Consider the following 124405-nt stretch of genomic DNA (forward strand, 5'->3'; position numbering starts at 1 on the left):
AAGTCTGTTTGTGCAAAGTCCTCTCAGAGTTGACTCCTCATCTCTAGCGACAAGAATCCTCTCCTCACCTCTCCTCTTACTGGTATGGGGAGAGTACCTTTCTCAGGGCAAATTTATGCCCTGCTTTGCAGATGGTGAGAGAGCAGAGAGTTCTCACTTGCCTTTAGCTCAAAATAATCAGTATCCTGAAAGTGCCATATTTTGGGATACTATATTCAGGCTCCCCTTCAACTGATGCCCTTATAAGAAAAGGAAAGTTTGGTACAGACGGTAAAGAGGGAAGACCATGTGGACACAACAAGAAGGCAGCATCTAGGACACAACGCGAGAGGACTTAGAAGAAAGCAACCCTGCTGACACCTTGATCTCAGACTTCCAGTCTCCAGAACTGCAAGAAAATAAAATTCTGTCATCTAAGCCACCTAGTCTGTGGCACTTTGTTGCAGCAATCCTAGCAGTCCTACAAGACGGGGAAAATCTTAGTAACATCTTTACTTACCTTTCAAGGTTGCACTGAGTCAAATAGATGTAAATCCCTTTGTAAACTACAAAGCACTACACAAATGTTACTAGTTGTTACATCGTCCCTAAAAAACCTGGGGGAACGCAGTCATGTTAAGACTGGGCTTTTTAACCACTTTGTTAGGCAGAGGCTCAGTTCCCATAGAGGATGGAAAGAAGCAGATTTCAGCAGAACTGTAGCGAAGAACACAAATGACTTGGCAGTGAAAGGAGAAAGGCAAAATAAAGAGAATTGTTTCTCACCCGCCCCCCACCCCTGTTGCAAGTGGTTAAAAAAAGAAAAAGACTATACATAAGGAGAATAGCTAATATGTACAGAGAATTTACTAACTACCAAGCATCCCAAGGTCCCAAGGGCTTTCTATTGTTATTTTTTAGAGAAAGGGAGAGAGCACGAGCAGGGGAGAGGTGCAGAGGGAGAAGGAGATAGAATCCCAAGCAGGCTCCACACTCAGCACGGAGCACAATGCAGGGCTTGATCCCAACTCTGGGATCGTGACTTGAGCCAAAATCAAGAGTTGCACACTCAACCAACTGAGCCACCCAGGCGTCCCCCAAGTGCTTTTTATATGTGTTCCACAATTAAACCCCTATCACCCCTTGGGTACAAGTACTGTAGATGTATGTATATATGTGTATGTTTATTGTGGGGGAGGTTGTATACATATGTCTGTGTGTGTGTGAGGAGTGTACATATATATTTATGTGTGTATGTGTTATCTATTTTGGTCTCTTTTCCTACAACACATGTCTTCAGTATGAAAATCTGTTCATATGTAGTAGATAAAAAGTAATAAAACTGCCAAAATAAAAAGTTGTGATTTTTCAAGAGATGACTATGCTTTGCACTACTATGAAGCATGAAAAACACTACCTGACTGAACACAGTGACCTATGGTAAAATGCACAACACACAACAAATACCCACATTGTTTTCTTCTTTTTTAAAAGTGTTTATTTATTTGTTTGTTTACTTAGAGAGTGAGTGAGCAGGGGAGGGGCAGAGCAATAGGGAGAGAGAGAATCCCAAGCAGGCTCTGCACTGTCAATGCAGAGCCCAATGCGGGGCTAAAACTCACAAATCGTGAAATCATGGCCTGAGCCGAAATCAAGAGTTGGAGGCTTAACTGAGCCACCCAGGCTCCCCCCCCTCCCTCCGCCCCCCCCCGCCACATCATCTTCTAATTCATGCTCCAGTGCATCCACATGGGTTGCCCTGAGTATGTGCTCTGTTCTTTGAGTTTGTGTTATTTCACGATGAACATATTGAACATATTTTGTTAAACTGTGTAAGCATACTGGCTTTAAGAATCCCAACTAGTGAATGAAATGAAAAGCCTTACGTTATGAAGTGAAAGTTGAAATAATAAAATGTTTTGAAATAAATGAGAGAAATTGAAGGCCTGAAGAAATCCAGCCCACCCACCTTCAGGAATAATGCTAAGAAAATAAACGAAAGGAGAGCTTGTGCATCCCAGTTATTGTCTGCTTCTAGTGAAATGGGAGAGCACTGGGAAGAGACTGAAGATGAAGACTCTAATGCTAAGTAATGCCAAGTGCAGTTGAATAGCACTCTGTGGCCTCTAGGCTCATTAGAAACCATACAAGCAGCTTCTTTATGAAAAGAGAGAATTGGCAGAACAAAAGTGGGATTTCTATTTTAAGCTGGTTTAGAAAACAGAAAAAGAGAATAATAAACACCACAGAAATCCTTGTCTGGTGTCACAATGGTTTAGCCTAAGAATGATGATATCCTCCTTTCCTTTTTCCTCTACTCAGTAGTTAAAAAAACAACACTCTATCACACCCATTTCCAGCAAGTGGTGTTTGGAACATGGCTATCCACTTAGGAAAATAATTAACTTATAACCTCCCATTTAAAGTCTACAAGGAAAATACAAAACTTCTATACAGCAAAACACACAATGAACTAAATGAAAAGACAAATGACAAACATGTCATTGCAACATGTGTCAAAGGGTATAAAAAGCTCTTATAGATCAATAATAGATAAAAAAGAAATCCCAATAAGAAATGGTCAAAGGATATGGAAAGATAACCCAGGAACAAATGCAAAGGCTAATCAATGTCAAACAATGCTCAATTTCAAATTTAAAAATGGAAATTAAAATTATGTTTTGTTTTTAACCTAGTAGATTGGCAAAGACATTTTTCAAAAAGATTAAAAAACATTTTTTAAAATGTTTATTTATTTTTGAGAGAGAGAGCAAGAGTGCATGAGCAGGGGAGGGACAGAGAGAGAGGGAGACACAGAATCCGAAGCAGGCTCCAGGCTCTGAGCTGCTGGCACAGAGCCCGATGTGAGGCTTGAACTCACAAACAGTGAGATTGTGACCTGGGCCGAAGTCAGACGCTTAACCGACTGAGCCACCCAGTCGCCCCTTTCAAAAAGATTTTAAAAAGAAGTTCAGTAATTTTCCATTTGGGAATTTACTCAAAGGAAATAATGAGACTTGGGTTCAAAAACTGATGTTCATTACAGACTGTTTATGAATTTAAAAAATTGAAGTAATTTAATCTAGCAATTGAAGATTAGTCAAATAAATCAAGACATATATACTTTCATTTAGCAATTCTTCTGGAATTTATTCCTTAGAATAGTCAATAAAATCAACCGTTCTTAGTGACACAAATATATTTATTTCAGCAGTTTGTAAGGAAAAAATGGTAGAGTACACCCAATCAGGGAGGGAAAAAAAGAAAAAGACTGCAGAGTAATCATCATATCTCTGCATTCACTAAGATATTGTGTGTGTATATATACACAAGCTAAAAATAATGAAATGGTAGTTTATAGAATACTTTGCAGCTGCAAAGAAAGGAGTTCTGTATTTTTATATGAAAAGTGACCTCATAGTGAAAAAAAGTTCCATGACTGTACATATAATATAATCCCTTTTATGTAAATATGTTGTTAAAAAGAAAGCCACAGGCCCCAAATGGTGTCACTTAGGTTAAGTCCCGAGTCAGTAAACCAAGACTTAAACTGTAGTTTCAGCTCCCTAGAAATGTAACCTCTAACTAGTTAACATGGGAATTTCTTGGTCAGCATTAGGAAATTTACTGATACATCTTTTCCGTTCCACTTAGGAGGGTGACCTTGCCTCAAACAATGGATTCTTTGCTAACAATTTCCATTTTTCCACTCTCTACCTTAAAAATCTTTAATTTCCTGTAGACCTTTGGAGCTCTCTTCTACTTGACATATAGGATGCTGCCTGATTCATGAACTGATATAGCTAATTAGATCTTGAAATTTTACTGCAACAATATATAAGGCTGTCTGAAGATATTTTGGGACGCCAAGCACTTTGGCAATGATCTTTGAAGACCCATTCCATAATGGACCCTAATTTAAAATTTGAGTTGGTGTTATCTGACATAAAATTTTGTTATGCAGGACACCTGGGTGGCTCAGTCATTAAGCGTGGGATTTCAGCTCAGATCATGATCTCAGGGTTCCTGAATTCCGCCCCATCTCGCTCTCTGCTGGGAGCACAGAGCCACTTGAAATCCTCTGTCCCTCTCCCTCTGCCCCTCCCCTGCTCACACTCTCTCTCAATGATGAGAAAACATTTTTTAAAAAATGGTTATGTAAACATTTATTTAAATGAATATTAACTTCCATTTTGCCCTTGAAAATCTCCTAATTCTAGTGTTTTCTATGTACGCATGAAAGGTTAAAGACCCACTTGGAGCCCTGAGCTCCAGATAGAGCCAGAGCTACATTGCTTATCTTTGTATTTTCAAATCCTTTAATTACAAACGCTTCTGGCCCAGTGGGTTTGAATATCGTTGGCACTGAGGTGCTAAGTATACAACGGCGAACCGAAGCCTTTGAAGGCCTTACCGAGAGAAGACTAGCCACTGCGCGTACGCCACTGCACCATTTCTAAGCGTGAGCCCCCACGCACTTCTAGGAAAAGAGAATGTAGAGATTCCTGCTATGGCCTCCAGCCAATGGCTACACTTTTGCTCTCAGCCCTAGCAACTCCGGGCCAATAGGCGGAAGGCTATCTTTTGATCCAGTACTGTCCTTTCCCAGCCAATCGAAAACGTTGTTCAAATGGCCCTTTCCGAGAGGAGCAGGCTCCAGGGAAGCTGGCTTCACTTCCGGGAGGCAGTCTGGGGCGGCTGCGCGTGTTGCCATAGCGACCATTTTACGTTAACTGGTTTGTGGGTTTCGTCCAGGTAGCGGAGCGATTGCGGGAACAACTCTTTCTTCTCCCATTCTGTCTCGGCCCGCTGCGGCCCTAGGGCCTTAGCAGGCTCCGGCGGTCTGGCCTAGGGTTCCACGGCGTCCCACGAAGCGGGATGGCTGCGGAAGAAGAGGATGAGGTGGAATGGGTGGTGGAGAGCATCGCTGGGTTCCTGCGAGGCCCGGACTGGTCCATCCCCATCTTGGACTTTGTGGAGCAGAAATGTGAAGGTAAAACCCAGATCCCGAACCGACAGCCCTTTCTTGTGTCTCTCTCCCCAGCATCGGCCGGAAGGTGGTCACCACGAACCACCTCTCATCTCTTAGGTTTTTACCTTTGTCGGCGAGGTTTAGAGCTGGTTTGTAGGAGGTATTGCTGGCACTGCGCCAGTCTTCCTTCACGGAACTGAAGACGGGGACTCCCTCTTCCCTGAGCCCGAGCACATCCGAAAATCATCAGACTTTAATCCTGTGTTGTTGGGTCTTACACCCGATACTGCACGTTTCTTCTTTGGGCAGGTGGACTGCTTGGGTGGGCTTCAACAACGTCCCCAGTGACTTGGGAGGAGAGATGTCAGTTTGCCTATGTTCCTTATTATTTAAGCAGTTGATCGCAAAGGGAGGGCATGCTATTACTCCAGCAGGCCCAGAGCTGGCGACCCAGCGGCCTGTATTGCCTTTACTGAACACTCAGACTCTCTGCTGTACAAAAATTTGGGGTGGGGGCGGGGAGAGTATTTTCTAACAAATGAACTATATACATGTGGCATAATATTCCCTGTAAGGGACAAGGACCTCCAGGTCCTTATCATTCACACTTTGAGTTCTGCATTCAGTTTTCGGAGACAAATTGGAGCTCATTTACAGAGAAGGAACTAGAAACCATGTCATATGAATGAATGCCTAACTGTTATGGTGGTTGTTTAGCTAGGCAGGACTTTTAAGGTAGTAATATCCATCAATCATTTGAACGTCTGCCTTATGTTGGATGAATTAGACTTGTTTTGTAAGGTTCAGTGGGATAGAGCTAAGGTCAGTGGGTACTAGCTACAGACAAATTTCTATGAAGTGCTCCCTAACAGAATGTATCCCAGTTAAGTTAGCCTACCTTAGGAGGTAATGAGTTTCCCAGGAGCTAGCAGTGTTTAAGTGGATTTGACAGCAACTTAATGGAGATGTTATAGAGGGGAATTCAACTATGATTAGTTATCCTGAGTGACCTTTTAAAAGTCCTTTCAACCCTGAGATTCCATGATTCTGGTAAAGATAAAATTTAGTTTGACTATTGGATCTTTTCATTAATATAATAGAAATTACACCATAATCAAAATTCAGATAATATTTAAGTCTTGTTTTTATGGGTCATTTCTAAAGAAGTTCAAAATTATTTTTATTTGTGATCTTTTTAAGAATTTAAAATTCTGAGACTGATGAAGCATGTGGAATTCTGACCTCTCCTTTAGGAGAATAAAGAATTATTTCACCTTTTGATTCTATTCATGCTCTGAGACTAAATGCTGAAATGAAAAAAAAAAATTAAAGCATCGTTCTTTTTATCCCCAAACATCAAACGTGGTGCATCTCAGTAATAATACATCTGATTGTATAATTTTACAGGGAAGCAGTAATCCTCAGCCTTATACACATGTAAGGTAGTAATTTGGTTTACAATTAACTGGAAACAGTTTAAGTACCTATTATATTGTGTGTATGCCCTGTGTTACATAGAGCAGATGGCAGAAGTGGAAGTAACATCCCAGCGTCAGTTGAAATAACAGTGTTAATACTTGAGTGACTTTCAGTGTGCTGTTCTTCACCTTGATAATTTAATGTTTATTTATTTATTTTTTGAGAGAGAGAAGGACACAACGTGAGTGGGGGAGGGGCAGAGAAAGAGGGAGACACTGAATCCAAAGCAGGCTCCAGGCTCTGAGCTGTCAGTACAGAGCCCGACATGGGCTCAAACTCACGGAGGGTGAGACCATGACCTGAGCCAATGTCCGACGCTTAACCCACTGAGCCACCCAGGCGCCCCACTACTTCAGATAATTTAAAGATTAGTTTTGTACTGCCTGTGATATCAGCATTTATTTCAATTTATTGAGGTTGTTTATTTAGTGTCTGTGGGCCAGAAGCTGGGGATAGAAAGATGAATGAAACAAAAGCCTTGTGCTTGAGAAGTTTATGATTTAGCGGGGAAGACAGGAAGGTCAATGGAAATTTAAATCTAAAGTGGCCAGTTTCATAATAAAGGAAGGCATGTAGTGCAGTTTTTAAGGGCTCAGAGGGAGGGATCTAACCAGCCTAGGATTTGGGATTGGGTGGCAGGTCTGGGAGAATGTGCCATTTGCAATGTCTTTAAGAACAGTTGGGAGAAGAGGACTGGGTAAAGGCCAAGAGATCTAGGAACACTTGGGCAAATATACAGGAGTTTGAAGCACCACTTGTTGTTGTTATGTTTGGTGGTATTACAAGTAATTGTATATGTTGAGAGTGGAAAGTTTGGGTTTTGGAGTGGTGGGAGGTGAGACTTGGGATCTAATCTTGGACGTTTTGTCTGGCCTTCTAAGGATTTTGCATTTATTATCTAGGCAAAGAACAGTCATTGAAGACCTTCAGATAGAAAATTAAAGGAGTTAGTTTTGCATGTTAGATCACTTAGGGGGAATTAAAAAAGTTTTTGTTGACAATTCATGAATTTGTCCTTTTCTCTAATTAGATTGTAGCTTCTTGGAATATATAACTTTCTAATACACATTGTTTCACATATATGATCATTCAGCAAACATTTGTTTTGGTTTTATTTATTTTAATTTCATTACTGATTTATATGTAGCAAAAGTGGCCTAGCTAGTCACTTTCAGTAAAATTTGCATTTGCAAAGTTTGAGTATGACAATATAATCTGGAGCCTGTTGTAAAAGGAATTAATATTTTAAAACTATTAACAATAATATTCCATTAAAAGTTTATAAAGAAACTGCTGCCTTTTATTATTGAAAGTAGAAAATTAGCATTTGTCTTATCCATGAAGTAGGTCTTAAGTTGGAAAAAACTTGTTTCCAATTATCACTGTTATATGTTATATATATACAACATATATTACTACTAATATACGTATATGTGTGTGTAAACACACACACACACACAGTTTCTTTTTAAATTCAAGAATTCAAAGCCTAAAAGCTAAGTTATAAGAACGAGAGTTCAATGTAAGATGTAAGGAGTGGAATTTTATATTTGCATTAATCAAATGATTTGTTCTTTTTTACACTATACAATATTTTTCTTTTAAATTTAGTTTTTGATGATGAAGAAGAAAGCAAATTGACCTATACAGAGATTCATCAGGAATACAAAGAACTAGTGAGTATTTTTTTCCACTGATTTTAAAAGGTAATTAGAATAATGTTAATTTTAGCTTTTCTAAATTAAACACATGGATTTTTCCATCTTAAAATTCTTTAATTAAAAAAAAATCCCACCTTGAGGCACCTGGCTGGGTCAGTCATACGGCATGAGTTAATCTTGGGGTCATGAGATCGAGCCCAACGTTAGGCATAGAGCCTACCTAAAAATTTTTGTTTTTTAAAACATACAATCTATCCTAATAGTACTACCAGTTCCATCAGGCTGCAAGGCTTCTCTGAGTATTTCATCCTTTTGACTTCTTATCTCTTCTACTGTAGAATCTAAAGAATGGATTTAGGGTAGCTATTTTAAGAGATCTTGCCTCTAATCTTTAAATTTTATTCTTATTCTTCCGATTAATCCAGAGAAGTGTTAATTATTAATTTGACATGATTGTCTTGTGATTTTAAAAACTGGCTCTGAGTAGCAGAAGAGTTGTACCACATTGAACATCATAACCTTGACTTCCATTATTTCAAGCAGAGGAAATAAAATTTCATTTGATTCTCTGCAAAAATTTTAACTTTTTGTTGTTTGTTTTTTTGGTGAAAGACATTGTCATTGCCATATAATAAAATTTGCTATAAATTAATAATTGCAAGCAAGAATTTGATTATCCTTTTCTAAACTCAATACTTAACATGAAAACTGTCTTTTGGAATTTTTCTGTGTAAATTATAAAAGTTAAACTTTCCCTTTTTTAGGTTGAAAAGCTGTTGGAAAGTTACCTCAAAGAGATGGGAATTAATGAAGATCAATTTCAAGAAGCATGCACTTCTCCTCTTGCAAAGACACGTACATCACAGGTTTTGCTTTTGTGTTATTCTACTGACATAGAATTTTAACAAAAATGTCCAGGGTTTCGCTTGCATTTGGCTATGTTTGATTGTCAAAGTATACTATTTTAGACACTGTAAGAGTGAAAAGCTAATTCATCATATATGGGTTCTTTTTTATAATTACCTCAAGAAATGATCAGTTGAGGTATTAATGAGTTAATGCAGTTAAAAAGGAACTTTCTGAATGCAGAACTATAATCACAGGGTTTGTCCAAACTACTGTTTTATTTATATAGATCTGGGATAGGTTTTCAGTTGCTCCTTTTTTTATCTCAGCAGTTTCATAGTAAACACTTCCTTGGAATTCCTTCCCTTGGAACTACTTTTATTGTCTCATTAGTTCTGCAGTAGTGGTTTGAACTCAGTATTATGTGTTTTTATAATTAATATATACTGAGGGCTTATGCTAGCTGCTGTTTTAGGCACTTGACATATATTCTAGCATTTAATCTTCCTGATGCCTCTTAAGAATTTGGCACTATTGAGTGCCTGGGTTAGTTGGTAAAGTGTCCGACTCTTGATTTCAACTCAGGTCATGATCTCCTGGTTTGTGGGTTCAAGCCCCACATCAGGTTCTGCACTGACATTTCAGTTCCTGCTTGGGATTCTTTCTCTCCCTGTCTCTCTGGCCCTCCCCTGCTCTCTCTCAAAAATAAATACATAAACTTAAAAAAATTTTTTTAATTAAAAAAAAATTGGCACTATTTTATTTCCATGTAGAAATGAAAGAACTAATGCACATATATATTAAGCAGTGCAAAGTCCACTGCTAAGTAAGTAGTGCTAGGATGCCTGTCCAGGCACTCCAACTGTGAGCTGTTGCTCAGAGGTTCAAGATGGGGATATGTTGCTACTGACCAAATAGCCTTCTTCACAAGTTGTTTTAGCTTCCCATTTTCCACCAAATAAACTATAATTCCTTAGCCAGATGATAGTGAGGATTGTCTATGATGTGACCCTAAATTATATGTTCATTCTTCTGCTATAGTTCTCTAATATATTATGTACTATAGTCATTACAGGCCACTTGTTCTTGTAAACATCCATGCATCTGGCTTTGTTCATGCCATTCTGTAACCCTGGAAAGTTTGGCCCTCACCTTCCCACCGCATTATCTTTCCCTTACCCAGAGAATCCCTCTTACATAAGGGCCTTGCTGAAATGTTACTTTTTGTAGTAGTGTTCCTGATCCCTCTTATGCTAGGGTAGACTAGCACTCATTCTACCTCACTGGACACTTGTACATTTTTGGTAAAATTACAGTTTCTTAAAAGTCTGTTTGCCTTTCTAGATTGTAAGTCCTTTTAGCTGTCTTGAGTATCTTTGCATTCCCAGTGTCTAGCACAGAGATGAGAACTTAGTTCCTAGCAGGAGGTTCTTAATAAATGTTTGTTAACTTAAATTATCTTCTTATCAGGGCCTAGAAGAGGTTGCTTTGACTACTGTTTAACCCAGCACTTCCTACTATAGTTCTCTTTTTGCACAAGTTTTGCTTATTTAATGATCATCTCTAATTCTAGAGATAGAACATCTTTAATATAACATGACATTTTGAAAAATATATTTAACTATTATTGGTATGCTGCACTAATGTAAATAAACATTTGGTTTTAGTTAATAATGGTGTAAAGCAAAAGTTGTTCACCAATAGATTTTATTATATATGTACCATAAGTTTAGTTTAAAGTGTAATAATAGGCAATATTTTCTTTTCCTTTTTAGTTGAACAGGAATAATTTGAAAATTATTAACTAGTATTTAGGTTTCTTTTAAGACATTGATATTTGTTTTAATTTTCCTTGTTTTTCAGGAATATTTTCTATTTTAGTTAATATTTGTCAACCTCTTAATTAAGCCATTGTGAATTAGCCTGAATTACTTTGTGAATAAAGATATTCATGCTAATGGTAGACTCATCCATCTTTTGTTTTCACTGTTAGGATAACTTTAAATTATTTGTGAATGAAGATGTTCATAATTTTAAGATACTGTTTTTAGTTCAAGAGTAATGCATCTTTCTCTTTTGTTCTGTCATATAAGACCTTTTGATTTATTTGGAGTTGATTAGTAATACAGTCTTGTTATGTAGTAGGAGACAAGCCTTTTGATACAGACAGACCTAGATTTGAGTCCTAGATGTTTCATTTGCTAGCTACAAGACCATGGAGACTGTTGTACTGTTTTCCTTTCTTATTCATTGTGATTCTCAGTTTCCATATCTGTAAAATATGGGTAGTATCTACTTTGGAAGGTTTTTGCAAAATTTAAGAGCATTTATTCATAAATAAATTTATTCATAAAGCATTTAGCACAATACCTGACATTTATAAAGTGATCTATAAATGGAAGCACCTCCCAATTAATACTAGCTATTTTGGTGGTTGATTAGCAGTGTGCTAATTAGGCCAGGGTCACTGGTTCAATCCCCATGTGGACTAGTTAGCTGTATTCTCTTATGGAGCAAACACTTAGCATCAGATACTGAATAGCAGTAACCTGATTCAGTCAGCACAAGGCCATCACCATTACCAGAAGAACAGCTCAAAACTATGTTATTTACTGCTTTGCAGCAATAATCTAATCTTTACACAGAAAGATCAGAGTGCTGATTACATATGCCTGTATAGGGTGCCTAAGAGTTAACTCAAGAAACCAGTTGCTTGCCCTGGGTTACTTAGGAGGTAATTTTTATTTTGGTTTGGTTTGCTTGGTTTGGTTTCAGTTGTTTTAACCAACTCCCACTGAATTTGACTGCTAAAGCCCACTTAACAAAATTCTTTTCATCGGGTTTGGTCATCGTTATGCCTAGACCACTGCTTCTGCCATACTCTATTTATTGATGTCAGCAGGAATAGCAAGGAATGCATCAGATGAAGAACTCTAGTTTAAAACAACAACAACAAAAAATCTGTGAGGACATGTTTTTCTGTTATATATGTGACTCTTAAAAAATTCTCATGAATTAACCTCAGAAAATATGATAATATAATAATTACTGAGATACTTATTATCTCACTCATCTTCAGTTGAATTTTGTAATTTTGTGGTATTTTACAACTGAAGGAGGCAAAAAAGACTTCCTTCATTGTGACTTCCTTGTGATTTTTTGTTGAGGATAAAGTACATCATTGATTTCTATGTACCATATTGCAGAAGACTTCTATATGGCAAGAGACAACAGTATTTTTTACTTTTGTTTTTTACTTGATTTGCTTTGACTTTTATAATATAAACATTAATACTTTCATATTATGATAGTAATTTGGCAAAATTATGCTGTTTTTCCAATAACTTGTATCATTGAAGAGATTACATATGTAGTGTAACTTTCATTTTCTAAAATACACACAGGATAATAAACAATATTTTGTATGAGTGCTAGTAAGATTTTTAAATATTAATACTTTATTTTTTAGAGCAGTTTTAGGTTTACAGAAAATTGAGCAGATAATACCATGTCCCTTGTTTAAAAAAATTTTTTTAATGTTTATTTATTTTTTGAGAGAGGGAGAGAGAGAGAGTGACAGAGTGCCAGTGGGAGAGGGGTAGAGAGAGAGGGAGACAGAATCTGAAGCAGGTTCCATGCTCTGAGTTGTCAGCACAGAGCCCAACATGGGGCTTGAACTCACGGACTGTGAGATCATGACCTGAGCCAAAGTCAGATGCTTAACTCACTGAGCCACCCAGCTGCCTTATACAGTGTCCCTTATTAACATCTTTCATTAGTGTGGTATATTTGTTAAAATTGGTAAGTCAGCATTGATATATTATTATTGACTAATGTCCACAGTTTATATTAAGGTTTACTTTCTGTGTTGTCCAGTTCTATGGGTTTTGCCAAATACTTTATGTCATATATCCACCATTACAGTATGTTACAAAATAGTTTTATTGCCTTAAAAATCCCGCTGTGTCCTACATATTTATCTTTTCCATCCTTGCCCCTGGCAACCACTGCATTTTACTGTCTCTCTAGTTTTGCCTTTCCCAGAATGTCATATAATTGGGATTATATAGTATATACCTTTTCATACTGGCTTCTTTCATTATGCAATATGCATTTAAGGTTCTTTCATGTTTTTTTTTGTTGTTGTTGTTTGATAGTTCATTTCTTTTTATTGTCATGTAATATTCCATTATGTAGATGTACCACAGTTTATCACTTTACCTTTTGAAGGACATTTTGGTAGCTTAAATACTAATATTCAGGGTTTTGTGTGGACATAAAAGTTTTCAACTTATTTGGGCAAATACCTAGAGCAAGACTTTTGGGTCATATGGTAAGATTAAGTTTAGCTTTGTAAGAAATTGCCAAACTCTCTTCTAAAGTAGTTGTACCATTTTTAATTTTCACCAGCAATTAATGGGAGTTCCTGTTGCTCCACATCTCTGGCAGCACTTGGTATTGTCAGTTTTTTGCATTTTAGCCATTCTAATATGTGTGTAGTGGTTTATTTTTGCCCATTTTAAAATTGAGTTGTGTGTTTTCTAGTACTTGAATTATAAGGCTTTTTTATATACAATTTTGATACAAGTCTTTTTTTTTTTTTAATTTTTTTTTTCAACGTTTATTTATTTTTGGGACAGAGAGAGACAGAGCATGAACGGGGGAGGGGCAGAGAGAGAGGGAGACACAGAATCAGAAACAGGCTCCAGGCTCTGAGCCATCAGCCCAGAGCCCGACGCGGGGCTCGAACTCACGGACCGCAAGATCGTGACCTGGCTGAAGTCGGACGCTTAACTGACTGCGCCACCCAGGCGCCCCTACAAGTCTTTTTTTTTTTTTATCAGATATGGGTTTTGCAAATATTTAACAAAATTTTCTTCTGTGGCTTGTCTTTTCCTTCTCTAACAAAGTCTTTCACAGAGCAGAAGTTTTTTTTGTTTTGTTTTGTTTTGTTTTATTTCAGTGAAGTCCACGATTTAATCGATTTTCTTTCATGGATTATGCTTTTGGTGTTGTATCTTTGGAAGTCATTGCCAAACCCATGGTTATCCAGATTTTCTCTACACTATCTTCTAGAAGTGTTATGGTTTTGTTTTTTACATTTAAATCTGTGTTCCATTTTGGGTTAATTTTTGTAAAAGGTGTAAGTTTAATGTTTAGATTCATTTTTTTGCATGACCCGTCATTGTAGCACCGTTTGCTGGAAAGATGATTTTTTCTCCATTGGATTTCCTTTGTTTCTTTGTCAAAGGTCAGTTGACTATGTTTGTGTCGGTCTGTTTTCAGTTTCTTTCTGTTCTATTAATCTATTTGTATGTTCTTTCACCAATACCATACGTCTTGATTATTGTAGTTTATTTTTTTAAGTTTATATATTTATTTTGAAAGAAAGAGAGTGAACGAACAGGAAAGGGGCAGAGAGAGAGAGAGAGAGAGAGCGAGAGAGCTGTGCTGTTAGCTCAGAGCCTGACATGGGGCTCGATCTCATGAATCATGAGATCATAACCTGAGCCAATATCAAGAGTTGGACACTTAAGTGACTGAGCCACCCAGGTGCCCCTTGATTATTGTTGTTTGTAATAAGTCTTGAAGTTAGTGTCTGTGCTCTGACTTCCTTTTTTAATATTGTGTGGCTATTCGGAGTCTTTTGACTTTTCATGTATATTTAAAAACTGGCTTGTTGATATCTACAAAATAACTTGCTGGATTCTGTTTGGGGTTGCATAAATCTACAGATCAAATTAGGAAGAATTGACATGTTAGCAATATTGAGTCTTTTTATCTATGAATGTGGAATATCTCTCCATTTATTTAGATTATCTTTGATTTCTTTCATCAGAGTTTTTTTAGTTTTCCTACTATAGATCTTCTGGGGATTTTGTTAGATTTATTCCTAAGTACTTATTTTATTGTAGTAATAATGTAAATGTGTCTTTTTGTTTCATATTCCCATTATTCATTGCTGGTATAAAGGAAAGCAATTGATTTTTGTACAGTAACCTATCCTGCAGCTTTGCTATAATTAATTGTTAGTTCCAGGAGGTTTTTTTTTTTTTTAATATTTATTTATTTTGAGAGAGAGAGAGAGCATGAGCAGGGGAGGGGTAGGGAGAGAGGGAGAGACAGAATCCCAAGCAAACTCCGCACCATTTGCACAGAGCCCGATGCAGTGCTTGAACTCAGGAACTGCAAGATCGTGACCTGAGCTGAAACCAAGAGTCGGATGCTTAACCAACTGAGCCACCCAGGTGCCCTCCAGAAGTTTCTCTAAATTGATTCTTTGGAATAATCTACAGTCAATCCTGTCATTTGTGAACAAAAACAGTTTTATTTCTTCCTTCCTAATCTTTGTACCTTTAATTTCCTTTTCTTAATGCATTAGCTAGGACTTCCACTATTATGTGGAATGGGATGGGAGTGGGAAGAGGACACTTGTTTCTGATCTTAACGGGAAAGCATCTAGTTTCTCACCATTAAGTATGGTGTTCGCTGTCAGGTTTTTTTTTTTTAAATGTTTTTTGCTTTTTTTAAAAAAAATGTTTATGTTTGATTGAGAGAGAGAGATAGAGAAAGTGAGTGAGGGAGGGGCAGAGAGAGCGGGGGATAGAGGATCTGAATTGGGCTCTGTGCTGACAGCCCTGATGTGGGGCTCAAACTCATGAGATGTGAGATCATAACCTGAGCCAAAGTCAGTTGCCTAACCTAGTGAGTCACCCAGGCACCCCAGCTGTCAATATTTTGTTGATGTTCTTTATCAGGTTAAGGAAAGTCCTCTCTATTCCTCATCTGCTGAGAGTTTTTATCATGAATGGATGTTAGATTTTGTCAAATGCTTTTTCTGCATCTGTTGATATTATCATATGATTTTTTTCTTTTTTAGTCTCTTGATGTGATGGATTACATTAATTAATTCCAGGCTGTTGAATCAGCCTTGCATAACCAGAATAAATCCCACTTGGTCATGGTGTATAATTCTTTTTATGCACTGTTGGATTCAACTTGCTGATATTTTGTTGGATATTTTGGTATCTCTGTTCATGAGAGATACTGTTCTGTGCTTTTCTTTCTTGTAGTGTCGTTGTCTAGTTTTGGTATTAGTATAATGCTAGCTACATAAAATAGCTTAGGAAGTATTCCTTCTGCTTCTATTTTCTGGAAGAGATTGTAAAGAATTGGTATAATTTCTTTTTTTTCCCTGTTTTTGAAGATTCTTATCTGAGGGCAGCATATGCATGTTCAATTACATGTAAAATCCTAATCTGAATCATGCAAGGAGGGGTGGTAGGAAAATAGCATACACACTGAGTAAGTTATATATGGAAGAGATAGGGAATTTCAAAGTCATACTTTTTTTTCTCAATAATTTGAATCAATAGAACATCTTTTACATCATTCTATAGGCTATGCTGTTTAACTTCTGCAAATATTTAATCATTATTTTTTTGAGAAATAATATGAATCTGTAACTTTTCTTCTATGTTATCTTTTTTTTGTAGAGAAATTTTATAATTTCTTCATTAAATTTTTGGTAGAAATTACCAGTGGACCCAGCTAGGCCTGGTGCTTTCTGTTTTGGAAGGTTATTAATTATTGATTCCTTCTCTTTAATAGATATAGACAAATTCCAATTGTCTGTTTATTCTTGTGTGAGTTTGACAGATTGTGTTTTTCAAGGAATTGGTCCACTTCATCTAGGTTATCAAATTTGTGGACATAGAATTGTCAGTAATATTTATTATCCTTTTAATGTCCCTGGGATCTGTAGTGATGTATCCTCTTTCATTCCTGATTTTAGTAATTTATGTCTTTTCTCTTTTTTTTTTCATAGTTAACCTGGCTAGAGGTTTATCACTTTTATTGATAGTTTTGAAGAATCAACTTTTAGTTTTGTTGATTTTCTCTATTGATTTTCTATTTTAAATTTAGTTGATTTCTTCTCTAATTTCTACTATTTTTTTCTTATGCTTATTTTGGATTTAATTTGCTCTTTGTAGTTCCTAAGGTGAAAGCTTAGATTATTGATGTTAGGTAATTTTCTTTTTCAATATATGCATTTAATGCTATAAATTTCCCCTGAGCACTACTTTTACTGTACTCCCCAAATTTTGATAAGTTGTATATTCTTTTAGCTAGAAATATTTTAGGGGCACCTGGCTGGCTCAGTTGGTTGAGTGTCCAACTCTTGATTTTGGCTCAGGTTATAATCCCAGGGTCATGGGATCAAACCCCATGTTGGGCTCTGCACTAAGTGTGGAGTCTGCTTAAGGTTCTCTCTCTTTCTTTCTCTGCCCCTCCCCCCACTTTCTCCACCACTCGTGTGCTCTCTTTCTCTAAAAAAAAATTTTTTTTTAATTTCTTTTAACAAGAAATTTCCCTTAAGACTACAGTTAACCTTCGAACAACACAGGTTTGAACTGTGTGGGTCCTCTTCTACACAGATTTAAAAAAAAAAAAATTTTTATGTTTATTCATTTTTGAGAGCGCGAGAGAGAGACAGATCACAAGTGGAGCAGGGGCAGAGAGAGAGGGAGATACAGAATCTGAAGGCTCTGAGCTGTCAGCACAGAACTTGACTCAGGGCTTGAACCCACGAACTGCAAGATCATGACCTAAGCCGAAGTTGGATGCTTAACCAACTGAGCCACCCAGGCGCCCATTCTTTTTGTTTTTTTTAATTTTAATTTTAATTTTAATTCTAGTATAGTTAACATACAGTGTTATATTAGTTTCAGGTGTACAATATAGTGATTCAACAAGTTTATACATTACTCAATGCTCATCATGATAAGTTTACTCTTAATCCCCTTCATCTATTTCACCTAAACCCCCACCCACCTCCCTTCTGGTAGCAATCACTTTATTGTCTATAGTTAGAGTGTGGTTTTGGTTTGTCTCTTTTTCTCTTTGTTCATCTGTTTTGCTTCTTAAATTCCACATATGAATGAGATTAAATGGTATTCGTCTTTCTCTCTAGATCCATCCATGTTGCTGCAGATGGCAAGATTTCATTATTTTTTGTGGCTGAATAATTAATATTCCAGCATGTGTGTGTGTGTGTGTGTGTGTGTGTGTGTGTGCGCGCGCGCGCGCGCATGTTTATACACACATACCAGCTCTTTTTTTTTTTTTTAAGTTTATTTATTTGAGAGTGACAGAGAGCTAGGGAGAGGCAGAGAGAGAAGGAGAGAGAGAATCTCAAGCAGGCTCTGCACTGTCAGCATGGAGCCTGATGTGGGGCTCAAACCCACAAACTGCAAGATCATCTGAGCTGAAATCAAGAATTGGACACTTAACCAATGAACTACCGAGGCAACCCACACCTCTTCTTTATTCATCTATCACTGGATACTTGGGCTGCTTCTATAATTTGGTTATTGTAAATATTGTAAATAATGCTGCAGTAAACATAGGGGTACATATATCTTTTTCAATTAGTGTTTTCATTTCTTTGAATAAATAGTCAGTAGTGGAATTACTGGATCCTATCCTATTTTTAATTTTTTGAGGAAGCTCCATACTATTTTTCCACAGTGGCTACACCAGTTTACATTCCCACCAGTAGTGCATGAGGGTTCCTTTTTTTCTACATCCTTGTTGTTTCTTTTGTTTTTTGTGTTTTACTTTTTTTGTGTTAGCACTTCTTGTTTCTTGTGTTTGATTTTAGCCATTCTGACAAGTGTTAGGTGATATATCATTGTGGTTTCGCTTTGCATTTTCCTGATGATGAGTGAGGTTGAGCATCTATTCATGTCTTCTTTGGAGAAATGTCTGTTCATGTCTTCTGTCCATTTTTGATTGGATTATGTGGTTTTTTTGGTGTTGAGTTGTGTAAATTTTTAATATATTTTGGATACTAACCTTTTATTGGATGTGTCCTTTGCAAATATCTTCCCCCATTCAGTAGGTTGCCTTTTAATTTCCTTATGATTTTCATAATAACATTTTCTCTTCTGTAGCTTATTGTGAGAATGCAGGATATAATACATATAGCATATACAATGTGTGTTAATTGGTGCAATATATAATTGCTAAGGCTTCTGGTCATCAGTAGGCTATTAGTGGTTAAGCTCGGGGGAGTCAGGAGTCATATGCAGATTTCTGACTGCACAGGGGTCAGTGCCCCAAGCCTAATGTTGTTCAACTGTACTTCTTCTTATTCTTTTTTTTAAATGTTTGTTTATTTTTGAGAGAGAGAGAGAGACAGAGTGTAAGCAGGGGAGGGGCAGAGAGAGAGGGAGACAGAATCTGAAGCAGGCTGCCGACTCTGAACTGTCAGCACAGAGACCGACGTGGTCACTGAACCCATATGGTGAGATCATGACCCGAGTTGAAGTCGGACTCTTAACCGACTGAGCCACCCAGAAGCCCCTGTACTTCTTGTATCCATGTGTTATTTAGAAGTGTATTGCTTAATCTGCAAGAATTTTAGTTTTTTCCATCTATCATTCAGTTACTGATTTCTAGTTTAATTCTGTTGTGGTCTAAGAGGATATTTTGTATGATTCCTATTCTTTTAGATTTATTAAGATGTGTTTTATGCCCCAGAATGTTGTCTATTTGGGTGAATTTTTCATGTGTGCTTGAGAAAAATGTGTATTTTTCTGTTGGAGAAATATCAATTTGATCCAGTTGACTGAGGTACTGTTCAGTTCAACTATGTCCTTACTGATTTTCTGCCTGCTGGATCTATTGTTGATAGAGAGTATTGAAGTCTCCAAATGTAATCATGAATTCATCTGTTTCTCCTTGTAGTTCTATTAATGGAGCAGTGTGAGAACATGAAATCACCTGTACCTTTCAAAATATGGCATGGTGAACTCTAAGCAGAGATAACCATAGGGTAATCTTAGGCTAAGTATGAATATATTTGAACGTCTTGTAAACTCATTTAAGTTAGATTCTCAAATACTCAGTGTTCATTTTTTTGTTAATGTGCTTTTCTCAAACAAATAACATCACATATACTTGATCTCACAGTCTTCTGTCAAAATACTTTGACATTTCAGATAATTTAGTGGCTACTTGGGGGATTGTTGTTTTTAAACTGGTTTTTTTGGAGTTAACTCTTGTATTTAGTTCCTCCAACTGCCTTTGTTGGAAGTTCACATCCATTTCCTTGAACCAGAAGAACCCCATTGCTGTAAAGTTGTTAGGTTTAGTGCACCATTTTGATATTTAACCAGCATCAACAGGACGAGGACAATTACTTTTATGGGTACTTTTCAGTTTAAAAAGTGCTTTCTCGTTTTACTTAATTCCAACACCCAACCAGAAAGTTATTGTTTTTTTAATGTTTATTTATTTTTGAGAGAGAGACAACAGACAGAGCATGAGCAGGGGAGGGGCAGAGAGAGAGGGAGACACCGAATGAGAAGCAGGCTCCAGGCTCTGAGCTGTCAGCACAGAGCCTGATGCGGGGCTTGAACTCATGAACCGTGAGATCATGACCTGAGCCGAAGTTGGATGCTTAACTGACTGAGCCACCCAGTCACCCCAGAAAGTTATTATTAAATTTATTTCATGCTAAAGTGAAAATTTTTCCTGTTGTAATATCTCTGAAATGAGAATGCATTTTATAATGAATGACATAATGTAATTGGAAGGTTCTTTTTTCTTTTCTTGTTGGTACATGAAGTAATGATTTATTTTACTCATCTATGGAATCTTAGATTCAACAAAATACTGTATTACTATTATTATTAGAGTACTAATTTGCAGAGGAAGAAACTGAAGCTCAAAAGACTAAATGATATGTCCAGAGTCACACAGCTAGTACATGGTTAAGCAGGAAGTGGGCTTGTGATATTAAGGGCTCATTTTTTCCAATGTTTCAGTAGTTCTCAAGCTTTAATGTTGTAAGAATTATCTGTGGAGATACATGGACACCCATCCTCTAGATTCATTTAGATTCATTATGTCTATGGTAGGGTGTAGGAATATGCATTTCTTAGATGCATCAAGGAACATAAGTATCATCTCAAACTCTGACTTGCTGATAGAAGCCCCAGTTGATACATTGCTGTTCAGTAGCATTGCCCTTTAAGAGTTTATTAGTGATGAGGATAAGGTCCTTGATATCACTAATAAGAAGTCTAGGAAGCCCCAGAACAATGTTTTGTGGGGGCATAATCATAGAAAGATGTCTTGGCAAACATCACTAATCTATTACAGAGACTGTCCACAAGTGTTTTCAATACTGAGCTTTCAGGTGAAACTTTCAGTCAAGCCTATCTGCTATGCCCTGCTGTGGGCCTTTTGAACAGTGTATATGAATTTAATGGGAAAGAATTTCCATCATTTTTTTCTTCAGTTGACTCTTTATAAATGTCACAGAGAGCTGCTTTTGCATTTTGTTTTGTTTTCCTATATACTGTGGTTGTTTAGGGTGGGAGCTGGTTGCTGGGAGAAGGGCTCCTTCTCTGCTTAGAGCTCTTGGATGGAGGTTTTGTTGAGATGTCTGACATTATTGCTGCTGCCCACCTGGTAAACAATAGCACACCCTTGGTTGCCTCTGCATGATTTTGTGTGTTCAATTTTTCCATCAATAGCATGTAAAGCTTGAAATAAGATTTTAGTAAGTGCATAAAATTTGAGTGTTTTGGATTTTCACACATTTCAAATCTTATTTTACTTATTGTTGATTAGCTTGGGAATTGGTTTGCTCTTTAATATAGCAATAGTTCCCTGTAGTTAAAAAAGTGTTAATTTGGGTACTCCAGGTAGACACCTTAGTTTTTCCCCTAATTTATCATATTTTTTTAATCCAGAAAATTATTTCACACTACAATTTCTAATTACCTCTTATATGAAGCCTTCTACATACAGCAGAACTATAATTGTGTTTTCATATTACTAATACCTCATTACACTTAATATCCAGACTCCATTTTTTTGCATTTACTTTTATTTAACTTGGTACTTTTATTAATTAAGGGATAATTTTGTAACTACTGACTTATTAACTATAAATTTCAAGTGACAGAGTAAAAACCAAATAGGTATCTTTATTTCGGCTGAAAAATCCAGATACTGAAGTTGTAACTTTAAAAAATTAAGTCCAATTTCTGTGCTGTTTTTCAGAGTTACTCAGCACTGGCTCATTTGGAAAATGTATCATCGCCATCAGCCTTAGCTTCTTGGAGGCATGGGGGTTGGGAGAGTTAGCCTCTTGAGAGACTACATTAAAGGTTTTTAGAATCTTAAAATTTTCCTTTTGAGTCATCTGACCATAAATACTAATACAGCATTCCTGAGTTGATAGAAATGATTTGCCATAGAAATGATCTGTGTGGAAAATAGTTTTAAAACTTGAATCTTCATTTAACTTCCAGACTTCTTTCCATAGGCCATTTTGCAACCTGTGTTGGCAGCAGAAGATTTTACTATCTTTAAGGCAATGATGGTCCAGAAAAACATTGAAATGCAGCTGCAAGCCATTCGAATAATTCAAGAGAGAAATGGTAAAGTGTTGAATTTAGAAATTGAATTGCTAAATGCATTTTGTTTTTTCAGTTTTGATTATTCTGATTCTATTATGGTCTTAAGTGTAGCTGCTTTGTATAAATTTATTTCAAGTTTGAAAATCTGTGGCTGACTTAAGAGACTCAAGATAATCTTCCTGATCAGTGTGTGTTTGCCATCTCAAAGAAAGCAGACTAGAATCTAATTTAATGATGATTTAGGTCTCAGAGAGCTTGATTTTTTTTTCCTAGCCATTTTGTTTATGAAATTCAGTATTTTTGAGTGGTCACAGTTATAGTTACTGTTGAGAGAAGGGCACTTCTCTTTTCCTTCTGGCTTATGGACCTTTGTGAGAGATGGTGGCTCTCCAGAGTTAGTGAGCTTTGGAAGTATTTGGAGGGTTGTTGAAACCATATGGCTGTCTCCCATTTCTGATTCAGTAGGTCTGGGGTGGGATTGAATACTTTGCATTTTTAACAAGTTTCCAGGTGATGCTAAAACTTTTGGTCTTGGGACCAAACTGAGAACTGTTCCAGGGAAATGGGCAGGTATGATTGCACTACCATCAGGTGGAAAGGATTACAGAATTCAAAGCCCCAGCAACCCTCTTTTAGTTTTATCTGTTCTCTGACTCTCTTGCCTAATCTCAGTTTCTCTCTAGCTTTTCCTGCTTTTATTCCCTTTTTTGTGTATTTGAATTACATTTGACATTTTGACCTAAAACATCTGAATTTCTAACCATACTTACTATTGTACTATGTCCTTTTCAATCCAGACTCTTATCTCCTTTCAGATTTCTGGCTCTAATAACCTGACCTTGATACCTATATGTTCCTTTGTTCAATGGACCACACTGATATTCTTGACCATGCCTATATATTCTTCTTTGGCAGCAGGACCTTTTTGTAAAAATTGTTTCTTGAACATGTGAGAGCTATAGTTCTGTTGTACTATTTGCTTTTAAAGATCTGGAACACGCAACAAGAGGTTTCTGTTGTTGCAGGGCAAACATTGGAGTGTTGCAGGGCCCCTTGTGGATTGCCCTCTTGTTAGTCTGATGTGAGTAGAGACTATCTCTTAGAGTCAACCACCACCATAACTATTCTGTAAGATCCTAGGATGCTTTTCACAGCGGTGAAAGAGGTGATGTCTGTGGGTAGGAGATAACACCACCCTAACCCTGAACTACACATGACATTGTGCTGTGACTTTGATGTAAAGAAACTTGGAAAACAGTCTCTTTCTTTGTCTTTGTACCATGGTTTTCTTTATAAAATCCTTTTCTCTGAATGTTCCTGAAATTATGCTTTATTCTGACCTATTGGATAGAGAATGTGAATAATTATTTTATGTTAGTTAAAATTGTTTTGGGGGGGCTCAATTTTGATAAAAGAGATAGTGAACTTGATATTGGCACTCTGTAGTTTCCAGTTTGAATTTAACTGGAAACTCATTTAGATTTAATACAAAGAAAGGGAACAAGTACATTGGCTGGATGCCTCAGGCTGCCATTAGCAGGAAGCCTCAGTGAAAATGTCTTAATCAATAAGAAATTATCATCTCACAGAACAAGAAGTCCAGAAAAAGGAGGAAAGGAAGATGGTCCATGTTGGCTAAGTTAAGGACTCAGTGATATTATCAAGAATGCTGACGCTTTCCATCTTTATACTCTGCTATTCTCAGGATCTTCTCTCATAATTGTACTCTGACTGCATTGAATAAGACTCAGCAACATCTCATGAAGAAAAGGGGTGTTTCTTCCTGTGCATCTCTTTTTGTTAGCAAGACAACACTTGCATAGAAGCCTCCTAGGAATTTTCCCCTCAGGTCCTATTGGTCAGGATTTGGGTCACATGCCTTTCTTAAACCGTCTAGCAGGGGAAATGAGACTGTTATGATTGGTTTAAGTCACTCATGAATCACTCTGCTGTGGTGGGGTAGGGCTCAGCCTCTAAGTACTTGGCTACCTGCTAATTAAGCAAATCTGGCTTATGTTAGCAAGAGAGGATGAGACAATGATGCAGACTAATGCTGGTGTCAAACTACAGAGTGGGACTGTTTGCTTACTTTTAGGTAAAAACTAAGACTTAGTTTCTGCCATAGTCTTTTTAATACTTGGATTTAAGAATGTTGCTTAGCTTAGATCTGGTAGATAGTACCTTAGAGCAATGTTGATTGTACTAAAAACTGCAGATCATTTGAAAATTGTGGTAAGAAACATTCAAAGGCTCTTTGGATTCTTAGTTGTATTTTATCAAAGAATTTTTGGAGAAATGCAAATCAGCATTATTTTGATGGCTTTGAAGTGTTGCATACTATTGCATTATTCTTTCCTTAGTTCTTTTAATTTTCCTTAGAAATATTATTAGAGAATACTAATTGTATATCTTTTGACTGAGCAAAAATGCATCGATGTGTTTTATCAACGTTAGCTTTCTGGTTGTGACACTATACCATATTTTGCAAGATGTTACCATTGGGGGAAAACTGAAAAAAGGTGCATGCATAGCATTTCTCTGTATTATTTCTTTTTTTTTTTTTTTTTTTATATATTGAGATTTATTGACAAATTGGTTTCCATACAACACCCAGTGCTCATCCCAAAAGGTGTCCTCCTCAATACCCATCACCCACCCTCCCCTCCCTCCCACCCCCATCAACCCTCAGTTTGTTCTCAGTTTTTAACAGTCTCTTATGCTTTGGCTCTCTCCCACTCTAACCTCTTTTTTTTTTTTTTTCTTCCCCTCCCCCATGGGTTCCTGTTAAGTTTCTCAGGATCCACATAAGAGTGAAACCATATGGTATCTGTCTTTCTCTGTATGGCTTATTTCACTTAGCATAACACTCTCCAGTTCCATCCACGTTGCTACAAAAGGCCATATTTCATTTTTTCTCATTGCCACGTAGTATTCCATTGTGTGTATAAACCACAATTTCTTTATCCATTCATCAGTTGATGGACATTTAGGCTCTTTCCATAATTTGGCTATTGTTGACAGTGCTGCTATGAACATTGGGGTACAAGTGCCCCTATGCATCAGTACTCCTGTATCCCTTGGATAAATTCCTAGCAGTGCTATTGCTGGGTCATAGGGTAGGTCTATTTTTAATTTTCTGAGGAACCTGTATTATTTCTTAAAACTGCATGTGAATCTGCAATTATCTCAAAATAAAAAGTTTAATTAAAAATGTATTTAAACACCAAGGGGATTAGAATCATATAGCTACTTTAATTTAGAGCGGATCCAAAATCCCATAGTCATTTGTGAATAGAGAAAATGGAAGGTAAAAATTAAGAGACATGCTGCTGATGTTGCGGGAATATACTAATTATAGATATGAACACAACACTGATTACCAGTCTACCTGCTTATCAGGAAGATAAAGGTAATAAAGCAAATTCAACCAATTCTTAAAATTACTTGCCATGAGTTATTATTTGCTTGGGCCAAAGTTGGTATTGCCCTAGTTTATAGTTATTGGCCCAATATCTAGATAGAAGCTCTGAGGGCAGAGATTGTTTTATTCATCTTTATATTGTCCCTGAGTGCTTAGCACTGTGCTTTTTCCCATGTAGAAAGCAGGGCTCTTTTCAGTAGCATTTGCTATAGTATGAATGAAGAGTATTAACATACTGTTTCAATTAAAGTATTTTATATTTTGTTTTGTAAACTCTTTTCACACTTAAGGGATACTTTTAAGAGCATAGTTTTATTATTAGGAGCTTAATGATTTCAGTGGTATATACTCAGTATGTGATTAGGGGTGGTGATAGTTTATATTAACTAATTTTAATTGCTATATTATGGTTATTTTTAATAGGTAATACAAATAATTACTAAGAGAATTCTAGGTAAAATTGTGGGTTTTTTGGTGGGGCTGATTTTCTAAAACAAGAAAAAGTTAAAAAGACCATAATTAGATAATAGCTGAGAACATTTTTAAAACGAAAGATATGAATAAACTGATTTGTACTTCTTGGTGAGTTAGAGTAGTGAGAAATAAATGTTTTCAGTTGAGTTTATATTCTTTTGTGTGGTCTTTGGTTTTGAACAGGTGTATTACCTGACTGCTTAACAGATGGTTCTGATGTGGTCAGTGATCTTGAACAGGAAGAGATGAAAATCCTGAGGGAAGTTCTTAGGTATCCTTCTTTAATTATTTTTTGAATGAATCATTAGTAATATTGTGATGTGATCTGTATATATGTTTTCTATCTCCAAAATATTATGAACTAGTAAAAAATATCTATATTCTCTACTGAAAACCATAAAAATGATTTATCATTGTACTTGTTTATAACTATGTATAACTTTTTTTTAATTGACAGAAAAAATGATTTTCACATGCCTCATACTGTATCAGGCCAAATGGGAGGGTCTTTTTCTCCTCTCATCATGGGAACAGGAAACTAGCCACCAGTGGGAAAAGTTGCAGTAGACCCATCCTGATGCCTGGAAAGGGGCGTAGTGGCCTGAGTAAGCAAGACATTCCATGGCTTCTGGACCTTGGTATTTGAGATGGCTCGTTCTAGGTGTCTAACAGTAGGAAGCTGGACATTCAGACTCCACAGGCCGAATAGCTGACTGGGCAGGTACCCTGCAAGGGAAAAGTAGATAGTGGGAAGTGCTCATCCCAGATGACTGTCTTGTGGGTCTCTTCCTTGCCCCAGTTACATGATTCTCTGCCAAATGCCTGGCATGGAGTGTGCAGCACACTAAAAGAGTAGTTCTTTTTCTCTTGGGTCTATTGTCTCTTGACCCCTCTGGGAGATTTGGAAGGGAGTGGCAATTGAAGTACCTAATTTTTAAATCTCCTTTGAGAATGTATAGGCTTAGGGCAAAAGGATACTTGTGGCCAATGTGCCCCCTACAGAATGGGGCCTTGTCCTTTGGGGGCCCTTCCTTTCTCTTCAGCCCTAACCACACACATGACTGTCTTCTAACATCCTGTAGTTCCAGCCCTACCCACCTCGTTTCAACTTCAAAGCAGAAGGGAGGACAGGCAGGATGGTCAGTAGGAGGATGGGTCTAGTGAGGAACTATGGAAGGACCTCCATGACTTAGTGCTTATTTCCAGGGGATTTGAGTGGTTGTAGGGAGGGAGGCAGGCGTGCAGGTGAACCCAACCTCTTCTGGCCAGGTCGTACTTCCCACAGCAGGGGCAGATGGGAGCCTGAGAAAATACAGGATGCTTTGAGTTTATAGGTTTGAAGAGTTAAGGATATTGGTAATAGGTTTAGAGGACTGGTAGTTTGACTTGTACTGGTTGCTTCTGTTGGTTGATTCGTGGTCTGAAAATTGATCAGCCAGCATTGTACTTTTAGATTTTATTTTCTAAAAAGCCCTTAGGTTTTTGAGGGAGACGTACTACTATAGAGTAGTAGAGCTTAGTTATGAACACGTACGAGAGTTGACTTGGTTATTTCTCTAAATCAGAGGGCCTCAGTGAGCATTTTACAAAAGCTGATAGGGCTTTGGCATAATGATATCAGGAGAGCTTTGTGGTAACTCCCATGCCACTGGAAAAACTAGAATGGGGGAGAGATGGATCTCATAATTTTAAAGTGAGAGATCAGATTTGCCATTCAAATTTGGGTTTGGGATTTCAAATCTAGATCTTTGTTCAGTTTGGGGCATTCACATTTCCAGAAGAAATGAGTAAACCCATATTTTATGTTACCATTTTATGCCGTGTATATCTATATGTCTTTCTCAGTTGACTAAGCTGCTTTAAGAAAAGCCTGATTATTTCCACCTTGGTTTCCAAGATTCCTTAAACACATTGTGAGCTTAGTTTAGAATGTTGTTTGTTGAATATTTGGTCTTTGACCAAAAAAGAATATTTACTTTTCTACCTTATTTTTGTATATTTCAGAAAATCAAAAGAGGAATATGACCAGGAAGAAGAAAGGAAGAGAAAAAAGCAGGTGCCCACAGAGCATATTAGTATAGTAGAAGTATTTCATTGCTGTTATCTCTCTCTCTTTTTTTTTTTTTTTTAAAGTAAACTCACCCAACATGGGGCTTGAACACTTTACCTCATGCTCAAGAGTCTCATGTTCTACCTACTGAGCCAGCCAGGTTTCTCTCATTGCTGTTATCTCTTGGGTTTATATGGCAAGGTTTTGCTGCTTATGTGGAACCACACAGTTCCTCAGAGTATCGTATTCTCTTGGCAATTCTAAGCATTTATATGTAACTTTATAACCATATTCACTTTATAACCCATCCAGCAACCTACCTTTTAAATACCCAATAAACATTGAGATTAACTCCCCAAAACTGTAATATCATTCATATTTTGAGAGACTCCTTTAAAAATTTCCCTTAATTTTATGAATGGAGACAATTAAGAAAAATATTTTACTTTCCCACTCTCTTTGATTCCTTTACTGTTTTGAAACAGCAGCTATAGTTACTCCTGAGGGTCTCCTGAAGATTTTAACATTATCAGCCTGCCGCAGAATGGTTTAGTTATTATATTTCCTGGCATACTGTTCTTCCATTAAGAACTATTTCCATAAAGTACCTAGTCTTTCCTAAGGATAAATTAAACATGTATCTGGCTAAGGTGAAGGAAGCTAATATTTATTCTTTTCTCTTCCTTCTTCTAGCTGCTTCTCTTTCTACACTTGCCCAAATCTCTTTGAAGGGAAGGGGAAACCGAATATAAACTCTCTCTCAATCATTCAAAAGTCATTTTCCTTTTTTTCCTTCAGTCACTATGACACATGCTTGTGTATCATGCATTGTCTTTGAAAAACCTTATTTCACTCCCAAGGTACCCAGTGAAGAGCAGGAGAAATAGAGATGTTTTAGGATTAAGAGGGATTTATTTATCTTTAAGTAAATCTCCGTTTAGTGAATGAACGTGCAATTCTTAGATATTAATATTTTTAATGTAAGAGTATAGAACAGAAATCAGTTCAAAACTGCTATTAGAAGACATTAGTATGAACACTTTGGTTTATAAGGAAACTATATTTGGCTTCTTGAATAATACTATGTTTTAGGTGTACATGTTTGGGTTTTTTAAAAACTTTTCTTACGTTTTTATATGGAAATTTTGAAACACACAAAAGTGCAGCTGATAGTATGATAATGAATCTTCCTGTGTTCATTACCAGCATGTAGGGGCTTCTGTCATGAGCTTCCTAACAAGCTACATGTGATTAGATTTTACTGTTTTTAAGAAAAACAAATTATCAGTTTACTAAGTTCTTTCTAAGATTTAAATGATTTATTTGGTTTAAATATACTCTCCCATTTTAGAAATGGAAATAAACCAGTCTGTGGTTTCTTCAGGCATAACATGGTAGTGCTATATAGATTATTTTAAGTGGAAAAGCACCTTATAATTTAGTGAATTTATTTCTCTTAGAGTACTATTGGTGTCCTCATCAATGACATCAATGACTACTCAGGTCACATGAGTAGTAAGGGGTGAAGCCTGGATTTGAACCTAACTTCTTGCTAAGTCTGAAGTACAAAGCATACTGGTTGGTTACTCTTAGCACTTCATGATTTGAAATGAGAATGTTTACCTCAAAAAGTATAAGATGTGCTGAAAACTTTGGAAAATCTCCTGTTCATTATTGATTTAGTAGACAATATTTAATGACATCTTTGGATAACTTAAGTAGTGAATTAGTCAAAATTAATCTAAACATTTTTTAATTGTGTTATGAATTCCTGAAGTTATCAGAGACTAAAACAGAAGAGCCTCCAGTGCATGCAAGTGAAACTGCAAAAATGAACTCCCAAGGGGATGGTGAACATTTTGCACACCCACCCGCAGGTAAGGTTGAAGTGTACTGAACTTTCTTTAATAATATGAATACATAAACATTATAAAGAGTGTGTTACTTTCTCGTGCATACTTAACCTTCAAAATGACTGAATGGCCATTGGTATTTACAATTCTCTTTTAATTTAGCTATAGAAGTTGCAGGTGGGAAACACTCAGCTGACAGAGTGTAGTCCCCAGATTTCTAAGTGAAGCCTGGCACCCAGGGGAGTGAGTCAAATTCCTTGAGGGAGACACCGGCCTTTGTGCCATGGCTACAGCATCCAACATGTGTTCACATCACATATGTTGTTTTCCTTGACCACGGTTATATAGTGTCTGTGAATTAGAAGTTGAACTTGGAAAGGTAATACTATTTTACTAATGAATTCAAGCATAACTAGAAAACAAGAAGTAGCCAGTTGATGCAGATGTTTAGTCAGGAAATATCATTGAAACTAAAATTGATGAGAATCCTTGTGGGAAATGTTAGTGGATGAACTTGTTCACTGTACAGCAAATCTATTTTCACTATATTCTGATTTCTTTTATAAGAAAACAAGTAATTCTGAAACAGAATTGGAGCCAAGAGCATGAATTCAGTTCATTTTATCTTACATTTCTATGGTTTTAAATAAATGTCCTTTTCTTATTTAAAAAAACCCACACAACTGTTGGGTAGATATTGCAATCCTTATTTTTCTGCTGTCTTATTATTACTGTGTTATAAGAAATTCAGGGAAGTTGAGTGACTTGTCCAAAATCACTGAGCACTTAAATGGTAAAACCGTAACTTACTTTGGTCTTCTGCCTCCAAATCTTGTGTTTATAATTGGGGTGCCTGGGTGGCTCAGTTGGTTAAGCATCGACTCTGGATTTCGGTTCAGGTCATGATCTCACTGTTTGTGGGTTCGAGCCCCAGTCAGGCCACATGCTGTCAGCGCAGAGCCTGCTTGGGATTCTTTCTCTTTCTCTTCCCCTTCCCCTGCTTGCACCTGCATGCACTCTCTCGTGCTCTCTCTCTCTCTCTCAAAATAAATAAACTTAAAAAAAAAGAAGAACTTTTATAATTGAGATAGAATACGTTTGATGTTTACTCATTGATTGATTTTACGGTACTCTTAGTTGATAAAACAATGAGGTATAGGAAACAGAAGCAAGTTTATGAAATTGCCTTGCTTCTTTATTCCTAGCAAACGGAATCATTTTTCTTTTTTCATATTCAGATTCTAGGTAGAAAAACTTCATTTGATTATATTTATGAAAGTACCTGCTTTAGATTTGTCTGAGTTCTTTTTTAATTTGTTGGCCTAAATTTAACTTTCTGTTTTATACAGACCTAAGTGCACACTGCTTCAGTCTTGTGTTTGACATAATTTGAATAAATTTGCTTTGTCTATTTTTTTTGTTTTTAAAATTTTTTAATGTTTATTTTTGAGAGAGAGAGAGAGAGAGCACGTGCACAAGCGGGGGAGGGGCAGAGAGAGAGAGAGGGAGACAGAATCTGAAGCAGGTTCCAGGCTCTGAGCTGTCAGTACAGAGCCCAATGAGGGGCTCGAACTCACAAACTGTGAAATCACAACCTGAGCCAAGTTCCTATGCTTAACTGACTGAGCCACCCAGATGCCCCTCTAGTTCTTTATCTGTTAAAGTGAAGTTATAGAAAACTTAATCTCAAACTACATATAACTCAAGTATGCACATAAGTGCACAGAAAAAATGGCAGATAATTTCTAAAGTAGTGATTTTAGTTTTGAAAAACTATTCTATTTTTAAAAAATGAGTATATCTGATATTCTGGGAAATCATTTTATGCAAAGTGATGGAAATCCATTTTGAAGACCTAATTTGGGAAGAATCAAAAAGCAGTTTGACTTCCTTTTTAATCCTTTTGTTCATGTGTTTCCTTGGTTCTTGCTAGAAATGGATAAGCATCTGTTCTCAGATAGATGCAAAGAGTTGCCAGAGATAAGATGATCTTTTAGCTTCTTGGTTTTCTGATAGTCTATTCCTAGAAATAGAGAAGCTAAGTATTTTGGTTTCAAGTACTTTCCTCTCTAGGTCTGAGTTAGAATATACAAGATGTTCATAACAAAGTCAAGGAAAGAACTATCCAGAGCAAGTACATGAGTTGAATATAAATGCTTATGTGCATGGGCGCTTGGATGGCTCAATCCATTAAGTGTCTGACTTTGGCTCGGGTCATTATCTTGTGGTTCCATGAGTTTGAGCCCCGTATTGGGCTCTGTCAGCATGGAGCCCGCTTTGGATCTTTTGTCTCCCTCTCTCTGCCCTTCCCCTGCTCACGTGTGTGCGCTCTCTCAAAAATAAGTAAACATTAAAAAAAATAAAAAATAGATACTTATGTGCCTGGGATTCCCCCCTCCTCAGAATGAATGGAATTGTCCTTCTTCAGCTCTCTGCTTCCATATCTGGGGGCCAAGCGTACCTTCGTGTAAAGTCACTATTAGTAAGAATGGCATGTTTAACTCCTGGGAGCAAATCACGACTAATTTGTTGAAGTGGGTCTTTATTTCTAAGTTAGTTTTGTAGCTCCCTGTCTAGGTTGGTTGGAATGTTAGCTCCAGCCTCATCTCTTCTTTGGAGGCTTCCCTTATGTCCAAGAGCCTGAAGAGCTTTTCTTCTTCCAGCCTCCCTGGCCCTGCCAGCATTCCACTCGCTCCATGCTAAAGCAGTGGTCCTTTGGCAAGTTTTTTGTTCATACAGAGACTTATTTCTGGTTTTACTGTGCTGCCATGATTTTCAAGCATTTTGAGACACATAGATCATGTTGTCCCATCTTGTTTTCAGTTCTTGGTATCATCTTTATCTGAGTCTTTTCTTCTCTCACTCTGCTGTCTTTCATGGTTCACATACTTACCCTGAAAATGTTTTATCTTAAAAATCACCTTATCTTATAGTAACAAATTGCTCAGAAAAGCAATTAGCATTTTAATCGTCTTACTCTTAGCAGTCACCAAATAACTGGAAAATATTGAGTGCTCTCTTACCTCTCTTCTGAGTTCTACCTTAACTCTAAAATCTTTACATTTTTTTTTTTTTAAATTTTTTTTTTTTTTCAAATTTTATTTATTTTTGGGACAGAGAGAGACAGAGCATGAACAGGGGAGGGGCAGAGAGAGAGGGAGACACAGAATCGGAAACAGGCTCCAGGCTCTGAGCCATCAGCCCAGAGCCTGACGCGGGGCTCGAACTCACGGACCGCGAGATCGTGACCTGGCTGAAGTCGGATGCTTAACCAACTGCGCCACCCAGGCGCCCCAAATCTTTACATTTTATTAAAGAATTGGTAGGTTTGTAGTTCTCTTCAGTATGTATTACAAACAAAAAATGATGTTACTGGCATGCACTCTGCCAATACAAAAAGTTATAGCTTTAAGTTCGTTGTTCTGAAAATAAAGGTTCACTTAACAGTTTTTACCTGCAAGCAAAAGTTTGACAACCAATTACATTACCAGGAAGGGATTTTAGTGTACTATTTATTTAGCTTATGTGTCAGCCTTGTATTACATTATAGTGGTAATTCTAATCTTTAGACAAGAATTATACTTCTTGTAGCTGTAGTACCAAACAGCAGGAGCTTGGTATTTGTTGAAATGTCATCATTCATGAGAAAGAGTAGTTCTAGCTCCCTGAGGACAGAAACCATGTTTATTACTGTCACCAGGTATATGACACAATATAGGCACTGAATCAGTGTGTGTTGATTGGAAAATAAGAAAAAAGTCAGTGAGAAAAAAACACTAGCTCATTTTGGTGAACCTAGTCTCATACTGAATATTTCTTACAGTATTCTAATTGGTCTCTATCTAATTACTGCCAGAAGTTAAAATGCATTTTGCTAATCAGTCAGTACAACCTTTAGCAAGAAAGCCGGAAATGCTGCCTGAAACTTCCTCCTTCCCACAAAAAGGCCTGAAGATTCCTGGCTTAGAACATGCAAGCATTGAAGGACCAATAGCAGTAAGTAAAAAGCACCACTTTTTTAAGAACTATGAGCAAAATGGCAAAGTACTAAGAACAATGTAAACAGCCATACACTTGGCTTTTGTTATGATCTTGAACTCATTTTGAGTTCAATAAGCCAGTAGCTATCTGTGCCACTTATTGTGTGGATTTGAATTTAAATGGCTCCTTCTCTTTTTTGACCCAGAATTTATCAACACTTGGAACGGAAGAGCTCAGGCAACGAGAGCGCTATCTCAAGCAGAAGCGAGATCAGTTGATGTCCATGAGAAAGGATATGAAGACTAAGCAGATACAAAATTCTGAGAAGGGAAAACCTGCTGGGGAAGCAGAGGTATGGATGGCTTTACTGTGTCAAAATTTGCAAATCTAGAGGTGGAATTCTCAAAATCAGAGTGTGTGCAAGACAGTCCTGATAATGAATGTTGCTTGTAGTCCATCCATTCCTATTAACCTCCCTGCAAGTGTAGCACCTGCCAAGTTTTTTTCTACAGTGAAATGGCCATGATACGAACATTTTGTGAGGTTGAGGTGACAGCAATTTCATTATAAACATTTTTTTGTGTTTCTTTACTTGCCCTGCTGAGTGCCTAAAGATCAGCAGTCTGTTTCACCTAAGCCTTTGGAAATACTTTAATCACAAAGCAACAATACAGTGGCCACAAACTCCAAGAGATTTTCTTCTCTAAGAAGAGATTTTTGCCAAGAAGAGATTTAGGGAACCCAGTCCACATGTGGCTTTTAAAATTTCTACTTACTGAAAGTGCTCTTTGAGGCAGTATGTTGGGGATTCTAGACTAATGAACCCATCTTATACTATAGCCAATTTTTTCCTTTTATTTTCGTTTTTTTTTTTTTGTTTTTTGCTTTTTGTTTTTTAAGGAAATGACAGAGAAACCAGAAATGACAGCAGAGGAGAAGCAAACATTACTAAAGAGGAGATTGCTTGCAGAGAAACTTAAAGAAGAAGTTATTAATAAGTAATTTTAAAAGCAATTTAGCAAAAGTTCAAATTTTCTTAAAAATAAATTATTTAATCCTTAAACTGAGCCTGTTAGTTTCAAATATTTGTTTGTAAATGCAAATATAAGCTCATTATTACTACTTTATTAAACTTTTGAGGTAAAGGGTGGTGGGGAGGGCAGCTACTTGAGCTGAGAGGGTATAGAAACTCAATTGCTAGCGCATTTATTTACTCAAACTTGGCTACCTATTTGTGCTAAGCACTGTGCTGAGTGCCAGGGATACAGCAGTCAACTAGATTGTCAAGGCCCCTGCCTTCATGGGGCTAGCGAAGAAGGCCCAAAGAGCAAAGTGTTTAAAGGGAAAGGTGGTGTTCTAAGCAGGGCTGGCCAAGCCTCCTTGAGAAGGCAATGAATATTCAAGCTGATAGTAAGGCTGATTATGGGGAGAAATGCGAAGAAACAACTCAGGTCCTGCCACCGGGAAAAGAATAAAGCACCTTGTGAGGAGCGGGCAGTATGGTGAGTCTACAAAGAATGAAGGGAGAGGGTTAGTGTGTGAAATTTGAGGTAGGTGGGGTACTGACTTGCATGGCCTTGTAGGGAATGTGAGAATTTTCGATTTTGTAATGGCAGTGGGAAATCACTGAAAAGTTTTAAAGCAGGGAAGTTACATCATCAAACTGTTCAGTTTTTAAAAAAAAGTGTGGCTGCTGTATGGAGACTACTCGGTGAGTTAAGAGTACTTGTGGGTATACCAGGTATAAGGAAATCCAATCAAAAGACTAATTATCATGGGCAGTGTTAAGATAGATTTTGGCATTTACATGTGAGGCAGGAGCAAATGGGACTTGGAAAATGGATGTGGGGGATGTTAAAAATACTCAATTACTCTTTCTAGGAAGCCTACCATTAAAAAAGATAAAGGGAATAATTGATTGAGTCTCCAGGGGGGAATGTGGCCCTGGGTATAGGTCTTTTGTGTGACGTGGCCCTGGGTGGTCTTCTGTAGTTGCTCACAGATAACCAGAATAGTAGAAGACCTTTCTTTCAGAAACTTCCTGTATTGTGTCATCCAACAGGCACCCCCTTTTCTAGTTACTCCTGAGATTGAATTTATAATTCCAATTTATCTCTTTAAATCTACAGTTATAAACTTTTAAAAAGGGATACCAAAATTCGCTTAGCTCCAGTCTTCAACCTGCAGAGAAAAACCAGCATTACTTTACATTTGTTACATTTTCATCACTTAGATGGACAAGAGGAAAAACTAGTGATTAAAACACAGAAATGTTTCATGTAACTTTTTATTAAAAATAGTTTTTATACTGGATACATGTTTACAGATATAATTTTAAGAGAACCTCAGGCATACAAATGTGGGCTCTGGCTTGCTTCAAGGAGTGAAGATAAAGATATAAAAATCCTGATCTGCCTGAGTGAGGGTAGTCATTAAGACAGTAGCTAACATGTGGAAACTTAATATTCTTTCAAAGGATACTTTAAGCCCTCTTTTCATATCATTGTGGGTGAGCCTAGGTACCATGAAGACTATTATCCTGTAAGTCAACAAAACATTCACATTTCTGCTATAAGAATGGTTCCTATCTATGATGATGAGGATTTAAATGTTTGGCTCGTGGCAATTCTTCAGAAAGGAAAATTAAAGAAACTCTCCATAAGGTATGGAGATAATATTTCCTACTGGAACTTTAAAATTACTTAATCAGTAAGAGTCAAGAGTAAATAGGGAAATGCTTTAGACCTGGGCTTCTTAGATGACAAGAGGAAATTTATTAAGAGCTAAGAGGAGTGAAAGGGGCTTCACAGAACTTTCTTGAAAGAAAATGTATTCAGATGGTGATTTTACTGATATTAGTTTAAATTATCCTGAGTCACTTGCCTCTTAAAGTGGAAGGTCTTTTTCATTATATGAACCTTTAATCAAAGAGATAAGACTAGCCCCATGCTGTGATGTTTTGGTGCTGGGACTTTATTTGCCCAAGGCACACCTTCTGTAAGTAGAATCAGTAATACTTAAAGTGCAGTCAACCTTTGTTAGAATTATTTCATTCAGATTGGTGTATGACTTAGTGGTTTATAATAAATATCTATGGATAATTTATTGACTTTTAAAAGATACTATAAAATGGACATATCTCAAAATGGAGTTAACTTATATTTACAACAAACCAAACAAAAGCAACAATCATAGAATTACAGGGTCACATTTTAATTCCTGAATTTTACAGGTCAGCATTAATATCACCACATGTATACAAATGGTGTAAAACAAGTACAGTGGTATTTTTTAATACAAAATAAACATCTGTTTTATGGAAAAACTATACTTCATATCTACACAGACAGCCCATCTTTTCCAAACAATAGCCAAAATTAAAATTAACTACAAAATCTCCAAAACAGGGGAAACTGCTTCAGTTTAAGCTATTCCAGGAAAAATGGACCCATAACACATTACAAGGGTGATCTGAAGATTGTAGCTGGAATTACTATTTTTCACTTTTCTTCCCAATGCATTAAATTGTAGTTTGGGGGACGTTTTTCTCACTTCAGCATGATCTCAGATCATAGATGAGCAAAACTAACATTAAAATATTTACAGTTAACTTGCTGTTCTAAAAATAAAACTTCTTAACTGTTTGCCTCAACTTACTATTTTAAGTTCATTTACGTACATGGAATGTGCTTTTATTCTTTAAAAAAAAAAGCAGCTTTCATATTACACCCCTGTTTATGGAAAAACTTCATGTGCTGCATACTGACTTTGATACTGAAGTAACTTCTTGGATCAAAATGGCCTCTAGATATGCCACTTAATTCAGCACTATTCTTTGTATGGAAGTCTTTATAAATTACACTTTAAAACTAGCTTGCAGCTCTGGACAGAGCCAACTTAACCAACAAAACACAAAGTGACTTCAAAGTATCCTCCACCAAAGAGTGACTGGGAGGGAGACAGTTGGAAACATTCTGTTCAACCCACTCCCAAGTTTCTAGAAAAAATCATTTCGAAATACTACTGTACTGATACTTGGCATCAGTTATCTCTAAAAGTGCTGATTTTAAAGTTCTACTGACAAAACTCTCCATTTTGAATCCAGCTTGTTTTCATCAAAATACATACTGAAAATTCATGGTGTAGAAAACTCAACATGTACTGTAACAGAGTGTACTTCCCTCCAACTACCTATAAGGCTGAATTTGTTAAAACTTCAAAAAATGGTCCCAACAGCATAACTTCACTTTTATGATAGTTGAATTTGTTTTCCATAAAAAATTTTTTAAAAAGAGGCAACTGATTAAAAGAACAACATGGCCAGCACCATTATACAAGTAATGTTATTGGGTTTGTAACTAAAGTTCTGCAATTGTTTCTAGATCGGATACCCCCCCCCCCCCCGGAGCAACCCTGCATTTAATATTTTATCAACCTTGTCCCTCCCCAAGCCATTCCCAAACCTGAGAGTTTCCTAACTGAGAGGCTATCTCCCAGGTTCAGGTCACTAACCTTTTTTTGACAGCCTGAAAGGCAAACCCCTTAATTACTAGCAAGCAATCAAGTTCCTGGGAAGCCTTTTTTTTGTTTGTTTTTCTTTTTACAGAACTAAACTCTCCTAGCTGATATACTGAGTATCTTTTGCTACTCCTTGTATATTTATAAGTTCAAGTGAGAAAGCTTTCTGATTCAGATTTTCAGCTCATTGAACAGATGCAGCATTTTAGTAAGACCACACGTTTGAGGGTCCCCAGTAAGTATTTTATGAGCCAAGACGAGGTCTTTTCCTGGGAGATGTTTCTTCTTCTTCATCTTCCTCTTCATCATCTGGATAATCCACTAAACCAACCAAACTGCCCTATTGAAGAATAAAAAGACTTTTTTTAAAATACATAACTTAAGGGAAAAAAAGCTTATTAGTGCAGTTGCTTTTAAAGACATCACAACTTTTCTAATCATATATATCTCAAACATAAATTTGATACAGTAACTGCTTGAAAATTATGAACACTTGGTACTAGTTGGTGGCACTCTTAAGTTATTACCCTCAACTTTTTTATTCAGCCCTTGGATTTTTAATGACACCTCACAATTCAATTCGGCAAAATTTCACTGTGGAAAAGTATTATCTCCAAAAAGTAGGACTCACAAATCATCAGGATACTGGAAGGAGTGAGCTGGAAGGACCTTGGAGATGAACTAGTTCATCTCTATGTTTAAACTATAAAATAGTGACAAGTAGCTTCCTTTTCGCCTCTGTTCTTCATGTATTTCATCACTATGTGCACACCACTGTTTTCATTCTGCTTTTGATGATAAAGAACACATGAAGTGGGTCATACAACTAATAACTAAAAAATTTAGGGTTACCTTTCTCTAACCAAAAGAAAAGATGAGGTAATTCAGGTGTTTGGTCTTTTATGTGTAATGGATCCCTTTGAAAATCGTATTAAAGCTCTACACATTCTACCCAGAAAATTACATGTTCTCAGGTCTGTGTTCATTTTGAACCGACACCATGAAGTTAGTATATATATCCCACAGGTTAAAAGGCTGCTGTAAACAATGAATTTAGTTTAAACCCTTCAGACCTCAAATACAATAGAAATAACTCCTACTTCACAGCTACGTAGCTTCATGTCTAAAGAACCCAGACATCTGGCAGTAACACTTTGCCAAAATGTAACTGAACCACTGTAATGTTAATCAACAAAGGTCTCTGAGCAGCTAGAAAGAGTTATCAGAAAGTCTGGGAATTAAATCAAACTTCTTTGTAACATATATTTACGTGAGCATCTTTCTGCTGTCTTCTCAGCTTAATAACACACAAGTCTTAAGTTTGATAAGCAAGAGGTAATATGGCTAAATTGTTAAGAATGTATTTGATTGTAGTCTGCCTGACTTCAAATTCCAAGGCCACCATTTTTTAGGTACATGACTGTGGGCAAGTGATTTAGTATCTCTATGCCTCATTTTCATTATCTGTAAAATTGGTATTAATAGTACTTACACCTCACTGAACTATTTTGAAAATTAAATTGAAAATAAAACATAAAAAGCACTGGGCACAGTGGTTAGTATGTAGTTAGTGTTCAGTAACTGCTATTAGTTGCTATTACTAATATCATTCTTATTTATTTGGTTTCAAGCCAAACAAGTTAGATGAGAGGAGATAGAAGACATTATTACCTTATAAAAAGACACCAGTCTGATATTCACAAAGATAACAAGTTATCGAGGAAAGTTTTAATTATGCTTAGGGATTACAGATTATATATCATAATGTACAAACATTTCAGTTCCCAATGGGTAATATTTAAAATGACTTTTTAAGAAATAGTCTATCTGAAACACTCACCTACATAATTTCAATTTTATCTCTATATCTATACCATAAACAAACTCCTATATAGTAAAAAAAAATCATGTTTACTGAAAAGAATAAAAATATAAAATGTGAAATATTGGAAGTAAAAAGACCTGTAATCCAGAGGTGCACCCTGTAAACAATTTGACAGATTCTGGACTTAAACTATTAATTCATCATGTTAAAAAATTCTAAGGAGAGAGAATTCAAGAATTATCCTCTATGCAAAAAACAAAGGACAGATCTTCCATAAACATGATTAATAAAATTTTTAAAAATCATCAACAGGAGTGATAGCTTTTACATCTTCTAATTTTTATAGCTTTAATTTCTTTATCTCACCTAACTGGATTGGCTAATACCCAGGAACAATGGTTAAATTACAGCAATCATAGTGGTATCCTACCTTGTCCCCAACTCTGGTAGGAACACTGCTAATATTTTCTTAAGTATAAAGCTAGCTTTTGGTATCAGCCATACATACCATGTTAAGAACCTACCTACTTATTTGCATTTTACTGAGTAAATTTGATAAACTGTAAATGTACATTCTATACAGAGATACGTATAAGGGGGTGCCTGGGTGGCTTAGTCAGTTAAGTGTCTGACTTTGGCTCAAGTCATGATCTCCTGGTTCATGGTTTCGAGCCCTGCTTCAGGCTCTGTGCTGACAGCTCAGAGCCTGGAGCCTGCCTCAGATTCTATGTCTCCCTCTCTCTCTTTGCCCTTCTCCTACTTGCGCTTTCTCTCAAAACTAAATAAACTAAAAAAAAAAAAAAAAAAAAAATTACATGTATATGTACATGAAATACATGTTTCATACATGAAACATATGAATATGAAATATGAAATACATGTTTCATACAATTGTTTTAACTGCAAAAGGCTGGAAACAAGTTTAAAATGCATCAATGGGGGGCGGGGGGCGCCTGGGTGGCTCAGTCCGTTAAGCCTCCGACTTCGGCTCAGGTCATGATCTTGTGGTTTGTGAGTTCAAGCCTCGTGTGGGGCTCTGTGCTGACAGCTGAGAGCCTGGAGCCTGCTTCGGATTCCCTCTTTCTCCCTCCCTCCCAAATTAATAAACATTAAAATTTTTTTAAATGCGTCAATAGGGTTAGTTATAAATTGAAGTGTATCATACGCTGGAATTCTATGGAGGAAGTTCTTTTATATCCTGATATGGAAAGCTCACCCAGATAAGTCTGTTATGTGTTATGTGAAAAAAGCAAGAGCAGTGTTCTCTTTTGTTAATCTGGGGCAAAAGAAGTGTTTGTTTTGGCCGCCTACTAATAGTTTCCCATTCTGATTTCATTTTTTTTTTTTTGTAACTATTTTTCTTCAAGGAAAATGTGCATGTTTTATAGCTCTACAGCTAAAAAAAAACTTTGTAATTTCATTAGTAGCTAATGTCTTACCAGCCTTGAAAACTATCAAGTTTTCAAAGAATGCAATTTTTTAAAAAATGTTTTTTATTTCTGAGAGAGGGAGAGAGAGAGAACATGAGAGGGGAGGGGCAGAGATAGGGAGACAAAGGATCCAAAACAGGCTCTGTCCTGACTGCAGAAAGTCCAATGTGGGGCCCGAACTCATGGAACTGTGAGATCATGACTTGAGGTGAAGGTGGACGTTTAACCCACTGAGACTGAGCCACCCAGGCACCCCTCAAAGAATGCAATTTTAAAAAATATATTAGAACTTTAGGATGCCTTGCAAAGGAGAATTAGAAAAGTTCACATCTGATCTATTTAAGAACCAATCAATTTGATTACAGCAATAAACAGACAGTGAAAATGGTTAAACAGGGCACTGCTGATAAAGAACCTGCCACCACTTAGAAATGTGGCTACACTTTGTTGAAAAAGGCTGAGAGCCAATTTAACTAGTTTCACTTCCGTAAACTCCTATCTTGCTTAATTTCAAACTTTTGTCATAGTCTAGAGTGACTGAACAATTTATTTTCCAAGAACAATCACTGTTTTCTCCTTGTCCCCCAAAAAGATGTAGACAGATACGGCAATCTGCTGTTAGTGTCGAAAGGGTAAAAAATGTGTTAGTGCTTGCATTTCATTTTGCTCGGTCATAAGTAAAAAATTATCTGGAAGGATAACAAATTAAGAACTCTAAGAAATAACCCAGAAAATAGAACAAGAAGATTTAAAAAATGAGTAATAAGCGAGGAAAATTATGAAAATTGTAAGCTAAACCTAGAAGGCCCAACATCCAAACAATAAGTTAATAGTGAAATAGCACAAATGTCCTCAAATTGAAGGACATGACTGTTTGGCTGCTTCCAAGAAGAAAATAAAATAGCACACACAAAGGACCATAAATAAGAATGTCTTCAGATTACTTGATAACAGTAACTTCAAATTTTTAAAAGAAAATTATTTCCAACCTGGTTCTATATTCAGTTAAACTGTCAGTCAAGTATGAAGACAGAATCAACATATCTTCATACATGAAGGTCTCAAATTTTACCTCTCATGGCATTTTTTTTTTTTTTTTTTTAGAAAACAATTAGAGGATATGTTCCACCAAAATGGGAGGGAAAATCAAGAAAGAGTCCAGAGACATGAGATGCAGGAAACAATCCAAGAAAAAGAGAGGCAAAAGAAGTACTAGGATGATGGCTGAGGCAGCCATAAGACAAAAGCTGTGCAGCAAATCTAGACAGCAACCGATCTAAGCTGGAACTGGAAGGGAGGCTTCAAGACAGAGGTCTCCACAGGGGATACTATGTGGAAACTAACCTGAGAGGTAGTGAAAGAATTAGTGACAGGCACCTAACAACTGCAACAAATGAAAAAATGGTGGCCATTATTTACTCTAGAAAGAGAAAAGTTACCAAGAAAAATACAGTATAGGAAAAAAGACCAGGAAAAAATTCACAAAGAACATTTATATTGTCATCACAGCAATAAAATTATCAATTATTTAACCAAAAATTGTGAGAGAAGAAATAAGGGTGAGGGTGTGGTAAGGACTGTTCACATGCTAAATTCTTACCTACCATAGCAAGAATAAATTAGGTCTAAACTTGGCAAAACAACACAGAAGTATTAACATATTACTTAGAAATAGAAGGTACAAGAGTTTTAAGCTATCTCTGTGGAAAGGAAAAAGGACTGATTTTTTCCCTCAACATTTTAATACTACTTTGACTTTTGACAGTAAGTGCATGTATTGCTTTGATTAAAAAAAAAAAAGTCTATATTGAGAGGGTGCAAATAGTGTTCTAAGCTCTTTACACTTATTAAAAAATTTAATATTTACAACATGCCTTTAGAGTAGGTGCTCTTTTATCCTTGTTTATAATGAAAAAAACTAAGGTTGTGAGAGATTTAATAATTTACTCAAGGTCAAACAGCCTAGAAAGAGGCAAAGCCAAGATTTGAACCCAAACAACTGAACTCCACAGCAAATATTCTTACTATAGTATCACAAATATTACATTAAATTGTCCTATCAAGAAGGGAAAATTAATTTTAAAACTTCTAGTTAAAAAACATAAAATGTTTCAAAAGCAGAATCTCACTGACAATGCTACTTCTGTGATCTTTAGTCAAGAGCCTACCTCAATGCAATACTGACTAGACTCCACATTTTTGTAAAACAATAAATTCAAATTGTATTTTGTGTTCAAAACTAGATGCATCACTTAAGATTAGGTTTTCTACTACTATAACATTTCCCTCCTCTTGTCCTTCTACTCTTCTCCTAACAGTTGTCTTATATTTATGCCTTTTTATTTTATGCCACTCCTTTTTGGGGAAAAGGATGGTTGCGTATAATAACAATATAAATGAAAGAAGAGAGTTTTATATAAAATTTAAACTTGTTTATATAAAACAGTAACCAATGGGAAATACATATGCCATGCAAGTAACAAAAAGGCTAATATCCTTATAACTGAAGATTCATTCATATTAAGAAAAACATAAGCCAATTTTAAAAAGACAAGACTATGAAAAGACAACTTGCAGAAGAGCAAATTCAAAAGGCTAATAATAAACGTTGCTACTAACACAAGACACACAATTGGGAAAGAGATCTATTCTGTCTATGCAACCTAATGGGCAAAGATTAAAAATAAATTTAACAACACTGGCAAAGCTGCAGTGAGCCAAGCACACTCATACAATGCTTATAGTAACATAAGCTGGTATAGACATTCTGGATGTATCTGATAATATGTATGAAAACATTCCTTTATGCATCTATCCAAGAAAATAGCTTAAAAATGCAACAATACCAGCAGTCCCATCAATGAAATAGCAGAATCAACTTATGTGCTCCAAAATATTACTGGGTGTGTTGCTTACACATATTATGATACAGATAAATAAAATGAAATTCTGTGGTCATCAACAGTATTTAAGTAACAAAGAAAAATTCTTTTAACAAATAAATAAAAGCAAGATACAAAACTGTTTAATTACATGTCTGATAAACCCATATACCTAAAGAAGAATCAAATATTAGCAGTCATGTTCTCTGATGACAGCGAGCAAAACTTTCTTCTTTGAAATTATTTTTATTATCCAAATTTCCTTCAGTAAACATGAAATAATTTTAAAGACGGAAAAAGCAAAGTTTGTGTATAGAATAGTTTCACATACCTTGGTGGCTGTTACTGATGTGGCCAAGTTTGTAGTTTTGGAAGAGGATCCATTAGAACTTGCTGGTGGTGTCTGAGCCACTACAGATTTACTGTTTGTACTGTTTGTTCCATTAGCAGCACTGGCAGAGTGGGAGAAAGTAAATTTGAAGCCACTAGATGATGTCCTTTTGGGAAGGTTTTCTTTGTCTTCACTTTCTTTTGCTAAAGCAAAATTTTAAATCTTTTTTAGTAAAGATTCCTAAGCAAAGCATCTGAAAAGCACAGTAACTTTAAAACTTATAAATCATTAATGTGGATGGAACTGGAGAGTGTATGCTAAGTGAAATAAGCCATACAGAGAAAGACAGATACCATATGTTTTCACTCTTATGTGGATCCTGAGAAACTTAACAGAAACCCATGGGGGAGGGGAAGGAAAAAAAAAAAAAAGAGGTTAGAGTGGGAGAGAGCCAAAGCATAAGAGACTCTTAAAAACTGAGAACCAACTGAGGGTTGATGGGGGGTGGGAGGGAGGGGAGGGTGGGTGATGGGTATTGAGGAGGGCACCTTTTGGGATGAGCACTGGGTGTTGTATGGAAACCAATTTGACAATAAATTTCATATATTGGGAAAAAAATATAAATTCAAAAAAAAAATAAAACTTATAAATCATTGCCTCTGCTTTATAAGAGTACAGCATGATGTGTACAGTGGTAAGTCTTTAATTAGCTGGAATCTTAGAAATCTCAGGATTAGAAAGGATCTTAAGAATTATATACCAGAATCTGCCATCCTACACTAGAATTCTACACTGCTGTATCTAGGACACATCAAGGATTCATTACCTGCCTGACTTCCTTTTACTGTCTCTTTGCAGCTTCTACTCACTGCACTGATCCTATATTCCTATAGTCCTTGTGAAAACCTGATAATCCCTCCCACAAGTCAGTATTTTAAATGCTTAAAGATGATATGATCATATCTATCAGTCTCTTATTTCCTGAATATTCCAGGTTCCTTTATCTGTTTCTCTTATGACATAGGTATCTACTATCCTTTCATATCTGGTTGCTGTTTATGTGTATGATTCTTGAGTGGATGTGGTGCTTCAAGCACGGCCTCACTGCCCCTTTCCACGGCAGTCAGGGTAGTGCCTGTAATGAGTAAAGGTAGAAGAATTAGGTCACCAAAAATTACCACCTATTCCTTAGGACATTTTAATGGGCTATTTGCTCCCCCAGGCTGAAGTAAACAGAACTAAGAGCATTAACGAGTACATGATGAATGATGCTGGGAACAACGGTTTCAGGAAAAATGTAATAAATCAATAAAACACTATCTAAGGAGAATTGCCTTTAGAATACCTCACATTCAAAATCACGAACTTTATATGAAGTCCAGGAAATGCTTTGCTTTTCAAAATGTAAATTTGTATTAAACATTTATATGATATATGGAGGGCAGTACTCCAATAATGGTAATTTTTTAGGCCATAGAATTAAAGTGATTCGTTCTTTTGAAAGCTAAGTAAGATCTCAGTTTTAAAAACAAGTTAAACTATTTGAAGGATGGGAAATTTTACTTTCATTTCTCTTCCCTTGATGACGTATCTTTATTAAATTTTTATAATGATTTTAAAATTTCAAAGAGCAAAGTTACTTCTCTGAGCTTAGTTTCCTCAGCTGGAAAAGGCAGAGTGCTCTGGAAAGTTTCTATGGATCTATATGGTCTCTATTATTATTGAGGATTTCAGTACAGAAATAAATCCAAGATTATTCACAGAAGACAATGTATTAAGTAGAAAATATAATAATTTCAGAAAATATAATTTCTAAATAGTAAATGAAGGGCATCACAAAATGACAAGTTTCAAGAAAAACATTTTAAACATGAAAATAAGTCCCAGCTTTGGAAAAAGATGTGGAAATTTTAAAAGGTCACATGTCACTATAAAATTCATATCTTTCATACTTTATATACTATGGCCAAATCTTCACAGACAACTCAATAATTTCTGTATTTAAAAATGATGCACTATTCAAAAACTTAAAATTTTAATACCTTTTTTGGTCTCCATAAATTTTTCATAAGTATCTGGAAAATCATCTTCTGGCTTAGATTTTTCTACTGGTGCCACAACTGCTTTTCCTTCCTCCTCTTCATCTTCATTAAACCACATTTCTTCATCCTCTTCCAAGGCTTTTGCATCTCTGCGAAATCTGTTACTACGCAATATAGATGGTACACTGTAAGAAACATACCACAAATACTAATGACTTAAAGTTTGTAACCAGATTAAATTTGAGAATAAATATGTATAACCAAGAGGAGCTAAAGTAATTTTAACTGAGTATAATTTATATCATAACCACCTCCTCAACTGTGATACAAGATGTAACCAGAAAATATCCCAAACTATTTAAGGATATTGCAAACTAAACTAAAAATTTACCTTGAGTTATGATACAAAGCAGTCATTTTTCACATAAAAGATTCTGGTAAGGAGAATATCCTACCCTTCTATAAGACTCTGTACTATCTAATGATGGAAAGAATGCTCCTGGGTAAATTTATTATGTCAGATCCAAACAAAAGATGATTTTGGATATAATTATATAAACTATAGATGCAATATACTTAAAACAATACCTGTTCAGTTTCTGATTTTGTCTGTCTTTTTCTTGCTCATATTTAGTCTTCAATCCTTTGAATGTCTGAACATATTCAATTGATTCAAGTGCTTTATAAAAGTTTTCAACTATATGTGCAGTAAGAGACTTGATATCTTCCTGTATAAGGACAAAATTTACAATTCAAATGTAATTCAATGACTGTTAGGAGAAAAACTTAAAGAAACTTTTTTACAGTTCCAAAGCTGACCAAAAAAGATTTTTCAAAATCGCATTCCAAAAATAAGTGTCCTAGTTTCTTTATACATGAGCCAGGCCTCCTCAGAAAACTTGGAATAAAAAAGAAGCCTTTTTGGGGGGCTACTAAACATCTGAAAGTAAACAGATTTAGTTTATATCTTGTTTATTTTTTCCATTTATGTAGCACTTCACAATTTAAAAAGCACTTTAACATATACTTTCACTTGATCCCCCTAACAATTCTATGAAATAGGGTTCATTACTCCCATTTTACAGAGAAGGAAAATTGAAGATGTCAGAGGTTAGATGGCCTGATCCAGAGCACACAGCCAGTTAGAAAATTATATTCTTTTTTTTTTAAATTATATTTTCAACAAAATGTTAGGTGTTACTTAATGACTCCTTCTTTAACTGGTAAGAAGCCTTACCTAAATAATAAACACAGACTCCTTTGACTATATTACATGTACAGATATGATCAACTGTTAACTTGAATTCCACCTATTTCCAGTCTTCCAATGGTATAATTTTTGTGAAATAAACTGACAGCAATAACTTCTAAATTCTATATGAACCATTCTAAATAATCATTCCAAATACCTGAGTGTGAAGCAGGCTCATTAAAAAAAAAGTTTATTTATTTGTAATTTTGAGAAAGAGTGTGTGCCCAAGTGGGGAAAGGGCAGAAAGAGAGAGAAACAGAGACAGAATCTCAAGCAGATGCCTGAATAATATTTTTATTATTAGTAATAGAAGTCGTCATTCAGGAATTTAATATTAGTAAAAAATATACATGCCACTTCTTTAAAAGATACACCATAATAGGGACACCTGGGTGACTCAGTCAGTTAAGTGCCCAACTCTTGATTCTCATGGTTCCTGAGATCAAGCCCCAAGTCAGGATCCATCCTGACAGCACAGAGCCTGTTTGGGAGTCTCTCTCTCCTCCCCTCCCCCACTCAGGCGTGCACACGTGGGCACTCTCTCTCTCTCTCTCTCTCTGTCTCTCTCGCTTTCAAATAAGCTTTAAAAAAAAAAAAAGATATACCACAAACTGTTTCTTTTAAGGATTTTAAGTCTTTAAATTAGTTCTCCTGTAAATCTCAATTAAGAAATATTAGAAACCCAGGTAAAATGGTTCTGTACTATACCCTAAACAAAAAGATGAGTCAAGTTTTGGGATTCAATGTACATTTATCAACTATCCAAAATTATTTTCTGAAAAATTATTTTCCCTTCAATCATAGGAATAGGGATGGGGTTGTTACCCTACAACTCATTTTATCAGTATCTCACCAAAAATTTTAAGGAAAAAAATACAAAAGTCAATCTCTATTCATTAGAACAGTGCACTGTGAACTGGGGTTCAGATACTTGGTGAGCTAGTTAACTATGTTCCCTCTTTTCTAAGGCTAAAGAGTACTTCTATCCTCTTCATCCTTTTGAAAACCATACTCTTAGCAAGTGACTATTATTAGAAAAATAATCCAGTTAGCCAAATCATCTTTATCTGAGAATAGCATATCATGATCAGAAATGTGATTTGTAACACACACAACTAGAGAATGAATTTCTAGCTCTGATTTTCTTTTTTTCAAATTCTTTCTAACCACGTGGCCATTTGCCCTGGTGGAATGATTTCATTGTGTGGGAGAGGGTAAATTTATTATACTGGTTCTACAGTTACCTGTCTTATCCCTGTTGCTCACATACAGTTCTCTCCAGATCTTTTTATGACAAATCTTATGTTGCCCCAAAGCGAGCTGTGACCTATCTTCAAGCTCTGACTGTGCTCCTAACCAAATGGATGCTCTTGAATCAATCACTCAAATCAGTTTGGATGACTCAAGTACCTCATCTATAAAATAAGGCAGTTGGAGTGGTCTGCCTACTTCCTGGTCTCTTCAACCTAAAATTCCATGATAAAAGCCTACCTTTTATACATCTTCCATCAAAGTTTACCAAAGTAATTATTTTCAACCTTTCTATATTTATCACTACCCCTACAATAGATCAGAGAGATCACATCATTGAATGGCATGCTTGACTGAAAAGTCTACATACATATGCCAAATATAATCCTAAAACATTTGGCCAATAAAAATAATACACAGTAAACATGGGTTAAAATACTATGCTCAATTTCACAGTTTAGAATATTAACATTGCTAAACATATAATTATTTTGTTAAGAAGCCTTTACTATAAACTTACCACTCTTATAAATTCAAATAACTCAATGACAGCTGAATTCAACAGATTGTACCGAGTTCCGTTATCCAGGAGAGCATTTATAACTGGCTCAAAAAGATTTCCCTTCGTGATGTAACGATTATAAAATTCATCTTTAAGGCCAATTATCCGCCTCATAAAACGAAGAGCACCTAATTAAAAATAATACAGGGAACAAATTGATAATTTATTAATAATTATTGGGAAGTATAAAGAATGTATACTTCTAAAATAAAAAGTAAACACTGTGTACTAAAAATAATTGGGTTTTGAAGGAAAAAATAAGTTAGGGAGAGACCACTTAAACTTGTATAAACTTCTCTGGTAGCTAGCAAAAAGTCCAATAATTGGTATTTAGGAGATAAATAGACTATTCAGGCAGGTAGCTCCATGATATAGAGATTAAAAAAACATATAGAAAGCACAGGCTGCCGATGCCGGCAGTACTGGGAGCAGTGCTGGTGGACATGAAGACAGTACAGTGACAGCAGCTCAGGACCAGCGCAGGGCTGTCCGTCACGAAGGTGGGCGGAGCAGCGGTGTAGCCTGTCAAGACGGCCTTGCCTCTCTGCAGGAGGGAGCTCTGAAGGTAGGTACTTCTTTGTGATTTCCTGAAAATAAAGCCAAAGGGGTTCCTGCTGCCAGCTTAAGAGGAGGGCTGAAGGTCTTTTACTTTTCTGATGAAAGCTACAGTTCCACTCCCACCATTTCAGTTCTCTTTGCCTTGGAAAAAGCATCTGTGAACTGACGCTACCTACACATTATAATGTCATTTCCTTGTTTACCAACTGCTTATGAGCTGTTTTGCCATAGCAGATCAGGCTGTACTTGTAAAAGAACAACAGAGTAACAAATAAGCAGTATCATCTGGCTTTTCACATTTTAGAATACTGAAATGTTCAGTCTCTCATTTCAACCCACTGTTCACAGATGGAAGTCATTAAAAGAAGTTGTGTCTGTCAAAAGAGGTTCCTAATATTATCTGAGAATAAAACAGAAACAGGCCATGTAAGGTCTAAATGTAGGGTGACTGTAACACTAAACAAGTGTGAAGAGAAGTGCTAGACTTCTAACAACACCTAGTCTTTGTAGCAGAACAAGAAATACTTACTTAAGATTAAAAAGACTGAAGCACCAGTAAAGATGTGAGCACTCTCATACACTGCTGGTGAATAGTAGGATATAGTTACAACTACACTGCTAATTATAATGGAAATCTTGAAGCAATGTAAACATGTAAATACTGGAGATTTGTTCACTTATGGCATATCCACATAAAGAAATGACTGTGCAGTCATCCCTAAGCACTGGCTACAGAAAGCCACATAAGAACACCTATCATGAGAACATCCATCTTCCGAAAATTAATATAAAAATTTAATGTAAATGTGATCAGGATGAACTAGATAAAATTATTTTTAAGTTACTGTGGAAGAACAAGTGTCCACGAACCAAGAAAATTATGAAAACGAAAAGTGAGGAGGGACTTAGCAGATAATTAACTTTACAACAAAGATGCCATAGTGGACTAAGAATAAACTTTCCCATTTATTTCGTCTAGTAAAGTAACAGATTTAAAAATATTAGTCCAGAAGTAAGACACAAGATATATGTGGTAACTTACTGGATAACAAAAGAGAAACTTTCATTCAGTAAGAAAAATATAGTTTAATAAGAGGATGGGCACAATTGGCTATCCATCTAGAAGAAAACAAAGCAAGACCCTCCAAACCATATACAAAAACAAACCTCAAATGTATTACATATATAAGTAAAAAATGAAATAATAAAAATATCAGAAGTAAAATGAGGAGGATATTTTATTTGTATAATCTTAGGACATAGATGTTCCTAAGCAAGACAAAATCCTCAAAACTCATAAAAAGAAGACATATTTTTCATCAGGGAGAATTTTAAAATTGTTATGTCAAAAAATAAAATAAAGGTAAATGTGAAAGACAAATGAGACTGGGACATTTTCCCCCCTAAACATGATATATTACTGGTATCTCTAATATAAAATGAGCTCTAAGAAAAAGGTAACAGACAATCCACAACAGATAAAATTCAAAAACACTAAAACATGAAAGTATGTTGCCAAAGAAAACATAAATTAAAACACAAGTGGAATACCACATTTCCCATCATCTGCCTCCTAACATTTTAGGAGCCAGTAAAACTGAATGCTGCCAGAGTGTCAAGTGCTTCAATCTTTTGGGAAAGTTATCTGGAGGCTGTATGTTAAACTCAAATTTAAAAGGATACATTAAAACTATATAAACATTCTTTTCTGGCAATAGAATTATTGGGAATCTACACTATGGAAATAAACCAATACTTAAAAGATTCATATACTAGACTATTTACTACAATGTTGTTTGGAGTGGCAAAATACCAAAACAATCCCATCATCTGTACACTGCAGAATGGCAGAATAAATTGTGGAAGAGCCACTCCATCAAATGTTACTCAGCTACATTTAGGAAAACAACTTAGTTGAGACTATATTCAATCACCTAGAGTAAGACTAAGGGACTGACAAGTATGTTAATATGATCCTTTTTTGGATAAAAATAAAAAATACCTATAACTGTGTAAATATGTTTATATAAATTTTTACGGATACAGAAAAAAATTGTGCAGGCTGTTAATGGTGGCTACTTTTAAGGCCTTAAAAATAATGGTTGGGGGATTAATATTTTCTCTCTATATTAAATGTTTACATTTTATCTATGATTTTTATGCTCAGAAAAAACACACAAAGCTCTTTTTATTTGGAGAGAGGAAGTTGTTAGTTTATCTCTATTTGCAGATAAAATTGTGAAGAGGAAAGGAAAGTTAAAAGTTTGGCAACCATCAACTGAAGCAAATACTGGCATTTAAGTTTGATTATTACCGGTTCAATTGGTCTACTGAGGGGGACTACTCCTAAATTATTTTTACAAGTTCAATAAATAACCCGAGTTACACAAAAATATTTCAAAGCTATATCTCAAAAGTATAAAAAAAAGTCACCAATGAATGACAGTGTAATGAAGCGGATGTAAAAGACAGTAGGACTTGTTCTATTAGTGAAACGCTGTTGTTGTACATGCTATTGTATCACGACTTAAGCCAATTCAATCCAAATGTGAGTAATATGTGGGTGGGAAGCACCATGACCTATTCCTCCTGTCCTTTAAATAAAAGATTAGTACTTCTCATAAAATCATCTCTTTAATAGCATATATACTGCTAAAAAAAATAAAGTCCAATGGGTAACTTCAGGGCTTATCTCTATTAAAAATGTTGTTCCTTAAGATATTTTACAAGAACATTCATTTAAAGTGTTACTTACACAAGGCCAGGAAAGTGTGCTTTGAATTCATCAAGACCAAGACTCTTCTTAGCAAGTCCTTGTTCATAATATAGTTTTTTATGTGGTATGTGTGATGTTCCACGCAAAACGTGAGTAGTTCTAAAATTAAGGCAAGCAGCTGTGCTGTTTGATAATTATCTACAAAGAAAGTCATCATATGAAAATAAAATAAATATCGCAATTCATCTAAATAGAATAAAGCTTATGTCCTAGATTTTAGAGCAACAGTAAAATTCTATTTGCTCCTCATTTTTATATCAATTAAAGAAGCTACGGATTTTTACTTTTTCATTAGCAGACTCCCCAAAAGTATTATCAGTTTTACTGACTAAATGGATACTTTCTAAGGCTCTTGTATAAGAGGAAAGAAAGTCTAAATAAAAATCTACAAACATGATAAGAAAACCGTCATTGCACTGAGATCTTAGTAGTGTTTCCTTAATATGTGCTATTACTATTAATTAACGGATAAAAAGAGTCCACAGTAAATAGCTCAAACTTTTTGCCCATCACATGGTGCAATATAAATTTCCCCAGTAAAATAAGTATGTTTTAAAAATTCATTTTTGAGAGAAAGAGAGCGAGTGTGCTTTCACGAGTGGGGGAGGGGCACAGGGGGACAGAGGATCGGAAGCAGACTCTGTGTTGACAGGAGCAAGCCAGACGCGGGGCTCAAACTCACGAACCATGAGATCATGACCTGAGCCGAAGTAGGGCACTCGACCGACTGAGCCCCCCAGGCGCCCCAATATGCTTTCTTTAAAGACACCTTTAAGGAAAGGACATTTTTGGCTATTTGAACATCAAGTGAAAAATATTACATCAATATTTATTTTTAACAATAATCATTTTAACATCAAATCATGATATCCATGAGATGCCTACTGAAATAAACTACACTGTTTTTTTTCCCTCAAGAGGCTTTGGTGTATACATTCATGAGATTTCAAATTGTTTCCTGAACATCAAAATTGAATGTATGTCAAAGGCTCATGTCAACAATTACCCACACCTATTACAAATGTTTTAGGCAAGAAATATTAAGCCGTGAGGAAATTTTGTAATTACAGCTTTACAGAGTAAATCTAGTCCAACTATTGTATTTTTGAAGAAGATTACAATTATAAATATTTTATGCAACTATGATCCTATCAGGAATAAATCAGCATTCTTTTGATAACAGAATAGCCATTAAAAACTGGGTCACCTGTTCAGTTTTTAAGTGGCTGATTCTTGATTTTGGCTCAGGTCATGATCTCACGGTTTGTGTGATCAAATCCTGTGTTGGATCTGTGCTGAGAGTGCAGAGCCTGCTTGGCATTCTCTCTTTCCCTTTCTCTGCCCCTCCCCCACCCTCAAAATAAATAAATAAACTAAAACAGAAATACAAAATACAGTTCTGGGGGCGCCTGGGTGGCGCAGTCGGTTAAGCGTCCGACTTCAGCCAGGTCGCGATCTCGCGGTCCATGAGTTCGAGCCCTGCGTCAGGCTCTGGGCTGATGGCTCAGAGCCTGGAGCCTGTTTCCGATTCTGCGTCTCCCTCTCTCTCTGCCCCTCCCCCGTTCATGCTCTGTTTCTCTCTGTCCCAAAAATAAATAAACGTTGAAAAAAAAAAATTAAAAAAAAACCAAAATACAGTTCTGGTATTTCAAAGATCCTTCCTACTTTAAATGCAAGTAAAGAGTTCTACTTGCTTCAGAGCAATCTGTGTAACCAACACCACAACCAATATATGAACTAGTCCCTCACCATTAAAAAAACAAACTCTCTTAAACTCTCAATTCCCAAATTTTATTTACAAAGATTTTGTAACAATGATCTGCAGTGTTAATAAATGTCTTGTTTTCACATTCTCAAATTAGGACATGAAATTACTCATGATATCTTGAATCCAATCTCTCCTAGACCTTTGATGAGCCTGGCAGAAAAGATAGGATGCTAGGTGCACACAGCATATTTTCCATACTCCCAGCCCCACACCTGCTATGCATGTTCCAAGCAGAAGCAACAGTGTTTACACTCACATTCATAAACAATACCTAAGCATAATGTTGTCATCAATACTAGTTCCTAACTGGCCTTAGGATTTCAAAGATAAGAATGAACTAAAATCCTCAATTTTCAGATATCTTCTCAAAAAAAATATCAGAAAATAAGCTCTAAATTTACAAAAACAAAAAATTCCAACTGGTTTTCTATCTTTTATATTGGAGAAAGTGGACCCTTTTCTTTATTATAGAGAAAAAAGGAAATATATTTTTTAAATTTCATTTGTTTGAAAATACGCCTTTCCTAGCCTTGTATAAATAAATGCATTATACTCTGAGGAAAAAAAGCTTTCACTTTGTATTAGTTCATAAAATAAGAATTTATACTTACCAGGGCAAATCGTGCTGTTCTTGTTAGATCCAACTATATTATCTAATAAAAAAAGTTAAAGTCAGTTCAGTAATAATTAGATCACATTTTCCTAGTACTTTACAACATACAAGCATGTCTTTGATCATAATCTCATTTTACTTGGATAATAACCATTAAGAATTAGTTGTGAGGAGAGGGTAAGGGGGTGGGCAAAATGAGTAAAGGGAGATACAAGGTTCCAGTTATGGAATGTATGTCACAGGGATAAAAGGTACAGCACAGGAAACATAGTTAATGGTACTGTAACAGCACTGTGTGGTGACAGATGGTAACTACAACTTGTGGTGAGCACAGCTTAATGTATAGACTCTTCAACGTAGCACTGTGTATCAATTATATTTCAATTTAAAAAATTTAGTTGCTTCAAATATACCTGTATCTGCAATTGTTTACAGAATTGGGTGCAGATGAGGAATTATTAAAAGACAATATCACAAATATTCTGATAAAAGAAAGTGAGGTTACAACCAGAGAAAAGAATGATACTTCTTTTACTTCTCTTAGCCATCCTCCAACAATTAGGACAGGTCTCTCTACGGAGGAGTTTCTTCAACTCCAGAATAACACATATGTTAACAATTAGTCATTTATGCTTTGAATTTTGAGAAAATAAGTAAGACATTATAAGTTCTGATTTCTAGGCACATGGCTTACAGTACATTTGTGTAGAAAAAAATAAGACTATCACACAGCATTGTGTATGATAAAAAATCTGGAAACAAATGTACATTAGAGGCAGAAAGGTTAAATTACAACATACTCATAAGAGAATATTATGTAGGGATTAAAAATAAGAACTCTAGCTATCAATATGGACAGATTTCTAAAAAGCACTGAGTTGGGGCGCCTGGGTGGCGCAGTCGGTTAAGCGTCCGACTTCAGCCAGGTCACGATCTCGCGGCCCGTGAGTTCGAGCCCCGCGTCGGGCTCTGGGCTGATGGCTCAGAGCCTGGAGCCTGTTTCCGGTTCTGTGTCTCCCTCTCTCTCTCTGCCCCTCCCCCGTTCATGCTCTGTCTCTCTCTGTCCCAAAAATAAATAAACGTTGAAAAATAAAAAGCACTGAGTAAAAGAAAAAAAATTGCAGAATATGAAAAACAGAAATCAATTCTTATCAAGTTTGAAAACATGAAAAATAATACATTATACATGTCATAATAATATAAACAGACATGGGGTGATAAACTTCAAATTTAGCATTTCTTGAGGGATGGGGGAGAAATGAGAATGTGGGGAGAACAGGAAACTCCAACAAATCTGTAATTTACTTTCTTTTCGAAAATATTTGGAAAAATATGTCAAGTTAGTTTTGATAAAGCCAACAGGAAATATATGGGGGTCTGTTATACAATTATCTAAATATTTTTGTATGGCTGGAAGTATTTTAAAATAAAGATTAAAAATTTATTTTAATTTATACATATGAAACCATTCTGCATGAAAATGTTCTGCAACATGTTTTACCCAACTATATATTTTTGGGAACTAGTCAGATGATAGATCAAAATTCAATTATTTTAATTGCTATATAGTATTCCATTATATGAATATACCATACATTCTTCATTTTCCTACCATGAGCAAGGCACCAACATCCTTGTACCTGTCATGCACATGCATAAATGTTCCCTAGGGAAATACAAATCAAAGCCACAATGAGATACTACCTCGCTCATGTCAGAATGGCTTACATTAACACCACAAGAAACTGGTGCTGGCAAGCATGAGAAAGGGGAACCTCCTGCACTGTTGGTGGGAGTGCAAATTGGTACAGCCATTCTGGAGAGCAGTATACAAGTTTCTCAAAAAACTAAATATAGAACTACCCTAGGATCCAGTAATTGCACTTCTAGGTATTTACCCAAAGGATACAGAACTATAGATTCAAAGGGGTACATGCACTCTAATGATTATAGCAGCATTATTAACATTATTAAATGTCCACTGACTGATGAATGGATAAAGAAGATGTGGTGTGTGTGTGTGCATGTGTGTATCTGTGTCTATATATCTGTATCTATTATCTACATGATAGAACATTACTCAGCCATCAAAAAGAATGAAATCTTACCATTTGTAATGATCTGGATGGAGCTAGAATTACAATGTATTATGCTAAGTGAAATAAGTCAATCAGAGAAAAATACCATATGATTTCACTGATACGTGGAATTTAAGAGACAAAACAGATGGCTATATGAGAAGGGGGAAAAAAAAGAGGAGGGGGGAAACAAACCACAAGAGATTCTTAATGAAGAATGGAGGGTTGATGGAGGGAGGTAGGTCGGGGATGGGCTAGATGGGTGATGGGCATTAAGGAGGACACTTGTGATAAGCATTGGGTGTTGTATATCATGAATCACTGAATTCTACTCCTGAAACCACAACTGCACTGTATGTTATCTAACTTAAATTTAAATAAAACAAATAAATAAGTGTTCCCTAGGATAGACACTCAGAAATTGAATTGATGGTATTATGTAAGGTGTGCCCAGTTCACAATTTTATTACTTTAGTAAACACTCTCTTTCACTTACTTCTTAACTGACTCATTGAATGTGTCCCCCCTATTTCTCATTTCACCAGATGAGTTGTATGCTTATCAAAAAGTCCTTTGTTTATGCTAGTTATTTTTGGCAGTATGAATACATAATTTAAATACTGCAGACTGATGTAATATCATAAAAATGTAGTATCTATGGCTAAGCTGAATACAGTAGAAGTAGAAAAACCAGAAGTTGTAGCTGATGAATTACAGGTGTAGTTTATGTGTGATAGAGGACATGGAAATATGTTAAAAAGTACATAAAAAAAAAAGGCTTGCCCCTCTACAAAATATCAGCAAATGAGTCAGAATTTAGAATAAATATTTACAAGGGTGCATGGGTGGCTCAGCTGGTTAAGCCTCCAACTCTTAATTTTGGCTCGGGTCATGATCTTGTGGTTCATGAGATCAAGTCCCACGCTGGGCTCTGCGCTGACAATGCAGAGCCTGCTTGGGATTTTCCCCCTTGGGATTCCCGCTGTCTTTCTCTCTCTTTCTGTGTCTCAAAATAAAAATAAACATTAAAAAAGAATAAATGTTGACGGAGTTTTTTTTTAACTTTATTTTTTTTTTAATGTTAATTAATTATTTTGAGAGACAGAGAGTGAGAGAGAGAGAACCCCAAGCAGGCTCTGTTCTGTCTGCACGGAGCCCAATGCAGGGCTCGATCTCACAAAACATGAGATCATGACCTGAGCCAAAATCAAAAGTAGGACGCTTTCCAGACTGGGTCACCCTGGTGCCCATACATACAGAGTAACTCTGTATTAACATACAGAGTTAATTTTTTTAAACCATTCTCTGCTTTAATCAACTTTTTTGATTAACCCATCAACTTTTGATCCTTATGTTGTAAAATTAAAGAGTTTTTACTATACTGCCAAATTATCCTCCAAAATGATGGTTCCCTTGGATTTTCTAATATAGGTAATATACTGTCTACTCTTATTCTTGATACTAACTCTAACAACTCTGGGAACAATCTCCTTTTGCTAGGTGTTTATAAATCTCTTCCTCAAGGTGCAATGCTTTTTGCCACATTTTCTGTATCATTCTCTAACACAGACACTCTGAAACAAGGGAAATCATGATTTTATACTGCAGTTTAAATTTTTCAGTATTAATTTCCCTGACATATAAAGCACTGAGGAGACATCTTGTTGTAGATTTAATACTTATTTTAGTCTTCAAAAACAGAAACCATAAGCAGATAAGTAAGAGACCGTACCCTTTTCACACTTGTCTTCTGAAGTATTGGTCAAAAGTGGTGCTGTGAGAACATGCATACAATGGTTGTAGAAGAAATTTAGAAATTCACTTTTTTCAGTTTTCTGAAATATACAGAATTAAAAAAATACTTTATTATCTTTTAATTAATAAAATGTCTCTAAGAATTAGTGCAGGTCATACACAAATAACAGATACTTTAAGATACCCCAAAAGCAGCAAAAAACTAGTTTTATGTTCAACTTGATATTTTGCAGTACTAAAAAATCAAATCTATTTCGTATTACTTATTAAATTAAAATGAAAGCCAAGAAAATGATGATAAAAAGTTTATCTGAGGAAAATTATTCAGAAGAATTTTTCTTCAAATACGCTTGTGATCTGCAATGCAATGAAGAATATCTATCAAGCAATGTGGGAGGAGCAACTTAACTGCTTAAACTTTGAAATTCCAGATTTCATAGCATATCCAAATATGAAAAAACACCAAATTGATTTATCAAGCCATCTGAAACAGGGCAGAATTTAGACCTATTTTTTTAAATTAAATTTATTTGGAAAATAATGCTTTTGATTTTGGCCACTATTTTTTATACAAATGGTCTCATAAATAAGTCATGATTTAAATACAACATACGTATTCTCTAAATATGAGGGAACTTTATAAAGAAAAAACATCCCAACATTTTGAGACAACTATTAGTATTTTGGAATATTTCTGTAAGTCTTTTTTTAATGACTTCTCTCTTACTACGCGGTTGAGACCATTCAGTACATATTAATTTTTAATATGATTAAATAACACATAACATAAAACTTATCATTTTCGCCAATTTTACTGTTTACAGTTCAGCAGTGCTACATATATACACACTGTTGTATGCTAACTTTGAAGAACTTAAGAGAGGCCAAGGGCCATAAATAGAAAGGCTAAAGTTTTACTAAGGTTTTAGCAGATTACAATCTTGTATTTTGCCAAAAATAAACTGCTACAGGACCGTCACTGCTACTTGAATGCCAAGTGTACAAATACTTGTTTTTCAAAATTGTACAAATTTTAAAATATTTTATATTTACATATAATTTATATGTTTATAATTTATTATACATAAAATCATTTAAAACTGACTAGACTAAAACATTTTTATCTCAGAATAATTTCTTACATTAGTTGTAGCCAGCATGTTCTCTGGATCAATTAGAGTACGAAGAAGTCCCATTAACTGAACAGCACCTCCTAGCTCAGGATCAGTATCACAGATCATTTGTTCAATTACTACATTAATAAGAAGGATATCCTGAAAGAAAACATATTTCCATTAGACCTGGTTTGGAGATAAGACAAATATACCAACTGAAAGAATAAAATCAGAATTATACAGAAAAAAACAAAGAATAAGCAAACTTTTTAAAGCTTTTACATTCCTAATATTTTGCAAAACATATTTAAACTTTTAGGCACCTAATATCTTTCAAAATTCTATAAACACATGAGTGAAAAAACCTAGTAAAAAAAGCAGAGCACACTACAGCTTATGATAACCTCAGTATAGGGAAAGTGGGAAACAAAACAATTTACCAGTGATTCTTGTTCACTGGAAATTCTAACAGATGCTCATTCTAGGTTTCAGCCTCAGTTATGAGTTTAGAAGTTGAGTAAGACCACATATCTTGTGACCCTAAAACACAGATTGTCTCAGCTTTTTTTTTTAAATTCTTTAACGTTCATTTTTATTTTTGAGGCAGAGAGAGCATCAGTGGGGGAGGGGCAGAGAAAGGGAGACACAATTAGAAGCAAGCTCCAGGCTCTGAGCTGTCAGCACAGAGCCCAATGCAGAGCTTGAAGCCATTAACTGTGAGATCATGACCTGAGCTGAAGTCAGACGCTTAACTGACTGAGCCACCCAGGTGCCCTGACTGTCTCAGCTTCTAACGAGAAAATCCTTTCTGGCAAAAAAAGGGGAAAACTCAGTACAACTCTCCACAGGAAGCAAGTGGGTGTGTGTGCACTGTGTTACATAATAATCTAAAGCTACACAGATTTGTTGTTACATTAGTTGCATGCTTTGGCATCTAGATTATGAAACTACAAAGCAGCCTGCAGATACAAAATCTGCTTTTGGCATATATTTTTAAGAAATCTTGGGAATTAAAATACAATACAAAGCGACTGTTCATGTCAAAGAAAAAAGTTTTCACATCAACTCAGTGGATCTGAGAATATGTTTATAACTGGGGGAAGAAAGGTAGTAACTAAAGGAGATGAACTAGGGAACTGCGTGGAATGAAGATGAACTTAAATTGGGAGAATTCTGTAAAGTAATAAAAAGAAATCTTCAGTATAAGGTACTTTTTGTTATTATTTTGTTTTGCTAGCCCCTCTCAAACCTAATATATTGTGATTTCCAAAAATATTTCCCTGTAAAGTTCCTTAAAATTCCTTAAATTCAGCAAAGAACCAACAAAACCATGTCACAGCAACTGAACTGCTCAAAATTAGAACCCTACCCCTACCATGTTTCAAAATTTGAACACCAATAAATCAATTGTCATGGCATTAGGAACAGAATAAAATCTCTTCAGAGAGTTATTATGAAATAAAATTCACAGACCTACATTAATAAATTCAGATCCAAGCCTCATTTCAATTAGAAGGAAAGATTACACATTAATCTGCTGCTCTTATTCTGATATGATTGGCAAAGCATAACTCATGTAAAATATCAAGATACTACAAAAAGGTGTCAGCTAATAAACTTTCTTCAGAACAATGCTATGGTATTTACTTACTTTAAATCTGTCAATATGTACAAATTGGATTCTACCAGTTAATTAGGGCCTCAGATAATTTGCTCAATATTATACAATCTTCTTTCATAAATTCATTCATTTAAAACTTGACACACACAAAAATCATAAATGATGAATTTAAGTTACATCTAAATGAAACCACAGTGGCAAGAAAGACTTCTTATGGTATAGCTCATACACTGAAATGTCATTTTAAAATAGTCTCAAACTTTCTGCTCTTCTCTCTTACATGCAATGTCTCACAAATCCTGCTTCCATCAATATCAATGCTAAACTCTGAGTCGCATAATTTAGTGACTTGTGCAGGTGAAAAAAGCCAATTTATACATTTCATAGAGAAACAGATGGCTATAGAGAACTATAGCCCTTTTAGGATAAGAAAAGAACTGCCTTTCTCAAAGGCCTGTAAGACCTCCCTGCTAGAGACAGGTATATGCACCACTGAATGCTATCTTCAGAATGTTTTAAGATACTGAAACTTCACCTAGGAAGGGCACAGAGGTCAGTAGATAAATTGCAATCTCTAGGTTTATAAAGATTATGCTTGGTGTAAGATCTTCAGAATCCATAAGAAGCAAATAGTTTGGAAGCCTACTAAATAGTTGAGGAAGCTTAACTGTCAAGAAAGCTTTAAAATAAAGAACAGTCCATGACTGTTCAATCTCTTAAGAACACCACTGGGCCAGAGAACTCATACCAACAGAAAGTAAGCTGTGAAGATTATACAGATGCTTGGAAGAAAGGCATCCTCTACTGCCCATCCCAGATGTAGCCACAGCTTATCATGTCCTGAGAGAAGAAAGGCTTTGGAAGAAAACAGACAAGGGAGATTTTTCAGAGACAGCTGGTTTGGTTAAGAAGTCTGAGCTATTGCTATTCTTATTCAACAAATAACTGATGGACTAATGCATCACAGATGTGAATGAACGACTGCTGTATGTATGTTCTCCCTTTTCCAAATAAAAGCAGTTTAGTTTTTATGTTGGGGGCGATAAATTATCTTTTTGTTTATAGGTCATTGAAACACTAGGAGCCTTATCTGGACCTGAAGGACTATGTAATACCCAAATACTCTGGATGTGGCACTGGATACAAAAGTGAATGGAAACTTGATTTGTCTCCCTTGAGGGAAGGGTGGATGAGGAAAGAAAAATGTATATAAATGTTAGGTAGGTATAGAGGTAGACTGCAGTTGATACTAGGAGATGCCAACTTAGTCTCTACTCTCTTTGTTTTGTTAGCAGAGCCCAAATTTTGTTCAGAGAGGCAATGTACTTAGCTAAAACACTATTTCCCAGCATCCTTCATTGCTAAGGATAATTCACTTTTGGCCAAAGAAATCCAAGTAGAATTGCTAAGTGGAACCTCCAGGAAAGTGCTTTAAAATGAAACACAAAAGCTATCTAGCATTCTCCATTACTTTGCCCTCTGCTTTCATATTCTTCTTGCCTGGAGGTGGAATAGTAATCTTACAACCTCAAAGTTAACAGACATTAAAACCAGAAAATGAGAATGACCAGCTCAGAAGATGAAAGTGATTGGGCATAACGAGATGGGGATCTAAGGGCATCTTGGAGTTGCTTCTCAACTTATTGTGACATTAACAAGATAAAACCTTTATTAAGTAAAACTATTTTAAGTTGGGTTTTCTTTTTTTGTATGATGAAAACACAACATTTAACATAATATCTACTCTCTTGGCAAAATTTTAAGTACATAATATTCTTAATTATAGGTACTATGCTGTGCAGTAGGTCTCTGGGACTTACTCATCCTGTATAAATTCTATACCCTTTGATTAATACCTTCCACATCCACTGGCAAGCACCATTATACTCTCTGATTCAAGTTTATTTTTTATTCCTCATACAAGGTGTATCATGTATTTTTCCTTCTGTGTCTGGCTTATTTCACTTGGCAAAGTGTTCACTGGGGTTCATCCAAGTTGTCAAAAATGGCAGGATTTCTTGTTTTTGTTAAAACTGAATAATGTTCAACTGTACATGTATAACAAGTTTTCTTTATCCATTCATCTGCAGATGGACACTTTGGTTGCTTACATATCTTGATTATTGTGAATAGTGCTGCACTGAACATGGGAGTGCAGGTATCTCTTCAAGATCTTTTGGATTTATATACAGAAGCAAGACTGCTGGATCATATAGTAGTCTACTTTAATTTTTAGAGGAACTTCCATACTGTTTTCTGATGGCAGCACCAATATATCCTCATCATCAGTATACAAGAGGGTCCTTTCTCCATATCCTTGTGAAGACTTTTTATCTTTTTATTTTTTGGTAACAGCCATTCTAAAAGATGTATGTGTACTTTGGAGAAATATCTATTCAGCTCTTTTGCCTGTTTTCAAACTGGGTTGATTTTTTCCCTACTGAATTGCTGGAATTCCTTACATATTCTGAATATTAACATCTCACCAGCAATTGCAAACAAATTCTACACTTTTACTCCCAATCCACATACTATGAAATTGACATCAGAATCTATTTTTCCATATTGTGTAGCTATTAAAAATAGATATAAACTATAAATACAGTTATTCTTAATATTTTGTCTTTTACCTTTTATACTAGGGTTAAAACTGATTTATATAACACCAATAGAGTATTACTTATTCTGTATTTATCTACATATTTACCTTCACCAGTGATATTTACACTTTCATATGCTTTCTTGTAGTTTAGTGTTCTTTCTTTCATTTCAACTCCTTTTAGGGGCATCTGGGTGGCTCAATCAGTTAGCCATTCAACTCTTGATTTTGGCTCAGGTCACGATCTCACAGTTTGTGAGATCAAGCCCCATGTCAAGCTTTGACCTGATAGCACGGACCCTGCTTGGGACTCTCTTCTCTCTTCATCTCTCCCCACCCCCCACTGGTTGTGTGCATGTGCACTCTCTCTCTCAAATAAACAAAAACTGGGGGTAAAAAAAAAGAACTCTCTGTAGCATGTCTTGTAAGGCAGATCTAGTAATGCCAGGTAAAGTATTCTCAGCAGTTTTTTCTTTCAGCACTTTGAATATATCACCTTACTTTCTCCTGACTTCCATGGTTTTTGCTGAGAAATTTGCTGAGACTTAGGGAGTTTCCTCGTATGTGATTAGAGATGTTTTTTTGTCTTGCTGCTCCATCACTTTTGACAGTTCTATAGTAACGTGCCTTCGTGAAGACTTCTTTGGGTTGAATCTATTTGAGGACATATAAACTTCATGCACCTGGATGACCGTATCTCTCCCCTGACTTGATGGTATTAGCCATTATTTCTTTAAATATGCTTTCTGCCTTTCTTTTCTCCTTTGAGGTTCCCGTAATGTGTATACTGTTTTTCTCTATAGTGTCCCACAATTGATACAAGTTTCCTCCACTATTTTTCATTCTTTTTTCTTTTGGTTCTCTGACTGGATAATTTAAAATGGCTTATCTTTGAGTTGTATGATTTTTGTTATCTGCTTGAGTTGGCTGCTGAAGCTGTTTATTACTTTTTTTCAGTTTAGTCAATGTATTATTCTTCAGCTGTACAATTTCTTTTGCTTTTTTTATAATTTGTCTTTGCTAAACTCTCATTTTGTTCATGTACTGTCTTCCTGATTTCATTTAGTTTTCTGTGTACTCTTACAGCTCACTGAGCTTCTTTATGACAATTATTTTGAATTATTTGTCAGGCAGTTCACAGTTTTCCATTATTCATAACTTTTTTTTGTTTCTTTGGTGGTATCAAGTTTCCCTAATCACTGTAATCTTGCACTAATGTCTGCCCATCTAAAGAAGTAGTTATTTCTTTCAGTCTTTGCAGACTGGCTTTGGCAGGGAAAGTTCTACACTAGTCAGCCTAGCCAGAGATTTTGGCTGGGTCAGCTGATGGAGTTCATTACTCGGGTAATGGACCAGTTACTGACATCTGTGTGGTGATGTTGAGAGCCCCTGCTCCTTTTCTTTGTTCTTAGCTATTGTGGGGTGATTCTTCAGTAATCTGGGTAGGACATGAAAGAAATGACCTTCATGGGTAATGTTCTGAAAGGCTGGGGATGTCAGACTCTCACTTTGCTCTCCCTTTCCCCAGAGAGGCCCAGAGGATCTCTTCTGGTGCTATGTTGAGAAGTGACAATGGTAAAGTGAAACAGTTCTTACTTTTTCCAATGCATCTTTTCTAATTTCCGTGCTCCACAAAAATGCTATAACCTTTAACTTGGACTCTGGAAGTCTCATGGAGGCATTCTTATCTGTTAATGGTTGTTAAACTGGTTTCTGTTGTGGGGATGAGACCTGGAACTTCCTATTCTGTCATCTTGCTGATGCCATTCCTGGTTTTTCTGATATATGAAGCCAAAGCCATTTTTAAGTAATACATTAATTCCTTATCCTCCTCTTCTGTCACAGGTCTCAACATTTCCATCATCACAGAAACTAGACAGTACTCTTTAAAATGATTATTACAGTTTCATTGTTAAAGAAAAGGAAAAAAACAATCACACTTAGACAAAAAAAAAAAAGATGCAGGGGAGAAAATGGCAAAACATGGGAATTTCTCACAATCAAGAATACTAATTGCCACATACAATGAAAAGTCTTAAAACAAGTTGGCTTCTGAATCCTTGTGTCAGATGTTTATTTTTTAATGCTATCATGTGTCACTTTAATGAAACAAAAATAATTTATTAAAGAAAACACAGAAGAGACATGAATCCACAAACTTTCCAATTCTGTGATAAGGGCCAGACTTTTGCACTAAAATTTGCTCTGAAAATAAAAACAAAACCATACTTCTGCTTTTGGTCAAGATGGAGTGATAGGAACTAAATTTTTGTCTTTTACCTGGAACAACAACAAAAAGCTGGACAAAATATATGAAGCTACAAGTGGTAATACATCAGCCACTGAAAGACACTGAGAGACAGGGAAAAAAAAGCCTTATGATACAGGTTAGGTTCTATTATTATTTTATTATATTACCGGATTCTGCCAAACTAAGTAAAAATCAATTTCTATAATATTAGAATTAACCACAGATTTAGAGACTCTGTCTCACAGAGCAGTATAGAACAGCTAGACAGTCTTATTCCAGAGGTATACCCATCTCAGTAAACAATTAAAATTAGTCTACTGCAGTGCATGACTGTATCCACTCAAAAGTAACAGTATCTTTCAGAAACAATGAACAAATAGCTCCTAGGCAAAAGAATGAATGGTTGAACATTCATCAATTAACTAAAAGTATTAGCAACATTGTAAGTTGTCTGTAAGGCATGTTTCATTTCTTAATACAATAGAGCAAGCCCTGGTGAACAGAAGGAATAGCTGAATCAAAGGACCCAGTCTAACTGGGGTATAGCCAATAAGTAGCTATCTAAGTGACCTTATTAACTCTCCCTTATTAACTTTCCCACCAAGTCCCATTATTTCTCCAAAGGCAGAACAAAGGGAACAGAAAATCACTGTAAGCTGGATGACTCTTTCAAAATTCAAGCCAGCTAGAGTTGAATTGTCTTGTTTCTGTTTGCTAGAGTTCTTTACTGGCATTAAAATACTGTGAGTACAAATCCATTTTTCCTAAACCTGCTTCTCCAACAATGGCATTTATTAGGCTAGGAAAAAACAAAAAACAAAAAACTCATGCTCAAACAAGTGCAGCAAAATAATGAAGATGTAAAACAAAACAAAACAAAACAAAAACAAAAACAAAAAAAAACTACTGGAAAATTCCTTCTTCAAAATCTAAATGATGACCTGATGCGTAAATAAACCATCATATAGTAACTCCAGTGAATATGTATCAATCTTGGAGCACCAAAATCTATTCAAGAGAACACCGTTTTAAATTTATAGATACACATTTTTTTAAATCTGCTCCCCCTTAAACTTATAGTTTTAATTAAGAGGGCCCAGTGACTCCCTCCCCATTAAAACCTGCTTATTCCTATGGTCTTTTTTTCTTTTCTTTTCTTTTCTTTTTTATTTTTACTTCTTTTTACACTGCCATAGAAGCTTCTGCATTTGTAACCTTCAATTCAAAGTCAGCCTTTAAATGCCACCATCATTGACCTACAATATTCTAAGAAAGGGGTGTAAGTCAGGGGTTGGCAAACTACAAAACTACTTTGCTCGTTGCCTACTTTGTAAATAAATTTTTACAGTAAAACATTTACTAGAATACAGCTATACTATTCGTTTTCAAACCATCTACAGGCAGTTCATACTACAACGGCAAGGCTGAGTCTGCAACAGAGCCCATAAGGCCCACCAAGTCATATTTATGTTTTGGCCTTTTAAGAAAATTTTGCTATCCTTCACCTAAATAGCAACATTTAAGTAAATTTAATCAAGGTTTCAGGGAGATTTTTTCAAGGTTTTAATAATTTCTAAATCAAAGTTTTAGAGAAATGATATCCTCATTGGTTTCATTACCACACTTCAACTTCACACTATTCTTAGAAGCACATACTGGTTTTTAAAGTATGATATTGAAATACATTTTATAATCCACGGTATTAGACAGTCACTATCAGCCAAGTAGCAACCACGACAAAGTCAAATAAATATTTTCCACTAGCACTCTCTGGTAAGATAAAAAAATATTAGTATCCATGTATCTTAGATTCCATGAATATAGTAAACAAGAAAAAAAGAATGACAGGAGTGGGAACATTATTCTGAAGTAGAATAAAAATAACTGATGGATATTGCGGAAACATTTTTTTTTAAATGTGAATGTAAGAATTATTAGAAAAAAATGCATGTGAAATTTGTTCTGCAACTTGAAGGCCTGCAAGTATTAGAGAAATAATACTTCTTTTAATCCATTCTGACATGTTAGAAGAATGCAAAAATAGCTCTTCAAATTCTACAGAACTAAACGGTCCAACTCCTTAAGTCTGTGCAATGGCCTAACAGTCTGAACAAAAATACCCGTAAGTTCAGTTTTTAAATTTGAGGGTATTTCTTGATGGGATGCACTGAAGGAAACATTATTTTTGCACCATTCCTGTCACAAATAAATAACCTAACTCGAATCATGAGGAAACATTAGATAAACCCAAATTGCTGAATACTGGGGCACAAAGTTTTCATTTTTGTCTTGGCTAAGATGAACATTTTGGGATAATGACAAAATCTGAATTAGGACTGCAGTTAGATATACCACCGTAAAAATATTAACTTCTTGATTTTGATCATTATAAACATAATTATATTATAGATAGACACTGAAGTAGGGGTAAAAAGGCATTGTGTCATCATTTCTGTACCTTATTCTTCAATGGTTTAGAACGAAAAATAATTATGTTTGTATGTAAATGTGTACATATAAACATAAGCAAGGAAAGAATATGATAAAGCAAATTAGAGATAAAATATTAACAACTGGGGAACCTGGATGAAGTGTATATAGGAGTTCTTCATACTATTAATTGTGAATTAATACAGAATTTTAAATTTTCTGTAAATTTAAAATTATTTCAAAATAAGTTAAAAAATGGATGCAATTTTAAGAAACATGATTATGTTCAATATAAAATATTGAACAGGTGGGACGCCTGGGTGGATCAGTTGGTTAAGTGTCCGACTTTGGCTCAGGTCATGATCTCACAGCTTGTGAGTTCAAGCCCCATGTCGGGCTCTGTGCTGATATCTCAGAGCCTGGAGCCTCTTCAGATTCTATGTCTTTCTCTCTCTCTCTGACCCTCCCCTGCTCACACTGTCTCTCAAAAATAGATAAACATTAAAAAAAATAATAATAAAATATTGAACAGTTAATTCTAAGAGATTAGCTTATGTATTTTTAACTTTATTAAGGCAAATTATATCTCCCAGAATTATTTTAAAGTAAATTCCTTATATATAATTAAGTATTTCAGTATAAATCTTTACAAGATAAGGACTCTTAAGAAAAAAAAAAAACTCAATGCTATTATCATACCTAAAAAAATTAACAATATGAATATATTCCTAAGTGAGAAATACAATGCAAATACCTGCCAAAATAAGTGGTTGAATAATAGCTGGATTACTTACCCAGTCATATCCTAAAATAAGTTTTACTAAATGTTTCGGAGGGCATTAACATAAAAATATGTGAAATCTGTGGCAGAATAAAAAGACAGCAATTATCACTAAATCTATCCTTCTAGCTTAGAAATAATGACTATGGTAAAAAATGTTAATATTTCCTGTGTCTCAACACATATTTTAATATGTAATCCAAGTTCTAAAACCAAATCTGCTCCATAATACTGGAAAGAAAAGTTTGAATGCTGTGCATTTATTTTAAAAGGCCATCAAAATATCAACTGCCCACCAAATACACAGTTTAAGTCTTCTCTTTTTAAAGGTTACCAGGAACCCAATGTAGAATTGTAGAATCCTCAATTTTGAAGGAAAAAAAAAAGAGAGAAATCTATCCTCTTTTGTGGGCTAACTAAGCTATTTGGAGGCAACACATTTTTAAACTGTTTGTTAAACTGCTAGATCTCAGAAAATTTGGAGAAATGAAAGACCTTGAAGATTAGGATTCTATCAACATGAAAAACTGAGAAAGGGACTTTTCATAGTTAAAAATCAGTAAGTGCTTCTCTAAGTCTCATCCATCAATTAAATGTAAACAAGGAAGTATTTCTAAAGAAAACAAAAACTTTCAGAGTAAAGAATTCTAAAAATTAGTTTATTATTCTCTTCGTCTGAAGAGATTTTATGATGGATGTCCTTAATCAATGCATATCACTGAGGATGCAGCAATTAAGAGTGTTAATTTCAGAGTTACTTTCTGTAAAGCTGGCACTAAGATACACATACCAATAGTGAGATTATAAACTAATAAACTAGGTATTTGACTTTCTTTAAAGTCAGATTTAACACCTTTTGGGTTTAATAAAAAAAAAAACCTTAAAATATACTTAAAGATTTTTTCCTCTTTCTTCTACCACCTAAAACTGTAGCATTAGCTCAAACTGATTCTAAAATAAAATGACTTTAAAAAGAAATACCCTGGAAATATCTAACAAAGAATGTAAAAATCTAAGGAGAATTTAAAAGATTAAACACAAAACAGCAACTGTATTTTAATTCAAAAGTAACTCATGCAATGAGAAATCATACAATGGGAATCAAAATCTTCTTTAAGAAGGAACATAATTATACTCATTTTCTTCTTAATACTAAAATGTATTTGATATGAGAAAGACTACTTTAAATTATAGTTCTATGTTCATTTTGTTCTTAAACAGTTTAAAGGGAAAGTTTAAGTATTTACATAGTGGGAAAACACATTGGTCTCATTATTAAACATTCATTCACATGGAAAAAAAAAAAGACACATTTAAACAAGGGAAAACAATTTGCTGGTTTTACCAGGTAAGTGTCTGAGTTAAGGGTTTGAAATTATACCTCATTAGCACTTGAACTTTTTTAAATAATTCGATTCTGTTTTAATATATTTATCTCAATACGACTTTGAATACAGTTTGTAAAATAAATCAAATGCCACATATTCTGGGCTTGCTAATGTCACAAATGATCAGAAATCTACTATTTTGCTTCACTGAAGATTAAGACTGTAGTTAAACCTTTTCTCTCAATAGTATGCCAACACTACTCTACAGGTAATTCACATATAATCACAGCATTATTACTTACATCATCACTCTGCTGGGCTTCTTGCATTACAAATTCTCGGACCATAGATGGACTAAACTCTACTAGATAAGAAAATATATCTGTAGCTGCTGATCTAACTTGCAAATCATCCATGCCCTAATAAAAGGAAAATTAGGTTACTTAGAGACTGTTAACAAAAACTGTGCTGTGTTCCTTTTCTTTCCCAAATCTATACACACGAACGTTTTGGAATTAGACATTGTACTGGATTCAAAATGTATAATCTCTCCATCCTATACTTCCTTTTATTTTACAAATACAAAAAACTTTTAAGCAGCTCAATGATTAGTTTGTGCCAGTTTTTACCACCACGAAGATAAATATTCAGGGAATTTAAACGTAAGAATCAACATGGGATTATAAAGAAATACTTTACAAATACTGTACAGAAATTTTTTTCGATTTAAATATATGCAAAATGTGAATGATGTTACCTAGTTAAGACTCCATAACTTTCCAGAATCCATCTTTGGTCCTGGATTTATTTGCCAGTTACTCCTTAGTAACTGATTCTTTTATGACTCTCCTAATAGAGGATGCTTTTGAAAATACTGGGTATTTTCACTCTTTTTCCACAACTTAGTTTTCTAAGGTACTGATCCATAACATGAAGGATACATGACTCGTAAGTTACAAAATCTCCCAAGTGATTCTGAACACATTCCCTAACTCAGCAGTTCTCCAAGTGTTGTCCAGGGAATCCTGGTGAGGTGTCCAACACCCTTTTCAGGAACCACATGAAATTAAAAACTATTTTCATAATAATAAATAATCCTAGGGTATTATCAGCCCTTTTCACTCTCAGTATATCACAAGTATAGTGGGGTTTTCCAGAGGCTATAAGACATATGATATCACAACAAATTAAATGCAGAAGTTGCTATGAGAATCTAGCTGTCTTCTATTAAACCAAATGTTAAAGAGATTGCCAAAAAAAAAAAAAAAATGAAATGCCACTCTTCCACTAAAATTTTTTGTTCTGAAAAATTATTTTTATAAGTTATATTATTTATCATTTTAAAATGAAATAATAAATATTTTTAATTTTTCATACAATACCAATGGATAAAAATCATAAACAGATATATATGAGAACCACTGCCCTAACCCATATTGCAGAATGAGCTGCCTTGGTCCAGTCTGCCCTTACTCTACTCTCACTGGTCTAAAAAGGAAAGACATTTTAAAAATTTCTATAAAACATACTTAATATTGCTACAGAAGAGATAATAGTCTTGAAAACACACGTGGGATTTTAATTCACTTGAAGCCATATTATATCCAAGTGCTTACATATTAATATTACAAATTCAAGTTAATAAAAATCTGAAGATGGAACACATTTGTAGTAATTCACTATCAAGTGAATCATAACCTAAACTATACAATTCAATATGCATTACTATAATAAATACTTTCACATATGTAATATAAAGGTATGAGAAATTCACAACTTCAAAAACATGAAAAGAAGTTGGATAATTACCATTACAATTTCAAGAGCAGGCAGAATCCCCAATTTTGCCAAAGTTTTGAAAAATGCATCCCTGTTTTGAGGTTGTAATGTCTGAGAAAATGCACAAAATTCCTTGAAAAAATTAACCTGCAATGTTAGAAAGTATAGTGAGAAGTTGACACACATAACAGCAAACTTGGGCTCACTTTAATGTGATATACCATAGCATGATATGCCCTTCTGAAGGACCTTGCCTCTTCAGGGTATCTTGGCCCCTCAAACCTGTAAAGAACATCTTAAAAACTAGCATCCCACTAAAACTAAACTTCGCATTATTTCCACAAAATGAACGATGAACTCTCCCAAGGCATACAGTGTACATGTTGTATGTGGAGTCTCAGAGAGTGAATACACATATAGTATTTTCAATTCATGATTCAGTTGTAAAAATGTCATGTAAGGTATGTATTTTGAATTAGAGCATGTATTTTTGTAGAAACATGCTATATAAAATAAATGGTAGCTGGGTTCTCAGACAGCTCTCAAAAGTACAATTTCATTTATAAGAACTGGAAAGGACATTAAAAGATTCCCGAGTTTAAAGGCCTAATTTTATAAATGAGAAAACTGAGTAGGCTATTACCTACACCAAGATGACTTGGCTAATTTAAACCTGTAATCTCTCATTACTTTTTAAAACCCAAGTACCTGATTATAATGTTTAAAGAAAATGACAAACTGCTGGTAAGTAGCAATCATTCTCCTCTTCCTCCAAAGCATGGTTCGTATCTCAGAAAATACATACATTCAAAAGAAAAAAACATTTCCAAGAACCAAATTACTTATCATTCATGTATTCAAGAAGTACTGTCCTTACCTTTTGTTTTGTTTTTTGAAAAGAGCCGTTCTATAATGTATCTACAACCATAAAAATGTATGAGTTTGTAGTTGTGTCCTAACATAAACCCCGTATCTAATTTGGGGATTTTTAAGCACATGAATTCCCTCACTGGAGGAAAAAAACACACATCAAAATACTTTAAGAAACTGGCAAATATACAAAACAATAAGTTTGAGAAACTTTGAGAGTAATCATTTTATAGAATAAATGTGTACTTTTCATCTTAATTATAAAAAATTCTCTCTTAACAAATTCAATATTAAAAGTTGTATTAGCCAAGAGTAAGTGCACTTCAAAGGTTTGAATTTAGGGGCGCCTGGGTGGCTCAGTTGGTTTAAGTGTCCAACTTTGGCTCAGGTCATGATCTAATCGTTCACAAGTTGGAGCCCTGCATCAAGCTCTGTGTTGATAGCACAGTGCCTGCTTAGGATTCTTACTCTCTCCCTCTCTGCCCCTCCCCCACTCACACTTTCTCTCTCAAAATAAATAAACTTAAAAAAAAATAAAGGTTTGAATTTCAAGAATAAATAACTTACCAATTCACGCCGTTTATCATCATCTGTAGCCTCATCCGTTAATTGTGCAAAAACTTCCGACAGAAACTTCTCATCTTCCTACACGAGAAGAAATAATTACTATGAAATAGTCTAACAAAAGTATAAAGTTATACTCACATGATTTACACAAATTATAATAAAAGTAGCTGAAAACCTAATAGTTTCATCATAAACCTTAAAATTCCAGGGCATATTCATGTTATAGTTTTCAACCCTGATTATACCATTTATTATTAGTTATGCATACACTAATACCTCATTTAACCAGAAACCTCAGCTATGAAGAATCCTTTGGAGACCAAAAATAACCAGTTCTAGGTAATGCATGAAAACTCACTTATTTTAGTTTAGTTTAGTTTTTTTAAATATTTATTTATCTTTGAGAGACTGAGCACGAACGGGGGAGGGATAGAGAAAGAGGGGGATAGAACCCCATGTGGAGCTCAAACTCATGAACCATTAGATCATGATGTGAGGCAAAGTTGGATGCTTAACCAACTGAGCCACCCAGGTGCCCCCAAACTCATGCATTTTAACTGAGAGACACTGTAGCTCCTTCTCAGGGTCTATTTATTTATTCTTAATTTAAATGTAATTCAAACAAGTTTGAAGAGTTCATTGTCGGTCCACTGCAGATTAGAAAAATGAATTACAAATACGGCACAGGGACAACAGTAAAGGAGACAGAATTCTGGCAGCAGTAAGACTGGACTGCAAAACCTTTTAAAACACAAGAACTCGGGGCGCCTGGGTGGCGCAGTCGGTTAAGCGTCCGACCTCAGCCAGGTCACGATCTCGAGGTGCGTGAGTTCGAGCCCCGCGTCGGGCTCTGGGCTGATGGCTCAGAGCCTGTTTCCTGTTTCCGATTCTGTGTCTCCCTCTCTCTCTGCCCCTCCCCCGTTCATGCTCTGTCTCTCTCTGTCCCAAAAATAAATAAACGTTGAAAAAAAAAAAAACAAAAAACACAAGAACTCATGAAATATAATTTAGGGTTATTTGGGGTACAGGCTTATATTTTCTTGAGGTCCCCAAGGACACAGTGAAATGATAGAGCACTACAATAATTGCTTTTCACACTGATGACTCTGAGGTATTAAAAGGCAGATATATGTTAATTTCTCTAAGCACTGTTTACAAGGACAAACAAAAATACAGTATAGTACATACTGTATAATCTTATTTTTAATATAAATTTGTGTCTAAAGTCTAAAAGGGAGAAACGTTAGAATGTTAATTGTGATTATCTTTTGGTGATGGATTATGAGCAATTTTTTTGCTTATCTTTACTTTCTAGTTTTCCACAATAAGAGTGGACTATTAAATTACTAAGGAAAAAAATGACATGAATATTGAAATCCACTTTCTGGAGATCCATCAAGATCTGCTAAAAAATATTGTGTTTTTAAATTTCACTTATTTTTAAAATTCACTTTTATGAAATACAATTTGTATTAACTTTAATTAAAGTAGCATGTTCTTAGAAGTTTTGACTTAGTGGTTGACAAAAAAATCAAATTATAACATGTTAAGGATGTACCTTAAATACCTGCCTTTTTGCTTGGATTATCTGTGAAGCAGTTTCAATCTCTTAAATAAGTTTAAAAAAAATAAGATAAAGCATAAATAAAAAAATGAATGAAGACTACTAGATACAATCACAGAAGATGTAACATATTCTCCCACTAACCATCCATCAGTGTTACTTAAAGAATACCGAGAGACAAACCCATTCATTAGTCTGACTCAGAATGGTGTTTGTTTTGTTCTCTATTTTGCTGACTTCTAGACCTTATATGCTATGGCCTGACTCATCTATTTCTGAGAGAATTCAACTGCATATGCAATCTTATACTTATCCCTCAAATCACTTTTTCTAAATACTTTTTATCTCAATATTTTAGGTTTTGGTGAATACACATTTACCTCCACTTAAACCTTTTACAATTTTTTTTTCTTCTTGCATCTTTCTCAGATTAAATCCTCCTTTCTTCTCTAAGGATCTTTAACTTTTTAAAGAATATTTTCATAGGAAAATAGTTCCATTTCTTTGATAAATGCAATTTCTTACATGATTCATTATTTGTGTGCTGAAAGCTAGAACTGCATAATGTATTATGGAGGGAATTTCAAGTATTACCGTCTGCTAGGAGAATGTTTTCTAATTCCTGGTATATATATTTTTTCTGATTTCTAATCTTATTCTTGTAATACTCTACAAAAGCACTCTGTTCAGTGCACTAGTAAAAAAGCAATTAATTGACAGCTTAAAGTGCTTCATTAATATAACTGTAATGTCTCCCCCTAAATACCTGGTTCTCCAATTAAACTAGTCTCTTTAGATCACTTCAGTTCTTCTTTTTCATAAAGGCCTTTGTTTAAAAAAATTTTTTTTTAAGTTTATTTTTAGAGAGAGAGAGCAAGCAGGATAGGGGCAGAAAGAGAGGGAGAGAGAGAATCCCAAGCAGGCTCTGCACTGTGTGGAGCCCAAAGCAGGGCTCAAACCCACGAACCATGAGATCATGATCTGAGCAGAAACCAAGAGTCTGAAATTTAACCGAATGATCTACCCAGGCACCCCGAAAAGCCTTTGTAACTATTTTCAGTCAAATTGTGTGTGGCTGTCTTTTTGAATTACACAACAAAACCTTATGGGGAAAAAGGGGCCTTTTTTAAAAAAGTGAATCAAACTTTTCTTTGAATTAAACAGGCATGCGCTCAAAACTCCCAAATCCCGGGGGCACCTGGCTGGCTCAGCTGGTAGAGTATGCAACTCTTAATCCTGGGGTCGTGAGTTTGAGCCTACATTGGGGTGTAGAGTTTACTTTAAAAAACAAAAAACCCAAACCCAGAACCCATCCACCGTTACTAGACTCATGTAAAGACAGAAAGTTGGAATTAGATCAGACTTTAAGAGATTACAGAAATTGCCTAGTCCAATTTTAAATTTCAAAAGACTGATGCCCAAAGAGTGGACATTATCTAAAGGGCTAGTGACAGAGACGGATTTAGAATCCAGGTCACGGGGGCACCCAGATGGCTCAGTCAGTTAGGCGGCCAACTTAGGCTCAGGTCATGATCTCACAGCCTGTGAGTTTGAGCCCAGTGTCGGGCTCTGTGCTGACAGCTCACAGCCTGGAGCCTGCTTCGGATTCTGTGTCCCCCGCTCTCTGCCCCTTAGTGCTGTTTCTCAAAAATAAATAAACATTTAAAAAAAATTATTAGAATCCAGGTCACCTGCACAATCTGGTTTTTGTTACTCTCACCATGTAAAATAGACTACAGGACAGATTTCTAACTAGTTCAAAGTAATGAAACAAACCAAAGTAAAACACACACACAAACTAGACTACGCCAAATCTAGTAAGATAAAATGTAATATGTTAAATTCTTACATGAATCCAAAAACTTCTGAAACAAAATGAAGAACCGAATTATTGTAAATTTTTCCTTAAAGGCATGAAGAGATTTTACCATATCTCCTTAGTAAGTGGGATGAAAGTTTATAAATTTCTTTTTTAGTAAGCTGAAATCCACAAAATATGTTAAACAAGAAATAAAACCACTGATTTTACTGGGTTTGTGTTCAGCTCAACTCTTATTTATGGAATAGTGGAGATAACATGTAATGTATTAAAATGTCAACATTTGAGATACCTATCCTCAATCATTTCTAGTGAAGGACGTTAAAACTTCTTGTTTTGAAAAGGACTTTAATCTGTAGCTGTGTGAAAATAACCTCACTTTATTGGTTTTAGGGATTTAATTCATAAAAAACATTTTTAAGTATAAATTTCAATTCTGGGCACACGGGATTTTGATATGCAATTAGCTAGAAAATTCAGGTTAACTAAACTCTTATGCCCTAATCAAGCTTTAGAGAATCTCAACATGTATTAAAGTACATACCAGGAGCCAGTGACCACAGTAAGTGCTTTCATGTAATTTCTCAGTTAATTACCCTAATTTAGGCTAGGAGTTATGTTATGTACCTTTGCACTAACTCATTTTGGTCCAGATAGATACAATCTTTACATTTGCACTTGCTTATGTAACTCATACAACAGTAGGCCAATACTCATTTAAGAAGCTATAGATACGTATCCTAGTTAGCTAGAAGGGTATCTGGAAACATCTAATACTTAGCCAAAAAATTTCTACATGGAAACCTCAGAGTTGGGCTTTAGGAAATGAGCCTTTAGAGGTCACTCACCATAATCATAATTCTTTTCTTTTCACATACTGTTGAGAACAGAATTCAGCATCACTGCTGAAATGAAGAGATAACTAAGTGCTAAACCTTAGATATGCAACAGGTAGTTCACAGTATCTACTTCATAAATGTATCTCACGGACCAGAAATGAGTAAGACTTTCTTTTCTTAAAGCTATGCTTGATTTATATAATTATAGCCTTTACAAATAGATCTACGAGAAAATATATAAACTGACATAAAGAGTTCAAATACTTACAGATTAGTTTGCATAATTTTTAAGCATATAAAGCATTTATGATTTATTATTATGGATTTGGAACCCCTTCTGATGTCAAAGCAATCATTTGAAAGCTTCTGCACTTAAGCTTCTGTCACTGAGCTCTTTTCTTTACATCAGCTATATTGACTGTAGGTCTATTTCCAAACTCCTGAGACTAACTGTTTTTCTGTCAGCAAGTCAAATGGCACCCTGAATTGTATAGTACAAACGGTTTTAAAAAGCAGGTCTCATGTATAACAAATGGAACCCGATGCATAAGTCTATTTTCCCTTACACTTATTATTGTGGAATAAGGAAAACTGCTAGGTGAAAGCATGATCTAAAGAAGTAAACCCTATACAAAAAGTAAAGTAACAACAGAAAGATGAATGATGACTGTTAACATCATAAAACGGAATGTCACAACTAAGAGCTAAGTACTAAGTCAGAAACTCTCAACTGTTTGTCTCTGGATCTCTTAAACTCTTAAACCTTATGGAGTACCCCAGAGAGTTTTATTATGTGGATTATGTTTGGCAATACTGACAACAAAAACGGAGACATTTAAAAACATTTACTAATTTGTTTTAAAAATAAGATATAAGTTTATGTAAATATATTTATGAAAAATTTTATAAATTTAGAAAAAAGAGTGGCTCTGTTTTACATTTTTGCAAATCTCTGTAATGTTTGGCTTAATAGAAGAAAACTACATTCTCACATCTTCTTTGACATTCAATCTGTTGCAATACAATATTTTGAAGTACAAGAAGAAAATACAGCCTCACAGTGACAAGAAGTTGGAAAAGGAAAAACCCCACAGAACTCTGAAAGGGCTTTAGGAGCCCCTAGAACACACTTGAGAACCACTACTACACTATGTATATAGAAGCTGCTCAAGAAACTTATTCAGTGATATGGACATAACAAAGACAGTTATGCAGGAAACTGTGGGTATAGTATACTACCACAAGTAAAGGAAAATCTTCAAATTCCTCCTTATTACACTGTTAGCGTATAAAGGATTAACATACTAAACATGGTATAAACTATTTTACAACTCAAGGAGACAGATTAAAACCAACCTCACACAGCAAATAATCTAGTTATTTCCTAAAAATTAACAAATGTTAATTTAGATGTGCTGACTACACATTTGAATTATTTGGAAAACTTTAAGCACACACATTCATATGTACTATCCCCCCAATAATAACTAGATCTCACAAAATGGACTAAAAATAATCTTAGAAACAGCTGCTTTGGTTTGGGATGATAAAAAAGTTCTGGAAATGGACAATGGTGATGGTTGCATAACACTGAGAAGGTACTTAATGCTATGAATTGTATACATAAAAAAAGGTTAAAATGATGAATATTTTGTCATATATATTTTACAATTTTCTAAACGCATGCAAAAATGAAGTTAAAAAAATTTACATGATAGGACACTTAAAAATTTAAAAGGTCACATTATGAAAGGATTCTTTCCTTCGGAGCACCTAGGTGGCTCAGTTGGTTAATTAAGCATCCAACTCTTGATTTTGGCTCAGGTTGTGATCACATGGTTTGTGAGACTGAGCCCCACGACAGGCTCTGTGATGACAGTGCAGAGCCTGCTTGGGATATTCTCTCTCTCTCTGCCCCTCCCTCCACTAGTAAACGCACTCCCTCTCAAAATAAAAAATACTTAAAAAAAAAAAATGAGATAAAGCTCTATTTTCTATGCTCAATAGTACATTTAAAGTAAACAAAAGAAAACTTTCAAAAAGGAATGAACACCAGCTTTAACTATTAAGGAGAATACCTAAAATAATATAAGAACACTTTCATTTACTTACCTGCAACATGCTGACTATCTCAACTTTGTTGAAGAAAATAAAAGATGTAAGAGTAGAAAGAAAATTCTCTTCAAAAACGGATGGTGTAGGCAAAATGATGTCCTGAATGTACTGTACCCTGTAAGTCTGATGTATTTTTTGTCTTAATTCAGAGTCTGTTATTGGTATAACTTCCTTAAACTTTGCAGTTTTGGTCAAGAATTCTCTATGCCTTTTTGGCTGAGCCAAAGCAGGGTCATATTCAAGGCATCCCACGACATCCATGATACACTCATCAGAAAACATTACTTCAAACAATGTTGCCTTATTTAGGAATAAGATTCCTCTAATAATTTCATACAAATGATGTAAGCCTTCAGTGTTTTCTAGGTTCTCACAAGCTTGGAACAGCTGCAGTAGTTTTTTAATATAGCCTTCGTTTTCCAAGGCCAGAGCCAGCTTTTCCCTACGGATAGGTGAGGAGAGAACTGAGGTAACTAAGTCAGCAATCTCTTCAAGTTTATTGAGTTCACATGTGGGCAGGTCAATCAGATGACTGGTTTCAGGCATTTCTTCAAATCTTTCTTCTTCTGATTCATCAATGAGGTCCTGTGTGACTTCCACTGATGGATCCTTACCTTGAACCTAAAAACATCCAAGTACAGCTGGTTACCTTAAAATACAAAAGAATTCAAAATTTTGGAAATCAAATCACTGACCACTGGATTTAAGTAAAAAATACCTTGCAAAGAAACATTATTAGCCACATAATCACTGTTAATTAAAAATTAAGTCCATGGGTACGTGGGTGGCTCAATCGGTTAAGTGTCCAATTTCGGCCCAGGTCATGATCTCATGGTCCATAAGTTTGAGTCCGCATTGAGTTCTAGCAGACAGCTGAGCCTGGAGCCTACTCCGGATTCTGGTCTCCCTCTATGCCCCTTCCCTGCTTGCCCACTCTCTCTCTCTCTCTCTCTCTTTCAAAAATAAACATTATTAAAAAAAAAAAAAAAAAGAAAGAAAGTGAAGTCTAGAGGGGGAAAACACACCCGGTTTAGAGTCAATTATTGGAAGAGTCTCAATTTCACCTCTAAATTTCCCAACTTATAACTTGAGGTTAATTAACTCTGACCCCTGACAATATATTTATTTCAGCTAATATTACACTGATTTATTTGAGGTTATGTAATAACCATGTGCAGTTTAATAACTTCCCTACATCTACTAATTCTGAATTCTGCTGAAGGTTAACTCTTCTGTGGGGCCCCCAAATTAGGGACGGCTCTTAATGCACCATCCCATTGGCCTGACAAAACACTATTAAGTTTAAACCAAACTAAAACCCAACTTCTTGGATATTCAAGAGTGAGATTTCCTCATATTACTTTTGAAATTCACTTTTGAAAAAATACTTGCTTTTGCTAAGAGCCTGAAATTGTTTTAAAAAAACAAAGAATACTGGGGCACTTGAGTGGCTCAGTCGGTTAAGCGTCCTACTTCAGCTCAGGTCATGATCTCACAGCTTGTGGGTTCGAGCCCCGCAACTGGCTCTGTGCTGACAGCTCAGAGCCTGGAGCCTGCTTTGGATTCTGTGTCTCCCTCTCTCTCTGCTCCTTCCCTGCTTGCACTCTGTCTCTCTCAAAATTAAATAAACATAAAAAAATAATAAAAAATTTTTAAAAATTAAAAACAAAGATTTTTTTTTTTAAATTGGCATTTATTTAACATCTGTGATAAAAGCCTCCAAGTTCTAGTATCTAGAAAACACAATGAATAAACAACTGTTTTATGATTCAGGTTGATAGCTCAAGAAAAGCATGGCAAACTTGGGACAAGTTTCCTATAATGACACCTTTAAAAAAAAATTTTTTTTTTAATGTTTTATTTTTGAGAGAGAGAGACAGAATGCAAGCAGGGGAGTGGCAAAGAGTGAGGGAGACACAGAATCCAAAGCAGGCTCCAGGCTCTGAGCTGTCAGCACAGAGCCTGATGCAGGGCTCAAACTCCCGAACTGCAAGATCATGACCTGAGCTGAAGTTAGATGCTCAACCTACTGAGACACCTAGGTGCCCCTATAATGATTTCTATAATGACTCTATTTAACATAAAAACTTTACCCTTCATAAGTTTTTTCCTATTTCTTAACACAAGAGTGCAATTATCCTCTTTTCACCTCAAAACATCCAAATATCCTGAGATGAAAAAGCTCCACATATTTCCAAATCTACCAAAGCAACATATGAAAAAAGATCTAAGGACTTATTAGAGAAAGTAGATATACTGATGCATATAAGAGACTTTTTCTCCTAGAGCATGAGCGTACTTCTTTTACTTCTGAGTTCTCAACAGAGGAGCTGGGCTTAGGGAGACTGACACGTAAATGTAGGAGAAAGTTTAAGTAACAAGGTCATAAGAGCAGTTCAGATAAAATGCCATGGAAATTCAAAGGGAAGTTCCTTCCCACTCCTGGAAGTAAAGGGGGTGAAGTTCCTTCCCACTCCTGGGAGTAAAGGGGGGTGGTGAAGAGAGAATATAAGAAGAAATCATAAAAGTAGTGGCATTTGGACCTTCAAAGATGGGTAAGATTCAGATGGGGATAAAGGTATACAAAGTACAAAGGGAATAGAGTCGGAGAGAGAGAAATGTGTGGTATGCATATGGCCAACAGCAAAACTGGAAATGCAGACTAAAGCCAGATTATGGAAAGTCAAAGAAAGTGAATGTGCAGTACTGTCCTTTAGAAAGTAAGGCATCAGTTGTATGGAATAAATTTGAGAATAAAGACAAATTAGGGTGTTATTCTGAAGTCTACATGAAGAACTGAATTTAGATAGTGATGTTGAGACAGATGAGGGACAGGTGTAAGAGAGAGGAAGAACCACAAATAACTCTATAGTTTTAAATCTGCCATTAAGAAGATTATGGCTCCTTTAACAAAAACTGGGAGCATGGAGAGGAATGGTTAATAGAAGGTCAGTTTTGTTAAGTTTGAGGTGTTTGAATACCCAGCTGGCAACTAAATCTGTGGGCCTACTACTCAGGAAAAATAGGACAGAAAACAGAAATTTGGTATTAGGGTAACTAAGGGTAACCATAGAAACAGAAGTAGAGCATGAGGTAGGGAGGGAAGAAGAATCAGATGTTACAAGGAAAGAATAAGAAGAAATCAGAGGAAGGGTGGCTGGCTGGCTCAGTCAGTGGAGTGTGCAACTCTTGATCTCAGGGTTGGGAGTTTGAGCCCCAAGTTGGGTGTAGAGATTACCTAAAAATAAAATCGTAGGAACAACAACAAAACAAAAACAAAAACAAAAAAAAAAGAGGAAATAGGAGGATTCAACTTACACTGCAAATGAATAGTTTGCATATGTTTAAGAACAAAAGCAAAGCTACAGAAGCATTCACTAGGTTATAGTATGTTTCTACATTATCTAGTATTATCCTTACAAGCTTCCTGGAATCTCTCCTAAATTTAACTCTCACTGACAGATTATATCAGACAGATCTGTCAATCCCACATACATCAATCTGTCTGGATATCAAGAGTGTTGCTCACTAAGCATTTCTGGTTTTCTCCTTTTTGTGGCACATGAGTTCTTTGCTTCCATGAAGTTGTATGTAGCTGTGTGATTTATTTTGGCCAATGAAATGTGAGCGAAATGTCATGTGTAACTTCTGGGAAGACCTTCTAAAAGCCATTGTTCTGATTTGCCACCTTTCATTCTTACATTGCAATTAGCTTGAAAGTATCAAAATCAATTCTCTATCAGCCTGGGTCTCTGAGTGGCTCTGATAAGCACAGCCCCCTCTTGTCCAACTCTAACCCTCATTCATCAAATAGCAGTAAGGAAAAACAAACTACTGTTGTGATAAGTCACTATTTTAGGATTTTGTTACTATAACACAATCTGGGGTTGCCTGGGTGGCTCAGCTGGTTGGGTGTCTGACTTTTGATTTTGGCTCAGGTCATGAGCTCACAGTTCGTGGGATCAAGCCCTACATCGGGCTCTGTGCTGAGCACGCAGCCTGCTTGAAATTCTCTTTCCCTCTCTCTCTGCTCCTCCTTTGCTCTTGCTCCTCATTCTGAGTAAATATTAAAACAAAAAACGAAAAAAAAAGGAAAGAAAAGCTTTAAAAGAAAAACAAAACCCACAATCTAACCTTAACATTTTTTTTTTTTTTTTTAAATTTTTTTTTTTTCAATGTTTATTTATTTTTGGGACAGAGAGAGACAGAGCATGAACGGGGGAGGGGCAGAGAGAGAGGGAGACACAGAATCGGAAACAGGCTCCAGGCTCCGAGCCATCAGCCCGGAGCCTGACGCGGGGCTCGAACTCACGGACCGCGAGATCGTGACCTGGCTGAAGTCGGACGCTTAACCGACTGCGCCACCCAGGCGCCCCTAACCTTAACGTTCTTAAAGTCAGTCAACTCTTATGCTGAGTGGGTGCATAAAAAATTTACACTATCAGTAGGGTTCTCAACAAAAATATTTTTTTCCACACTCCTATCCTACATCCTTACATTTGCTGCTTTAATTTTTTCCCCTTTTTAAGTGTCAAACACTATTACTTTCCCCTTTAAGTCTCAGAAGAGAGACTTTTCTCCTTTGAAAAAGAGATCACCAGTACTCAACATACTCCCAATATCCTTCTTCTCCATCTTACAACTTATCTTCACTCATTTCCATCATCTCTTTCAAAGAAAATGTCCCTATCCTACCATTTTCTGAGGTTAAAACTTCCATATGCACTTTTGATTTTATGTTTTCTGAAAGATACACACACACACACACACACACACACACACACACAGAAATTATCTTTGCTCTTCTTATAATTTATTGCTCTCTGAGCCGTCAAACTTTTCAGAGAGGAGTTCTACTTTCTCATTATAAGGTGTTAAAAAAATAACTGTGTAATGTTTTTGTTGAAATTGTTTTTTCAAAGGTCAGCAATGACCTCTCAGAACTGAAGAGTAAAATATATAGTTCTGTGGAATACCATGCAGTAATGAGGAGCAATAAACTAGCTGTATATTCAGCAACATGCATAGATTTAAAAAGTACAGTACAACTCAGTTGTTTAGCAAAACATTAAACTTCTTGGACCAGGAGAGTGGCCAAATCTAATGCCCCTTCCAAAGGCGTTTGGCAAAAGTTTCCAAAGGCAGAAAAGCATGAGTAAAAATCACTGGCAAATGGGTAGAAGAAATAGTAACTAAGGGCAAAGGAATGAATAAATGGGTAAAGCAACAAGAAGCATCCAATATTAATACTACTGCCTCAAGAAAGGATCAGAGCAAGAGATGATATTCTCTTAGCTCAATTTTATCAGATGCCTGGAAGGGTAAAAACCATGTTTGCCAAGATCACCTATTCTTGGGACTTGACAAAGTTGAATGGAGGCCTGTAATTAAACCTGATGAGTTACACCACTCTGGGAGACATTTTGTCATATAATATAATGATACACTGAAACAATTGTTAGTGACCAAATTAATGATTCTAGTAACGTGCCAGACTTGTACTTTTCAGATACATCTACTACCATACCACAATATGGTGTAATACTAGCATTGTTGATCCAACTACCCTATGTACATAAGCCTCATGGTAAAATTAGTATTGATGATCAAATGTATTGGGAGACTGAGTTAAAGGCTGCTCAACATGAATGCTGATAGAAAATGACTGGCAGGAGGAAGAAATGGATTTTGTAAACCACCAGTTAATTTCTATGTGAAACACTTCTGTACAAGTATATCATAAGGTACAAATTACAGATCAAGGAGGAAAATGAGTAATCAAATCGGTATAAAAATATAAAAGGTAAATCATGGCTTTATCAGACAAATTAGTTGTTTCTTAAATCCAGCTCTACTCCAGGACTGCTCCTCCAAATACTAGGCATATTCATACTGATAGTTGCTCTGTCATATAAATGCTATACTAAATACAGACGTTTAGAGAAATATGATCATTTTGTTGTGAGAGTCTTGGCAATGGACCAAGGGGTGTCCTTTGCAATCAAGGATTAGTCTTGCCTAAAGGGATCTGGCCCTTGCCTAGCTCCTAAGAGGTAATCTCTAAGCACTCTGAATATCCTGTTTGATGTGTACCTGGGAGCCTTGGGCTATGCCAGATATGCTCTGTGTGGGTAACTAGGTGGTTTATAGTGGAAGTCTTGGGCCACGTAGTATCAGCTCAACCTCTGGAGGTGCTGGAAACTAAAGTCTGCCACAGGGCAGTCAGCCTGCTTATAGGAATAACACCCAATAAAAATGCTGGACACAAAGGTTTAGGCAAGCTGTTCTGGTCAGCGATACTATGTGCAGGTTGCCACACATCAGTGCAGGGAGAAGAAAGTGCTGTCTGCCTAAGTATCCTAAAAAAGAAAACTGGAAGTTCATGCCTAGACCCCGCTCTATGTGCCTTACCCTACTGGTAATTTTAATCTGTATCACTTTGTTGTAATAAACTGTAATGATGAATGTAACAGCTTTGTGGAGTTCTGTGAGTCTTTCTAGTGAATTAGTGAACCTGCCTGGTCGAGAGACCTCCTGAACTGCATGAGTGAAAACAGTAAGAAATAAATTTCAGCAAAAATTTCTAGGACAAATGTACAAAGTCTTTAAGAATACACGTATATCCAGAAACATATATTACACAGTACATTCTGAGGTGAGGGGAGGGGAGAAATGGAGTATGCATAACCTAATGTGATGATCACTGGAAAATATTATCTACCACACAAATTTATGTTCTAGAAGAAATGTAATTCAACATTCTAGTTCTTTTTTTTTTTAAATTTTTTTTTTCAACGTTTATTTTATTTTTGGGACAGAGAGAGACAGAGCATGAACGGGGGAGGGGCAGAGAGAGAGGGAGACACAGAATCGGAAACAGGCTCCAGGCTCTGAGCCATCAGCCCAGAGCCCGACACGGGGCTCGAACTCACGGACCGCGAGATCGTGACCTGGCCGAAGTCGGACGCTTAACCGACTGCGCCACCCAGGCGCCCCTCAACATTCTAGTTCTAAAGAAGATGTTTACCTTCTATTTTATTCACTTATTCTTTAAATATGTATGCAGTACACATATAACATGTGCCAGGTGCCATGCTGGTATACTGGAGGAGGGAGAATACAAAATACCACTTTTCAGGAATTTATAGTAAAAAGGTTAGTTTTTATATACTATTAATATTCTGAATGGTGTTATAAATGTTATAGAAAAGTAATCTTGTCCTTTTATTTTGAAAGTTTTATATCCTTTGTTATGCTTTCATTATTTTTATGGATCAGTTTTTTCCTCCATTTTGTGGATGAGTGCTTGCAGGATTCAAATTTATTGAATCTAGAACAGAGCAGCAAATATTAGTGGACTGCATATGTCTAAGTCTGCAATAGAGGTCATTTTTAGGTCTTACATTTCACTTCAAAGAAAACTTTGCAAACATAAAATTCAATCTCAATCTATGGAGCGCACACAAGAAAAAAAGGTAAATATTAGGACCTTCTCATCATCACCATCTATAGGTTTAAAAATGGGAAAACATGACAGCAAAATATAGCAAACCAATCCGGATTATATTATGTATATTTTACAAATTAAAGCAAAAATCATATTTAGCAGTGTTTTCCTCTATTCATCAATGGAAATTCTATTTAAAACCATATACCAATAATGCTCCCATAATACATGATACACACATAGTAAAATATGAGGTGGAAAGAAACAAACCATCTACTTCCAGTTTAGCTTTGTGACCCAGAGCCATCCATCAAATAAGCTTTATATGGAATGGGAAGATTCACATTATACTTTCTTGGGCTACTTTATTGCACTGTTCCTAGGAGGACTAAGGAAAAAAATGACTGTGGTCAGATGCATAAACTAACTTAAGAACCTTCAGGGATCAGAATCACTAGAATGAAAAGCTGATAGAAGTGAAAATGACAATAGATAAAAAACACTGTAAGAGAGTATTATGCTAGGCAACCACTAAAACACAGTGATTCCATTTACAGAATAGTAGTTAAAATTAATGTTATGATTAACTTAAAATTCCACTACCAGATATTAGAGACTAGTTTGCTTAAGGAGACATAATTACTAAATGTAATGTGGTATCTTGAATGGGATCCTGGAAGAGAAAACAGAAATCTGAATACAGTATGGCCTTTAGCTAATAAATGTATGACTAACAATAATGAATAATAATGTATGAATATTTGCTCATTAATTGTGACTGCTGTATCCTAGTATAAGAGACTACTAATAGGAGAAAGTGTGCGAGAAGGTGTTAGGGAGGGGAGTACATAGAAACTCTGTATTTTCTACTCATATTTTCTGCAAATATGAAACTTCTAAAATAAAAACTTAATTAAAATAAGTTCCAGTTACCTGAGAGTTATCACCTCTTATATTCTGCTATACTGTAAGCTCTTTAAGAACTGAAGTCATGAACACTTTTGTTGCCTTAATTTTTAAAAAATACTTTTAATATTTATTTATTTTTGAGAGAGAGAGAGTGCGGGGGTGGGGGGTGGGGGGGGAGGGAGGGCAGAAAGAAGGAGAAACAGAATCTGAAGCATGCTCCAGGCTCTGAAGTATCATCAGCACAGAGTCCAATGTGGGGCTCCAACCCACAGACCGGGAGATCATGACCTGAGCCACCTAGGCGCCCCTTTTTTTAAAAATTTTTAAAGTAAATTTCATGCCCAGCAGGAAGCCCAACTCAGGGCTTAACTCACAACCCAGAGATCAAGAGTTGAATGCTTAACCAACTGAACTATCCAGGCACCCCAGAAGTCATGAGTACTTCTGATGATTAGTGTCTGGCACACAGTATTCATAAACATTAGGCAAACAGGTGACCAAATATTAAGGAAAAACCTCAAGGATTTAGAACATACTTAATCTTTTTTTGTTTTTTAAAATATCCTGACCTTTTATTATGAATATATACTATAAAAATCTAAAGTGGTAAAACATTCTCTCTCCACATTTTTTTAAAAGTTTATTTATTTATTTTGAGAAACAGAGAGAGAGGGATAGTGCGGAAGGGGGGAAGGCAGAGAGAGAGGCAGAGACAGAATCCCAAGTAGGCTTTGCTCTGTCAGCGCAGAGCCCAACATGGGGCTCAATCTCACAAACCATGAGATCATGACCCAAGCCTAAATCAAGAGTTGGAGGCTTACCAACTGAGCCACCCAGGCGCCTCTCTCCACATTCTAATATATATCTTCAGGTAACAAGAAAAAAAAATAAAAAATGCACACTTAAGTTAAACATTATTAAAAAACAACAACAAAAAAAAAACCTTACCTGACAAATTTTTTCCCAAATCTCGTCGCAGCCAGCTTTTTCCTGAAAACTTAGAGCCAGATCATAGTTCTCAGCCTCTGACCAAACAATTAACGTATCCTGTTTAAAAACAAAGATTTCTACATCACCATACTAGAAAAGCTAGAAAAGAAATAACTACGAAGTATAAACAGAAATCAAGAGGACAGGAAACAGTACAGCGATGACAAATGCCCTCTGATAAGTGCAAATAATGCATACTCAATTGACATCATGTAACTGTATTTTGTTATCCTTTGAAATTTAGTAATATACTGGCAATGGAATAGCTTTGGTACTAAAATGATATTGAGCAATTTTCTAAAACAAAAAATATTAAAACGGGTTAGCAATCTGGTTCATGTACTAAGATCATGTTTAACAGAAAGTCTAGCCATTTTTGGCCAAACTGTAATGTAGACATTCTAATCATCTACATCTTTGGTTTCTAGAAAGTCAGCTATTTCACCCACTAACCACCTACCACCTACAACTTTATCTTTTCCTTTAACCTGGTTGTCAACTGGTTGCAAGCAGACTGACTAATAGCTGAGAACAATTTAGTTTAACCCTTTCTATTTTTGCCCCCCTCTCCTGAATCTGGAAAAGCCTTCAGGATATGAAGGAATTCAAAACAATGATGAAATGAAGATACTCTAAGTCCTACCAGTAAGTTGTTTCTTATTGTTAATAAGTCTAGCACCTATTTCAGCAGCTTAAGTTGTAGAAAAATTAAGAACCCCAGGGTTAGGTATTTTTCTACAAATGTTCTTAACTGTATACCTACCAAAAAGTTAATTACACTTTTTGGAAAAAGCTGTCAACCCCTTTATTAAAACTAAAGTTTGGGTTTAAATTAAAACATGGACAAATTTAAACACAAAAATCATAATGCAACACTCAAATGAAATGCCAATTTTTAACAGATATATAATAATCGAAATTTAATATGGCTAAAACTTTGATTTTTTAGAAAATACACAATTGAAAAAATACATGAGTTTATATCCCAATTGTCAAGTATATAATGTACAAAAATACCTTATAATTAAGAATTATTCACCTAATACTTCTGATTATGATGTGATATGAAAAAAATGTAAAACTCAAAGTAAGCTGCAGATTTACAAAGTCTTCAGAATGAAAACACTTCAATACTTTGATAGCTCTAATCTGTAAGTGAAAATATCCTTCAACTAACCCAGGCCTTAGGTTTTTTGTTGTGTGATCAGGTAAGAAGAACAGCTGGAAAGGTTCTCGCTTCTGCCTAGCTATGCTTCCTGGAAGTCAAATTTGCCACCAGGTATTCTAAAATTTCATCATGTGACTCCTTTCATTTAAAAACCTTCTGTGGCTCCTACCATATACAAAAGAGGTTTTGAAATATTTTAAAAAATCCAGCAGAACTCTTCTTACAAACAAAATTTTACTAAGAATCTTTATGTAGAAAAAGATAAAGACAGAACTCCTCTGGTTAAAGCACTAGGACACACATTCAGGCTCCATGTACTTTCCTCAACCCAAGTCAACTTCTTAGAGCTCTCCTCAAAACAGCTTCAGGAACAATGATCTCCAAAACTTTTTTGTCTCTCAAATTACTTAAGCATTATATTCAGAAATACAGTATCAGCAAACCAATACTTTACAAAATATACAGTAAAACAGAAATAAAAAGCCTTAAATGAAGATAAAATAAGCAGTATTTTTAAATGTTTGAATGGTTATGGTTCCATACCATTATTAGTTAACATTTTAAGACCCAGTATATACCTAGAGCACAGTAAACCCACAAATGACAGTAGATACAAGCTCCTATTTAATGTCACCCTTTTAATAATTCTGAATTTTGGGGGAGGAGCAACTTCTTGTGAGATCTATTTACCACTGTTTCTGCATTGTCACCCGGCTCACAGATTAAACTAGGAGTATAAATGTTAGCTTTACCATTACCATGTTAATTTGCACTTTTACCACTGTTTTCTTTCTTTTTTTTTTTTTATTTATTTTTGGGACAGAGAGAGACAGAGCATGAACGGGGGAGGGGCAGAGAGAGAGGGAGACACAGAATCAGAAACAGGCTCCAGGCTGCGAGCCATCAGCCCAGAGCCTGACGTGGGGCTCGAACTCACAGACCGCGAGATCGTGACCTGGCTGAAGTCGGACGCCTAACCGACTGCGCCACCCAGGCGCCCCTTTATCACTGTTTTCAACCCTTTTTATGACATGTGTTCATTTTGTTAGGGTTACACGTCAGTTTAAATTTGTAAATAAAAAACATCTGTGCATACCGGCTACTATAATTCACAGTAGTTACGGAACACTTTTCATGGAAGTGTTACCCTTAAAAGGTATCTCTACATATATTTTTTACTTCTGACCACTTATCAAATATTAGCAAAACTTAGTTTCTTTTTTTGATTAAAATATATAAACAGGTTTCGTCTTAAATTTCCACACTTTATAATGTACATTCATTTTGGAGATCACTAGTACAACAGGATAAAATCCAAAATCCTTTATCCAGGTATCTAAGGCCCTTTCCAATTTGGTTTCAATCTATCTTCTGAAAGAAAGTCTAGGTAAGCAATGAAGTCTGATTTAAGGTAATTAATTGAGTCCCCTTCTTCACCATCATTTTCTTGTTTGTTTCTTCCCCAAGCCAGGCAAAACCCAGAAACTAAATGGGATTTATATTCAGAATCCTTTTTCAATGTAAAGAGGACTGACATTGAGAGATGCTTAAAAATTCAGACTCCCATGCTTCTCCCTCGGGAACAGGTCTGGGTGAATCCCAAGAATCCTTATTTTTAAGAAGGGCCTCAGGTTATTCTTTTGATAAGTCAAATTTGAAAACATCACCTAAGCGCCTAAGCGTATCTCTGGTTGGCTGACAGAGGATGGGAAACTGCTATCACAGCAGGAACCTTCTAGCTGTATGAAATCTACTCAAAGTGAGTAGCAAATCCCATCCTTCCTTCTTCCCCTCCCAGAACCCTACTATCTCAGTCAAAAAATAACTGTAAGAAGTACTTCTCAGAACTGCTTGTTTTGAGTATTATAGTAAAAGCTCTTAGGTGAGAGAGCACAAGGCTGGCACGAGACTAGTTAAAATAAAATACAAAGTGTTAAATGGCAGAGTTTTCCACATATCCAAAAAGTCTCCCACATCCAAAAAGTCATGTTCAATTTTTGTAATAACGTGTTTTCAACCGCTGTGCTCTTTGTGTTCTAGGTTTTGCTCATTTGTGTGTAGCACACATATCTTTGGGACATTATTAATGCCTGTTTAAACCAAGAGAAGCTTAGAGTTTTCCTCTACCAACGAAACATTTAGTCACCACTATGTCCCTATGGAAATCAGATTTAAAATGAGCCTGCAGGGAGAACAGAAAAAGTCAGTTATACTTGGTTTGGTCCTTTAAAAAAATAAGAAAGGTGATTATGTCTAAGCCAAGATGGAAATAAGACATGAGCTAGAAAAGCTTGACAATTTAGCATTTACAGAATCAGATTTTCACAATGTTGTTTTATGAGAAATGCTCATTTTCAATCTTAAATATTAAAAACACATTCTTGAGGTGAATATTGTTTAAGTCAAAATTTCTTAATAATCCAAGGCCTAAATGACACTTTAGAATTCTATCTAAAACTTGGTGCTTAACATCTTTTCTAGGGAAAGGGTTATCAGTTTTTACATTATATTCACAAAGGCATTTGTGACACATTTAAAACAGTCTAACAAATCAATGGATTATTGGTTTGTTTTCCTCCCCAGTACATTAACATGAATAAACTCTGCTCATGAAATATTTGAGATCCTATTGCTTGTCAGACTAACCCTATCTTTGCCCCAATAGCTATGACAAAATTCAATATACACAGAGCTGAAGTTTTTCAAAAGGAACGTTATTTTTTAAGAAAAAGGAGAATAGAAATACCAGATTTGGAGAATTCAATCTGCAGATTTAAAATCAATTTAGAAGTCTGAAAATGAGTGAGATTAACCAGACATATAGTGCAACATAACATCTAGCTCTCTAGTAGTTCCTAACAGTAGTTGACCCTAACTTGTTTTGAGATGGATTTTTAAACTATACTATCGTATATATAACATATAGTCCAAGGTACACATGATGACACTGCTAAAAAACAGTACTAAAATCTTCCTAAAATCTGTGATTATTTGGATATAATGGGAATAACCCCAGACTAGAATTAGGACCTGGGCATCACTCACAGTTTCACTGTCCGCTATTTCTGTGACTTTCAGCAAAGTATTTAACCCCTTTGATTCTTCTTTCCTCATTGGAAAAGAGGATTATGATGAGATTATTATGACTATAGGTCTTTCATTAAGCTTATGTGTGAGGTACTATGCTAAAGCATTTTTTTATACATTAATTCACAACTATTACATGATGTAGGTAGTACCTCCATTTAAAAGATAAGATTCAGAGAAAATCTGCTCAAAATTATAATAATGAAATAAATACCTTAAAAGTATTCATGTCCTTGATACTATGCCCCATAAAAAACGTGAACAATTCTAAAAGAACACAAAGTTCTTAACAACTTGCTTCCCAACCTTTTGCCCTGCAGCATTATATTTATGTAGGTTACCTGTCCGAACCTCTATATAAAATCCCTCTCCATCTGATTTCCAAGGATTCCTTAGTCTCGTTCCAAACCACCACCTAGAATATACCTGTACTCATGACTGCCCAATCTTTCCAACATAATAATTCATGTCCTCCACTTGTGCTCCTGATCTATTGCCAAAGTGGGCTCTATTCATTACACATTCATGCTATTTTCTTAACTCAGCATTCAGTATTATAGAAATATCCCTTACATTATATACTATACTCCTTACGTTAGTCTATTCCCCACAGTGCCTCTCAGGTAAAACCCCAAATCCCTAATTTTATTGGTTTATTTTGCCAACTAAGAGATACATTGTGACAATTTTCACCTCTACATTTAAAAAAACCTTTTTTTAATGTTTTTTCATTTTTGAAAGAGACACAGTTCAAGCAGGGGTGCGGGAGAGAGAGGAGGACACAGAATCTGAAGCAGGCGCCAGGAGCTGAGCTGTCAGCACAGAGTCCAACGCGGGGTTCAAACTCACGGACCGTGAGATCATGACCTGAGCCAAAGTTGGACGCTTAACTGAGTCACCCAGGCGCCCCTCACCTCTAACTTTAAAAAAAATTTTTAATGTTTATTTTTGAGAGAGAGAGAAAGAGAGTGTGAGTGAAAGGGCAGAAAGAGAGGGAGATACAGGGTCTGAAGCAGGCTCCAGGCTCTTAGAACTGTCAGCACAGAGTCTGATGTGGGGTTCAAACCCACTAACTGAGATCATGACCTGAGCCGAAGCTGGATGCTTAACCAACTGAGCCACCCAGGGACCTATCACCTCTACCTTTAGCACAGATGTTCTTCTAACTACAACCTAGAAATAGTCTCAATCTTTCACTTGCAGGATATGAACAGCCATTCATTGACCCTCCTTTTGTTACCAAAATTCTATTCTCTCTCGGTTTCAAGAAAACACATTTTTCTGATTTTCTACTCTTCCAATTGCGTATTCTTCCTCTTAACTAGATCTTCTTCCTAATTACCAAACACCTAACCCAGCAGTATACCCTGTCAATTCTATCTTCAATATGTATCTCAAACCCATCCACCTCTTTCTATCTCCACTGACATTACCCTAACCTGATTCAACATTATCTCTTGCTTGAATTATATTGTAATCTCTCAGCTACTCTACCAGTTATTGCACCTCTTCAATTCCACACATTTTTGCTTTAGTTTGGATCATGTCACTGCTCTGCTGAAAATTTTCAAAAACTTTCAAATGCACTTTAAAAATCTAAACCAGTTAGTTACAAACCCGTAAGCAGCACTCAACCAAGTATTAATTGGATGAATGAATAAATGTGGACAATTCAACAAGGCTCGGTCTTATGCTTTATTCTTTTCTCGATTTCTATCTACTCCCTTGAAAGAGGTCCCCTCTTACAGCTAAAAGTAGCAATGATTCTCAAATTAGAATCTTTCATACCAACTCTTACTGTCTCTAGTTCAGTTGTTCATTTTAAGACATTTACAATTATCTTATCATCATTTCAAAGCCTAAGTTGGGGGGAGAGAAGGTATAAAACAGTATATAGTATGCTACCAATTATGCCAGTAAAAGGGAAAATATATATGTGATTGCATGCCTACTCATTCACACATGCATAAGACCTCTAGGAAGATATGCAAGAAACTGGTAACACTGGTGGCCTCTAGCAATGGAAAGCATATGGATGGAGTCCAGGGTGGGAGAGACTTCACCAAATACTTTCTGAACTTTTAACGATGTGACTGTATTATCTACCCAAAAATAGTTTTTCTTTTTTTTTTTTAAATTAACAAGCCAATAACCAAATCATTAATGTAAACCTTTCTTCTCAGCTTCTCAGTTCCTGGAGAGAACCATCATTTTCCTGGCCCCAAGACTCTAAACACTTCTAGTGACCCTTGATTCCTTCTCTTTCATATTTAATCATTCACCAAATCTTCCAGCACTTTCTTGGAAATATACTAGAGCTCTTTTTCTTCTTTCTAATTCCATTTACTATACTGCAACAGACTTTAATTTTTTCTGCATCTTAATTATAGTAAATAGTCTTGCTACTCCAAAGCTGTTTCCCTTTCCACCCCCAATTCATTATCCACGACACTGCCACACTTGCTTCCCAAACACGGTATCACTTTCATCATGTTAAACCCCCTCCTCAAGAATCTATAATAGCTCCTGTTTAGCTAAACAAATGTAAAAATAAGAAACCTCTGCTGCAAAGAGGCTTAATAACTTTTGTGTCAGGTGTACCATTTCCTTCAGCGGACAGGACCAGGGAGAGTGAAATTTTTCTTAATGATTCTAGCTCAAATCTTCCTTCTTTAATTTTCTACTGCCTGAGTCTGTGGAATAAATTGTTTTTATAAATTTTGTGTTGGCATATACATGCTGTATAATCTCAGTCAAGAAACTTGACCTTTCTGGGCCTTAACTGCCTTATCTGTGGAATGCTTTCATGGGCTTTCAATAAGGACTAGATTAAAACCATTTATCAGTTGTTTTATTATCATAAGGTAAATGTTTCACCTGTTATTATCTTGTCTCCCAAAAAACCCATGGGGACTTCCTTACACTTCTTTCCTAAACCCAATTAACACCCAATGGTATTACATATAAAAGGGTACACATCCCTATGACTCTGCTTTTGATTTAGTCAACATCAGTAGGGCTGATTCTAAATAACTTAAAGTTTTCATATGTATCATCAGGCACGTTATTTCATGTTCTACTGCCTACAGTAATCAAGAAAGTGTTGTGAATCAATGATGACCTATTGATATGGGGTCATTTCACATTCAACTCAACTCATTCTAACTTATTTTGAGCCCATAAATCAGAACTTGGCTCATTTTAGAACTGTGTAATGTTAAAAAAATAATGTTAAATAATTTTCTTTGAATTTATCCAATGCATTCTGTAGCAATATGTCCTATAAACTATGAGCATGTCATTCACTCTAGTCTTTTTAAAATTAAAAACCCATTACCGATCAATATATTTCATATAAATTTTGGAAATGAATACTTTTCTGGGCCAATTTATTGAATAACTTAAATGATGACATTAAAAAATATAATTCTAATGAACAGAAAAACATCTATGTGTTTGGAAATCTCAATTTGTATAATCTGGCAAAAAGTACAAAATGAACAATGTTTTGGTGAAAAAATGAAAAACCGTTATGTACAACAAAGTTTAAAACAATCCCTAAACTGCTCATTGATTCTATTAGAAAAGTGTACTCAATTTAAACAAAAATAAAGAAAATAAAACAAGTGACCCTATTTACACATTTTTCAATTTTAGATACAGAGCTTTTCCATATTACTGTCAGTGCCAGTGTTCTCTTATACTTTAATGTTCTTTAGTAAAAGTAATTCACTTAGAAAAAGGTTCTTAAAAATCCTAACGTTATATATTTAAACGTGATGAATTATGGAAAACATTTTCCCAACAGCATGAATTTTTAAAAATAAGTACTTTTTTCTCCAATACTTTAGCTTTCTAGGAGAGTAATATTACAAAGAAAGATATGTTTTAAAGTTTCTAATGAACCATCATGTATTTCTGGACTAATGTTGGAGGACTATTTTATACACAAACCACTATCACATGTGATCTTTTCAACAGCAACAACAGTTAAAGAATCTTATACACAATCTGAAAAGAATCCACATTATAATTAATTTGTAGGGAGTCACATTAAAAACATAGTTCCTGAATATTTTATATTCATACAGATAGGAGGGAAAAAGATTACAAATTGGAATTTCTTTGCCAACAAGCAAAGCAGAAAAAAAAAAAAAAAAAAAAAAGTACAAAACAAAAAAGGTAACTATCTGGTAAGATTCAGTGCAAAGACAATCATCTGCTTGGCTGACTTAGAAATTAAATTTACTTAAGTATCCAAGTTGTAGGAAACATTTTCAAGTTCAATACAGGACAAATGTTTGGTTCTCCATCACAAAGACACATAATATTTTCTAAGCAATAAGAAAAAAACATTAATATTGAAAAATTAAGTATTTCAAAGAAGTGGTTAAGAATATATTGCACATGCAAAACAACAGTTTAACAGTAAGATTTTTACTAATAATGAGCTGTGCAACAGACATGTTGTCACTCCTCCAACTGTGAAGTATTTATTTCTGGGCATCCAAATTTTCACTGACCTTGAAGAAAGTAGGTATTGACGGTGTGAATATAATCCTAAAGTAACTTATCTTTTCCTAGAAAACTCTCTGCCACATTCATTTTACACACCACACCACACCCACACCCACCTAGAAATAATCTAAATGTCTAATATAGAATACTACACAGTTAAAAAAAAAAAACCCGAAAAACTAGATCTACATTGTTAATATCAACAAATCTTCAAATTAACTGTTGAATGAAAAATGAAAATCCAGAGTACATGTAAGAGTATGAGATCAACTGTATAAAGTTTAAAAACACATAAAAGACTACATATTATTTATGAGTACATACATATGCAGAAAAGGTATATAAGCATGTACAGAAATAATACATCAATTTCAGAACAGTGGTTACCTACAGTTAGGAAGGAGAATGGATAGAATGAGATGGGGGTACAAAGGGGACTTTAACTCTATCCACAATGTTGAACATTACAAAGATTTGAAACAAATATGGTATAATGTTAACACTTTAAATTTGGTGGTTATACGGACACACATTATATTTTCTGTACTTTTCAGTTTTGAAATATATAATAATAAAAATGCAAATATTCACAAAAGAAAAGGTTCAAGCACTGCTGCCAATTCCAGATTAAATACCTGTGCACACTAAAAAAAAAACACAGGTTTTTCTCTTCCCAATAAGACAATAAATAATAGAAAACATTACATGACTGGCAATGTACACTTTTATAAAGTATCACACCACTTTTTATATTAAAAATATAGAATTAAAGAACAGGATTTAAATGCTTCTACTTCAAAAACTCTACTTTTGCTGGAGGCAAACGATCAAATTTCACACCACAAACAGGTTTTCCTCGCTTTAAAGAGTGTCCCTTTGAATTTTCTTATATGCCATTTTCTTTAAATGTGATTGAGAATAAAAAGGCTTAGTGTACAGGGTATAAAAGATACCTGGCTATCTGTAGTTAAATAAGACTAATGAATACACTATATTCTAACATAAACTAACACTGGCTCAATTCAAAGGTAATAAATTACTGCCAGTACAAAAACTTTCACTTTTGTTTCAAACTTTTGACCTACCAGGGAAATACAGTGTGTAACTCTGTTTACCAAACATGTTTTATCTTATCAGGAAAATTTTCCCATCTTTGTAACATTAATACTTTCTTGATCACAGATGAAGTCTTTCAAATTAAAGATAAACTACTTGCCTGTTGTTTTTGATATGCAGTGTTTGGATTTATCTTTGATTCCAAGAGTAGTGATCCTGAAAGATAAAAAATAATATTTATAAGTTTCAATTTATAAAACCTGATTAAAGTATCAGAATATAAATTTAAAAAAAAAACAAAAACTTCTGTTCTCTTCCCTTATCTAGAGATGTGAAGTAATCAAATGTATTATGATTCACATTTTTCTCTCCAGATCTGGGCTTCATATTTAATTTAGAACACACCATCTTATCCCCATATGCCCTTAAAGGAAAAAAAATCCTCTTAGGATCAACATTCAGACCCAAAATGTAAGGAGGCTAGATGTCCATTCAAGTTTTATTGAAATGAAAATTTTAAGATCTAAATGACTACTTGAAGCCAAACTCTTTTTAACAAAGTTATTTTATTGCTTTTCCATTTTAACAAATAAAACAAATTACAAAGGACAACAGGAATCTAAGTAGTTAGTACATAAATTACAGAACTGCATTTATCCTTTTCTCCTTAACAAAAGGAAGGACACTTCATGTAGAAATAAACGTCCACAACTATTTAAAATAATAGGGAGAGTGCGAGAGTTCAAAATACAATAAATCTAAGATTGTTATTTTTCTACTATCTGGACACAGCTGGTCAAACCGAGGCGTTCAGATTACAACGAGAATGGTTTTAATTACGACTCTACATTTTATAATTTAAAAATACTTCACATGACTCCTACAAAAAAAATCAACGGATAAACGTTTACAATCTGCTCTGGTGTCCTAACTTGTTTAGGTTGTAAAGTATCCACTTTTTCATGGCAACCTCTACAAAGGCAGCCTGGAGGGATCCCCGACATAGATATGCTTGTGCGTGCATGTATCGTGGCAACAGTCTGCAATAACTGCAGGAAAAGGTGCCTTTTGGTTTTCCCTAGCACCTGTCGACTGGGGCGAACGGGATTCGTTAGTAAAATGGGTTAAAAACAACAACAACAACAACAACACTGAGAAAGTAAAGTTTTACTAAGACTTTTGAAATAGACAAATAATTGGGTAAAAAAGCAAAAATTAAGTGTGTGGGGGGTGTCGTCAGCTCCCTAGGGCGAGTAAATAACTACTCTGTCTTCTCATTACTTCCTCTCTTCTCACTCGCCCCTTTTCAAAGGAGGCGAGACTGGAGAGGAAGGGGTCAAATCCTTAATAGGGATAGGAGGCGGGGGAACAGCATCAGCGTCTGACTGAGGGTAAATCCGGACAAAGTAGTTTGTTTTTACCGTACAGAAGTGCAGGCACAAAACCAATGCGCTGTCCCAAGATGTGGCAGTAACAGTACCCGGCCCAGGGCCTAAACACCAGGGCTTTGCCCAAACCGGAGGCACTGACTGTTCCCTATTCTATGTTCCAATAACCTTACCGTCGGACTCAGCCCGAACCAGCAGCGACATCCCCTTGAGCTCCTCTACGTAAGTAGAGGAGACGTGCCCGGTGCCTCGGTCGTCCCATTGACGGTCTTCGTTGAGGGTATAGACCTTCACTCGCCGCCGCGTATCCGACATGGTGGCTGCTGTCCCCACCGCTCCAGCCGCTGCCTCCTCGCTCACGTCGTCCGCGCCCCTCACTCTTGAGAGACGGTTGCGGCGGAGGCGGCAGCGGCGGCGGCGGCTCCAGAGAGGCCCGAGTTCACCATGGCTCCCAAGGTTCAGCCGCGGGAAGGGGCAACAAGAGTCACCGAGACCTCTCCGCCCGGAGACCCGGTAACCTCTCACTTCACCCCCGCACACACCCACCCTCCCTCCCTTTGCCCCCCAGAGCTCGCTCGCTCTCCCGCCGCCGCCGCCGCCGCGGTAACTACTACAGATCCGCCATCTTGTAACCCGATTCTCTACGCCTTTCTCTTCCTCCTCCAGCAGACTCGCACGGGCTGTACTAGCAGGGGCTACGGCGGCCGACGAGTCCAACACGCTGCACTTCTGCTTTCCGCACGCTCTTCCGAGCCCGCAGTGCTCGGTGTTCTCGCGAGGCGGTTTACTGGCCCGAAGTGGGAGGGTCTACGTGCAACTTCCTCTTCTCTCGGCCTTGCCTGATGGGGCGGGATCTCGCCCGGGTGGTCGGCTCTCGCGAGTTCTCTGTCCCCTTTAGTGCCGCGAGACTGCTTTCTGAGCTAGCGGCGAGAGCCGAGTTTTGGGTTTTTCTTGAAGTGGTTGCGGGCTATCCTGAGGGTGTGACGAGCCGTGGGACCCAGCTCTGAGGAAAAAGTAGAGCAAACTTGGGAGGTACGCATCCTCGGGCGGGACTAACCCTAAGCAAGAGGGAAGGAAATGTGCTCGCACTCTTAATTGGAAGCTAACCCTGTCAGCCTATGGGAGAAAAACAGTTTAAATTTCTGTGAACATGTAGGAACAGTGGTCTCTTTAAGGAGACCCGAAACCCACCAAAACTTATTATGGAATCTGTTAAAGTTAAGCATCTCCTCAGGAAGTGTTCTGTGGATCTCCAGGCAATTATAACGTGCGTGGTACGGAGTGTGTTGACAAATTCCTATTTCCCGCCAAAGCGTTTCACTGTTAGGCTTTTGGTAGCTGGCCATTGAAAAGCATCCTTTCCCCCTCACGAAAATACAGTGGCCTTTCCGTGTTTCTAAGCTCGGAAAAGAAATCTTCAGAGAAGTTGAGGGAAGTGGCGCGGACCTACGTTCCTAACACATCTAAAATAGTTGTTTTGATATTTTTGAGTTTTTCTTACGGGCATTTCTTGCGTTATCTATCGGGAGGTCTTCTGCGCTGAATAAGCGGAAGGTGAATTCTCTCGGCATTCACATTGATTGTCAAACATTGCCGGTTGGATACCAGCCATTTGCTGGGCAGTCGTTTATTTCGGTCCACATTCGTTCTCGATGGAATCCTTTTATTCGTTTTTAAAGCCTTTCTCAGCTTGTTCTGTCTTTAGTTCTTTCTAACCCATTAGTCTGAAAAGTGAAAAACAGACGAATTGCACACGTAGCCCCTTTGGCGCATCTTGGGAGTTGTCAGTACTTACCTGTGGTTTTGACAAGATCTTCTACGTAGACACCCTTCGGAGGTGCACTAAAAACGTGAGAAGTCTTAGGAAGAACAGACGCCTGATACAAAATAAATTCTAATTGCAAAATCTGAATACATAGGATTTTTTTTTTAATCTGAAGGAGACCTCAGAAAATGTACTTGAATTAAGTAGTTATATGTAATAATAGGACCCGTTAATTGCTGTGATTGATGTGGACAAAATGCATTTTGAGCCCAGAGGAAATAATATTTCTGTCATGGGTCAAAGAAAGCTTCACAGAAGTTTTGAACCAGATGTTAGAGGATCCTTGAATGGGAATTTGCATTTTGGCTTGGGAAGGTGTTAAAGGCTGAGAGGACAGGAGGAACAAAGTCATTATATGTTACTGGCCTAAAAGAACTTCTCTGTAAGTAATATATAAGTTAAAGGAATGACAACTATGAAGAAGTCTCTTTAATACTATATGTGTCAAGGTTAATGGCCCTACTAACTCTGGATAAAACGGCGAAATAATAGTTATTTCCTGTATTTACTCAATTATTCCTAGTATTTGTTGATCATATACTATGTGCTAGGACACTGTTCCATACAGTGAATAAATAGAAGTCCCTCTTGTCATGGAGCTTACATTCTAGTGTAGGAAGACAATGAACAAATATATGCCAGATACTGATAAATATGAGTACAAAAAAATAAGAGTAGCAAAAGGTCAGTGAGCTTGGGAAGGAAAATGGTGTTTATTGAGGAGGGCCTCTGAGGGAGGTAGTCAGCCATGCATTTCCTCAAGGGAAGAGAGCATGAGGGAGCCGGACAGCAAAGTACAAAGCCTTGTGGCTGTAGCATGCTGAGTGAGAGGGATAATAAGGAAACCAGTGTCTTTAAACCAAATTTTGTAATACTATACATATTGTTGTACAGATGTACCCCAGTTTAAACCGTCTTCTATGTGTCATTTCCAGTAGTTTCCACCCTTCAACAATAAGTGATTTACAGAAATTATTTCATGTGTTCAAAATATATTTGAAGTTAAATTCCTAGAGCAGGGATTTTCAGCATTGGCACTAACATTTTGGGCTAGATAATTCTTTGTTGTGAGAGGTTGTTCTGTGCATTACAAGGTGTTTAGCAGCATCCCTTATTTTCACCCATCTGATGCCAGTATTATTGCACCCTTTCGTCCAGCTGTGATCACCCAAATCATCTACCATCATTGCCATTGTCCTTGGGAGGCACGTTACATTTTTTAATTCTTGAAGGTTTAAAAAATTACGTTGTTAATATATACAATTAGGTTGTCATTTGATTGACTCATGTCCTTGAAATGTGAGGCTTTCTGTTTTCACCCTTCCCATTCTGTTAAATGTTTTAATAAACAAGAGTTTGCTATATTCACTCATTTTTTTTCTTTAAGATGATTAAGTCTTTGCCATTTAAATAAACCATCAAACTAATAACCTATATCCTCTTCAGCCACATTCCTATTTCTTTTCCCCTTTACAGCCAAACTAAGTGTTGAAGTGTGAAGTTGTTTATATACCCTTCATTTCTTCACCTCTCACTTATTCCTCAATTGAACCTATTCTGATTTCTATCCCTTCCATCCTTCTGCCTTGCCTTCATCATAAAGTTCTTTATAAACTAACTGAAGATATCTATGTTAATAATGCCACTGGACATTTTTCAACCCATTTTACTTGAACTAAGCTAATTTGTTTTGAGGGAGAGAGAGAGAAGGAATCCAAAGCAGGCTCTGTGCTGTCAGCATGGCATCCTACTAACCGTGAGATCATATAACCTGACATGAAATCAACAATCAGACTCATAACTGATTGAGCCACCAGACGCCCATCCTTGATCCAAGTTAAAATTGACACTTTTTTGTCTGAACTTTGTTCCCTACAGTCATCTCATGACAACTCTTGCTTTATCCTTCAGATGCTGCTAGTTGCCACTTTCATAGAGGAGCCTCTGACTCCCCTGACTAGATAATATCCTCTTGGAATGTTACAGACACCAAAAAATCCAATTCAGAGTAGTTTAAATGATAAGAGAATTTATTGGCTCATGAATGGGAAGTCTGGAGATAAAGGAAAATCTCAGATAGACTCAATTGGTTCAACATGAACAGCGAGAACTTGTTTTCCTTCTCCCTCTGAATTCTATATTCTGCTTTGTCAAATTCATCTAAGGCTTAAGATCTTTTGTATCTTAAGACAGTGGCCAAGAGCTCCCAAGTTTCCACAGTTCTTTATTCACAGCAAAAGAGAGTTTCCTCACATATTCCCAGTTGCATTGTAATTAGACTAATATAGGTCACATGTCTACTCTTGAACCTAGAGATTTGAAGTCTAGGGAATGTCAAGCACTGATTGGTGGAGGCAAATCAAGGCCCATCCTGGGGGCTGGGGATGGGTTTAATCCCACTCAAATCCCGCGGATATACCATGTGATAATGGGTAAAACAGATGTGGGAAGACAACCAGAGTATCCGTTTTATTTTCTTATTACGTATTCACAGGACCATGCACCCTTCCATTGTAGCATTTGTCATATGTGTAGCTTTATTTGTATGATTTCTGATTAATAATTGTCTCTTCATCTAGATGACAAATTTCTTTGAGTTCAGGGATCTATGTTTTTTTCTTACCATTTTATCTGTAGTGCCTAGCAGACGGTGTGGAATATAGCATGAACTCAATAACTGTTCAAAGATTGAAGTTTCCTTAGAAGTTTACTACTCAATTTGACATGCTGCCTAGAAGGTAATTTAATAACTCCCCTATCAAATCAACTGAGATTAAATTATATCTTTGAAAGCTACAGATTGGTATGTCTAATTTCTAAGTAGTCAGTTTTTGGCGCACTACTGAAAGTTGTGAAACAAACCTGATATATTTTTTACATTTTTTAACAGTTTCTGATTCCTTGTAGGATAAAGTTCTGTAGGGTGGCATACAAAGCTCTTCATGGTTTAGCCCCTACCAAATCCTGGCTCTTTACTCTCAAGAGCAAGGCTATGGGCTGTGTGATTTTCCCTGGGGTGATTTTTTCAATCATAGCTCTTCCCATACCATTTTCCAAATATTCTTAGGACCCTTTTCTCTGGGTGATTGTCGTTTCTCCAGGTGTGCCCTCATACCCTGACAGAATAGAGGCAGAGGAATGTGGCAAGAGGTCCATCTGTTTGGTATTCAGGCTTTCATTTAATTACTCCTTTTAACCCTGCTTTCACAGTGGCCCACTAATGTGACTAGTGTCTCCAAGTCAAAAGACTCTCCTAATTCGGAAAATAAATCTCAGTCTCCTGAGGTGGTGGTGGCAACAGTGTTCAAAGGGCTTATATGGGTATGAGTGTGTGTAGAGGGAGATGGTAGTCCTTTGGTTATGTGAGGTTGGGAAGGGAACCCTTTCTATATAGTTTGACCCTGTCCTCAGATTCTCAGCCCTGATCCTTTCTGATTTGTTGTGGAGATAATTAATTCTCTTCTTCTCTGATCATCTCTGTGGTAAATTAGGTTGTAACTTCCTCTGTTCTCCTAAGGTCCACTACTGCTCCTACCATTTGCTTGCCATGCAAATGACATTTGTTAAAATATCTTATCTGCTATTGTCTCTTTTGTTATGTTTGCCCTTTGGACTCTATACTTAAAAACTTTTTTTATTTAACTATATGTGGCTAATTTCCTATTTTTGACAAAGGTATTCTAACATATTTCATGTTTAATTCTGTATTCCACTTGGATTTTTTGTATATGTGAAGTAGGATGCTAATTTAAAATTTTCCTCCAAATGGAGAGCCACTTGTCAATATTATTTATAGATTAAATAATTTGAAGTGCTATTTTAATCATACTCTTTACTAAGTTTACAGTCACATATACATAAATATATCTGGATTTTAAATTTGTAAAAAATTTTATTATTTTGAGAGAGAGAGAAAGCATGAGTGGGGGAGGGACAGAGAGAAAGGAGAGAGAGAGAATCCCAAGCAGGTTCCACACTGTCAGTGCAGAGCCCCACGCAGGGTTCAAACTCATGAACTGTGAGATCCATGACCTGAGCCAAAGTCAGACACTCAGCCAACTGAGCCACCCAGATGCCTCTGTATCTGGGTTTGAGTCTGAACTCACTACATTGTTTTCATTGTTTTAGTTGGCTAACTGTAGTGTGACAGTTTTAATTGCCATAGTTTTTTATTACTTGTTTTGGTATTTAATTGATATGGTGGCCATATCAGTGCACTATTCAGATCTCCTTCAAGAGGACCTACTTTGGGGAACATACTTGACTGACAGCCAGCTGCCACTGCTTTGGGTCCATTGCATTTGAGCTGAGGCCGTAAAAACCTTGAGCTGCTCCTAGCCAGTAACTGAGCACAGCAGGAGTACTACTATACTTGTCCTTTACTGTCCAGTGTAGAACTTCTCAGTGGGCAACTATGGCTTGGGGAACTTCTTAGCAGTCTGGAAGAGACTTTCTTGGAACTACACTATAATCTGAAGCTCTTTCCACTCAGTATTTCCTTCCCTTCCTTCTTTTACAGAGGTCAAACTTGTATTATGGTCTGTAGGCTCTCTCTGTCAATTCCTGTCTATTTTATTCTTCACAGATGTTTCCTCCAGTCATTATCTTACATGTTTAATCCCTTCTTGGCATCTGTGTCTCTGAGGGCTGGAACTGACATATGTGGTACAGGGAGTGGTGTAAGAAATCAGGCAGTAAGATGGGGTTTGGGGAATAGTTGACTCAGTCCTTGGCACAAGGTGGCCACTTGACTAATGATTTGACCAGTAGTGACCTAGGAAAACTTTCCGTAAGAGGGGAATGCTGTTGTCTAGACAGTGATTTAGGTGTTTGAAAAATATGGGGAAAACAATGCCTACAAGGATAGCAGAGCTGGCCACTTAAGTTGTACTACTGCCTTGCAGGGGGATATTGAGTTGACACTTAACACACAGTTAAAGCTAAGTTTGGGAGCCAGGAGGCCTCTTTGGGCTTCATAAAAAGGCCCTTATTTCCTTCAGTGTAAGAATAGATATGGGATTTGACAGAGTTACAGAGCTCTAAAGATATTTGAATGCTTAGCCCGTGGGTGGGGGGAGTGGGGGAGAGGTATGCTGTGCAGTTAGGGCCCTGGTTGGGAAATCCTGAAGCTTGAAATATGGGATGGTTTGGTAGAGCCCCTCCCTAAGGAATGTGATGGAAACCTCAAGACAAGGGAAGGCAACCTGGCTATGTGTGCATGTGCAATATTCTTCACAACTTTGTAATATAGACTGCCCATTCAGACTGTATGCTACTATATATGGGAGACACGGGAGCAAAAATTGAAGAAAAGGCAACCCCCCCCTCCCCCGCTGCACTCAGGGCTCAGCTTTTGGGTTTTAGCCCACTGAGCCAGTGCTGGCACAAATAAAGTTGCTTCCTGGAAAGAAAAGCCTTGGTGTCCAGACTCTCTGTGTGTGTGATTCACCACTGCATCTCGTGGGGTGTACCTCTCATCCAGGAGGTGGAGATGGTGTTTTACCTCTCTTATCGCAGGGGTATGAACCAGGAGAGGCAACCTCACCTGGTGCCAATGGACTGCTTGATCCATGTGTGCTGGGGTAGGGGTCCTGAATGCACAAAGGAACCTGGTGAGGCCCAGGAACCACCTCAGGGAGCACTGCCCATCAGACCGGTAAGAGCCAGCATTATTTTGGTAGACCTGCCCCTGAGAGGCAGAAGGGGAGCCTGATCACCTCCCAGAGTTGCCTGAGTAGCTCCATGAAGAACGAAACCACAACTCCAAGGTGCTGCTGGGCAGTGGGTTGGAGTCACTGTGTGACTGTGTGTGAATGAGACGGAGAGTGGAAAGGTTCTGACCTGACCAATGGGCTGAAGCTAGTGTTTGGCCCTGATCTATGGTTCCATTGTGACCTCATATGGCTTAGGGCAGCATCAGACTTGGGAGTCTGATCTGGGTCAGGGTTTGATACTGAACCCAACAGTGTCAAGAGGCACCTGAAATATTTCCGAGAGGAGAGCGGCTGGAAACGGACAAAGCGAGTGCGTCCTCTCCAAATTAGTCCCTCCCTTCCCCGCTTTTCCTCTCTTGTGCATGAAAGTTGTCCGATAGGGGAAGGAAATGAGTGGAAAGCAGAGTAAACCGACTCCCCTAGAGTGTATGTTGAGGAATTTCAAAAAGGGATATTCAATAGATTATGGTGTGAAATTAACTCCTGGAAAGCTCCAGACATTCTGTGAAATTGATTGGCCATCGTTCGGGGTGGGCTGGCCCTCTGAGGGCTCACTTGATAAGGAACTAGTTGGCTGAGTGTTCAGGGTCGTTGTGGGGGATCCAGGCCACTCTGACCAATTTCCTTACATTGACTGTTGGTAAGACCTGGTCCTATCTTGGCCGCCCTGGCTAAAAGTCTGTATTGAAGAGATCTGTAAAGTTATGATAGCTCATGTCATGGCTTCCTCCAAATGCCAGCCAAAAACTGAAAAATCCATACTGTTGGGAGAGCCTGAGAGAACCCCACCACCATATGCCCACTGTACCCCTCACGGCCACCTGTGCCTCCAGCCACCCCAGCTACTGAAACCCCACTGAGCTTGCCCCTAGTCCTGAGGCCTTGCCACCTCTAGCACCACTGGCCTCTCTGGATGTGACCGGCTCGCCCGGACCACCATTCCTAACCCCATAACACCCCTCCTGGAAGGCAACTAGAAGATCAGGTGGTGGAGACAGTCCTTCCCTGGAGCAACACCAGGGAGCCCTACAGATGCCACTGAGGGAAACTAAGGACCTATTATGATCAGGAAGGCCAGATCCGAGAAGGCCAGCATGTTTTTGTATACCAACCCTTTACCACCATGGACCTCCTCAGTTGGAAGCACCGTGTTCCTTCCTATACAGAGAAGCCCCAGGCTATGATTGAACTAATGCAGTCCAAAATTGAAACCCACAAATCTCCCTGGAAGCACTGCTGCCAACTCCTCCTGACCCTCTTCAACATGGAGGAGTGTCGCCAAAATACTCAGGCAGCCCTAAAATGGTTAGAGGAGAATGCCCCGGCTGGGGCACTAGACACCCAGGCTTATGCTCAGGCTCACTTCCCTGGAAAGAACCCCCAATGGGACCCAAATGACTCAAGTGTAGATGTAGGGCTTGCAAGGACTGAACCGTATCAAGAAGCCCTTCTAAATGGCATGAAGGAATGAGGAAGAAGGGCCATAAATATGAATAAAACATAAGAAGTGCTCCAAGGACCTGAGGAGAGCTGGAGCCAATGCCATGAGAGACTATGTGAGGCATTTCGTTTCTACACCCCTTTTGATCCAGAGGCGCCCGTTAACCAGCAGATGGTCAATGCGACTTTCATAGGTCAGGCCCAAGGGACATCAGCACAACTGTAAAAGCTAGAGGATTTCGCCGGCATGAATGCCAGTCAGTTGCTGGAAGTAGCAACTAAGGTGTTTGTTGACCGTGTCCCCTGTGCCTGGGTAATTTTCAACAAGGCCCCAAACAGAAAGAAAAAGGCCATGTGGTCCAGGACCAGTACCAACCAGCATCACTGCCTCATGGGGCCCCCGAAGATGATTTGTGGGGCTAAATGCCATGGAAGACTATGAGTAGGACTATGACAGACCGGGCTCTATTTTATTAGGCCCCCAAGGGCCTATGGTCCAAATGAATGTGGGGGACTGATCCATCAACTTCATAGTAGATACTGGGGCAGAACACTCAGTGGTGACCCAACCTGTGGGCCCCCTCTCACAGAGACAAGCCACCATTGTGGGGTCCATGGGCAATTGGACACCTTGTCCCTTCCTGCTGCCCCAGTGGTGCAGTTTAGGCAGCCATGAAGTCATCCGTGAATTCCTCTATCTCTCCAACTTCCCTGTGGCTTTAATGGGCCAGGACCTGTTGGGAAAGTAGCAGGCCAAGAGAACTTTCAACTCCCATGGACAAGCTGCTCTGACCCTACGAAAGCTGGAAGCAAAGATTATGACTGTCATGATTCCCCAAGGGGATGAATGGCATCTCTATAGTCTCGTGGAGGAGCTACCACAGAGACCTGACTGCCCTTCAGAGTACCGGGGGTGTGAGCTGAGGACAACCCACTAGTACTGGCCTCCAGTAATTGTAGAACTAAAGCCAGGGGCAGGGCCCATCTGCCAAAAACAGTATTGCATCCCTTGTAAGGCACAGATGGGGATACAGAAGCACCTGGAGAGACCTGTAAAATACGGGATCCTCCCACCCTTGTCAGTCATGTTGGAACATGCCTCTCCTACCAGTCCAGAAGCCAGGCATTGATGACTATCGGTTGGTCCAAGACCTGTGTGCAATAAACCAGGCTGCTGTCACCCTGCAACCAGTTTCCCAAACCCATACACTCTCTTGGGTCTTATCCCCACCGAAGCTGCCTTCTTCATATGCCTAGACCTCAGTGATGCCTTCTGCATCTGCCTGACCCCCCAGAGTCAACCGATCTTTGCCTTTAGTGGGAGAATCCTGAAAATGGTGACAAGGGTAAGTTAACCTGGACCAGCTTGCCCCAGGGGTTCAAAAACTCCCCAGCTATTTTCAGCACTGCATTAGCCTCAGACCTAAGAGCCTTCCCAGCAGATCAACATGGCTCTGTCTTGCTTCAGTACGTAAATGACTTACTGCTAGCTGGAAGGTCTCAGGAGGATTGCATGGAAGGAACTTACCATCCTATGGGAAACTGGCGATAAGGTCTCAAGGAAAAAGGCCCAAATCAGTCAAAAGAAAGTCAAGTACCCTGACTTTCGTCTCTCACAGGGGCAGTGCCAACCCAGCCCAGAGAGAAAATAGACTGTTTGTTTGATCCTGGTCCCGTCGACCTGACGTCAGGTTTAGGAGTTTCTTGGGGCTGCAGGCTTCTGTAGAATCTGGATAACTAACTTCTCAGCCTTATGAGGCCACAAAAGGGGGAGAGTGGGAACCTCTGTTATGGGAGCAAGTACAGCAAAGGGCCTTTGAAGGGACCAAATGGGCCCTCACCAACGTGCCTGGTCTGGGGCTCCAAGACATGTCCAAGTCCTTGTATGTTCATGAACATACTGGCATCGTGGTGGGAGTCCTAACCCATATGTTGGGGTCATGGCATTGCCCAGTGGCATATCTCTCCAAGCAGCTTGACTCTGTTGCCCAAGGCTGACCACCCTGCTTACAGGCACTTGCAGCCATGGCCCTCTTAGTCTCCATTGCTGACAAATTAACTGTGGGAGAAGAATTGACAGTCCAAGTGCCATATTCAGTATTGACATTAATGGAGTACAAGGGACAATACTGGCTAACCAACACCTGGATGATCAGATCTTGGGGAATGCTATGTCAGAACCTGTGCATTCACCTAGAAGTAGTGTGGACCCTAAACCCTGCAACCCTACTGCCTGTCGGGCCAGGTCAACCAGATCATGACTGCATTGAAATCATGGATGAGGTGTTCTCCAGCTGACCAGACTTGAGGAACCAGTCCCTCAAGGACCCCAACACTGAGGATTTCACTGATGGTAGCAGTTTTGTGAAAGAGGGAGAATGCCTTGTAGGGTACTCCGTGGTAACCCTGAATTCTATCATTGAGACCAAACCCCTGCCAAAGAGGTCTTTGGCACAGAAGGCAGAGCTCATCATGCTAACCCGAGCCCTTCAGCTGGCGGCAGGGATAGGTGTTAATATATACACAGACTCTTAAGTATGCCTTCCCCACCCTCCATATACATGGGGCTTTATATAAAGAGAAGGGTCTAATAAACTCAGGAGGAAAAGACAAAGTATGGTAAGGAAATCCTTGAACTCTTAGACGCTGTGTGGGGCCCTGAAAGAGTGGCAGTCATGTATTGTCAGGTACATCAAAGGGGAGATACCATGGCTGCATGGGGAAACCAGGCAGACTGAGAAGCAAAGCTTGTGGCCTCCAAAGGAACAATGGAATCAGTGGCTTTAACTGCTGCACTGTTCCCTAGTCCACTGGTAGAATGGGAACCTAATTACAACACGGGAGTACCTGGTTTAAGACTGAAAATGGAAGCTACCTTCAAGGTGGATGGTGGAAATTTGAAGGTGGCAGAATAGCAATTCCTGAGGCCCTGGCTCCAGCTTTTGTCAAGCAGTTCTATCAGGAAACCCATATTGGCCATATAGCTTTTGAGACTACGTTCAGCCAACATTTCTACATCCTTCAACTCTCCATAGCCTGAGCAGTATGCAAGCAATGTGGAACGTGTGCCCGGATTAACCCACGTCAGGGACCCAAGACCCCTGTGCAGAGTGTCGGGGGAGCCCCATTTGAAAATATGATGGTAGACTTCACTGAGCTTCCCTAGGTCCAAGGTTGTAAATATCTGTTGGTCTTTGTGTACACTTTCTCAGGCTGGGTGGAAGCCTTCCCTACTTGCACAGAAAAGGCACATGAAGTACCTCGACTTCTAAAAGAAATTATTCCTCGATTTGTGATCCCTATCACTATGGGGTCAGATAATGGGCCAGCGTTCATGGTGGAGGTGGTGTGACTGGTGGCAAATGGGTTAAAGATCACCTGAAAGTTACACACGGCATACCGGCATACAGACCCCAGACCTCTGGGACCTTCAGGGAACTGAACCCTGAAGCTGCAATTAAGTAAACTATGTCAGGAACCCACCTACACTGGGATCAGGTGTTGCCAATCGGCTTGTTAAGAATCAGGTGTAGCCTCAGTAAGCAAATGGGGTTCTCCCCTTATGAAATCCTTTATGGGCACCCTTACCACATTATCAAGGGCATAAGAGGGGGATCTAAATGAGATAGGCAATCTGACCCTGAGGCAACAGATGCAGGCCCTTGGCTTTACCCTGACCACCTTACACCACTGGGTTAGGGAGCGATTACCTGTTAATCTGACCACAGACCCTCATCCCTTTAAACCAGGAGATGCTGTATGCATGAAGGAGTGAAGTGTCCAACCCCTAAAACCCCTCTGGAGGGGCCTGTTCACTGTCATTTTGTCCACCCCCTACTGCAGTAAAGGTAGCCAAGGTGGGTCCCTCACCACAGCAGAGGGAAGCTGGCATCTCAAAACTGAGATTGCATTCCTGATCCTTCAACGCTGTGCAAGCTGACCACACAGAGGAAGCAGTCTGCAACGACAGAGGCTCTGGGAAACTGCAGCCCTGCTTTAGTCACTCTGGAACCTGATTAATCTACACATGGCAGAAGCTTGAGGAATTGATGGTCTGGTGGAACAAACAGACTGTCCTTATTTTCTTTATCTGTTTCCTTACTGTGATGTACTGCCACCCCTTGTTTCTCACTGTTTCTGTGATTCTTGCTCTACTTTTCACCATAGGATTGGCAGAGGCTGTCCCGGCTGGCTGGAAGTGTGAGAGGTTTCTGTTAGCACTCACCTCTTTGTGGATAGGATGCTTCGTTGGTATTGGTTGCTTCTAATCTGGACTTCTTCTGTAGACCTAGATTCTTCGTCATATGACCCATGTATTGACAAAACCAGGTCAGGGCAGGGAATCACTTGGACCTTACTATACCATACCCACTTCACATGCCAAGGAAAAGTCCTGGGGACCTGCAGACCACCTATTTTATCTGCCAGTGGGAGAGTCAATACACTTGCTTTGATCCACAATACTCTCCCAGTGAAGATTGGTTAGAAGTCCGATCCTACCAAGGCCCCCTCGGGGCGGGGTGAAGGGGGGTGGGTTGGTCAGCTGGACACAGATTACTAACTGCAAATGACTGGTGTCAATGCTGTTTGACGTATGTGCAGTTATAGGTATTGGCCCAGAGGCATCTGCCATACGAAAAAAGCAGGCACATGTCACAAAGGGCCCAGCGACTCAATATACCATGTGGAGACTTAGATTGGGAGTGGGAATAACAACTCAATGACAAATATATGTGTGAGGAAAATGGTTTATGTGCCTATACACCTGAGTTTTTATGACCCAGCTGGAGGTGTGTTTCATGGGCTACTTGGAAACAAGAAAGCACAACAGTGCTCCTTCAGAAGGGGCTGCTACATCAGGTTGTCAATCAAAGGCCTATAACCCTGTTTTTTTACCATCATTAACCCAGGAGATTCCAAGTGGTGATGGGGCACCTGAAGTGGCATCCGGATCCATGGGCGAGGCAGACACCCAGGGAACTGTGCTATATTTCAGTAGAGTCACTACTGCCCATCCAACCATGTCCCATCAAGTCTTCCACTCCTTCTATGAAGAAATAAGAAGTAGCCCCCTTCCCATTTCAGTCACAGCAAGGAACTAACTTGTTTCTAGCCCTAGCAGAGACTTTAGCCCAGACTCTAAAGATCTCTTCTTGCTATGTATGCAGGGGAATCAACCTGGGGGGTCAATGGCCATGGGAGGCTAGAGAATTAGATCCCCGGAAACCTTATAATGGAACAGAATAAGTCCTATTATCAGGGTTTGGCTCCTCAAAACCTGTTACTGAGAAAAACTGCCTTGCTTGATGGGGAAGAAAGTTTACCATCTCTGTTGGAAGGTTAACGTGCCTAGGCCAAAGATTTTATAACGCAACCACCTGGAAAACCCAATGGTGGGGTCCCCAGATCACCTTGAGCCAGATCCCTACCCCTTGTCCAACCTCTCTCATCTCCAAGAGGCCTGGGACAATGTTGACACAGCCATCAAATGGCAGGCCCCAGGTGGAAGGACAGCCTATACAGTACTTGCCCTAGTCTTGTCAGGGTCATGTGTGCTGGGAAGTATTCATCCATCTTCCTGCTTCCACTTGCCAAAGGGGAACATTTGGGAGTCCAAATGTATGGGGACAGGGAGACTCAAAGGAAACGATGTGCCCTACAAATTGGCAATTGGAAAGATGATGAATGGCCTCCTGAGTTATAATCCAATATTACAGCCCTGGGCACAGGATGGGTCCTGGGGCTACCACACTCCCATTTATGCTAAACTGTGTAATCAGACTACAAGCAATTATAGAAATTGTAACCAATGAAACTGCCAGAGCTCTTAACTTACTAGCCAAGCAGCAAACTGAAAATGCACAATGCTGTCTATCAAAATCGCTTGGACTTAGATACTTACTTGCTTCTGAGGGAGGAGTTTGTGGAAAGTTTAACCTAAGCCTACAGGTAGGTGATAAAGGAAAAGTCTAGAGGAGATCACAGATCGAATGAGAAAGATTGCTGGGGGGGTTATTTAAAATAACCTGGGGGGTTATTTTCAACTCTCAGGGGATTCAAAACCCTCATAGGTATTATCCTCTTGATTTTGAGAGCTTGTGCATCTCCCCTGGTTATACGGTCTATCTCCAGCCTCATTGAGGTAATGGTTGAAAGGAAAACGGCCGCATGTTAAGATGTTACAGAAATACAAACCTCTAAACCAAGATGATGCTCTTTGACCCAAAATAGGGTATCTGAGCATCTAAGGCGGGGTGGGGGGGAATTCGGTAGAGCCTCTCCTCTTAAGGAATGTGGGGAAAACCTCAAGACAAGATAAGTCAATCTATGTGTGCGTGTGTGACATTCCTCACAACTCTGTAACATAGACTGCCCATTCAGACTGTATATTACCATATATGGGAGACAAAGGGGCAAAAATTGTACAAATTCCCCCCCACCCAGCTCCACTGTGCTGGGGGCTCAGCCTTTTGGGTCTTAGCCTGCTGAGCCTGTGCTGACATGAGTAAAGCTGCTTCCTGGAAAGAAAAGCCTCAGTGTTCTGACTCTGTGTGAGTCACAGCTACAATGGGAGTACCCCTGAAAAGTTTGTTCTGCAGACACCTCTGGGCCCTCAGGAATTGCAGAAGTGGCTCATACATCCTAGTAAGAAGTAACAATTCCCTCTGCTTACAGAAAGACCTCTTTCTATAGTTGGTCTCATTTTTTCTCCTAGCTGAGAGACTGTGGTAGCTAGGGTTAAATCTCAGCATCATCTGCCCAGGGACTGCTGGGACTGATAAGGGAGGAAGAGATTACACACTGAAGGAATTGAAATAATCATCTAGCATGTACTAGCAAAGAGCCAGAGGAGTACACTTGGGATTGGATTTTGAGGGTCCTTGATCAAGGGGCTGGAGGTTAAGATTGGATAATTAAGATTTTGTTGACTTGGGATACCTGTGAAACAGAAGACTTAACCCAGGTCAGGACCTGAGGGGATGGGGCATACTTAACTGCTAACATAGCTCTTCAAAGCTTGGAAAATGGGAGAATAGAAATGAGCTTACACCATGGAAGCTTTTGACTTCTAGAGAAGATAACCTTTTTGTTTTGGCATACTTATCTGATTACTGCTTCCTTATTATTTGTAACTAGTTGTTTTGTAACAATTTAAATGGTTTTTAGATCCCCTGCAAATGTGTTTGTTCTTCTCAACCTCTTTTTAATCTTATGTGGATTATGACCTGAGAATACTAATGATAGTAATAGTGGTGATTCTTGTTTTCTTCCTGAAAACATTACTTAAATGGTAATGTCTCCAGTGTTGTATACAAATTCTTAATTTCTGATAGATACCACTTAAGTTACGGACATTTCCTAATATTTTAAACTCTCTTGTGCAAATTTTATAAATTGCCTCTTCTGCATGTGATCATATAGTTTTTCTTTTGTTATCTTTATAATGAATTACTGTATATTCTTATTCTTACCATCCTTATATTCCCATAGATCTACTTGGTCCCAATAGATCTTGTCAATATTTTATTACGATAATTTATAGGGCAGAAGTTCAAGATAGTAACAAAGATCTTAAACTTACCTCCTCCCATGAACACAACAAATTTATAGCTACATATGAAACAATTCTCTCTGAAAATGACCTGAAAGCTAGCTGAACAGCATCTCTACAAGAAAGGATAAAAGGGCCACATTGAGATGGGTAGGAGAGGCAATACATGGTCTTGCAAGAACCACCCTCCCCCCCCACCCCCTGCAGGCACAGAGACCACCAACTGGAAAGGATCTCCTAATACAGAGCTTGTCCTTGAGGAGTGAGAGGTTTGTGCTCCTTATCAGGCACCCCAGTATTTGGGAACTATATCAGAGAGATGAGCCCCCAAAGCACTTGAAAATCAACTTCAGGAAAACCAGAGGGCTTTAGGGAATGGAAAATCCATTCTTTTTTTTTTTTTTTTTCTTTTGGTTTAATGTCTATTTATATTTGAGAGACAGAGACAGAGTATGAGCGGGGGAGGGGCAGAGAGAGAGGGAGACACAGAATCTGAAGCAGGCTCCAGGCTCTGAGCTTTCAGCACGCAGCCCAGTGCAGGGCTCGAACTCATGAACCACAAGATCATGACCTGAGCTGAAGTCGGACACTTAGCCAACTAAGCTACCCAGGTGCCCCGAAAATCCACTCTTAAAGGGCTCATGCACAGACCCACTCATCCTAGGACCCAGCACAAAAGTAAGTTTGCTAATCTTATAGCATCTGTTAGAGAGACAGGAACCTGTTGGGACTCTCGGGACAGAGGTGCTGGCAGACACCATTTTTGCATTCTCCTTCTGCCTTGGGACTGGTGCTGGCCATGGCCATTTTTGCACACATACCCCCTCCTCTCAGCCAAGGCCTACCCTGCTCTAGCTAGTGACCTGCCTCCATGGCCCACCCTGCCAGGCAGTGGGCATGTATAGCTCACACAAGGGACACTCCTTGAGCACCTGGCTCGGGTGGCCAGGGCGAGACGGTGTTTCTGGACCCCCTGGGACTGAAATAATCAGTCCTTGACAGGTTACCACCTCCAAGGCACTGCACAAACAGCAGACTGAAATATATCCCCAGTGTTCATGTGAAAAAGGCATATTTTCTTGTCCCAGAGCTTTAGCCTGAGGTGCAGGATTCAGGTTTGCCATATATTCAAAAACTATAGAGATGCCCCCAGAAGATGGGCCGGGAGATAACCCTATTAGTGCTCTCCCATGGCCACATAACAGCTCATTGATACCTCCCAGAAAGGAGCTTATGTAAGTCTATAGCCACGAGTTTTGCAGTTGTTACCCTGGGGTTACCTCCAGATTTCCTGGTCTGAAAGTCAGCACGGTTTATTGATTGCAGACCCACAAGACTATATATTTACATACCTTGAGAGCTGCTACCTGTAGATCTGGCTTATTCTATTCCTAAAAGAAGTAGTAAAAGAACAAATGAAGCCCAAAGTTAGTAGAAAGAAGGAAATAATAAAGATCAGAGTTGAAATAAATGAAATGAATAATTGGTTCTTTGAAAAGATAAGCAACACTTATGAACCTTTAGGTAGGCTCACAAATTTAAAAAAAAGACAGGCCTCAAATAAAATAAAAAATGAAAGAAGTTACAACTGATACTATGAAAATACAAAAGATCCTAACAGACTACTACAATTATGTGCCAACAAATTGGACAATCCGGAAGAAATGGATAAATTCCTAGAACTATACAATCATCCAAGACTGAATCTTGAGGAAATAGAAAATTTGAATAAACCAATTGCTAGCAAAGGGATTGAGTCAATAATTAAAAACCTCCCAACAAACAAAAGTCCAGGACCACATGGCTTCACTGGTGAATTTCTACCAAACATGCAAAGAAGATGTAATACTAGCCTTCTCAAACAAGGATACCATAAGAGAAGAAAATTACAGGCCAGGCCAATAACCCTGATGAACATAAATACAAAAGTCCTTAACAAAATATTAGCAAACCACGTTCAACATCATTAAAAAGATACACAAGGGTCGTCTGGGTGGCTCAGTTGGTTAAGTCTCTGACTTTGGCTCAGGTTATTCTCGTGGTCTGTGAGTTTGAGCCCCATGTCGGGCTTGATGCTGACAGCTCAGAGCCTGGAGCCTGCTTTGGATTCTGTCTCCCTCTCTCTCTGCCCCTCCCCTGCTCATGCTCTGTCTCTCTTGCTCTCAAAAATAAATAGACCAAAAAAAAAAAAAGATCATACACCATGTCTGAGGTTGATTTATCTAAGGGATGCAAGGATGGTCAATATCCACAAATCAATTGATACATCACATTAACATTTGCATAGAAGAATAAGCTATTGTGTGTAAAGTACAAATAAGGCCAGGAGACTCCAAAACAACTGTAGAGAGAGAACTGCCTCAGTTCATAATGACTTAGCAGTCCTGGTGCCATTCTGCCACAGGGAGTGTGACTTGGCTTCTGTGAAACAAATTCCTGTCCCTGGGATAAATTCCCTCTTTTGCTTTAGCTTATGTTGGTTTCTGTCCTTTGATACCAAGACATATTCTTAGTTTTTCATTTACATTGTCTACCTACCTGGTCTCAACTCTCATTAGCCTAGAATTTTGTAACAGCCTCTTGAGCTTTAACATGATCTCATTGTCCACCTTCTTTTTGTAAGTAAACAAACATATTCTTGCCTGATTAAATGCTTTGAAATATCATTTTGCACTGGCCTCCTCTTGACTTGTTTTCTTTAATAAAATTTGCGAATTCTGGTGAAGAGAAGGCACAGATTAAGGAGTAAGACTATGTTAAATTGGTTTATAAAATGAAAAGGCTACTCTATAACATAAAATACCGAGTGAATATGAAGTTGTTAGTGCCTTTATCTGGAATTCTTTTTCCAGAATAGTGGCACATCTTCCTCCGCTTCATTCAGGTGTCTGCTTAAATGTTACCTACTCAGGCCATTCTGGTTAGTTTTATCTAAAATGGTAGCTTTTTTCTTTTTTTCATCTTTTTAAAAAATTATTTATTTAATTTCAAGTTAGTTAACATATAGTATTGGTTTCAGGAGTAGAACCCAGTGATTCATCACTTACATATAACATCCAGTACTCATCCCAACAAGTGCCCTCCTTAATGCCCATCACCCATTTAGTCCATCCCCTCCAGCAACCCTCAGTTTGTTCTCTGTATTTAATAGTCTCTTATGGTTTGCCTTCTTCTCTGTTCTTATTTTTTCCTTCCCTTTCCCTATGTTCATCTGTTTTGCTCCTTAAATTCCGAATATGAATGAAATCATATATTTGTCCTTCTCTGACTTATTTCGGTTAGGATAATACACTCTAGTTCCATCCACATTGTTGCAAATAGATTTCATTCTTTTTGATCTCTGATTAATATTCCATTATATATATACACATAACACACACCACACCTTCTTTATCCATTCATCAGTTGATGAATATTTGGGCTCTTTCCATACTTTGGATATTGTTGATAGTGCTGTTATAAACATTGGGGTGTATGTGCTCCTTCGAATCAGCATTTTTGTATTCTTTGGATAAATACCTCGTAGTGCAATTGCTGGGTCATAGGGTAGTTCTATTTTTAGTTTTTTGAGGAACCCCATACTGTTTTCTAGAGTGGCTATACCACTTTGCATTTCCACCAACAGTGCAAAAGTATTCCCCTTTCTCTTCATCCTCACCAACATCTTGTTTTTTTTCTGAGTTGTTGATTTTAGCCATTCTGACAGGTGTGAGGTGGTATCTCATTGTGGGTTTGATTGTATTTCCCTGATGATGAGTGATGTTGAGCATCTTTTCATGTGTCTATTAGCCATCTGGATGTAGTCTTTGGAAAAGTGTCTATTCATGTCTTTTGCGCATTTCTTCACTGGATTGGTTTTTGGATGTTGAGTTTGATAAATTCTTTACAGATTTTGGATACTATCCCTTTATCTGATAGATCATTTGGAAATACCTTCTCCATTCTGTTGGTTGCCTTTTAGTTTTGTTGATTATTTCCTTTGCTGTGCAGAAGGTTTTTATCTCAGTGAGGTCCCAATAGTTCATTTTTGCTTTTGTTTCCCTTGCCTCTGAAGACATGTCTAGTAAGAAGTTGCTGTGGCCTAGGTTGAAGAGGTTGCTGCTGCCTGTTTTCTCCTGTAGGATTTTGATGGTTTCCTGTCTCACATTTAGGTCTTTCATCCATTTTGAATGTATCTTTGTGTATGGTTTAAGAAAGTGGTTCAGTTTCATTCTTCTGCATGTCGCTGTCCAATTTTCCCAACACTATTTGCTAAAGAGCCTGTCTTCTTTCCATTGGATATTCTTTTCTGCTTTGTTGAAGATTGGTTGGCCATACATTTATGAGTCCATTTCTGGGTTCTCTATTCTGCTCCATTGATCTAGGTGTCTGTTTTTGTGCTATAAAATAGTACTTTTTCTTAATCACTTTATCCCTTTACCCAGTTGTTTTTCTTTAAAGAACCTACTAGCTGTTATGCTATATACTTCTTTACTGTTGGCTTCCATCCATTAGAACGAGCATTGGAACTTCATCTGTTTTGTTTACTGATACATCTGTAAATGTTTACTGATTCATCTGTTTTGATACTGATACATTAATAGTGTTTGGAACAGAGTAAGTATTGAATAAATGAATGATTACTATGCTTGGCATAATTGAGCTAAGAAAGATATATTTATACTATCTTAAATCTGGAAGTGTAAGATACTCTATGAGGAGAACAAATGATTGTATACAAACTGTAATTTATGGGCAAGGGGTTATCACAGTAACTAAGAATATGAAGGAAAAAGTCTTGTACGTACCTATAGTGCACGAACTACCAAAGATGGGCACTTCAGTTTTAGTTCTTATAGCGTTTTTAGCATATAATTATATGCACTTTCATTTTTTAAAATATTTTTCAACTTTTCCATTTTTTTTAATGTTTATTTTTATTTGAGAGAGAGAGAGAATGAGAATGAGTGCCAAGTGGAGGAGGTGCAGAGAGGGAGGGAGACACAGAATGTGAAGCAGGCTCCAGGCTCCGAGCTGTCAGCACAGAGCTGGATGCCAGGCTCGAACCCATAAACCATGAGATCATGACCTCAGCCAAAGTCGGATCCTCAACCAACTGCAACCAACTAAATGCACTTTTAGAAGTACTTCATGGAAAATAGAGAAAACTTTCTGGGGCGCCTGGGTGGCTCGGTCGGTTAAGCATCCGACTTCGGCTCAGGTGATGATCTCACGGTCTGTGAGTTCGAGCCCCGCGTCGGGCTCTGTGCTGACAGCTCAGAGCTTGGAGTCTGTTTCAGATTCTGTGTCTCCCTCTCTCTCTGGCCCTCCCCTGTTCATGCTCTGTCTCTCTCTGTCTCAAAAATAAATAAACGTTAAAAAAAAATTAAAAAAAAAAAAGAAAATAGAGAAAACTATCAATATTTGAAGACAAAAATAAAAGTTCAGACATAAAGTGTAAGCTCTTGGTTTAAGTGGAAATGGAATCTTTTTGGAGATTTGTTAGTGGGCTGTATTGTCACTTTATGGAACCAGAGTTTTAAGAACTAGCTTCATTTTTCTCCTAGTAGTAGTAGTTGGGAGTCCCTCTGAAAAATAGAAATTTAAGAAAAACATAAATTACTATTTTGAAATTCTACCATTAAAGTTTAGGTCTTAGAAGGCAAAGTGAGAAATGAAAGATTTTGGTCACTATTAGAGAAAAATCAAATGTACAAAGCATATAGTTTATATTTAATGTTATTTTCAATTAATCTTAAGTATTTCAGAAAATGTGCCTACCATAATTATATATTATTTAATATATAATAAATATTATATAATCAGTATTTATGGACTTAAATACATTTAAAAAATAT

General features: G+C 37.0%; 2 protein-coding genes across 7 annotated transcripts; one reads left to right on the forward strand and one right to left on the reverse strand.

Moving 5' to 3' along the window:
- Window positions 1-4634: 4634 nt before the first annotated feature.
- CFAP36 (cilia and flagella associated protein 36) lies at window positions 4635-35215 on the forward strand. Of its 2 annotated transcripts, none has more exons than XM_030310638.1 (10): window positions 4635-4972; window positions 8042-8106; window positions 8856-8957; window positions 22283-22397; window positions 26455-26542; window positions 28276-28327; window positions 30099-30198; window positions 34031-34170; window positions 34361-34507; window positions 35056-35215. In XM_030310638.1, the coding sequence occupies exons 1-10, from the start codon at window positions 4858-4860 to the stop codon at window positions 35155-35157; spliced, it is 1026 nt and encodes a 341-aa protein (XP_030166498.1). In that variant the 5' UTR covers window positions 4635-4857; the 3' UTR covers window positions 35158-35215. The 2 variants fall into 2 exon arrangements, with proteins under 2 accessions (XP_030166498.1, XP_030166499.1); XM_030310639.1 differs by having other exon boundaries at window positions 4636-4972; window positions 34073-34170.
- Window positions 35216-36876: 1661 nt separating this feature from the next.
- Window positions 36877-102751, reverse strand: PPP4R3B (protein phosphatase 4 regulatory subunit 3B). Of its 5 annotated transcripts, none has more exons than XM_030310634.1 (16): window positions 102211-102744; window positions 100810-100865; window positions 90779-90877; window positions 81472-82095; window positions 75138-75215; window positions 73731-73847; window positions 72224-72340; window positions 60939-61070; window positions 59774-59876; window positions 55962-56003; window positions 53562-53720; window positions 50207-50376; window positions 47772-47911; window positions 47184-47347; window positions 45142-45344; window positions 36877-39013 (listed from the first exon to the last, which is right to left on the reverse strand). In XM_030310634.1, the coding sequence occupies exons 1-16, from the start codon at window positions 102350-102352 to the stop codon at window positions 38918-38920; spliced, it is 2442 nt and encodes an 813-aa protein (XP_030166494.1). In that variant the 5' UTR covers window positions 102353-102744; the 3' UTR covers window positions 36877-38917. The 5 variants fall into 5 exon arrangements, with proteins under 5 accessions (XP_030166494.1, XP_030166493.1, XP_030166495.1 ...); XM_030310633.1 differs by having other exon boundaries at window positions 47184-47368; window positions 102211-102742; XM_030310635.1 differs by lacking the exon at window positions 72224-72340 and having other exon boundaries at window positions 47184-47368; window positions 102211-102743.
- Window positions 102752-124405: the final 21654 nt, after the last annotated feature.

Source organism: Lynx canadensis, chromosome A3 (assembly GCF_007474595.2).
Source record: "Lynx canadensis isolate LIC74 chromosome A3, mLynCan4.pri.v2, whole genome shotgun sequence".
NCBI lineage: Eukaryota > Metazoa > Chordata > Mammalia > Carnivora > Felidae > Lynx > Lynx canadensis.

Excerpts from the sequence above, each read along its gene's own strand:
- CFAP36 (XM_030310638.1), top strand. The coding sequence starts at position 4,858 with ATGGCTGCGGAAGAAGAGGATGAGGTGGAATGGGTGGTGGAGAGCATC. Across the intron at positions 4,973-8,041 it reads TGTGGAGCAGAAATGTGAAG|TTTTTGATGATGAAGAAGAA; the intron begins GTAAAACCCAGA and ends TTTTAAATTTAG. Across the intron at positions 30,199-34,030 it reads TTTTGCACACCCACCCGCAG|AAGTTAAAATGCATTTTGCT; the intron begins GTAAGGTTGAAG and ends AATTACTGCCAG.
- PPP4R3B (XM_030310633.1), bottom strand. The coding sequence starts at position 102,352 with ATGTCGGATACGCGGCGGCGAGTGAAGGTCTATACCCTCAACGAAGAC. Across the intron at positions 59,877-60,938 it reads ACATGCTGGCTACAACTAAT|AAAACTGAAAAAAGTGAATT; the intron begins GTAAGAAATTAT and ends TGTATATTTCAG. Across the intron at positions 56,004-59,773 it reads AGAAGACAAGTGTGAAAAGG|ATAATATAGTTGGATCTAAC; the intron begins GTACGGTCTCTT and ends TTTTTTTATTAG.